Here is a 144,179-nt window from a genome sequence, read left to right on the forward strand (position 1 = left end):
ACCAACGTTCCTCCAGGACCATGGTGCTGCATGGTGAAATGGGAATGGTTAATGGGAAAACTGATCAAGATGTGGGTGTTGTGGAAGCTGACTTTCACAGTAAATCTCTGGCCTTAGCTTGTGTTTTCAAAAATGGCCCATCAAGGAAGAAAAAACTAAATTTGGTAGCAGGAAGCAGATGGTAGCAGGAGAATTTTGATTTTGATTTTTATTGTGATTTTTTTCTAACCTTTTGGAGAAAGATATTTTTGTATAGCCATGACTGAAAAAATAAAGTGCGATAGTTGTTTCCATCCTGGAAACTTAGTTCCAGGTTCCAGTTTGTGAGAAAACTTTATCAGAAAAGGATCATTTTTGAAAAGTGGCTCTGTGCTGCTTTCCAAATGTTGTTATGATTGAATGGATGTGTTAGCACATGCATTCATTATAAAAGTCCAGACAGCCATTGCTGTTCTCCTATTGCATCAGTTTTGACCTAACACTTTTTTACTTTTGCTCCAATAATTTTTTGGACAAGCACTTTTACTTGAGTCATTATTTTTCAAAGTAATAGTACTTTTACTTGAATATTGTTTTTGACTACTGTACCCACCTCTGTCTAGATTTCAATGTTATATTTGCAGGGGCACAAAGGGCTTTAGAGTGAAATCTGGGAGACAGATTAAAAACAAAGCACCCTGGCAAAAATAAAAAAAACAATAACCTGGGCAAACACAAGCAAAAGTATACTGGGCTTATAAAAGAACTGATTCTTGGGATGAGTCTTAAGAGAGACAATGAGAGTCCTAGTAATGCTGTTGAAAATAACTACATTTAAGTTTGCTTTGATATAGAGACATTTGTTTCATTTAGAAATGTATTAATTTATGTGGTGTCCTGTTTTTCTGTCTCTGGATCTAAACGGAAGCATAAATATTTGATGCATCTTGCAATGAAATTTTAATCATCTTGACAGTACTGAAGTTACTTATAATAAATGCTTGCGGTTAATTTTTGAGACTATTATTATAATATTATATGTTAAATAATCTCCCATGTCATTTAGTTTTCACTTCAGAACAGAAAACACAGGACCTACTTTAAAGCCTTCTTATTGGTGCCTTTGTAATACCAACTGCAATTTTGGGAAACACAAAAAAGTAAAAGTGTGACCCTGCAATCTGAAGGAATGTCTGTGTGGTGTGTGATGGCTGGGTTCAGACCATCACCTGCTTCAAATTGTTCAACCCAGGGAAGTGGAACGAGGTGGAGCACCAAGGCATTAGCCAGGGGGTGCACATGGATATGGTGCACATGGGCTGTACACAAGCTGCACCAGCTCAGCTGTGTACAAGCCTCTTATAGGCCAGCATGGACATGCACTCCCAGTGCTGTCTGAAAGAGGTGGGCTTAATAGGTTTGGGGGGTTATGGGGAGTAGAGACAGATGTATTACAGATAAGAGGATTATGTGCCGATCTTCTTTTCATTCCTCATTTGAGAATTCAAAGCTCCCACAATCCTCCTAAGAGGCTGCTAATCTCGCAGACTGAGGCAAAGGGGAATTTCTGCTGTGTAAAAGGCCTGGCAAGGACCCTGATCTGGACCCCAATGGCCTTCATGAACAAACTCAGTTCCTGTCTCCCATTTTTGCACTGAAGTGAATTTTTTTGACCATATTCCGAAAACTTAGGTTATTCTGGTTTATCGTCTCCACAGAGCAGCAGAAAGATCAGCCTGTTAAAACAGCTATTTGGTTTGTTTTGCTGCTCAATGTATGTCAACCTCTTGGTAGCACAGTGGGTAAAGTCTATGCATCATAGCTCCTGAGCTTGGTAAGGGTTTGAGTCTTGTTGAGGGTTTTATAGCAATTCCATGTTATTTCTTGCTTTTGCAACCCCCAGCACACATGGAAAAAGGCACTGGGAAATCCCTTCCATTCCTCCCCTTGTCTTAGAAGTCATAGGAAGTTATGAGTTGGACTCGATGGCGCATCCGTAATATGTACTGTCCTTTGCTATTGAAAAATTAGGCAGCAACCTAAGGGGCTCTTGGCATGCCAGGTTAGGTACGTTTTAATTACAAGACTATGAATCTGCTGAGAATATGATCCAGAAGAAGACCTGAGGGTGAGATCTAAGAGTTGACTGGGAGAGATGAGCACATCTGTAGAGTCAGTCCTTATTCCAGTTGTATAGCACCTTCCTCCAGAGTTTTCAGCAAAATCCTTAGGGAAGATTGTGATGCAGCATCCATTGACTTTTGAAGCAGACTACTACAGGTCATAACACACTATTTAATGGAGTTTTGGCTCGCCTGAAGGAGGCCAGAACTTTCTACTACTTCTCAAAAGAAGTTAATTTACTATGGTCAATATGCTAACCAACAACATCACCTGGCACTGTAGTGGGTTACATCATCACCTATGGTGGTGAGCTGATGAATGAACAGAATTTGTAAATGTCAACAGGACTGCATAATGAATCATTGTAGTCAATCTATCTGGATGAAGTTGTGGTAGACTGGAAGATTAGATGAGGTGTTCTCCTTCAGTCTGTCTTTGTCGTGGACATTGAGATGTCATCTTGTGTTTAGCTTTCATGATAAAAACCCCTGGGAGAACTATTTGGCCTTTGGTAAATGACTGCCATTTGTAAATGGCAACCAGAGCATGTGTCAAAATCAATAGTGAACTTCTCCAAGAAAATGTGACAGCTTATCTGCCATACTTTCCACATGGGGATGGTTTTCTGGAATGTTGCAAGTTATTGCATTGCCCCCTATGTTTCAAAGCACGAACATGTCAGGAAAAACATACAAAAAGGGCATTTAAAGGAAGGAAAAAAGCTATCCCCAGAAAAACCAGACAAAAAAAACACCTCCAGAAAGGGCAACCCGAGAAATTGAACTCAGAAAAAAGGTAACTGGCAAAACTGCAATTCATTATTTTTCAACTGAACATTTAATGACAAAATTTAATCAGCTGCTAAAATGGAATTTTTCCAACAGTCTTCATGCTAGTAGTTTTGGATGCATTGGGCAAAAAGTTAACCTAAATTTCATTTAATCATTTTCATATTGTCACCAGGAACAGGGAACACAGAAGAGGGTGGACCCAAGTGCAGAATCATGTCTTCAGTATTCAGGGATCAGACTTGTTCTCATGGTTAGAGACGGGCAAATGGTCAGTTGATCAGCAGGCAGAACAGGGGCCAGGAGCTGAAGTCATGGTCAAGGAGCATAAGTCAAGTTGGGAGGTACAAAAAGACCCATTATCTCCAGAGAGATTTTGCAATTGGGAACTGCTCGAGTGGTGGTTTTTATAGCCAAGTGTTCCAATTGAAGTCAGGTGCTTAACTGGAGTCAGATGCTTCACTAGAGACAGGTGCTGCTGGTTGAGGTCTGGGTGTGGTTGTGACACACATACACTTATTTGAGGTATGCAAATTGTGTTAGAATTCTATATTGCTGCCGTACATTGTTACAGCTTGTAAGGCATACAGACTATGTATTCACTGGGGTGACATGATAGCACAGTGAGTAGTGCTGCTGTCTCACAGTGCCTGGGTGGTGCAAGAGGGTGTAGGTTCAATCCCCCCCTCAGTCTGTGTGGAGTTTGTATGTTCTCTGTGTGTGTGTGTTTCCTCCCAAAGACCTGCTGTTCAGGTTCACCCATAGTGTGTGAGTGACAGAGAGAGTGTCTTCCACTGATGTATGGATGAGTGACCCAGTGTAATTCACTTTGGTGAATAAGGTTTGTGGGCTGATAACTTCTAGTGAACTCTATGTAGTGTTATTTTAGAGAAAAGTGTCTGCTAAATAAATGCAAATTTTAATTTGTACCAGCAAATTGGAGATGTCATCAACAAGCTTCAGTTTGATTATGTGTTTGTATCTAACCCTCTTTTCCAGTCCACTTTTTTTATATGCTGTTTTTGTTTTATTGAAAATGTCTGCCTAATGTATATGCAAGAACCATTCAATCTACAAGATTACAAAGAAGGAAGATTGAACTGTAGTGATTCATGAAGTACCTAGAGTGCAGAAGTACCTAGAAGGATAATCACATGTCTTTAAAGCATCATTTGCCTAAGGACAGAAAGGTCATGAGTATCAACCTGTCTTTGGGATCGATACAGTAATTCCCCAAGCTTCTGTTCAGGTGGCTCTGAGTGAGTCATACCTCATAATCATCATTAGTCCCAAGGCCAAATAAATCTTTTTAATGCCTTACAAAAGGCTGAAAAATTGATCAGTGATCATGATATGCTAACATTGAAAGAATGTGTTTTTTCCACACCTTCATCCTTGATCACAGTCAAAAGCCCCTGCCCTGTGATCTCTGAAGTAACAGCTTTTAACTACATCCTGACGCTTGTTCTACCAAAAAGCGAACAACACTTAAGAAGCAACAGGTCTTCAGCTTCGTGATCTCAGGTTATGCGAACCAATACAACATTAATCAACATTTACCCAGCTGTTCAGTCTCCACAGTGTCACTAACATAAGGAGCAGCAATGCAAACACACCCCCCTTTCCAAAGAATGCTGTTGTATTTTTGAACATCAAGCAGTTGTCAACCATGGTCCGACACCTTCATCGCTGGTTCTCAGTAGTGCTGCACCTGTATTTCTGCCATCCGCGTCCATGGCTCTCTTTGAATATCATTAATGATTCATTCATTCTTACTATTTTGTCACATATAAGAGTGTGTGAATAATGTCCAAGGTGTGTAATGCAGATCTTCCTATGCTTATGCAGCAGCCATGATGGGATCAGGAAGGAATGGGGTTCACCCCTGCAGCAGTCTCTTGAGACTAAGCTTGACAATCTGGCAACATGTCTTCTGAGTTTTACCATCTGTATCATAATTAGTTCAAGTGTAATGCACGGTGGCACAGCAGGCAAAGCTGATATCTCGCAACTCCTGAGCTGCTCTTTTGGGTAAAAGTTCAACTACAGCTCAGAGAGGGTTGTCTTTGCATGTTCTTTCCAAATTCACAATCCAAATGCATGTGTCCAAGAAAGCACCGGTAAACCACTTCGTTCCAATCCTTACCCATAATAGCTGCTGTTGATTCCAATTCAACTGGCAGTTACCCGTATGTCTCCCTCTGTAATGATGAAAGGACATGGGTTTGAATCCCATATTTTTGCCCTAGTTCCTCAAATGCCTCCAGTAGAAGGTTACTGAGTTGTATTAATGGCTAAATCCTTTTAAGTTGCTCTGAAGAAAACCATCAGCTAAATAAATCAGCGTAACTCATTATAATTCCAGTTCATTCTGTGGAAAAGGCTAAACCAAATTACTGTCAAAAATTTGCTAAAGTTGATGATTACTGTCCTTCTAAAGTTATTTTGTGAAGTCCCCAGTTTATTCTACTTACATTTGCTTCTCATGCTCTCAGAAGGCAGTTTTAATGGCTGTTTACTGCCACAGTGTGAAAGTGCTTCTGTTTGTCCCATTATATCACGATGTTTCCGAGTGGCTCGGGCGCCAGCTGTTTCCTTGGTGACAGCATGTGTGGAGAGGATTCTGTGTGAAATGGGTGAGAACTCAGCTTTGTTGTTGTTTTCGCTGTCTTTTTTGAAGGATGCTGATGTCAAAACATCAGTCAGCCTTTTGACATTCTTTGCAGTGTCTCAAGCTTCCAAAATCTTCGGGTCAGTCTCTGCTGAAAGTTTTAGTCTTATTCCATACTTTCTCCTTTGTATAGCTTCACACATTTCATGTATATGCAGAACAGCTAGAACAGGGCATGGCCAGGAAAGAGTTATTAGTATTGACAAGGCTTTCAGGTTTTCGCACAGGACCAATCTGGGGCCCAATGAAGCATGTCAGCAGTCAGAGCTGTAGACGCGAACCGTAAAAGCTTTCTCTTGCCGGGTAAAGCCGTGTGACAGGCCAAGGACGACTGGACAGCAAATCGGCCTAGTGCCACTTTAAGCTTCACCGGCGGGTTCTGTCACAGCACTAACCGCTTTGTCAGACAGAAGAACTTTGCTCCACGAGATGTCACCGCATGCGCGACACTTGAAATTTAAGCATAGAAAGCATTCTGCTGAATAAATAAATTATCACATTTTCCCTTTATACCAGCTGTCATTGCCTTAGACTTTAGGAAAAATATGGCACTGATGGAAACACTCAGCAGGGTCCTGTCAGTCACTGGTCCGATGGGTGTTCCATCAACAAGCAAACCTGTATCTCGTCTTCACAGCTGTGTCTCTCAAACTTACAGCGTGTGTCTACTGGGAAACGTAGCAGCTCAGTTATAATATGTATATTAGCCCATCTATTAGGCTGCAGCAAATGTGTTATGACTCATTAACATGACTCTTTTACATTAGCTTTTAAACAGCCACGCAAATCTTATTGGCTTGTCTTTCAGTAAAATGGATGCGCAAAAGAAATTAATATTGTGTTTTTCATTAGATTCCCTGTTTGGACAGACTTCCGTTTCCAGTCACTGAAACAAACATTATACTTCATACTCCAGTTTGCTGAAACTCTCCACGTGCGAGTTGCACTTTGTGTTGTACTACAGTTATTTACTGAAAGCCGCACTGCTGCATTGTCTTCGAGTTCTGTTTGCGCAGTCTGAAACAGTGATTCAACGCTGAGAACAAACTTTAAACAAAGTGCATGTGTAAATTAGCAGTCAGTTTTCCAGGATAATTCTTCTGTGCTCTGGGGTCTGTGACTAATCCCATCAAATGAAAGAGGCTGGATAAATACTGCGGGAGCTTGTGTCCAACACCACCAATTAGAGCAGTGATACAGACTACTGCCCTGCAGCATTGGTAATCGCTGAGCACACGACATGCACGAGGACAATAACGGCACTGCTTTGTTGCACGTGCAGCATGCCTTCCATTCCCAACTCCACACAGAACCCAAGGCATTCTTGTAACAGGTTGACGTCTTTGCCAGGGAGGCTGTGGAAACAAAGGGTTTGACAAGTAAAGACAGTAGCGCTCAAATCAGTGCGCAGCTATAAGCATACTTGCATTTTAAAGTGTGTAAGGTGTAGTTTATTGTGCGTGCGTGCGTGCGTGCGTGTGTGTGTGTGTGTGTGTGGCTGCCCTGTGATTAACAGGTTTACCCTCAATAGCCTTGTACCCTGTGCTTCTGGGATAGGTTCTGGACCAACACAAACCTTACTTGAACAATAGTGACTGACTGTGAATAAGTTTAATGTGTACAAAATGGCAACAGATGGAATAGTGAGTGCAGAAAGCTGTTTGTCAACTTCCTGATTTCTCACTATTACCATGTGTACTCAGAGTCAATATGCTTCATGCAGCTGAGCATAACTTTTCATTTAGGGGGTGTTTGACCTTACTGGGTGGGTGAGGGAAGGAAGAGGCGCAGACAGGAGCGAGAGTGTTTGCATTTGTGTATGGCCAGAAGTGACAGGATGCTGTGACAGCGAGGCTTCCGAGGAATGTGTAGCAACACAGCACTCTGACAGAACCTTCTGGCATTGTCCACCCACTCAGCCAGTGCTGTTTATTCCACCCCCATGCATCCACTTAGACATAATGACCCTTGGCTGCCAATCAAAGGGGCGGAGCCTGTCTGTATCTGCTTGACCTGGCTACATAACAAATATAACAAGTATAAGAGATACATCCACATCCTGTTTACTTTCACTGAGTCCCATAGTGTGTTCAGCTAGCTGAGCCCACACTTAGTGGTCTAATTGCTCCATCCACCAACTTTGGCTGTGGGAGCCAATGACAGCCTTGAGTATCATCCTTCAGGACTATCATACGCAGCAGCTTCACAATGCTTAGAAAAGCTCTCCTTCTAATGGTTTTTAAATGACTTACTGCCACTCGTTAAGCGATGATTTGGTGATTATCCACCAGGAAGTACCAACAACCTTTCTCACATTGGCGGATGAGTGTTATTCTCCCACTGGTAGCATTAAAGAAGTTCTGTTCATTAGCTGGCAGCGTCCTTTACGAGTATGACCGACAGTGAACGCCCACAGCAAAAGAGGTGCTATAGGATCATGATGGTTGTCATAACAGTTGCCACAGCCATTGTAAGGGTTCTGTATCCCATCAATGGGAGAGTAATAAATGGGGCATTTAATCCTCTCGCTTGCTGCAAGGTTTCTTCCTGAGTGCAATGGAATATAAAATATTGCGGCTTCAAATCCAGACTGCAGTCCAATGTACAGCAGAGGCAGCGTAATGGAAAACGGTGTCATTGCAATCACAGTCCTTCCTAGAGTCTTGGGCCCCCTCTACCCTGTAGGAAAAGTGTATGAGGATAACTGAAAATTCATGAGAATACAGATACACTGAGATATGTGAGGATTCAAACATACATACAAGAATATGTGAGAAAACCCGAAGATGTGGAAATTCAGAGAAATAAGTGAGGATACATTGACTGCCTACTGGTACACAAGAATATGAGACAATATGCAAAAATGACTAAGGATATGTGAGGATATTTGAGAATAAGTGAGGATAAGTGAAGATATGTAACAATGAGTAAGTATATGTGAGGATACTTCACGGTATGTGAGGATGTGCGGGTATGAGTGAGGACACGTAAAGTTACATGAGGATACAAATACATCAGTATAAGTGAGAGCACTTAAAATTATTTGAGGATAAGAGAGGATTTCTGAGGATGGAAGGTGATCATTCCTTCTCGCTGCTTTTGCAATAATTCAGCTTTTATCCCCGTTTTTTTCTTTCTTCTTTTTCACCCTCTAATGCCCTTGTCTGTATTTCTTTTTGCTTCCTTTTTGCCCTGGATGTGTTACTGAGTGTTTTACAGCTGGCTGACCACCCAGGGTGACTGGCTGGACCTTCGTGTTCCTCAGACTTGAGTCTCAGCAGGCTGCGTGTTGGCAGTCACGCGGCCGCCCCCCAGGTGGGGGCTCCAGTGAAGCAGAACAGGAGACGAAGCATACCCTCACCCCATCCCCTTTTCACGAGAGGTTGCCAGGTCCACCACAGTCTGGCAAACCAGAGATCATCAGCAGCAACGCAGGAAGTTATCAGCTGTGAACGACATCTCGCCCGCAGCTGGCAGAGGGATCATTCACACTCTTAAATCACCTCTGAGTTGGTTCAGTGCTGCTGCTTGTAGGAAAAGTGCAGTGCATATCAAAAAAGTTTGCCCTTGCAGAGATTCACACACACATTGTCTGAAACCAGTTGTCCCAAGCGGGATCGCGGTGAACCGGAGCCTAACCCGACAACACAGGGCGTAAGGCTGGAGGGGGAGGGGACACACCTAGGATGGGATGCCAGTCCATCGCAGGGCACCCCAAGCGGGACTCGAACCCTGGACCCACCGCACCCCCTATCTTGCAGAACCTCTTCTAAATTTTACAGCTTAGGATGTTTTTGAAATGAGAGCTCGATTTTAACATGACTCTATGAAATGGCAGAATTTTTTTTTGTGGATATATGAATTTTGGCTTTGATTTTACTCTAAGCCTTTTCTTTTATTTCACACACTTAATATGTGAATGTGTGTAGGTGTGAATCTCATCTCCAATAGAAAATGGACCGGCACTCCCATGGTTTGTTATACTGTCTTCATCTGCATTAGCTTGAGAAATATAAGCGATAAAAAAAGATTTTCCCTCCATTACTTTCTCTGTTTACTTCTGCAGATGTTTTTGAGACTGTGATGCAGGAGAATCTCCTGCCCCCACACTTGAATGAATATTTTCAAAAAGTACTGTGTCCAGCATTTGGGTGCAATGGGTCTTTTATAGCGGCAAGACAAAAACTGCTCAGAGATAGATATACAAATACCTCATAACTATTATTGTTTGTTCATCAGCTGATGGCTTTCTAGCCTAGTTCATACAGTACATTTACATTTACCTACACATTATACGCAAATAGACACACACATTATTATTATTTGTTCGGTTTGCATCCTTTCTTCTATCTCTTTCATTGTTATCTTTTCTCTCTAAATTAAAAGGTACTAAAATGCACTGGCATACAAACGTACTACTTTTCATCAATAATAATATTAACTGTATTTTGTACTAAACCTGTTTTTCTGATCATTTTTGTTTTAAAAACTTTATAACCTTAAACCTTTAAAATGCTTTTTTTTCACAGCATTTGGAACCCCCTTGGTGCGTAAAATAAATGGGTCAAGGGAGAGGCAATGAGGATTTATTACTTAAGCGCAGGTCTCCAGCTCGCAGGTCCCTGCAGGAAAGGGTGTTTTCACATGTTTACACAGAGGACTTAACATCTGATACAAACTCCAATTGTAGAGCGAAAACATAGTATATCCACTTCGAACCGAACCCTACTCATACTGTCAGGCAACAGCAGCAGCTCCTTCAGCCTATGCATCGGAATGCTGGGTTGCGCCTGCTATGTAATAAGCTGCTCAGCGAGGAGTGGGCCACTGCGTCCTTTGCTAATAGACTGAATATGTGAAGTAGCACACTTACATCAGGCTTGACAATTAACCTCAACTCCACCTTTACTTGTCTCTTTCATTGTTTATATTTTCTCTATATTCAATTATTTTCTTTTTCCTCTGCCATCAAGGTTCTTCAGTTGACCCAGAATGCTAGACATGACTTGTGATTGACCTGCCAGAGAATTCCCATGTATCTCCCGTCCTGGTCTCCCTCCACTGGCTTCCTGGATCTGTCTCTATCAAGTTCAACACTTTAACTTCAGCCTACCATCTACCATCAGTAGAGCTATTTCCCATTACCTACAGGGCTTGATCACTCTGGTGATCGCAAAACCCTTATGCTCCTCCACCTCTGGCCAATTGGTGGTACCACTTGCAAGAGGTCTAAAACCAAAAGCTCATAAGTTCTTGGTTTTGTCGCTGATGTTCTGGAATCTGAGCTGCTGAATCTCTTTCAACATTTAAGAAGCATCTCAAATCAGGTCTTTCAGACCCACTTCCCTCCTGACCTCCTAACTGCTCCACAAACTTGCATTATACCATCTGTCACAGTCATGAATTTATATCAAGGTACATAACCCCCACACTGTGGACTTCATGAAATGATAACTTTACATTCTGCTCCAAAGCTGTTAATGACAATTCAGTGACAGGACTCACCTGTACATCTTTGTGGATACTTTAGTGAAGGTGCGTTTTTTTTTTGTGCGTCTTTACGTCATTCCACTTCTTTTTTGTATCAGCGTTAGAATGTTTACTTCATGTCACTATTTACCTTAGCTTTATATTAGCAAAATGGTATTCGATACTGCATTTTTACACACAGGAAATGTAAAATTTCAATATAGCCAATATTTGTCGGATTCCTTAACTAGAACTTCCAGTTCTAGTGTAGCAAACTTGACTTTCCTTTTCCTTACCTCTGTCTGTACTGCCATACTGTTTCCTGACAGCAAAAAATCTATGCAAACAAGGTCTCATATTGTGCTGGTAATATTTAAATTCACAAACTGCACATCTGTTAATTGTCATGCCCATTCTTGATAGATAACTCACAAAATTAGCCACACTCCTTGGCGATAATTGTCTGTAACCTCGGGCGATTTTGCAATTCTCATAGTAGATTTGGAAATTTGTTGTGAAATGCACTTTTGTTCATTCTGCGTAGTACATTGCTTTGGCAAAAAGCAAATGCCAGGTTATCTGCTAAAGATGAATGTCCACCCAAATTCATCAAACTACCTTGCGTTGTACCACTTTTATCCACCACAGGTGAGTTCGCACATCCTGCTTTTTTCTACTATTTGCTTATTTGAAACTGCTGTTTAGTAAAGCATTCAAGTATTTTAATGAAGGCTACCAGCATGTCCTGGCTGGGACTTGAACCCTCTGTCCCCATGTTCACATCCATAGTAGATGGTTAAACTATCTGAAGCCTTTTCATCTCCCTCTCAGGAGTTTGGCTGAAAGTCAAAGGTGTCTTTTCCTTTCCACTACTTTAATGCCCACTTTCTTTGAGGCTGGTCGGAGATCACACCGCTAACTGGGTGCAAAAAGCCAAGGACAGATGGCTTCCACAGCTGGGGAGGGGAGAGTCACAGACGTCCAAAACTGACAGAGGTGCATCACAATGGGGGTTGGAGCGACAGAGCTGTATGTGGGAACGTGGGAATCCAAGCTTGGCAGAGCCAAAGGCAAAGGGTGCCAAAACTGAAAGAGATGGAGACAGAGAAGAATAAGTACTGGGTGATCAGGATCCACCAAAAGCCCTGATTAGATTAAACTTTTCTCAAAGTGACATAAAATAATTTTTAACTACTGTTTAGTTGGCAGCTTTATCCAAGGTGATGTAAAATGCTACATACACTATAGTCTCTACAGTCATTTACCCATCCATACAGTAGAGCAGTGGAGCACAGTCATTTATTCACATATCTTGTAAATTTACAGTAACTAATTCAGCTGAAACATATGTCTTTATTCTTTTGTTTATGGGTGGAAACCACTGCAGACATAGAGAGAACTTGCAAGCTTCACACAAACAGAGTGAGGATTGAACCCATGTCCACTGACACTGTCCAGGCACTCTGAAGCACCAGTGCCAGCTGTGTTTAGACTCATTACCCCAAATGCCAATTTGAAAAATGAATATCTGTGTCCTTTTCTGAGCCTCTTCCTTCTTCAAAGCCTGCACACATCCACTGACTGAATCGGAAACGGATAGTGGCAGAGAGAAAAGTACTGTGCCAGCTGAGTGTTTCCTAAAATTGGCCCTGTCATTGTAAAGGTGACACAGGCTGTACCACATGACCTGCTGGGCACCAGGGAGTGGGAAGTGGTGGGCAAAAGCAACAGTTCTGTGTGAATAATGCTGGTGCACCCCAAGTCCTCAACTTTACCAGACCAAACTGAGCATAACAAAACTCATTTGTTCATTTTGCACATTTTGGAGCTAAGGCCCCTATGAAGCTAGTATAAAGCTCTTAAATTCCCATCCAGTTGAAGATGATGCATTTTTGTCCTGGTGTAGAACGCAGCTTGAACTTTTCACTTTTAATTTTTCTTTTTAGATGTTTTTTGCTTTATATGCTTTTGACCAGAGACACATTTCTGTGTTGTTCCCTCAGAATAATAACCTAATTAGGTGCTATCTTGTTCTTTAAGCAGTAAAAATGGCCAGTAGATCATCCCTCTGAATGCAAACCCACAACACACAGACAAGGGGAGGGAATTCTGCTGTTTTTAATGAAAAGAAGGTGGAAATGTACACTTTAATGGCCTCTGGGAGATTTTTCAAAGAAAACCAAAATTATGCGCGAATTCTAGCAGAAAATTAATTAATATCATGGCCCATAGATTACGACTTAGAATATGTACTGCATCAGAGTGGGGTAGCTTTCAAGGCAAAAAGCATGGAGTACAATAACTTGCAGCACGGGCCACTCAGTATTCTGGGACCATAGCTGTAACACTGGAACATTTAACATGGAACACATCTGCAGTATGTTTAATGTCCCATGTGTGCATTAGACATTGGTAATAAAGAAGGAACACTTACCCCAGTGCTTACAGGTGATCTCAACTATGAAATCAGTATCTGGAGCGAGCATCAGACAGAAACAATTTGCATATGCAGTAATATGCTGTTCTGATTCTTTTTTTTTTGGACAGACAAGGGAGCATTATGAGTTCTGCCACACAGGCAGAAAATCTATACTGCTTCAGATCTTGACAGTCAAATTGAATTTCTCTTTAATCTTCGCTCAGTGCCTAGCGTAGCATACTCTATTTCATGCTCTGCTTGGCTCTGAATGCATTGCTATAGGATATACCGTTAACAGCCCAAGGTAAACAGGTAGCAAAACAGGAAATGTGTTGATGGGAGTAATGTGATCTTACCACCCTGAAAACTTGATTTTGTTATTTTGTTAGAAAGTAGGGACCAGTAGCCTCTTGCTTCAGCTCAGTGGATGTTGTCGTTTCACTCCTGGAGGGATTCCTTCTGACCAAACCTAAGCCCGGAACAGGCTTATTTAGGTCTGGAGTCAAAACTGTGTAAAAAACATTCATTTGCATATAAATAGAGGGAAATACCATATCTTACCCTCATTCAAGTGGTTGCATTGCCACCAGACAATATCTCCTTTACATTTATCTTCTCTTGAAAGATAATCATGCAAAGTAATGCAGTATGAACTGTTTGTGCAGCAACAGAACTCATCCTGGTACTCAGCTGCTCAGCAGTTTTGTAATTGGTCCTGCAGTTTTGAAAAGCAAGACTGCCAATGGAACAAACATTAGCTTTTTCTTCTCCTTTTAGGATACTGTAGAGACAGTATGGATTGTAATATATATACATATATATATATATATATATATATAGTATGCAGTATATATACTTCATCCTAAAGTAATAGAATTTCCAATATGCCCATTGTATATGGTTTATTCACCTGTGGTTTTCAATTTAAGATCCAAGGCTGGAAACAATGTATGCATGTTTTTATTCAGAAGTGAATTTAGAACGCATTACATTTTAGAAGTGTTAGTGGTGGGGAGAGCTGGGAAGGTGGAGTGGGAGGGGATTATAGACATTCATCAAGCAGAGATTAGTGTAAATCTACTCTGACGTGTCACAATTTCTTGCTTTATTTTCTGGGGAAATGAATGTTCTCCCCAAAATAGATACTGATGCTTCATTTTTTATTGTTGTAAAAAAAAACATCTTTAAAAAATCATTTAATCCACACAGGCATTGCAGGAGACTATGAGGAAGGGTGCTGCTTGCTTTCATGCTGTCTGGTCTCTCTCCTCACAGTCAGATTTTATTATCATTTTGTCCTTTGCAGAGAGAAAGGAATTTCACCTTCTGACGAGCAAAACCTATAAAAATAGAATGGAAGTATATAGAAATATTCTTTTTAAATGACCCAGTGCAATAGAATACTCTATACACTTTTTTTCTGCATTGAACAGTGAATCACATGTTGGGAACCATATTGAACATATACCAATTAGAGTCTTCTAAGCACACTTTAAAGACCCAGGAAGTGTATTACCTGAATGATGTTCAATAAGGTAGAAAGCAAATAAATTACCTTTCTGAAACATTATGGTCTTTAACCATACCTGGCAGGTTTTGCATTGCAATTAGATTCTGAAAATATTTAGGCAGCCTTTGCTAAATATACATCTCTGGAGACAGTCCCATAACCAACCTAACCAAGTGTGAAATAGCTTTGGCTAAGTAAGGAGAAGAACCATTAATGCTGATAAAGATTTAGGGGACCTCAAGCTGCAGTGTAAGTTTACAGCAAGTAGTTGATTTATGCCACCTTCAGTAAAGGTGAAAGCTCAACATCTATCAGGAGCCTCTAAGCAAAAGTTGTACATACTTCCTTCTCACACCAAGCCCAAATGCCTCTTTACCTGCATTAGATGTGCATATTCAAATGCACACACAAGGCACAAAACACATACTAAGATTTCAGAACACTGGGGACATGTGGACTGTGATACAGGTAACCCCACCATGGTGGCGACCTCATCACGGCCGTAAAGCAGCTCCCATCCTAACCCTAACAGATCCCAGAGGTGTACATTTATAATCAGATTGAGAAGCTCTAAAACTAGTTCCGTGGCAGGCAAAGGCTTTGGGGACACATGAATTTGATCAGTCCTTGGTGAGCTGAATACTTAGTATAGATTTTTTAGAGCTGCAGGGACAATATAAAGTCCCATTACAAACTCAGACCTTGTTTTAGTTGATGTACTAATGACCTTAGCAACTTCTCATCATCATGAATACTTTTATTGATTCAAAACATATTGTGATGAATCATGGTGGGTTTTAGGGGAGGGGGTGAATCGGGGGTACCTCATGTCTTTTCAGATGTGTATCTTAGTTGTGATTATAGTGGTTAGAACCTATAGCAGTAAGTGATGTTTCACTCGTCAAAAGTGTTGGTTTTTTCCAGTCCAAGCATTGTTTGGTTCTAATGTTTTAGTCATGTTTTTACTGTATATATAAAAATAAATAGAAGTATATATAACAAGAATATAGGTGCATACAGTGCTGCTTGAAAGTATGTGAACACTATGGCCATTTTTATTGAATAAAATATTAAAAACAAACATATGAAAGCAAAATCTTAAATCTTAACATAAACTGTATAGCTCTTGACTTTGCCACAACCCGGTTATTCCATTGCTGCAGGAATTGTGTTTCACTAACCACTGTTTACCAACAGGCCATTTATCAGGAAAGAGATAATGAATACATGGTCAATTTGTAATCAACTGTTCATTTTTAATTAAGGATGATTTGAGAAGGAGCTCTGCTAATTACAGACCAAAAATAGCTAATCTGCCAGAGCTGATCGCTGGGAAATCTTGAGATCTTCTGACTTAAATTCTTGAATTACAGCTTTCGAAAGACATTTTGCATTTTCTATATCTACTGAGATGCAAAGACACCCTGACCATCATGTAGCATAATGGTGAGCCATTCCCTTTTGCGGTAGCTCTGTGTCACATGGTTCGTCATCATTGCCATCTGTGTGAAAAATGGGTGGACCACCTGAAGGGTGTCAGTCTCTGGGGTGAGAAGGTATGAAAGCGGGGTGAACTTTGATTTAATGTAGAAGGATTGTGACATTACATTTGTTCCTCTCAAGCACTCATCGAGTTGACATTACTGGGTCAGAGACACCATAGATTACAGTGCAATTACACAGATCTGGCAGGGGGCAGGACTTCACCCTTATGATCGGCATCCACATGAAGTGTTTGAGAGCACAGTTAGGAAGAACAACTTACTGCCCACATCCCGAGCACTTCAGTCTAATATATAAATAGATTTCATGTGGAAGCAAGATGGATACTTCATTTCACTTCTACTATTATTTAAAAATGCTTTTCAGGTAGCTATGGATTTCCTGCTAAAACACCTGAAATGATGACTTTTTCTATATAGATTTTCCACAAGGGTAATTTACTCCAGTTGCTTCAGTAAATACACCTTTTGCACATACAGGGCATAGAATATGCAGGGCGTAAGTGGTTTAACTGTCTGTTAAATAGAACAAAAAAACCAGCATGGCAAAAATAATACAGTTCCTGCAGTGCCATGTGGGCACAATCCGTATTAAAGACAGATAAATCCACATAAAACTGAAAGAAGCTTACAAATGTCCATTGATACCGTTCCTGGGCTTTTGGAGAACATAATCCAGTCAGCTGACATCACAGTTTGCTATAATAGCAAGGATAGCAGTGTTTCACAATTTCAGTGCAGTTACAGTGCATGTAGTATCATGCTTACTGTAGGTCATAATCCATGATCTGGGCTGTGCTGAAAGTGGTTTGAGGCAAGGGTCAGCGTGCCCTCCCACCCCCCTCAAACTCATTCTGACACATGACCCAGAAAGTGGAATAAAAAACGAGTCTGCCTTGCCGGAGACAGACGGGTGCTCTCAGCTGAAGGCTGTCAGATGGCTGGGGCTGATCAAAGGCCTCATCAGAGACATGAGGATCTGTGCAGTGTCACAGGGAACATCTCACCTACGCGCAGCGCTCAGCTCCCAGCGCACCTCCTCGCCTGTCCCCCCAATGCGTCGTTGCTGTACGCTGAGACCAATCCTGACAGACGGGCTGCATGACACACGTCTCTCTCAAAAGCAATGCTCACTGGGAATGTGGCTGCTTGTGACCTCTTGTATTATCATTACTGTTATGAATTCATTAGCAAGTGCGTCTGTACATTTTTAGGCAGTTGCTTCCTTCCACAGCTAGAAGTTTCCACCGTCATCTTAGGTTAAGTAATTAACTCAGCGGCAGATGCCTGTGCTCCATTTTGTCACTTCTCTTTACACACCCCACGACTGCAGAGTCATCAGAGAACTTCTGCAAATGACACAGTTTGACTTCAGATACAAGCCTGGGCCATGTCACTTTCACAAGTGTTTCTGATGACTCTGCAACTGTACAAAAAGAAGTACAGGCATCTAATTTTGCTAACCAACAGCCATCCGCCTCCACAACTCAAGTGAAGGGCCTGTCAATTCTTCACCATGCTGAAGCACAGCTGTGTACCTTGACTTTTTGCACTGGTTGAATTTATTTACTGTCTATTACAACACAAGATGTCAGTGTCACTCCAGGGATCCAGCAGATGTAGCAGAATAGTAAACTTCACCATCTAATTTGAAACTGATAAAAGCACTTGTTAAGGAAAAGGGTTTCTTTTATCCGGGCAGCAGTTGGCATAATGGTTAGAGTCACCTTGTACTACCTATCCAGGTTTAAATCCCACCTTCCATTATAGTACCCTTTATTAAGATACTTTACCTGCACCACTCCAGTAAAAAAATCACCCAGCTGTACAAAAGGGTAAAACACTGCAAGCTGCTCTGGAGAAATGCATTAACTAAATAAATAAATAAATTTGTTTATTTATTGCCCTTCCTGGATCGGGGCCTTGTCGCAGCGGAAGGGCTTGTGTGATCTAGGGATCTCCAGAGCTATATCGTGGGGAGCAATATGCTCCTGATAGGGTCTCCCACGTCGACCAGGTCTGGAGTGAAGATCCAGATTAACACGATCCAAAAAACCCTTATGGCAAATGGGAACAAAAGAATGTTTACCCTGCCCGGAATAGGGTCACAGGGGACCTACCCCTGGAGCCAGGCCTGGAGGTAGTGTTCCTTGGCGAGTTCCTGGTGGCCAGGCGGCCTACGCTACCCGGCCGGGCTCAGTCAAAAAGGCAACATGGGGAGGCCATGTAGGCTCACCACTCACAAGGTCAAACATAGGGCATGATGTTTTTCAGGTGGCAGGAGGGGGCAGGGTGGCACGTGGCGTCACAGCCCCTCACGGCAGAAACTGGTTCTTGGCACATGCAATATAACCTCGCTGGGGGGAAGGAGCCGGAACTGGTGCGGGAGGTTGAGAGATATCAACTAGATATAGTTGGGCTCACCTCCACTCACAGCGTTGGCTCTGGAGCCAAACTCCTCTATAAAGGGTGGTCACTCTCCTTTTCAGGAGTTGCACAGGGTGAAAGGTGCCGGGTGGGTGTGGGGATACTCACAAGCCCCTAGCTGGCTGCCATACAGTTGGAGTTTGTCCCGGTGGATGAGAGGGTTGCCTCAATGCAACTTAAGGTGGTAGAGAGGCAAACTTTGACTGTTGCGTGTGCTTATGCGCCAAACAGCAGTTCAGAGTATTCGACCTTCTTGGAGAGAGTGGGTGGGTTTCTGGGCAGGGCCCCACCTACTGACTCCATAGTTCTGCTGGTGGACTTCAATGCTCGCATTGGCAATGACTGGAAAATCTGGAGTGGAGTGACTGGGAAGCACGGCTTGCCCTATCTAAACCCGAGTGGTGAAATGTTATTGGACTTCTGTGCTAGTCATGGTTTCTCCATAACAAACACCATGTTTGACCAGAAAGATGCTCATAAGTGTACTTGTTCCTAGGGCCAAAGGTCAATGATAGACTTTGTAGTCGTTTAGTCTGACTTGAGACCGCATGTTCTAGACACTCGGATGAAGAGAGGTGCTGAGCTGTGAACTGATCACCACCTGGTGGTGAGCTGGATCAGATGGCGGGGCAAACTGACAGACCCAGTAGACCAAAACATTTAATGAGGGTGTGCTGGAAACGACTGTCAGAGGACTCTGTCTGAATGATTTTAACTTGCACTTCCAGGAGAACTTCTACGGGAAGAGTTTGGAAAGGCTATGGAAAATTACTATCAGTCGGCCTCAAAGAGGTTCTGGATAATCATCCGGAGGCTCAGGAGGGATGGGAGGAGCTTCGTTCAAGGTGTGCTCAGCAAAGGTGGAGAAACTCTGACCTCAACTGAGGATATTGTCGGGAGATCGAAGGAAGCACTTTGAGGAACTCCTAAACCCGAGAGATATGCCTCCCTAACAGGAGTCAGTGCCAGAGGCTTCTGGGGTATCAGAGTCCATTTCCCTGGTGGAAGTCACTGAGGTAGTTGGAAAGCTCCACAGCGGTAAAGCACCAGAGGTGGATGAGATTCATCCAGAACTGCTTAAGGCCCTGGATGTTGTAGGGCTGTCATGGCTGACACGCCTCTGCAATGTTTCATGGACCTCGGGGATAGTGCCTTTAGATTGGCAAACTGGGGTGGTGGTCCCTATCTTTAAAATAAGGGGACAGGAGAGTGTGCGCCAACTAGCGGGGTATCACACTTCTCAGCCTCCCTGGGAAAGTCTATGCCAGAGTGCTGGAAAGGAGGTTCCTGCCAGTAAATGAACCTCAGATTGAAGAGGAACAATGCGGATTCCGTCCTGGCCGTTGAACAGTGGACCAGCTTTTTACCCTCTCACGGATAATTGAAGGGCATGGGAGTTTGCTAATCCAGTCTACGTGTGCTTGTGGACTTGGAGAAGGCCTATGATCATGTTCCCCAAGAAATTCTGTGGAAGGTGCTTCGTGAATATGGGGTGCCGGGGCCACTACTGTGAGCCATTCAGTCTCTGTACACACGGAGCAAGAGCTGTGTCCTTATACTTAGCATTAAGTCAAGCCCGTTCAATGTGGGTGTTGGATTCTGCAACGATTGTGCCTTGTCCCCACTCCCGTTTGTGGTTTTCATGGACAGGATATCAAGGCGCAGCCAACGTCAGGAGGGCGTTCTAGGTAGGGGTTGGAAGGTGATGTCTCTGCTTTTTGTGGATGATGTTGTTCTTTTGGCACCATCACATAGATCCCCCCAACGCGCACTGGAACAGTTTGCAGTTGAATGTGAAGCAATTCGTATGAGGATCAGCACCTCCAAGTCTGAGTCCATGTGTGAATGTATGGACGACGGATGGAAGCAGCAGTGGAGAATTGAAGTAGTGGACCAAAAGGTTTATTTTCCTTTACTAAAAAGTATTCTTCAAAACACATAAACCCTCAACCAAGTACAAAACAAACATAAAGTTATAAAGAACATGAGGCCTATGAGCCATGGGCTTAGCCCTTGTATCAACATTAATGCATAACTCTCCTATTCACTGCATGAGAGTAACTACATAAGTTTGTATCAAGCTCCCTCACTAGTGCCCTAATACAAACCTATATAGCAATAGCTCCGCCCTCTGATTATACCATAACAGCCTCAATTTATTTCAATACACATTTCCCCCAAAAATTACATCTAAAATAAATACTAAAACATACAAACAATACTAAACATTTACTATAAAAATCCCTACATACATCTTATAAAAACATTTCACACTACACAGTAAAACACCCCTGCCTAGTTGGTTGTGCCCAAGGACTCCCCCCTAGATATACCCCAAATAGTTCACACCATCAGGTTTACAACACAAGGCACCAAACACAAACAGAACACCAGACAGCTACATGGTAAGGAAAAGTCTACAGAAATGTTCTTCTAAAAACAATAAATACATTCACTCTCCACACAGTTACATATACCTGCCATATCTTTATAAAAGAAATATTAGTTAATGACAACCAGACAGATACCGGTAGGCCTTTCCTGGCACCCAATCTAGTTCAACAAACAGTGTTAAATGGAATACGAAACCAGAACAAACAATTTAACAATACAAGATGCATGTGACAGGCAACAGCAACAAGGTTCAGCGTTACATTGATGGTACTTCGCTGGCATCTTGCTGATTCCTTGGAACCAACTTGCCTGTCACAGCTCAGTCTGTGACACCATGGTTCTCTCAAGGAAAAGGATGGCATGCCCCCTCCAGGTAAGGGGAGAAAATTTGCCCCAGGTGGTGGAGTTTAAGTATCTTGGGGTCTTGTTCACAAGTGAGGGGGAAGGGAGCGTGAGATCAGCTACAGACTGGGAACAGCGGCAGTAGTAATATGGTTGCTGTACCAGCCTGCATGAAGGAGGAGCTGAGCCATAAGGTAAAGCTCTCAATTTACTAGCCGGTCTATGTCCATACTCTTACCTATGGTCATAAACTCTGGGTAATGATAAGATCTTGGTTACAAGCAGCTGAAATGAGTTTTCTCTGCAGGGTGAAAATGGTCTCCATGACAAGGTGAGGAGTTCAGATATCCAGGAGGAACTCAGAGTACAGCCACTACTCCTCCATATTGAGAGAAGCCAGTTGAGGTGGTTCGGGCATTTGGTAAAGTATACCAGGCACGGCCAACTGGGATAAGGCCCCAAGGTCAGCCCAGAATCTGCTGGAGGGATTATATCTCCCAGTTGGCCTGGGAATGGCTTGGTATCCCCTGGGTTGAGCTGGAGGAACCTGTGGGGGACCAGGGCATATGGGCCTCTCTGCACTCCCTCTTGCCGCTACGACCCTAGAAGGACAAGTGGGCAAGAAAATGGATGGATGGATGGATGGATGGATGTTTATTGTATTGTATTGTATTTTTTGGGTTAGTTAGATTAGTGATTTTGCGCTGTAGCCTTTGGTTCCAAAGGTTGCAGATTCAAAGCTCACCTACTGCTGTAGTACCCTTGAGCAAAGCACTTACCCCAAATTGCTCCAGTAAAATTACACAGCTGTATAAATAAGTACCTTAACATTGAAAGACATTTTGGAGAAAAATGCCAGCTAAATGGATAAATGTAAATTCGCTGTTTGGCTTTTCTTATCCACTTAGTCTCTATTCCAAGTCCAAGGTCCCCCCTCCCACTATAACCCTTTCCTGGAACATTAGAATTTTTTCACTTAAGGCCCACTGAAACCACAGTTAAGTGGGGCTCTTATGCCACCACCAAATTTTCCACAGAATGATGTTTTCCCTCAGGAAATCAATAAAAGGCAGAGAGAGGGCACTATGACAAGAAGTACAGGACTCAGTAGTATGTAGTGTGCGCATTCTGCCTCTGACTGAGGTTGCACAGGTGAACCAGCATGTCCTGAAATGTTCTTATTATGAAAAATGACGACAGTCTACAAAAGGTCTAATATGCTATGGATGAACTGAGTTAATGTGTGTTGCACTGAATTTATAAGACACTTCCTGCACGGTGTCTTTCAGTTTGTTCATGCACAATGTTCACACTGAAACAGAGAAGATGGAGCCTCAAGTTATTGCGCTTCAAGAGTGGGGACAAGGACATACTTTTTTTTTTTAATTCCTTTTGTAAATGTGTGTAAACCACATGCAAACCATAAACCTTTCTGGAGGAGCGCAAGGTACACAGCAGGATCCAGACTACTTAATATTGCATGCATTAATTAAATTACACTTACATTTATTCATTTAGCAGGTGCTTATCTCCGAAGTGACATACATCGCAGAGTAAATCATCACACACACATCATCTGAAACCACTTGTCCCATGCGGGGTTGCAGGGATCCAGAGCCTAACCTGGCAGCACAGGGCATAAAGCTGGAGGGGGAGGGGACACACCCAGGATGGGACATCAGTATATCACAAGGTGCCCCAAGCAGGGCTCGAACCCTAGACCCACCAGAGACCAGGACCCAGTCAAACCCATTGCACCACCGCATCCCCCCCATACATTTCAGAGTAAATGAAACTACATTTTGCATCAAATTAAGATAAAAGTACAGTCTGTTCAACACCACTGTTTTTGTGGATTCACATTACACTAATATCAAGTTGTTAGGAGATCAGGTCTGAAAGAGATGTCTTTTGAGCCCCTTCTTGAATTTTGAAAGAGATTCAGCAGCTCTGAGGGACAAAGGGAGCTAAAACAAAGAACATATAGGCATACATTTATAGAGGGCTAAAAATCTGTTTCAGGAACTGACAGTAACTCCAATCTATTAAATCAGAGTGATGCAATGAAAGACTGTAACTCAAGAGAAGATATGATTTACATTTATTTAACTGATACTTTTCTCCTAAGTGACTTACAATGATTTACCCATTCATATAGCTGGCTAATTTTCAGTGCATCAGTTTTAGGGCTGGTTCCTTGCTCAACAGTACAATTTCACACTGGAAGATTAAAACCTAGGTCCTTCAAGTGGAAGGTGGCAGCTGTCACCACTACACCCCCTGCAGCCACCCCCATCTCATCACATCTAGCCAATGTTTGCGCTGACTGATCCCATCATTCACTCCGGATAATACAAATACCAAAGTAGCCAAGTATTAATTTGCACAATTATGCCTTTTTTATTTTTTTTTATGGGAATTAGCAATATTTAAATATCTTTGACATTAGGTGGTTTATTGTCGCTGTAAATGCGGCCAGGGAATGTGGTATTGCTCTGCTGAATAATGACTGAGTACACACTTTGATAAATTCATTTGTTTACCTGGTAATCCTCTCAGAAGTGCTGCTGGTATGACTGTAATGCTGGGGAAGACAGAGGAGCAGATATTTTTTATTGCACGGAAATGTGAGATTCAAGCACACACGGCCATGATGGAGGTGTATTTTCTCTGCATTCCCCTCTATTAGTATAAGTGATATTGCTTCAACTCATGTGCTTACTGCTGGAAACCTGCCAACTCGGTGGCATCTCAGCCAGTTAAGGTGTTTATGCCGTGTGTCGTGCAATAGGGCTTGCATCTCAGCTTGTCATCGGGAGTCCAGTAATAAAGGTCAGCAATCACCTGGTAGCATAGTAGTTAGAGTCACTGCCTTTGGACCCAAAGGTTGCAGGTTTGGTCTCTGGCTGTAGTACCCTTGAGGAAGGTACTTACCCTAAATTACTCCAGTAAAATTACCCAGCTGTATAAATAGGTAAATAACTGTAAGTAGCTTAACATTGTAAGTTGCTTTGGAGAAAAGTGTCAGCTAAATGAATAAATGTGAGGGCAGGACTGTTGGACAATGCAAGCAGAGGGGCCAATCGGTGCTTCCTGGGGTTGTATTGGAGTGCTACAGTTTTCCAGTCACTCTGCTCTGAGGAGTTACCGTGCCTGTCAGATTGGGCCCGAGAGAAATTGTGAAGGTCGGTGTGGTCAAATGTACAGAGCATACATTAGGTGAATAATCTATTACATTTTCGTCTGCAGACAGCTTTGGGTGAAATATGAAAAAAACATACATTAATGAATGTTTAATGCTGTGTCTTATCAGAGGGAGACGGACTTCAAAACCATATTCCTTATGTCTATGTACATAATCTTTGCTGTAATGGCTCAGACAGATATTAAAAAGTATTAAAAAAAGAAGGCAGGATGAATATGTGACCTGGCGCAAAGCAAGACTGGCAATTTGAGAGCTTCAACGCTGCCTGATTTACAAATTCACTTTTTTTATAATGCCCAGAATAAAGTTTTCAAATAAGAAATTGGATGTCATTAAAAGAGGGGAATCTACAAAGAATTCCAGCAAAGCATTTTCTCCCTTTTTAGAGTTTCTTTTTAGGGCAGATTTTGATTGAATGTGCCAGAGTCTAACGGAGAAATCATTAGCCATATTTACACTTTGATATTTCAAAAGATCGCCGTGTCCCTTTCATACTTCCCCCTTGAATCTCCGACATTAAAAGGATTAAAAGATGGAGAATTATCAAGGCACCACCTAAAAGGAAGGCATCTGTTGACTTTATTTAAAAGGCAGAGAGCTTGCGAAGCTGGGCCCTCTCACGCTGGGACCACTGGATATTCCGGGGCCGTCATGTGGAGCGAGTCACGAGCAGCCCGGCCAGCATCGCTAATTAACCAGAACCATTAAAACATCCCCAGAAGTTTCGGTCAATTCTGAAGGATGCATCTTAAAACCTGAACGTCTGTGCCGTGACGGAGGCCTTTTTAAAAACGGAAAGGATCCACCCTGGCCGCACTTATCGACTCGTGCGGTGAACGCTTGCATTGAAAAAGACCTCTCTAAGCTCACCTGGCCCACTTTGAGTCTGATGCCTTTCAGCCCCGTTGAGACTCCCGATTACTCAAGACCTCAGCGAGCTCCTCAGGCCAGGAGATGACCGCAGGTGAAGGCCTGGGGTCTGGTCTATTTTGTGAAAAATAGCTCCGCTCAAACGCGGAGGTGCTCTCACAGATGTGTCACGTGCCTAGTAGGAGCCCACACTCAGACTTACTGACACAGTGTGAAATGAACAGCTTTGCGAGGGTTTAATAAGTGTTTCACTCTGCCTACCAGCTCCGCACCATTTCAGACCATTAGTGAACTTTCTTCGAACGAGGCACACCGTCTCAAAGGGAGGCACGCTGATGCCATAGCGCATATTTATGCTTCCTGTTTTTTCTAACCATCAACCTACAAGAGGCATAAAAGCCCTGAAATAAATAATGCTTTGTGCTTTTTATTTATTCGAGAGCAGTGGCACCACATGTTGGGCAATATTTACAGCAGTATATTGTAGGAGAGCCAGAAGAGCTTCCAGAGGAGCACTGTTCTCAGTCACCTGAAAAATGTGAGCAGTTCATCCCCTTACTGCGTGTAACTGTGGCAGGAGCGGAAAGTTATCTGACAGCTTCACAATAGATTACACGCCTTGACCTGCCAGAGAATTTGCTCCATTAATACGTCTAACCACAATGAATTATTCCCTCCCACACTGTAATTGAAATAACAGGAAAATTGCTGACTGTACCCCCACAGTTTATGGCGCTTGTTGCTGACGAAACATTTATAAGCACCCAGAAGCAAGTCTTCTGCTAAAGCCTGTTCAATAATAAATTGAATAGCTGTTGCTTTCAATAAAAACACAAGCTCCGAGGATATTCCCCCTCGTCTGAAGGACCGGAAATGTGAGTTTTTTTTCCGCTCTCCTCTTAAGGTCCGTGCTGCACAGCTGTCTTTTAAAAAAAAATTGGATTAATTCGTATTCACCGATTGCATCAAAATTTTATGACTGTTAACCCTGTTTGCATTTTTACACACACACACAAGAGACATAGGTGAGCATGTAGAGTCCCCAGGACACGTGTGCACAAAAGGGCAACATGCAAACACACAGACACAAACACAAAAAGACAAACAGCCGCACACTGTCTCACACACACACACAGGAACACACATCCCCACTTGAATAATTATGAACAAACCACAGGCACAGAAGTCTGGCCTCAAAGTGCTTTAATATGCTAATGGTGGTGACCTGCAGTGGCTCTGGCCATCTGTCAGCGACTGCTCGTTCCTCTGGGGGTCCGCGGGGGGCCGGCGCTTTCGACAGAGGCCTGCTAACATCACAGGCTGCATCCACTTTCTCACGCATGTGCGCCTCCTGTAGCCACATATGTTGCTCCCAGCAACACGCAGGGTGGGCAAAGGCGGGACGCAGACGGACGCGAGCAAACGAGCAGAGATGTTGGATGGCCACGTGAGGCCAGACAGAGGTCCTGCAGTCTCGGTGATGGGTCCAAGGATGAGGCTGAGAGATGACTCTTTCTGGGCTCTTGTTAATAAGATTGGAGGACCTTCCACTTTGAATGTCCCTGCGACCCCTCTGTTGCCCAGTCTTCCTTGGTAATTATATACTGGTGTGTCGTTTTTGCACGCTGCTGTGATTTCAGTGAGCGTTACGCCACTCCACCGTCAACAACCGCTTGTCCCGAGCGGGGTCACAGCGAGCCGGAGCCTACCTGGCTACGCAGGGCGCAAAGCCGAAGGGGGAGGGGACACATCCCGGATGGAACGCCAGTCCATCGCTAGGCACCCCAAGCAGGGCTCGAACCCCAGACCCGCCACGCAGCGGGCACCGAGTGAGCATTACACAATTCCCTTTCAAAGCTTTCTGCATCTTTTAGAGGTGGCCAGAGGCTGCAGGTGAATAGCAGTAAAGGCGATAACGGCAAGTACCGTGGTAATGTTTAGTTTAAGAAACCTCAAGTAGGGGAAACCATCCCCACAGTTTCTTTAATGACACTCCTTCCTAGTACTCATTCCCCACATTCTGAAGGGCAGAAATAATGATTTCCTGTTTGGCATTCAGCTTGTTTGCTTCAGCAGGGGGAGGACGGGCTGGTGCAGTGTTGCGGGACACAGAGGAGCTATGCTGGGCCTTATTAAAAGTCAGTGTTAAGACTGAAACATAATTTGAAATAGCAGGTGGGTAACCTGGCATGCCAGAGCAAATGGCAAAGCGGCGTGCATCAGGTGTATAATGAGCTCTCCGAGCCGTCGCACTCCTCCTGCTTTGTAATGTAAAGCAGGCGTGCGCTGGCGAGAGCAACTGGGTCGGCCTTCTTCGGAAAACCGTAAACAGTGATCTTGCCGCTACCTTCGTCATCAAGAGGACCCGGCTAGTGTCACATGACCTGTGGCTTCTGTTTTATTGGCAAATCAATACAGGCTAAATTCCATTTGTACATCTCCGGATGCAGCTTCGCTCGCAAACACCTTCCAATCCGAGACCATTAATGGAATTACGCTGTGTGTTTGCGCCTTCCATCTTTGGTCTGAACATTGATCGCATTTCCTGCCTCCCCTTCGCCTCTGCCCACGGCTGTTGCCAATCCTCTTTTGAGTGGCAGGAGCAGAGGGGAATTATCCAGCAAGAGTATTGTAGACACTGGCCTTACTTTGAATATTCATGCATATTTAATACGTATTGGACCCACGCCGTAGGCATCTGTACAGTGGCCACGAGTGAAGCATTGGCTTCTTTGTATTAGAGTTGTGCTATTAATAAATAAAGCCCAGCAAGCTGTATCCACTCTACATTTCCATCGTTGTTGACGTGAGCAGAATGTTGGAGGTGTATCCTGCGCAGAGTACACAGGAGAACGCTCATCGGTCTTGGTGCTAAAGATCACATGAATAATAATCGCTTGAATCAGGGAGGTAATTTTCCTACCTAGACTTTCATGCCATTTCACAGCTGGTAATTCTCTGATATTTGAAAGCAATTTGAGTTAATGACCTTGCTCCTGAAATTTGACTCACATCAGTCAAGTTCAGCTCCTTTTCGACTATGCCACCTGGTGCCCGCTAATGAATTGCCATTCATTTGGGATGTGCTACTTTTGTGACGAGTACAGAGCACACAGGTTGTCCCCAGACAGTACTCCCCGCTAGCCCCTGAGAGAGGCCCCCTAAATTGCAGTGTGAGGGCATGCAAACCTTTGCATTTTGATCATATCAGAAGGGAGAGAAATATACTCACTCCACCCATCCCCAGCCGACACTAATCGCTCTCTTTTCGGAGAGGTGAGCTTTGCTCCTCCTTCAAACCCGCCTGGCTCTCCTGGCCTCCGGATGACGGTTCAGATCACTTCATGCTGCTTGAGCAAGTCCTTTTTCAATATGCCACACAGGACCACCCTTACAGTTGTATCACATACCTGTATGAATTGTTGTAGATAAAGACATCTACTGAGTGAATTATATAATGTCATTAAATAGGATATGCATTTAGATGTGGGATTGACCTCCGGTTAACACAGTTTGCATGTTGTCCCTGCGTTTGCTTGAGTTTCTTCTAGATGCTCTGCTTTTTTTTCCCACAATCCAAAAGCGCATGCTTCAGGTTGATTGGTGCACTCTAAATTGCCAGTAGTGTACATATGTATGTATGTATGTATGTATGTATGTATGTATGTATGTATGTACATATATTGCATTGTTCTGCTGTATGAAGGCGCATATGACCGTATGGAGTTCAGTGTAGTGTTTCTAATACTGTAAGTCACCAGCTGAATACTAGTTAATAATCATTGTACATCACTTTGGAGAGAAGTGTCTGCTAAATTAATAAATGTAAACAAAATAATTCTAAATACACTGCACATTAGATGCCATCATTATGAATTTCAGAAACAGAACACTCATTGTTCATTATTCATTTCTTACAACTGCATTGATGCATTTGAGAAGCAGTATATTGCCATATACATACTGTATGATGTCTCTGATGCCGGTACTTGGGTTATTTTTGTATTCTTCATTTAATTTGTCAGTATGGTCCGAGGGATGAGTTTGCATGTGGGTCAAAAGCCCTGTAGTGACATGAATATCAGCATTTATCACCTTTGGTCTGAATCTGGGTACTGATCCGGAGACAAGAGCGAAGGCACCCACATTCCCACACACGTGTTTGTTGTACCATCGCTGTCTGTACTTCCCCGTCACTTATATTTATCGGACACTTTTCTCCAAACCAACTTAAAACGTTAAGGTACTTACAATTATTTACCCATTTACACAGCTGGATAATTTTACTGGAGCAATTTAGGGTAAGTACCTTGCTCAAGGATACTACATCTGGAGGTGGGATTTCGACCTGCGACCTTTGCACTCAAAGGCTGTAGCTCCTACCACTATGCTTTCTTATAGCCCTATATCTTTCAGCGAAAGATTCTTAATTCCACACCAGCTAAGCTCAATACATTTAAAGGTTTATACCAAATGAAAACTTTATATATTTTATATACCTTGGAGATGGGAAAACTTTAAAAAAGAAGTTTTTTTCATGAGGACATCCACCAGGGTCTATTATTCAAGGTTTGCTGTGCTTGTGAGGACAAGGGAATCTGTGGAAATTTCCCTCCTGAATGTTCCCCCAGTATAAGCAAAACACTGCGTATACACAAGCACACCCCTGCAGTGGGTAGTGCATCCAGAGAGATTTGTGCAGTTATACACACCTGTAGACATTTATGCACAAACACACAAAAGCCCACCCACACACACCTGGGCTTTGAAATAGCAGGCATGAAGGCAGCCTTGACCTCTGCGTCCCCATTTGTTGCGTCCACCCCGACCTCCTGCTCCGACAAGAGGCTGACGCTATGGCCTCGCGCCGCACGCCGGGAGAGGGACGAGCTCAGCGAAAGGGTGCAGGAGACCGATTTTCCTTCGTGCGTCGCTGACACAGGAACGGCCCCCAAATCCACGAGGCAACAAACGCGTGAAGCGAGGAAACGCTCCAGTCACCGAACGATGAGTAATAATTCGCTGTTGTTTGACTTCCTGATTCTCACAGTCGCGGAGGCCTCTGGAATACGTTTCCCGGGGCTTTTTGCGCGGGTCACTGACAGAGCAGAGCGGATATAAAGGCTGTGATTTCTCAGTGCTCGTGACGCAAACAACACAACAACACCTTCATCTCAGACCGGTCAGAGGTAACCGTCACGCTTGTGCTTCGCTTCCTAAATGAGCACCAGGTGGCATAACGGCTAGAGCTGCTGCCTTGCGCTCTGAGGACCCTGGTTTGAACCCCTTGCTGTAATACCCCAGACCAAGGTACTTACCCTGAACTGACACAGCAAAAATTACCTGGCCGCATAAATAGGTTAATCGCTGTTGCTGAGTGTTTGAATACCGTAAGTCACTTTTGAGAAAAATGTCAGATAAATGTAAGTTGTTTGTTTCATCAGTGGTTCCTCGTGGGTCCCAATACAATCATTCTTCCAGAAAGGTCTGTGTCGGAGTCAAACCACAGTGTTCACCTGATGGGGGGGTGTCTTATCTTACTGAACAGACGACAAAGGGCAGGCAGAAGATTGGGGACAAACTGATTCCTCAAGGCGAGTCGTTTACCAGCCTTTTTACAGGGAGCAAAGAGCTCGGCCTTGAAGAACAACAAGGGGTTTTCTCCGGCTCTGAAACTCTCTGTACACCACAGTAAAAATTACACCAACGGGAGTATAAAAATAACACTTAGGTCTTCAAAGTTTCTCTGGTTGAATCAAGTAATACAGCCTGCAGAAAATGACCGCACGTGTGTGTGTGTGTGTGTGTGTGTGTGTGTGTCTCTCATGGGGGAAGGGGTGATTGCCAGGCTGCAAACAGCCTAGGAATGCAGTTAAAGAAATTCCTTGAGATGGGACTTTGCTGGAGGTGGGGGTCTGGGTTTGTGGCTACATGGGGGCGGTGTTACCTTGGAGATGAGCCAGCATCCCCCCCATCATGAGGAACATCTGAGTGACACATCAATCAGTCCCTTCATTAAAAGCTGTCTGATTCTCCCCCTGCCTGGCAAAGCAGATGAGTTGTTCATTATTGATCAAACCACACACTCCCAGCAGCGCCACAATGGGTTTTCCTCTCCCAGGAAGTTCACAGCATCCGCTGGTTCAGATACACGCTGCCCCGGGTCCCCCGAGGACAACAGCTGCTTGGAGAGAAGGGTAGCGTACGTGTGGTCAAAGGTAATGTTTCGAAGAAAAGTCATATTGCCAAACAGCTCGTCCCACCAGCAGCACTTTATTGCAGTCCTGACATTATTCGAAATGGCAAGGTGGTTTTCAGAATTTTAACTCCAATTATGTCAGCAGATTTATGTAATAAAGTCAAAAGGTGACTCCAGAGAATACATTTTATACCCATAAATGCTGTGTTGTCATCAGCGTTGGGTTCGCTAAACACACCTTTATGAGTTCTGCCTTTATGTGAGATACTAGGTGATCACAAAGGTCTTTCTGGGCCATGGTCAGGTTTGTTTCACTGGACACATCCCAGTTATCATTCCTCCCTTCCCACGGCACTTCTTATGGGCATTGCAACACAAAACACATCTACCAGCACCGTCACACTAAGCCACTTTGTGTTCTTATATCACAAACTTTTTTGGCACGTTCTCCCACGGTGACATTAATGGGCTATTAATAATTTATGCAGTGGTGCTGTGGTATATTGCAGGCCTACATGTTTCACAATGAGAGCAGTTGCGTTTGGGTAGATTGTGACTGACGGCTCGTAGGGACCAGGCCTCTTAACGTATCATTCAGATCGCTATGGTTTACACACAAGGGAACACATTTAACTGGATCAGTATTTGTAGGAGTATTAAAAGGAAAGTCATACAAACATTTACACAAATGGTACAGAAACGTTAGGCCTTCGTTACCGTACTGATGGTAGAGCACTGTAAATCCTTCAAATATCTGCAAAGACTAAATGTAATTTATTGGCTATTAACAAAGCAATTAATGGAGCTTGTACAAGATGCACAAAGTTAACTTCTAACTAGATAATCTCCATTAATATAATTTCATTATAGTAAATTTTCCATCTACTGGGATATAGCACAAAATAGATTAGAAACACTGAGGAACCAGCGATGCCGTATCATTTTATTAAACTATGAGCAATAAAATGACCTGGTTCATTATCATTAAACAAAATGTTTGTGTACAGTGCGAATTAGACCGGTTCTGGATTAATTAATTTAACAACGGGCACAGTTCTGCACCCACACATTTTTACCCTGACCCTGTGTGTAATACTGAGAAGCACGTTTTCAGTTACGGATTTAAAGGGTTTTCAAACAGAAAAGAGGGTCATGTTGTGTTTGTTTATCTTTCCCGTTTCCGCTCGCTCCGAACCCTGAGCCACATTTTCACACACAGCTAATAAAAGGTTTTGCATAAATCTCCAACTAATGAATTGTCATTATTATTAAATGATGTTTGCTAATTATGACCTAGTTTGTGGCCAATCATTAGCTCTGGAATTACATTAGCAACACCAGAAACAATTAGAGCAGTAGTTATTTTTGTACTTACTTTACTGGGCCATTAAGCCACTTGAATGTAAGTACTGTAAGTAGCTCGCTGTTGCCCCCATGTGGCGATTCTAAGCAATTGCAGGATAATTAATTCCTAACTCATATCCTGATGCTGACACATCTCTACATTTGCCTGACCCCTGTGTCCCCTTGGGGTTTTCCGTGTCACTATATATACTTGTACACTTAAAAGCTTACCTTGTGTCTAGTTTCGCAAAGAGGATTTGAAATTTACGAGTCATTTTGATAGAGAAGCGTTGCGCTGCCCTAGAGGGAGGGGAAGGACACGACAGTCGGAGTAGTTTTAGTCTCGGTTTCGTCTTTAGCTTCGCTTGCCTCGCTCTGACCATCTGAACCCCAGCGCGTCAGATATTTATGTAGGAGGCAGTGCTCGGCAAAGGAATGTTTCATGTTTGGGACCGACACAGACTTGGACCGCGAACGTTACCGAGGGTTATTCATATTCTGCCAGCGCTTCCTGTGGCAGCAGCTGATTGATGTGCATTATGGGTAAGCAGGGATGTCAAGCATGGAAACAGGGTGGAATGACCTGGATTCGTTATCATGTGCAGAAGATTCTGGCCCACCGTGCCGCTCCCTTTGCAAACCTCATTTCACGTTAGTCATTCACATTTCCAGAGCGCTGGTGGCAGATCGCGTCAGCGCTTCTGATCACTTCCCTGGCAGTTTCCCAGCGCTTTCGGCGTGCGTCGCTGCACAGAGGTCTTAATTGCAGCTCCTCGCATCGCTCGCCAGTCTTTTTTTTTTTTTTTTGCAAAGGTTGCATCCGTGGCATGGCTGGGCTTCAACTTTCACGCCAACGTGTGAGAAGGAATGCAGTCACCCTTCCTCCTGCTGCCTCGCTGTGGCTCAGTAAATCTCAGTGGAGGACACGTACTAAGGGGTCACACAGAGGGCTGTGTTCAGCATCTTTCCGGAGCGCTATTGTGTGTTCAGAAAGAGAAGTTGTGGATGTGGCACTTTTATTTTGTTGGCTCCAAGTGTACAACTGCAGGCCTTCATAAAACATGCCTGTTGCACCTTTCTTTATTCACTGGCCTGCCTGGTCTGATGAACATGACTGTGTCCTTCAGCCTGCTTTGTTTTTCAGCGGAGACTTCAGAGCAGGTGAGCAAACTCTCCCCACGTCATCCATTCTTGATTTTTGCACTAAATCTCCCTCCACGATATTCTCAGGAAAAGATTTAGAACTCACATATAATCACAAATATTACATGCACACTTTATATGCATGTATAGTGTATATGTGTATAACAAGAGTGAGAGACAGACCTAGAGCTGCTCATAAACGGAGTGTGTGCCGGGGAGCCGCTTCCCTCTCACTAAAGTGAATATAAGTGCTGATTGTTTGGAGACCCAGCATGCCTTTCCCAAAGGCTTGGCTAATGCGTTGCCATTATGAGGGAAGAGCTGAACCAGGGCTCTTTTCTTGACTGGCCTTTCTCCTCTCCCACCTATCCAGCCCCCGCAGGTCACAAAGCTTCACGTTTCCATGGCAGCCAGACACAGGGTCCAGTGGGGGGATCGCTGAAGAAAAGCCCCCTTTCAGTAGCTTTATGGCAGACAGAGTGTTAGTAGCTGTGCTCAGTCCACATCCACAGAGGCTGCAATGTGCCTGCCTTGCGGCCAAGGTCAGCTCAGTTCAACTTGGGGGCTGTTAAGAGACTGGTGCTGCGTGGGAGTTTCCATGAGATTCCTGTTAGAATAGGGCCTCACCTAACCTGAAGAGTGGATCTAAAACCCAAAGTGCTGTAACTTTCCATGTCAGTTTGGAATCACTGATGGGGAACTAAAAAAAAAATCATATTTGGAGATTGGATGAATAATTTGTTCTTGCATTATTATGCGTTTATGATTAACATCACAATATGAAACTTCACTCTGTTTATTTCTCATCGATTTGACTGTGTGGGTTGACACACAGCTACAAAATAATAAAGCACTGTAAACAATTGGAAAACTTCATCAGTTAAATTTCTTTCAGGTAGATTTTACATTACAGTTCAGCTGGCTTTGTCCTGCTTTGTGGAAACAAATTAACTGCCTTGTTTGCTTTTATTATTTTTCCCGTTGTTCCTTTGTTTTCCCATTTTAGCACAAAGGGTACGGTTCCAGCTCGCTGCGACCCTGCTTGGGACAAATGGTTGTTGACGATGGGTGGCTGGATGGCTGGATGGCTGGATGGATGGATGGATGGATGGATGGATGGATGGATGGAATGAAACACTGAGCTGCCTGAAGCCAGAGCACCTGCTTATGGGTCAATAAAAGAGACTGCAATGTAGCGTGTACCGCTGGTGGTGGGCAGGCCTTCATGCTGGTGGGTTAGGGTACCTGGGTGCATGAGGCTCCACCCCTTCCTCAGGGACTCGATCGTGCAGTTGTACCTGTGGAACTTACATCCTCCACCCTGTACAAAGCAGTCAACAACAAGTCTGGGTTACTTGCTGAAGGAAACAGCAGTAAACTGTTTACGAACGTACAAGGTTACAAGTCCCTTTCCTAAACACTATGCAGGTCTTCGACAAACACATGTAAAAAGACCTTTATGTAAGTGTTGGATGACAATGCAGTTGTGGCACTCACTCACCTGAAAGTCAGTGCCTTCTTTGTTGAGGGCGATGTTGATAGTGAAGGTCGAGATGTCATGGCGTGGCTTCAGGGTGTCCAGACGGTCAGTAGTGTATTTCGCCACAAAGTTCGTGCGGGCGTAGCTCTGGAAGGGAGGCGTCAGCGAGACACATGGCATGATTGGCATTCAGTGAGTGTTTAATTGCCAACCAATAAGAGAAGTCAGACCACATCAGAAGGTGTAAAGAGAAGAAGTTGAAATCTCGAGGTGTTTTCTAGGCTTACTCTCCATCAGCTTTCTGAACCAATGAATATTTTATTTTCTAAGTCGACAGTATTATTTAGAGCAGCTTTTTTTTTTTTTTTTTTTTGCTCCAGCAACCAGAGTAAATCAACCTTTGCTTTGAGGTTTTTACTTTGAGCTGAAACCTCATCTGCTCTTTCTGCATGGGATACATTTATACATAAAATGAGAAAAAGATCAAACAAAGTGTTAATATTATTTTTTAGAAGCAATATAATTCTCCATCAATAAATACTGACATTTTGGGTGCCTCTAAATTCCAGATTAATACGATACCCCTAAACATCCTTTTGTGTCATATCAACACAGGATTAGTAGAAATGGTGATACATTCTTATTCTCATTCTTAGCATTTTTCCACTAACTTGTAGCCTTTAAAATGTAAATATCCTTGAAACTCTGTAAAGAATCATATGTTTTATAAGGGATAAAAATATGATTAAATCCAACTTTAAGAGTTGCCTTTGAAGAGAAAGGTTGACAGCATCATAACTTAGTTTTCTCCCATGTATCCATTTTTATAAAAATTCAGTTTCATCAGATGGCTCAACAGATCAAAATGATGAAGCACTCGGCCTTGCCACGTTGATAGAATCGTCATTTAAACCTTTGCTGCTTCTTGACTGACACTGATATCGCCCAACGAGGCTGCCTTTAAATTCAGTGGAGAGTGGCCTGAGTGGTGTTTCCCTGGGCTGTCAAATTGTGCTTAGCATAAAACTCAACTAACTCCTCCCTGCACATATACACACAAATGGTGTCTGATGACTCTGCCTTTTTTAGTAATTATTCAAACTGTGAGCAAACAAATGACACCCATTTTTCACATAATGTGTTCATTCACTCTATGAAATCACCCATTAGGCGAACTTGTCTTGTGACGGAGTTAAAGTGCTGTTGCTTCTTTTGGAAAAAATAATCAGTTTCAGAACAAAAAATATGTCGCCTAAAATCAATTAAATGATCAAAATAAAAGGTATTTTTAGGCTTTGCCATGATAACACCAACATGCTCATTATATTTGTAACAGAGATCGTTTCTAAGCTGTCTTTTAATGTTATATTTTCATTCATTTACTATCAGTAATCATTTCCAGTACATTGATTATATGACTCAAGGATTTTAATGATATTTAAAAATGGTTTGAATGCCAGATGAGAAATCAAACGTGGAACTTTTCAGCTTTGGGGAAAACACCGTAGTAACAATGGAGGAAAGCAGTGGTTTTTTAAAGTCTCTTTTATAACCTTTTTCTTTTTATATTAAAAAAGAAACTGTTTTAAGAAAGTTGGTGTTTTAAACTACTACAGGACAATTTTTTGTGTTTTAAACCAAGTTGTTCTCATACTCCCATTCTGGGTGTGTCCCCTCTCTCTTCAGTCTTGTGCCCTGTGTTGCCAGGTTAGGCTCTGGTTCACCACGACCCCGCACAGGACAAGCGGTTTCAGACAGTGTGTGTGTGTGTGTGTGTGTGTGTGTGTGTGTGTGTGTGTGTGTGTACGTGTGTGTTCTCATACTGAAGAAGTGCTTCACAGGTGAGTGTTCTGTTTTCTTTTTGAATTATAAACAAATTGGTACTAAAAGGCTCAGTTTATGCGGCTGGTGTGGAGCATCATTTGCATTTTCTAGTTTTTAAATGCTCTCTTTCACTCATTAGAATTTTTTGAATTTGGGGCATGCTGCTATAGCAGCCATGTGAGGTGCTGATGGGAAATTAAACAGTATTACAAACACACTTGAAAAAAACACATAAAATTGCTGAAAGTCTCTTACCTGTTTTTAAAGGCCACACTTTTAATCTTTCAACTTTTTTTTTTCAAGCTTTCCTGCATTAGCATGCAGTCAATTGGAACGCTGTACAGAAATGGAGTAGTGTTTTCTCAAAAAACAACTGCTTGAAATAACACTATACTGACAACTGGCTTTCTGTTATTAATTAATTTAATTCCCTGCACTTTTTATGATTGTTTCTGTTATTGAATTGTTATGCACCAGTGCGTAAGGTAGCTTGAAAGCAATTGCATTGGACTGGGACTAAATTGATCCTTTTCAAAAGCTGCTACTGCCTGGAATAGTGTGAGAGCAAAGGCGACTGGTGTTCTTATATCAACTGTTTTGACACTTGTGGAAATTAAATGAGCAAAAATGCCATTATACTAAAAAATGCCCATTTTTATTTAAAAAAAGGAATATGCCTTCATATGGTGTTTTAGTGGTTATATCAGTTTGTTGTATTAGTTACATAAGGTCTTGGAGTATAGATATCATAATGCTGAATTTGATGATTTTCTTAAAAATAAATAAGAAATTGACGTATTTAATTCATAACAGAACAATAAAAAATAAAGATTAATTGATTATTACAGATCACAGATTTGAATATTACAGAATTGCAGTTTATATATTAACTGCAATTTTTAGGTTCGGAAAGGAGTCCTTGTAACAGACTATAAGTTTTCACTTTTTCATTTCAGTTACAATTCTCCTGCACAAATCATATAGAAAATGTCAAAATATTAACTTGCTAATTGCCTCAGTCCTCCTGTTGGTGGAGGCACTGAGGTTTAATCAAGAATTTTTAACCTTATCACAGCGTAGGACCCAGTACTGCCATCCAATGTCCTAACTGGCTGGCATTCCCTCAGGAAAGGTAAAAAGTGTGAATTTCATTGTAACCTGTGACAAGCATTTTGAACTGCCACTGGGGACCCCGTGTCAGTCATTACCTCAAAGCGTCATCAATCAAACAGTTTTGCTGTCATTTACCCCAAGGGCCCCACTGAACCGCTGAATTACCTTTGTGTTGTAGCCAAAGAAAACCTTTGTTGCCACCGGTGAAATATACTCTCGGATGAAGTGCAGCCATTCTTTTTCGTACTTGATTTGTGCCATGTGAACGTCGTCCCTTGGGAAGAATTCATAACCACCCTCAAGCTGCGTGTCCTTGAAAGATCAGAACAAGTATGTCTAGGAATCAAAGTCTGCACCAGGATGCATTATTGTGTCTATTTCAGCTGATCCATATTAACCTTGCAGCAACCCTTGGGTTCAAGGGCACTGATTTCTAATGATTTCATAGGCAGCAAATACATGTGTGTTTCATAAGAGTGCACATGTTAAACAAGCTGACATCAGATTTATTACCAATGGGAATGAATATCAGGTTCAGCAGAGCAGCACTGATATAAAAAAACATAGTTTAACCAAGTCAATACAACATGGGTGCTACTGTATCAATCAAAAACTGAAATCTATCCTCACACACCGAACACTTGTTTACTTGTCAAGGAACCACTACTTTTCCCTGTGACTTTACTTCCACTTATTACTTCAGCGGCGCCAAGTGGCACGTGCCCTTTTTGGAATGAATGTGAATCAGGAACTGATAACCTCTAAGAATTTGAGAACCATTAAGTGCCTGTTACACACTTACGCATCTCACGGGGAAGAGCTTGACAAAACCCCCAAAGCAGTTTCTATAACTGGTTAATCCAAAGAGACAGTTGCCTTGCCAACAGCTTGTACTAACCCAGTTTGGTGCGCCCGACCCATAGTTCTCCATCTCTCCAATGAGTTCATCACAGGCTTTGTCAGAAAATATGGGAAACCAGAATACATCTTGACAGGGCTATGAAAAAAAAAAAAATCACAAATGTACATTAATACTAGGAGTTATTTTCAGTCAGTGGAGGCAGCAATGCAAAATGTAAACAGGCATCTTGTATTAACCTCCTCAACGATGCTCTGTGTGAAAATTCTAGAATAATCCGGATGAATGTACTTCTCCTTCCAGTCCTGTAAAGGCAACCAAAAACCTGCTTACAGTATATCCTTCCACAGAGCACTGACAAAATTCTGAACAAAGACTCCTTCATCATAGTCCAACATGCGCTCTAAAGCGATACGATTCATCCCCGGCATTACATCGCCTTTGATGATAATATCAGGGCTTTAGGCTGTTAGCCGACAAGGAGAAATGGGCCTTGAGACATGTTACAATAGCAATGAATCATAATGAACTTACCTCTGGGTTTTCAAATATCTGCCACAAGTCATTGTTGTAGTGAGTAGTCTTGTAGTTAGCTGTGGAAATCAGTCTTCCAAATTCATGGCAGTTTGTGATATACATAAAAATGCCCTGCAGAGAAAACATAAAAGACACAATAGTGTTGGTGTCGTTGTAAACGAGAAGATTTTGTAGTACCCTGCTCAGCAATGTTCTGTGTGGAAATTGTAGATCAAGGCCATTGCAGGTGTTTTGGGAACACGGTACCAATTTCAGTCGATGTGCTTGACCTGTACCACTGACACAGCTCGAGGCGATGCATTATGACCGCCGACGTGAAGGATATGTTCACTTGCATCCCTTCGGTTTCAACTTCAGCCCACCGAGCTAACAGCTGGCATCCGAGGAGATATTTGTAGTAGCGTTCTTTTTAGTATCTGTTATTTGAGACTATGTAGTAAACAGGAATATAAATTCAGCATTGTGGTCTAAAATTGAGGTTTAGATAAATTCAGGTCGCAAGAAAACGGAGCTATTGCTAATCCAGATAGGAGAAGGTCTTGGTCAAATTCATAAAGTGGTGTTAAAAGACTCACACCTCTGTAATAGTCCACTAGTGAAGTTTAGCAATAAATTAATACCTATAGAGTCTGATCACTTCCTACACCGCAGCAACAGCATTCTGCTCCTCCACCTTTAGCTGCTTGCTAGTCCCATTCACTCAAATTCAAAAATCTGCAGGTTCACAGCTCTGGCTCTAGTGCATTACAATGAGCTCCCTGTGTCCCTCAGAGCTGCTGAATCCCTTCCAACATTTAAGAAGTGTTTCAAAACACGTATCTGTCAGACCCACTTCTCACGTGATTTCCTAACAGCTCCGTCAATTTGCATCACGCCATCGGTCACAATTATGTCTGTATTTCATATTGATTTTACATGCAGCTACTCACCAGGACACAACACTGGAGAAGCTGACTTCTGCATCAGTAATTGTGTGTATGCATCTACCACTCTTTGTCTATGTGCAACGCACTTCTATTTATTTTATTTCTGAGTTGCGCATCGCTTTGAAGAAAAGTGTCTGCTAAATGATTAAACGTAAATTTAAACAGGGTTTCGGTATGTTACCAGGGAGCTGTGGATGTGTCTCACCAGTTCTCGTATGTTCCTGCACAGTGCCACGTCTGGTTCCAGTTTGCTCAGTGTGAAAGCGTCCCTTTGCCTCAGCTGCTCCCTCAGAGTCGTGCCTTTTATGAGGTACACATGGCCCACGTACGGGACATTCCACACTCCGCTGAGGGAACAAGCACAATAAACACCAAAGACTCCTTACACTGAATTCATTTCAATATTTCTGGAAAGAAAATTGTCCATTTTTATATTTTCCAAGTCATCTACAGCCAAGATTCATACCCGGACAGTAAAAGCAGGATAAGGGTCTAGTTTTCTTATTTCGTTGAGAAACTGTCAGAACAAATGACCCATATAAACAGTGAACTTTATCGAGGCAGCTGAATGTGTACCCATGTAGTGTGAGGCACTGTTTTAAGCTCAGTAGAACCAGCCAACCAGTTTCGATAACCGCTTGTCCCGAGCGAGGTCATGGCAAGCCGGAGCCTCTCCCGGAGACACTGGGCTTAAGGCTGAAGGGGCAGGGGCACCCAACACCCTGGACAGGATGCTAGTCCATTGCAGGGCCACACAAGTAGGTACCCAGGCACACAGCCGGGCGAAGGTACTGGAGCAATTTTTAGGGCAAGCACTTCGCTCAAGGACACTACAGCTAGAGGCGGGAACCCTTAGGGCCGAAGGCAGCTGCTCCAACCACGACGCCACCAGCCGCACCTCTAGGCTCAGTAGATTTTGTGCCAAATGAAAGTTTTACATAATCAGTGAAGAATGTATTAAAAGAACAATTTTTACGTTGGGTTTGGAACATTTACAGAAGTGTTTGCCCTACACTAAAACACAGTGACACACACGCACACACTTACACACGTCTTGCACGTACAATGTCCAGGTAGCCCTCAGATCTTGCAAAATAGCCATCTGGTCCCAAGGCTCCCCAGAAGTTTGATGACATTTTACCCCGACGACTGACAAGGGGAGCAATTATTTTTCTGGTGGATAAGAAAAAACTTGTTATAAAAGGGTATTTATGAGTCATTGACCATCAAATGACTTTCAAGGCAGTACAGCTCCTCAAAGTGGTCAAACAACAAGACAACAGCAGCTGATACAACAGTTTCACTGTTACAAACACACACACACACAGAGATACAGATACACAGATATAACACATACTTACATATACATAGTGGGTGCAGAAAGTATTCACCTGCCTAAAGTGTTACCACAAACTGTGGTGTTACCGCTGAAATTTACAACACATTCAAACCGCTTTTGTTTTGCATTGTTTAACATCATCATCATGTTTTGATGGGACACAGTTTGTTTTACTCTGAATGCTTCGCTCAAAAGCGACTTGCAATGTTGTGTTATTTCATGCTATTTCATTTATACAGGTTAGTAAGAGGTAAGAAATTTTCAGAACCGCTTGTCCCATACGGGGTCACGGGGAACCGGAGCCTACCCGGTAACACAGGGCGTAAGGCCGAAGGGGGAGGGGACACACCCAGGACGGGACGCCAATCCATCGCAAGGCACCCCAAGCGGGACTCGAACCCCAGACCCACCGGAGAGTAGGACTGCGGTCCAACCCACTGCGCCACCGCACCCCCGTATATTCAGGTGAGAAAATTCAGGTGAGAAAATTCAGGTAAGCAGATCACTCAAGGGTACTACAGCAAGAGGTGGCATTCCAACACCAGGGATCAGAATAGCACCTTTAAGCATTGCGCCACATGTTACACCATACTGCTCCTTCCAGTGGGATTGCTATTGAGTGCTATGAAGCAAGCCCACTGACACAGACTCATCAATCCATATTATTTTAAAAGACACTCTTTAAAAGAGGGGATCTGCTCATCTGACGTCCCAGCAACGTAAGCTGACTGCAGAAGCGGAGCAAAACACAGCTGCTCTTTACTGGTGCTAAAAGAAAAACCACAAGTTCCTCTTTGTAACTAATTGACTCATTTTTTCAATGGTTCTGGTCCTCCAGTCTCCTTGGTCAAATGGGTCCCTGTTGGACGACAAGTGACGTGACACATCATGCGACCCCACCTGTTCTGCTCAATGAGGAGTCTCAAAGCCGCCCCGTTTGTTAGCGTCACATCGGAATCCATGCTGAAGTAGAAGTCACATTCCACATCCCGGCGACACAGGTCCCTACGGGAAATGGATTAAAAACAGCTCTTGCTTTGAAACGCTGACGACAAAGCGAAAGGGAAGTCTGCATATGAAAGCACAGAGTTCTCCAGGGTGTGCAGTTCAGCTGCAACATCTCATTACACATGTTACCATGGATGCCACCAGTGGTTATGAATTATGCCAGTTACACATTTCTGACACACTTCCAAGTTTCAAGATGAGAGAAAGAACTCTATTCCTCTGAAATAAATAAAGTGAACAGCACCGTGGTAAGCAATAATTACTCCACACCAAGGCATAAATCAGAACCCAGAATGGGGTTTCAGTTGCCACTGGTAATTTGAGGAAGGGCAAGGAAACCCAGTACTTTGGGTTGGCTTTTGTTCACCTACTGACTGCCGGGAAGAGCAGCTTCCCCACAAGCACATGAAGGAGATATGTTTCACATACATCCCCATGTTTCTTGCCTCTCCTTCGCTCAGACCTTCCTCTGGACCCACAACTTTGAAGTTCTTGAAGATGGTCCCATTTTCCTCCCGAAACCTCCGGACATGTTTCTTGTGGTAAACTTCCTGGACAGTAAGAGGAAGCCGGGGTCAGACCATGTGTGACAGAAAACATCCTGTGACCACAGACATGGAGGATACGCACTTTGTTATGGATAAACACACTCAGGCAGTCTTTTGGGTAATCCAGCACCAACAAGCGCTCTAGAAACTCGGGCAGAAAGGGAGTCGGCTGTTCGATGAACACACCCAGGGTGACGCGCGGATATTCCTTCATAAAACAAAAGCAGCATGTGTGAAAGGACAGCTGATTTTAAAAAGTGACGTAAAAAATCACAAACATTGTTTTCACACGTAAACAAAGGGAAAGTTGTAAAAGATTTACAACAGCTGTCTGAAATGTGTAAATACAACACACTTCCAGTGCTGTTATGAGTGTTTTCCCATTCGTTTACTATGAGCACATTCAAGGTTGATGAAAATGAAACTTTGATGAAAATTAAGAGAAGTACATTTAAATTTTTGTAGGTATTAAGTAAGCACATAGTTCTGCTGGAAGTCATAACCACAGAAGGCAGACATGAAACCGAGCCAGGTTCACACTTAAAATTATAGTATGGACAGTGAAGGGGAGATGGTACTATAAACACAGCTGGAGTAAATGGAGGACCCGACACCAGCAGTCTGTGGGAGCTGCAGGTGGGAGCTGTCTGCATGAGCAGCCCAACAATGACAGGCACGTAGTGCTAGCAGGTCATGTGTCAAACAGCACCCTCCATGTGTTCGGGAAAATTGTCACCTGTTCCTCAAACAAGAGACACACATCAGGTGCTTGTAACTGATTCCAGTTTCCTCCCGCAGTCCAAAGACACACAATTCAGATGATTGGTGACACTAAATTGTCTGTAGTGTGTGAATGGGTTAGTGAATGTGTGCATGTGTGGCTACCCTGCAATGGACTAGCGTTCCATCCACGGTGTACTCCACCTCCAGCCTTGTGCCTAATGGTTCCGGGATAGGCTCGAGTTCACTGCAACCCTACTCAGCACAAACAGTTCATGAAACTGGATGGATATTTCAAACTGTCCATCGGTATGAAGTGGAATAAAATTAAGTTGGGAAGTGGAATTTATTAACATTCTGGAGCCTTTTTAATGGTATTAGCTATTCAAATTTAATCCGTAGCACTGAATTTACATGTATTTGTTTAAAACTTTTCTCCAAAGCAACTTTCTGTGTTAAGTTGCTGACATTCATTTACTCATTTATACAGCTAAATAAGTTTTACTGTATCAATTCAGAGTACGGACTTAATTCAAGAGTACCGCAGCAGGATATGGGATTAAAATCTGGGTACTTCAATTGCAAGGGAGCCACTCTAACCACTATGCCACCTGCCAGGTTTTCTTTTTCCATGGGATCAAAATGTAACCTCCCATTCCTTTCTGATCTATCTCAAACACTGGCAGCAGTGTAGACTGAGGAACTCCCTTCTCAAACAACCTGGACAGGTCAGCAGCGGTGGCAGTCGGACAGCGAAGCACTATCACACACACACATTGACTGAAGCTGCTTGTCCTGAGTAGGACCACGGCGAGCCGGAGCCTAACCCGGCAACACAGGGCATAGAGCTGGAGGGGGAGGGAACACACCCAGGACGGGACGCCAGGCTGTCGCAAAGTACCCCAAGCAGGAATCAAACCCCAGACCCACCAGAGAGCAGGCACAGGCCAAACCCACTGCACCATCGCACCCCCACAAAGCACTATCAGTAACATGAAATTCAGTTTGAATTGCTTTATGTTCTCATTACACAAGACAACACAGCCCCACAAAATGCCACCAGCATCAGTATGGATATCAGAGTATGGTGCATCGTTAGGAGGCTCACTCTGATCTGGGATAGGTCCCACATGTCCTGATTGCATGTGCCACACCCATGCTCATGACCCAGAGTGTTGGGGATGTAGTTGCCCAGGGAGTTGAGGTTCACCTAGGATGAAAACGTTTAAATTTATTATTTAAATAATTACAGTGAAAATCAATACAAATGTCAAAGCAACAGAGTGAGTGAAACAAAAGACTCTTATCCACTGATACACTGGTACCTGTCAGACAGAAACTTGGTTGGATGCCTCAAGTTGGCCTCTGGAGAATAGAATTTCACCCTCACATCTCACATTCACATAGCACCATGCAGACACCGTCCAACTGAAGTTAAGCTGTGATCATTAGTCACAATTAATATTTTACTATGTCTATTAAATAGGATTAAAGGCCAGGTACAGGGCATACCTGTACTAAATACAATTTCACCTTTTAATAAAGTGTTTGACATAGCATATGGTGGGTAATATTTCCAGACTGCAAAAATTGTCACTCACGTGAAGTTTCAGACCATAATGTACTTTTTTTGTACTATAATTGTATATATTCCCAAAGGCTTAAAAATATCAAGTTCAATAATTAATTCAATACACAGTAAACTGTTTGTATTATTAATTACTCAACTCTGAATCCACAGAGTGCATACAAATTCACCTTCAATTTTTAGTTTTAACTCATGGGTTTTTCAATCTGGAGAGAAAGATGGAGGCTGTGTTTATGCATTAAACTTGACTGTCCCAAATCTCAGTCAGTAACAGTTCATCAACTCACTCGGGCATTCCTGTCGCCGTGGATCACCACTGGTAGCGTGTCGTATGCAGCGTTCCTCACTCTTGCCTTTTTGGGCTCAAACTTCAACCGGACTTCACCTGAAAGGTGGCACAGACATTTGAAGTTTCTGTAGGTGGGTGCATTTGAAAGGCGCATCCTTCTGTTTACGTTTGCCATGAGCTATCACTCACCGAGGGCTCCATTCAAGGTCTGGAAGATCTCACACCTGTCATCCAGTGTCACATTCAGAAGTTCCTACAGATTCATCCAAGAAGGAATAATATTCAAATTTTAAAATCAAATCTTCTTGTTCTTTCAAATCTCTAAGTAGTGCCTTGTTTCTTTTAATAGCACTTCGCATCCTATAAAGTGTACACTGTTTACTGCTGTTATTATTATTATTATTATTATTATTATTATTATTATTATTATTATTATTATTATTCACTCACTCACTATCATTAACAGCTTGTTGAAGGCAGGTCCAAAGCCTATCCTGGAAGCAGAGGGTACTAGGCTACTGTGAGTACACCTTGAACAGGCAATCACTCCAGTACAGGGTAGCAAAACACACAATCACTTGCTCACACAGTCACACCCTATGAGTAATATAGAGGCACCAATTAACCTGAAACACTTGATGCCTTTGTCCAAGGTCACTTACAAGGATAGGTTTGTACAAGCCAAAAGAGTGCCTACAAGGCTGCAACATAACCAGGCAGACCATTCAGTCCAGAATTAAATAGTACTGTAACAACATAATTAGTTGTTACAGCACTGTCATGTGGCAACTGAGGAGAGGAAAACAAGTAAAAACTCAGAGGCCAAGAAAGTAGGAGAAAAATAACCCTCTTACCTAGTTTTAAGTTTAAATGGGAAATGCCACTCACCCTTTGAAGTGGGTCCAAGTATAGTCTGGTGTAAAAAAGGTGATCATCATCATCCTCCAGAGGGTTTCGCTGCTCAAATATTTTGTTAATATATGGAGCATATCCAATGAGGCCTGGGAAACAGCAATAGGTGGGAATGCAGGAGGACATGGAGAGGAACAGCTATTCACAATGATTGTTGTACATGTGTAGGTTGTTTGTTCATTATTTCATAATTCTTTTCCTCTTTTAAAAAAGGATAATGCAAAGGAAAACTCACAATGTAAATTAAATTGTTTGCAGGGGAACTTAAATGTTCTTCAAGAGCATAAACCACAACCTCTCACCCCCACTTTACTTGATGGATGTACTGTTTTATTGTAGATACAACCAATCCAGAAAGGGGAAAAGGTCTTCAGTCTTGTTTAAGTAACTTGACAGACTATGACAGGCAGAATGAAGTATTGCACTTATTCTGCAACTTGACTTCACTTAAACTCTTCTTTTTACTCAACAAAAAATATGGGCCAGTTTGTGAAAAAAGACAACTTAGTGAAATGCAGGGAAAAATATTGCTACATAAATACTTTTATATACTTTAATACCATTTTATCTTACATCTTGTATTTAAAAACAATTCATAATTGTCTTGCAGGTAGTCATTCTTTGCATTTTTAGATAGTCACCTGTAGAAACTCAATTTTTAAATGTTTGTAATGACAATTCAATGAGGAATATAATTCTTATGTACTTGTGTTTATTACAGTGGTGACCTGCTGGTGAACTAGAGCATTTTGAATGTAAAATCTGCTGAAAGATGCCTGGACATACAAATTCTTTTGAATGCAGAATATGAGGCATGAATGAAAGGAATCCAGAGGAGTTTAGGTGCTTCTAACTCTCAGACTGAATGTCCAAAAAATGTATTTGTATAGAAGGTGAACATTTCTGAGAAATGCAAAACTGCGAGCCATACACTGAAAAACACACAAAGAAACCCTCCAGTACAAGGGCACCATTACTAACCTACAGAGCCAAGGGGTCTCTTCCCATTGAGCTCTGACAAGGGTCCCTGGGCCATTCTCTCCTCTGGCTGGATAAGCTTCTGGACCGCCAGTACCACTTTGTGGTTGATCTGGTAGAATTTCTTTAGAAGTTCCCCTGGATCCGCAGCAAAGATAACATCTAAGCTAAACAAAGGAAATGAAAAATGTCCTTTAACATTTTTCTTTACATTTTATATATATATATATGTATAGAAGTAGACATATGTATATAAATATATGTATGTATGTATGTATATATGAATTTCTTCCATGGACTTGGAAAAAAAAAAACAAGTTTATTTTTATAATCTTGAATGAATGATTTCAGTTGACAAAACTGATCTTGGAAAAACTGGGCTAACAGCCACTATAAAAAACTTTATAAGATACCATAATACCCTTTACTGTGTGTATGGATCACATTGTATTTTCCTCAGTGCAAACAAAACATTTCAGAATAATGCTGGGGCAATGACCTCTTCATAGCTAAAGGGTACACCAACAGCAAGTCATCAGGTTGCAGCAGTGCATTACAATCGTTTCCAGATGCTGGATGTACAATAAGTGATCTGCGTCAACTGGGTTTCAGCACTGCTGAACATCTCACAACACACAGACTCTCACCACATACTGGTGGAACAACTGAAATTCTCCTCAGTACGAATCATCCTACCTGCCCATGACCATGACCACAAGGTTGTCCTCACTGCTCAGTGTCCCCATCACATCCCTCAGCAGTTGAGTTCTCTGGCCTCCACTAGTGACATTCTCACCCATCCCAATCACCTGTAAGGGAAGAAGCAGGGTCATGTTTCTGAAATCTCTCCACTCCTGGGCTTTCTCCTCAACGTACAGCTCCTCATTTATTGGTACATAAGCGAAGGATGCTGGCACAACGGCCACTCTTCAGTTTCAAGCAACCATTTTAGTTATGAAAACAGAAATAATAAGACTGATTTTTACTTTGTTGGTATGAGTAAATGTGATTGGTGTGGCATGGCCATTTTTCAGCAGCAAGCATCATAACCAAATGGTTGCAGGTTCTTGTTCTCAGCCCTGGGTGAGACTCTTTAGTAAAGTAACTATGTGATGGGTTGCAGCTGTGAGCTAAGCATTGGAAGGTCAGCCAAGGGACTGAGACATTATGTTTACATTTATTCATTTAGCTGATGTTTTCCATAAGATGACTTAGACTTTTTCGATTAATTCAGATTTATTGTATCAAGATTTAGTATTTATTCATTCATTCAGTAACGGATTGCCCAGCGCACAAATGCAGTGGGTTGCATCTTATCTGGGAAGCATGGGGTATGAGGTAGGGTACGCCATGGATCCAGGGTACATATGGGCAGGATGCCATGAATGAAAAGTTAATCCACATACACTCATGCACTATGGGCAATTTAGAGCTACCGAGGGAACCTGAACAGCATGTCTTTGGACTGTGGGAGGAAACCGGAATACCTGGAGGAAATCTGCGCACACACACACACACACGCACACATACGCACACAGGGAGAACATGCAAACTCTACACAGACTGAGCTGGATTCAAACCCACATTCAATCTCACAGCTAAGTGAAGCACCACTGCTACCCATTGTACGATCATGCTGCTTATAACACTCTCTATATAAATTTCCATTCCACAGCAATTACTACCATACTGTATATTACCGCATGCTCATGGGAAACACCTCTCCATGTACCTTAACAGTGTAGCTGAAGTAACCTGCTGACTGCATGAAGCGAAGGAAGCTGTCAGTCTCTTGAGTGGCAATGGTGACAATCAGCAATTTGTCTGAAAGTAAGAAATTAAGGTTGAACCTAGTGGTACACAATAGGCAGTAAAAGCATATTCATATCTTAACTGAAAAGAGTGATTGGTTTTTTTGGCTAACACTTTTCATTTCTACCAGCCATTTAACATGGTCCAAAGTGCTAGGAAAACCATTCAATGTAAATCAAATCCAAGAAGAGTATTGGTTCAATTCCAAAGAAAAATCCCACTTTTGCATCTCTCGCTATTATCATGAAAAGCAAGAAGAGCTACCTCCTCGCGGTGACCCCCGGGCAATATCCCTGATGGCTAAGCACTCTTCAGATTGATCAAACTGGTCTCACTACTACCATGCAAGCAAATTCACAAAAAAAGAATTTTGCCGAGAAAAGCCTTCCAAGACTTGACTGACCCAACAGCTCTACAACTTAACGTTGAAGGACTGACACCTGCCAAATGTGACATCATCAAGCAACTTGCTATTTGAACACAATGCAGTTGCGATCTTGCTTCAAGAAACACACACCAACTTCAGCGATCAGGTGAAAATACCTTTCTTCAACCCTCAAAGCTGCAGATGTAGCCACATATTTCATCAAAAATGGCAAATTTGCAGAACGCGATAAAATGTTTACCTGTAAAGTGCCCAATGAACTAAAACCTTCAGCAGATATGGGACCGTATCAAGAATTTTCACCTCAAGAAATGGATATCGCAATCAAATGTCTCAAACGTGGTAAAGTTCCAGGCCTGGACAACATACACCCAGAATTCATCATAAATGCTAGCAAACAGACTATCAATTGGCTTAGGATCTTCCGTAACATATGTCTTAAACAAAACTAAATTCCGAAAATATGGCGACATGCAAAAGTGCTTGGGATACTTAAACCGAATAAACCAGCAGAAGAAGCTAGTAGCTACTGACTTATCAGCCTGCTGTGCATTACATATAGTCTATTCCAGAGATTAGTCTATAACCCCATCCAGCCAATAGTTGACCCACAGCTCCTGGATGAACAAGCCAGTTTCCGACTAGGAAGACGCACCACTGACCAAATCATGCTACTAACTGAAAACATTGAGGAGAACTTTCAGAAAGGCCTAAAAAGTGGCACCGTGTTCGTTGACCTGTCAGCAGCATACGATACAGTCTGGCACATAGCTCTAGCAATGAAACTATACCAAAGAATTCCAGACAAGATATTAGTTAAGTTTATACTTACTCTGACAACCAACCGAAGCTTCACAATGATACTAGAGAAAGACAGCAGCAAGAAAAGATTCCTGAAAAACGATGTTCCCCAAGAATCGGTTCTTGCTCCCCTGTTGTTCAACGTATATACAGCACTGCTGATATACCAACAACAGTGTCCAAGAAGTTCATCTATGCAGATGACATTGCTTTATTAACCGCAGTAAAAAACTTCAAAGAAATAGAAATGACATTAAGTTCTGATTTAAACAAATTGACTACTTTCAAAACTGGAGACTTAAGCTCAATGCCAGTAAGACTGTACGTAGCTGCTTCCACCTCACTAATGCCTTAGCAGACTACAGACTGAAAGTTACACGCAAAGGGAATGCTATTCCTTCAAACAATTTCCCAAAATGCCTTGGAGTAACACTTGACAGAACTCTCTTTTACAAACACCATTTAGACCAAATGTCAAAGAAAGTAAATGCAAGGAACAACTTATTGAGAAGACTAGCTGGCCTCTCATGGGGAGGAAACTTCAAAGTGCTACAAATAACCTCAGTAGCACTCATATACTCTGTAGCAGAATACTGTCCACCAGTATGGGCTAGAAGTGCCCACATTAACAAGGTAGACTGAGCTTTAAACACCACAATGAGAATTGTATCTGGTTGCATCTGCTCCACACCATCAAATTACCTACCTGTTGTAAGTGGCATACTCTACCTCCTCCTGATATCAGGACAAACACACAATGCATAGCGTTAGCAAAACATTCCTTAAACGATAAAAGCTCATTGCTTTACAGTCACCTAACCACTGTTACCTCTGGCCAACAAAAGCAACTCTGCCTGAAATCTCGAAGCCCATTCCATCGGTGCGTGATGCAGCTGCTTCACAGCAGCAGTGGCATGTCACCGAAGGCCTGGGCGGAAGCTGAATGGCAAAAGCAATGGACAAAGACCGGTGACTCATGGCTACACAGATTTATCCCAGTGCCATCCTCTGAACTGCCTGGAAGCCAGCTACACCGACACTGGTGGGAGCGCCTAAACCGATTACACACCAGGCACAACCGATTCAGGGCACACATGTAGAAAATGGGACTAGCAGACAGCCCTGGATGCCCATGCAGAGAACAGCAATGAACTGCAAAAAATCTGCTGGATTACTGTCCCACGTGCACGCCCACACCAGTGGATTTGATGAACATCAATGATACAGTTGTTAAACTTTGGCTACATGAAGCCAGTTTTACAGCTTAAAGCTTGCCCTGTGTTCCTAAAGACCTGTTTTTGAACATACGATGGATAGATAAATAAATAAAAAAACCATGAAAATGTTCACATTACTACACACACATTTTCAGAACCGCTTGTCCCATACGGGGTCGCGGGGAACCGGAGCCAACCCGGTAACACAGGGCGTAAGGCCGGAGGGGGAGGGGACACACCCAGGACGGGACTCCAGGTCATCACAAGGCACGCCAAGCAGGACTGGAACCCCAGACCCACCGAAGAGCAGGACTGTGGTCCAACCCACTGCGCCACCGCACCCCCTGGGTGTTCACATTACTATTGAGCAGCAATTCAGTTTCAACTGCAACAGAATTGTACATGAAAGCACTGAGTCATTATTTATACAGGAAACATGGCTTGGTATGTCTGTGTGGGTGTTGGGGGTGTGGGGATTATCTAACTGTCTGACTTCCTACACCACATTGCACTCTCCAAAGTCCACATGTCCAATGAGCAGCCACAATGGCAGTTGATACTGATGATGTTACCAACAATGGTTTCCTAAAATTTCTAATGTTCAGGGAAAAAGACATACTCCAGGAAATGATGAACTGGCTATAAAATATGGATGTAGTATAATTTCCGTGTTTCATCAAATCAGTCACCAAGCATACTGACTTCAGACACCACCACAATAAGATTTTATTCTCTATGGACACGTAAGGATCATGGCTGTAATTAATCGCTGCACAGATACTTGGAGTTCAGGTCTAACACACAGTAAAAGTAGACATTTCTTTGCCCTAAACTACAGTAACTCAGCTTGCACCATGAGCACAGATTTCTTGGACACAGACCTGCATCTAAAATAGACACACATATTATTTCTTTTCTTGCGGTTGTAGAGCTCCCATGATTGTTAAAACACACCAGCAGTACCATCCAAAGCTTTGCAGAACGTTTCATATGGACTGTGTATGGATTATCTCATCGTCATTGCGGCTGCAACAGGTCAAACTTGCAATAATGGATCATGAATTTGTCTTAAAGTAGTAGGACAGCCCAAATCCATCTTTATATGTCATATACAGAGGTAAAATCAAAAAACTAAGAAATTAACAGATCAAAATCCATCAGAATACATGGACAGCACTTTTTCCACAGCATTCCTTTCAACATAACATGATCACCAACATAACACACAGTAACAGTATTTAACCAGCGCGCATTTGTCAGTTTCATGTTAAATTTAACACTACGTTGTAAATTTAATTAAATAAACATGAAAAAGTCTCAGCAGCACAGCTCCTTTTTGGCATGTAAACTTGAATTAAAAATGCTTCATTTGGACTAATTAAACTGTTGTTCTTTATCATTGTTCACAGGCAAACTTTTGCACATAAACCTTTGGACAGATTATTATTTATTTGTTTTTCAGAAGGAAATCATTCATTGTTAACATATATAATTTCGAGGGGAGGGTGTGGTGGCGCAGCGAGCTTGACCTGTGCCTGCTCTCTGGTGGGTCTGGGGTTTGAGTCTTGCTTGAGGTGCCTTGCGACAGACTGATGTCCCATCCTGGGTGTGTCCCCACCCCCTCTAGCCCTGCACCCTGTGCTGCCGGATTAGGCTCCATCTTGCCACGACCCAACCCGGAACAAGGAGTTTCCGTGTATGTGTATTAATTTAGACAACTAGCCAACTGCTTAGACACGTCACATTTTAAAAAGTGTTACAAAAGTCAGTTTTAAAGCTATTTGTTCTTTGTGGATGCCAAGTTTAGAATGTGCTCTAGAAGAAAAGGCAAATGTTAATGAAAAGGTGAACACTTCACATTTAGTTTCTTTACAGAAATGTTCTTTTTAAGAACTGCTCTTGTATTGGTGCTGTACTTACTGTAAATCAAGATAGGTCTTATGTAACCCCTGCACCCTACACAAAGGCACTCTGCATTTTAATGTATTTATCCTGTCATGGGATAGCTATTTGCCCTGGATAAAGGCATCCACCAAATAAAAACCATAATAAAAGAATTTAATAATAACAGTTTACACTGTTCTTTGTATTGAGCATGGGAGTCGCTTTCTGTAATTGTCTAGACTGCAAAGACCTGCAGTGTTTGGTCTTTCTAATCCTAAAGGCCATAAATAGAGAGAGATCACATCTGGGTTTGTAGCCCACCCAGTCTGCCTTGGGGTTGGATCACACACATCAAGTCACTTCAAGGTTAAGAGGCTTCAGCAGCACGACTTAATTACACGTTGTTTTAGACAAACCTCCTAAATATATACTCCTGCAAAAGCAAACAGCCCACTAAATTTTCATTTGTTCAAAGCTGAAGTCCACTGTAGAATTTTAATCATAGAGAAAAAGACAGTTAAACTGAAAAATTCTTATCAGTCTGAAGACAGTCATAATTTTAAAACAATTCCATTACAAAATGTTATCACTTATTTTTTGTATAAAATTAAGGTATGTTTAATGTGTCTCTCCAGCCTATTTCGTAGATTACTCCTCTTTTACAATTGCAACGGGAAGATGAAAAAAATAATGGAAGGATAAGACTGGGGCAAAGTGAAATGACACAGAATAATACACCAAAGCATACACAGAACAAGAAATGATGAAGATTTATTATTTTGGTTGTCTTAAGCTCTACACTCAGCAAAAGGTGATCAATTCAAAGTAAATGAGCAAGCAAAACTGTAAAAAAAAAAAAAAAGAAAAAGCAGCTCTAAAACAATTTTAAAAGCTTTAAAGTACATTGAAAACGGATTGTCTCTTTAAGGCAGCCAGATACATACAACATCATCAACATCACATCATCCTTACCTGTGAGAAGTGCACCTGCATTCCTGTGGTCAAAGCAAACAAACTGTATCATTGAGCAAATACAAATGAAAACAATTCTTAAATAATCCATCACCATACTGATCGGACCATTACTTAAAAAACATGAAAACACTAAAGAAACACAAACGTGTTTCTCTGGCTTTTCCACAATAGTACACTTGGTTTCTACAACCTCTTGAATTAAATGCCTCATATGATGTTTTTTTTTTTTTTTTTTTTTTTTTTACAGGGAAGCAGCGTCATTGGTGGGAGAGCCGTATAAATGAACAGTATCCAGAACACTGTCTGTAAAAGAGCAGATGGCTGCAGGCGTGGTTCCTTAACTATTTTTTCCCCGAGTACAGTAGAAAAAAATTCTCCCAGAATGGCACTAAACAACAAATTACCAAATCCTGTTCAAAGCAGTCTTGGTAAATCCTTGCAAAAAGCATTTATTATATCAGAGCAAGAAATACAGTGACTGAGCTTTTCTAATTTGTTCAATGTAAATTATGTCTGAAAATGTGACACTATAATATTATGGTAATATTTAGTTTCTGTTATAACAGAAGTTTTTAAGAAGGCTTCTGAAACTCCTGTGGACTACTTCATATTTTCACATAAAGTAGGCTCCCTTTGGTTGACTATTTGTTTTTAAGATACAAACTAACCCTGAGTAAAAAGGCTAAATCAACATAAATCCAATAATGTGCAAATGTACTACATATCTGTCTGCATTGTTACGTTTACTGTTACACAAGAAAATCCTGCTGTAAGCGTGTGGATTTCAAACATTTGTTCTTTATTTTCTGAATTCAAAGACATGCATTAAATTCTGCAAAGGTGAACTTCTGCCATTCAAATCAGGCAGGTCCGCTCTGCTTGGTTTGGGTTTTTATGGAGAATGGATCAATAAAGATTAGCCCTGGTTCCAGGATGGGCCTTGCTTTGTCTAGAGCTGTTGGCATGGAATGAGGCAGGGGCCCAGATAATGACAATAGCAGCTCATTTGTCTTAGTTACAGCAGGACATCTGGTTCTGATTTCTCCCAGGCAAGGTGGTGTGTCCACATGAATTATGGGCAGCCTTTGTCTGTATGAAGTTGGTACAGCTTTTACTTTGAATGAAAATGGTCCGAAAATGGTCAGAAGATCTGAGACATGAACATCAAGTGAGTGAATTGAGGTTTTTGGGGGAGACTCAGAATTCAGCAGAAGGTTATACAGTGATCCAATGCTTAATGACCTTTGGACCATTGATCCTGATACTTATAGGAATAGTCACCCATGGTGCATGAAAGAAGCTAGATACAAGTCAAATGTAGCAGAGCCTTTGCAGTATCACACTGAAATATCACAGCCCTGAACCCCAGTTAGGGTTCGTACATAACCTTTCTCCAGTACTAGTCCTTTTAACCCAGTGGTAAGCAAACGTGTTTCTACAGTTTAAAAAGCCAAGAATGAAAATTCCACCCATCCCACAGGTAATGTTTTCAAATACAAAGAAAAGTATATATAGTTCGATATAACTTTGTATGTTTTATAAAATATATGTAACAGTTGTTATTCCATACAGTGGTATTATATACTCAGTACAAAAGCAATGTGGTCATTTTACTTATTATCATTATTACTATTGTTGTTGGGTTGTGAAGCTTTTAGATTATGTTTTTCTCCAAACCAATTTAAAATGTTGAGCTACTTTCAGTAATTTACCCATTTGTACAGCGGGGTAATATTTACCAGAGCAATTCAGTGTAAGTACCTTGACCAAGGCTATTACACTAAGAGGTAAGATAGGAACGTGGGCTCTTTGAGTCCTTGTAGAAATAAAGTATAAACATGTAACAATAAACTCTGCTATTCAAATCATTGTGTTTTTCAGAAAGTAGGGCTGAGAACATGTGAAACTTGTGCTTTTGTTGGTGAAGGAATGCAGTCACGCACACAAGCCACAGTCATAAAAACAGCTTTACCAACACGACTACCTTTACACTAGCGAAAATAAAGCTTTAATCTTGCAACCAAAAGAAGATCATCTGATGATCAACAGTGTCAAACATTTGTTAGTAATGCTATACTGTGCCTCTAACAACATAAGGACCATCCGTGCGTTGCAGGGCGACATAGGTAGAGATCTTGAGGAATATCTTGGATATTTCTTAGTATTATAAACATTCATGAGCCCAATCATCTAAATGTCTATGACCAATGTACCGTGTATTGTGTCTCACACTCTATACTTGAGGGGCAGTCTCCATTGCACTGGACCAGTTGTTACCGATAATGAGTGAGCAAATAGAAGTATATTATAAAAGACTAGCTAAAAATAACATTTTTTTTGCAAATATTACAAAATATGATGGTGTTATCACTGTCATACATAAACTCCGGTTCCCCCGTGACCCCGTATGGGACAAGCGGTTCTGAAAATGTGTGTGTGTGTGTGTGTGTGTGTGTGTTTAATTTCAGGTTAGAATTTTTTTTGTCCTCTGATTAAGTTTCTTCCTGTAAGAATTCGTGGTAATTCGATCCCTCCACAACAGGAATTTGCCTAACGTGATGATTTCACTGAACAAATTAACTCAGTTAAGCGAGTTATGTCACAACACTACTCAGACTATTTTTGTTTAACCTTAGATTAGTTACCACAACATAGGTTCTCCAGTTTTGGATATTAATTTTATAGAGGATAGCTGTATTAACTCTAGAATTTGCTACCCCAGTTTTAGATAGTACAGCTCTGGATACCCCAGCCATGGTAGTTTCGGTTAACTAAGGACTGTCCAAGGCTTAAGTGCTGCAGCATTGGTTATCCCAGCACTGCTTACGCATTCAAAGCTTCCCTCTAGTCCTGATATTGACCAGCAATATTCTTCTGTTTGATCATGAAACAAAGCAACCCCAGTCCCGGGAAGATGGAAAACCTTGAAAGGCAGCCCAGAACCAGATTTCCTGAAGTGGTCTCGACTCTGAGTGTGTGCTAACATGGTTTTCTGGACTGGCAGTTCTCCCCTGGGACCAAGAGACCTTTGAAAATAAGAACAGAAACCAAAAATATGGCAAAGTAGAACAAAGCTCAAACAATGTAATATAATTACTGCAGACCAAAGCAATATGCATCACTGCACATGGTGAACAATTAAAAGGTTCAAACATTTATTAAAAACAGAGGGATGGGAGTGAACTTCGCCAGCTCGCCCACAAAATAGAGCAAATAAAGATACTACAAACAGCAGAATTGACATTTATTTGCTTAGGAGATATTTCATACCAGTAAATATCTTCCAGAAGAAATTCAGGTTAATGATGTTTCTCAAATGTACAACAATAGCACCCCTCCTGTTTCCCTAGTGAGCAGTACTTGGGTCCCTTGTCGCAACACCAGTCTAGAACTGCAAGGGTTCACAGGGTTTGAAGAAGTCTCTAAACTATTTTAGAGAACACCATTTAAAACAATCCTGCTGTCCACTGATGGGTCAAGGATCACAGGACCCTATTTCCTGCACTGTTTTCTTCCTTGGGAATAAACAAAAGACAACAAAAGACAAAGGATGGATAATCTGTAACAAGGAATAAAACTGTCCTGATATTTTAATACAGTGGAGTGACTGGGTGTGAGGCAGTACAGGGCAGACATGGAGTTTTTACTAGAGAAAACATATAATAAAATAGAAAACATGTGCTTTCTACAGCATCTGCATCCACAGCAGATACAGATCTGCAGTGCAATTAACTCCTATTCTTTGACAGACTATCAAATACTGCGTATAATGAGAGTTTTGAATTTGAATGACAGCACATTGTGTACGATTCATATGATTAGCACAGAAAAAGTAGGACTAATGCTAGTGCACTATCAACTGCTGTGAATATCAGTGCATGCTGTATTCTAGAAAGGGTTGCAGACACCCTACATCAGACAAGAGTATTTTTTTTAATTGACAGATTTATTGTATTATTTATTGATTGATGGATTTATTGTATTCTATAAAGTAGTGTTGTCTGAGATTTTTACAGAGAATAAATACTGACAGACATGTGTATGACTTAGTGTTTACTGATTGCTGTAAACAACTTTCGACTTACTGTTCCAATTGTGCACGGAAGTTGAGTGCCCAGTGTACGTCTGTGTCACCTATAAGCATTCTCTTATTAAAAAGCAGAAAGAAGAATAGTACGGTATGGTAAGTGCCGAGTCGAAGCTGACCCATAGCGACCACTCGTGTGGTTTTCAAGGCATGTCAAGGGAGGAAACAGAGGCGGGTTGCCAGGTCCTTTCTCTGCATGGCGGGGGAGGCAAACACAGGGAGAAAGACAGGGCCACCGCACCCCAAGCAGGACTCGAACCCCAGACCTGCCACACAGCAAGGCACTGGCCAAACCCACTGCGCCACCGCACCCCCCCGAAAGAAGAATACACTGCCTATTTTTGGTGAAAGCATTTACCATCAATTAGACTCAACGTCTAAGACATTTTCTTGTGACAAAGATGGGTTGAATTAAGTCACAAATTAAGAACACATACACAATGTCTACAACCGCTAGTCCTGAGCAGGGTCACAGCAAGCCAGAGGCTAACCCAGCAACACAGGGCACAGGGGACACACCCCAGGCGGGACACCACTCCACCACAGGGTACCCCAAGCAGGATTCGAGCCCCAGACCCACCACAGAGCAGGCCCCAGCCAAACCCAATGCACCACCACGACGCCCCCTACAAATTAAAAAGCTAAACCTTATAATTAAATTACTGACAGGCATGCATTTAGACCAAGTCCAAACACACCAAAGTGCTGTCACTGAAAAAACAGTCTACCAGCAATTCCACGACAATTATGATGATTATCTTCTTCACGTAGGAACCTTAAACTGGCACCTTCACATTCTATGTGCAGTTACATTTCCACAATAAAGGGTGGACAGAAGGAAAAAAGGGGTAGCAGCTCAAGTGTGGGTACAAGAAGTAAAAAAAATCAGACACAAATCAAGGCATGAAGAGTATTTGCACTATATCTTAGTATAGAATATATTAAGCATAAAAATTTATATATTCTCTATATACTACATAATGAATAATATTTAGAAAATGTTTTATAGGCCTTATGAACCAGAACACAGATGATGCTCTACCACTAATGACTCTCCTTTGCACTCAAGGTCAAGGAGTGCCCCCCCGCACTTGGTAGTGTATCTTACACTGCGGGTTGGTTTAGTAGGTTGAGGCTCTAAACTTTAATGAGCACATAAACATTTACACACACACACACACACACACACACACACACACACTGTCTGAGGCCACTGGTCCTGGGTGGGGTCATGGCAGGCCGGAGCCTGGACTGGTAGCACAGGGGACATGCCCAGGATGGGATGCCAACCCATCACAGGGCACCTGAAGCAGGACTTGAACCCTAGACCTGCCAGGGAGCAGGACCCAGCCAAGCCCGCTGTGCTAACGCACCATCCCCCGCCACATAAACATTTACCAAATCATAAATATCCATTGACTGGAGCTAAAAGCAAACATAACCCAGCCATTGTAATGGCAGCTATCCCAGATCTGTCTATCTGACGGAAAACTACAGTAGATTCTGTTTTTCGAAATTCCAAGTCCAGTTTAATATTGTTCAAGAAAAAGCTGACAATCTCTGAAAAGTGGAGTATATGGGGGAGGCAATGTTTATTGCTCCGAAAATTTGTTGTTCTTGTTGTTAGGTATTTTTATATACTACACATACAAACGTTTTATTATATCAAAATGTAAGCAGATATGCACATATGTATGTTCCTAAAAATAAATAAAACAAGTTCAATAAAAAAATGAAAAAAACAGTGGACAATAAGAACTGAGAACTGAAAAACACATGCAAACAAGGGGCTGCCTTGCAAACTTTGAGTGGAGGAGGCACTGAGACCGAGACCCGTGGCAGGCTGGCTTGGCTTTTCCGAAGGCACATTTCAACAAGCTTGTCCATCTTTAACTTTGTATGCAAGCATTATACATTTTTTTAATTGTTTTAATCCCTGACTTCTTTTACTGCATTCATCTATATACCTACTTAAAACAGATCTGAAAAATAACCATAATTTACAGTGAATTCAGTCCACACAGTAATAAACTTGCAATAAAGTTCTACACATTTAGAAATTATACATATTTTTATTTAAGCATTTTAAATTTGCATGTCACAATAAAATTAATTATTTAACCAAAATGCATTTAAAAATCCGTCATGACATTCATTTCATTAAGCAACCTATGAAATAAATTCTTTCAAGAAATAAATTATATTTTCAAAGAAGAAAACTGAGACTAAAAAAAAACGTTACTATAAAACATTTAAAATCGTGCCTTTAAAACTTGTGCTTAAAACTATACCTTCAATTTGCTCAATTACAAACTATACATGTGCGCATGTCCCAGCAGTACAATCAGTAATCTGAATTTTTTGGGTGCAAATAAGGCACTAGTTGTCTGTGGAGTTTGTCTGTTCCTCTTTTGTTTGTCTGCGTACTTCAGTTTCCTCCCTCTGAACTGCCTATAGTGAGTAAATATGCATGTCTGTGCGTGTAAGTGTGTAAGAGGGCTTTTTAATGGAATGTCTTCCATCCTAAATAGTGTTTTACACTTGGCTTTGATTCAATGACTAGTTGACTCATTCATTCTAATAACCGCTGGTCCTAATGCAGAGCAGTGGTGGTCCAGAGCCTATATTGAAAACAAAGGGCACAAGGCAGGACACACTGTGAACAGGCCACTAGTCCATCACAGGGCAATCACACACACACACAGATACGGATACAGGTACACAGATATAACACATACTTACATATACATAGTGGGTGTAGAAAGTATTCACCTGCCTAAACTGCTACGACAAACTGTGGTGTTACCACTGAAATTTACAACACATTTAAATTGCTGTTTTTTCAAATACACAATGAGAAATTCAGAGTGACCAATTCACCCGAAACATGTCTTTGGATTGCTTGAGGAAACCCATATGTACAAGAAAAGAACATGCAAACTCTGCAGAGACTGAGAGGACTGAACCTATGTCCAAATGCACAGTGAGGGGACTGTGAGTAACCAGCACTACTGGCAGAGCTATTGTGTTACACATAACAATTATTGTGCCTCAAATCTATATGAAGGTTCTAGTGCCCTCTTGCGTAAAACTAATATTACTACAGATGGCAGGCACTAGGCATATATTATATACTGTATATTACATATTACATTATAGACACTATTCAGTTCTTTGATCCTTTAATAACCCCACTGATCTGCACTTTCCCCTTAAATGTCAGCAGTAAAAACAACAAAAACAGCAGTAACAGGCACTTAACTTTGTACAGCAAGTAAAAAGCAAGAAAATTTGGTAGTCTCAGTGTTGTTTTGTGCCTCCTTAAGAATGATTTAAAGATCATTTCAGACAGTGATAACCTAAAACAAACACTGAATTTAGAAATTTAAATTAAGAAAAATCTATACTGGAATCTTTCTACTGTATAATAATCATTGGAGTTCATAGTTATACTTACATTTCTGGTGGGCATTTCATTAGTTGTTATGTTCGAAAAACATAAAATCCTAAGAGAGGAAGGAAAAAGTCAGAACTGTGACTGTGTGGATAAGTCAGCGAAGATATCCTCCCATGATGCACAATAAATCCTATTACCGGGATCATAACTCAGATCTGGACAGTGTCATTGGTTTCAAGAGCCCTTAGAGGAGAAACAGAATGGCTCCATTCCACTTTGGGGTAACAGCTGTGGCAACCCAGTACATACATCACTTAATATGGACCATCCCACTCTGTGCTCATCCAACTGAAACGCTACCCACAACCCGCCATACACTATGTTAATCCCACTGAATTTCTATCTGCTTATCTCACTGAACTGGTTTCTATCACATACGCTACTTGCTAGTAATTCCACCTATCCATCCACAAGTCATCCCAGTCTGTGTTAATCCCTTTGAACCTCTATTTATGACATATGAAAGTCTTTGTTAAGCCTACTTAAGTGCTTTCTACACCCCAATCCACTTGTGATGAATCCATCAGAATCTATTTCTATGACCCACACCATTCTCTGTTAATCTCAAGTACATTATAATTTTAACTGGTAACATACTAGTTACAGGATCCATAACCACTAAGTCATCTGATGTTTGGGGTATATAATAAATACAATATAGAAATGAGAAAGGAGGTTAAAAGTCACTTACAATGAGGAAACAGGCCCCTAGAAGGACAGCTTTAATTTTCACATCTAAATCCATGGGGAACTTGATTCCAAAATTGTCTGCATCTGTGTACATTTCTCGCAGAACACCTGTCCACTGCTTGGAGATTCTGCCCACATTTGATGTTTCATCCAAGGATATTACCTGGAGATATACAAGTGTCATATGCCTAGGGTTCATTACAAAAAAAACACATCTGATCAGTGCTGAATATCCCATTTATTTTACATGTGCAAGAAATTTATGTGCATAAACAGTGCAACCAGTTCAGTAAAGTGGCTCACTGAAAACAAAGAACTGAAAGGGTAAAAGAAGGCTCTTTTCTTTTACACCTTCAGCACCTCAGGCTGATTAAACTTACAGTGCAAATACAAATCAAGAAAGACAACAACTTAGTTTATCACTGCCTTTTTTACCTCAAAATTCACATCAGAACAGCACTTGCAGTCACAGCACGGACCAACAACTTTTAGCACGGGCTCCTTTCTCTCATTCTGGATGGTGAATTTTGGAAGATAAAAGTGCCAGTCCTGAACAATGAATCCAATAGTGTTCCCAGGGGGGCCCTGCACCTCCAGCTAAAAAAACAGGATACATATTCAAAACTTCACCAAAATACATAAAGAAACAACAGCTTTCTGACAGAAGTTGACAAAAATCACTTACAGATCAAAGGCCAAATTGGACTGTGTGCCCCAGTGTTCATGCAAACCTGTGTATAGCTCCTACAATTCTACTGCTGTGAATGTTTAGGTCCACCAGCACCTGACAAGTTATGCCACTGTCATAGCTTGCTGAATTATCAGTGGTCCTGTTAACTATAAATTCAATTTTATGTTTTTAAGGCTCCGGTTCCCCGTGACCCCGTATGGGACAAGCAGTTCTGAGGGGTGCGGTGGCGCAGTGGGTTGGGCCACAGTCCTGCTCTCTGGTGGGTCTGGGGTTCGAGTCCCGCTTGGGGTGCCTTGTGACGGACTGGTGTCCTGTCCTGGGTGTGTCCCCTCCCCCTCCGGCCTTACGCCCTGTGTTGCTGGGTAGGCTCCGGTTCCCCGTGACCCTGTATGGGACAGGTGGTTCTGAAAATGTGTGTGTGTGTGTGTGTGTGTGTGTGTGTGTTTAAATGGTAACAATTTGTGACCCTGCTCCCTTCAGCATCATCTGTCTGAATTATTACTATTATCGGCATCTGGAATAATGTAAGAGAAGGTCATCCTGAAAGCAAGAAGAGAGAAGATGACCTGGCTATAAGAGCCCACAGTGGGTGCAATAATTAAAGAGTGGAATCCAGTACAGAAAACAGAAGAGAGGTGCACTGAGCAGAAGAGGCTCACATTGCACAGAATATGGCCTGCCCCAGGTACTGAACAAACAACCTTGAACAAGAGCTTGAGCAGCAAGTATAGTGTTTGAGGTAAAATGGACTGAGCCCAACCCAATCCAATGTCAATGTATTGCTGTCCCGTACCCTACAGGGTTTGACTGAGTGATCATGATCATCAGAGATCACTGAGAAAAAAAGTCATTACTTTGGCTAAAAGTGTCTGAGAAGCTAGATTCTGGATCTGGGCTAGAGAACCTAACCTCCAACATTTTTAGCAATAGTATGGGCAAACCATGATCTCCTGCTGGTCATGTTAGCTCAGGCACTTCTCTTCCAACCAGCCATCTGGTCAGCCTTGGAAAGGTGACCCATCACAGTTCACCCCAGCACAGTGGATCCAACTCTATAGAAGGACCAGTGGTCTTTGAGACCAAAGTGTGCAAGGCAAACAATTTAACCTTATTTACCAGGAAAAAGGAATAAGGATTGAGATGGGACTTGACAGAGTCCCGCGTGCCTCCTGACTCTGAAGAAACCATTGCCTGTCACTGCTCTTCATGTCAATGCAAATACCTCAACAATGACCCTGATCAGACTTACTCCTGGTGTCTGCATAGGAGCCCTACTAATGTCATGCCCATACCCGCACCACAGTCGACAGCATCTGACACTAATCAAGCACCTGACTGAGCGCTCACTTTTAAAAGACCTTCCTCAGCTCCTGTACAACTGCGGAATCTCGCTGAGACAACCATCCCTCCTGCGCTATGTCTAGTTCTTCCTCGTCCCTTGCTTCTTGTCTTCATTTCCCGGCTTTTGACCCTTCGCTTCGTCCTCTGACCACGTCCTTGGATCCCTGCTCTCACTCTGACTGCCAATTAACTGACACTTCGCTCGTCCCTGATAATGAGAACTTGCCTGATCCCTTAGTTCCCAACGATCGATCCTGCACTTGGGTCCAGCCGCCCCCACGTCCTCGGTTCCATGTGACTAATAAAGGCTTTGATTTCGGAGGGGGGGGGGGGTTTTGACAACATCACCTGATCTCTGGAAAATGTGATCCCATATAGTCTTCTACCTCTGCTGAGAACCAGACTTCAGCCAGCTGCATGGGAGTTGCCCTGTGCAGGTAACCTCTTATTCCTTTCACTTGAGAGACACTGAATTCCCTGCCTTCTACTTCGAGTACCTGCCTCATGTCCAGTATTTGACAAAGGTGACCAGCTTCCTCCAACTATGGGAGCAAATGACTATGAGGCAGATGGTCAGAGACTGAGAACAAAGTAGCAGAGAAACTGACAGAAACAAGAAAGAAGATGAGGGGCTGATTTTTGTAAAATTTTCACATTTTTTTATGTTTTCAACATTCTGATTATGTTCCAGTTTTAATGAGGCTACCTCCCTGCTTGGTTTTCCTGTTTCAGAAAGACTTGATGTGTTTGAACTGCTACTATCTCCTATGCCTGTGTTCCATCCATGTAGCCTCTGCATCAAAATCAGCCATAATACTGCACGTGCATTGTCAGTACTGTAAATGGTTCTGCTCCTTCTATTCTGACAGCAGTACATTTCTATCGCATCTTATGTGCATTTCACTTACGCAGTCACAGCTTTATACAAGTGACCCTGTATTTGGAGTAGAACCTGTGAATAATGCTTATGAACACAGCATACTCCAAGACTGTCACCCTTCATCAACCTTCTCCCAGATCCCGGCAATCTATTACACCCAGATACCTTATACCATGACGCCTCAACAGATAGTTTAAGAGTGTTCTCATGTATTTACATACTACAGCTGTATAGTGTTTATTACTATATACACACACCGTCTGAAACCACTTATCCCAAGCGGGGTAGCAGCGTACGGGAGCCTAACCCGGAAACACAGGGAGCAAGGCTGGTGGGGGGGGGGGGGGGGGGGGAATTGGGGGAGACACACCCAGGACGGGACACCAGTCCGTAACAAGGCACCCCAAGCCGGACTTGAACCCCGGTCCTGTTAGAGAGCGGGACCTGGCCAAGCCCGCTGCACCACCGCACCTCCCCACTAGTAAGCCCGCTGCACCACCGCACCCCCCACTAGTATATAATGATGTTTTTTTACATGTTTAGAACTCCTGTTCCAGAATGTTACATGTTTAGAATTCCAGAATAACTGTTCTTATGAGTTAGTAGAACATATTTTTAATAAATTTGTTTTTTTCATAACGTATGTACTGCTATTGTTTAAACTCACCCTTATGATATTATATCCCAAGGTGTAAATGCTGAAACAGTTATATGTTATTTTTAGCTATATATATGTCAGTTCTTAGTGCCAGTGTAAATTGCAACTATAATAACCTTTATTACAGCCAATAGTTCTAAAGACATCTTAGATCATTAATAACTTTCTGTGGAAACTACTGGAACAAACTCCAGAAATTACCCCACTGGAACCTGCAAGTACACCGCCCTTTATCTGAGCCTGCACAAGACAAGCAACTAGCAGACACACTGTGGGTCTTGCGCTTTCTGAGTCCTACCTGCTGCAGGCAGCAGGGGAAGCAGCAGCTGCTGCACTTGAGAGGGCGAGTGAGGGTAAGAATTTCCTGGCCAAAGTTATCCTGAACGTGTAGGACAAAGGAACGCATGGGTCCGCAGCAGTTCCTGTTGCAACAGTCGTTCTCCTCTACCACAAAGAAGACCTGTTGACCAAGGCTGTTCTTCACCACATACTTGTTGTTCATCTCCCAGCCAAGCATAACTGTGAGTGAGGGCAAACAGGGTTATACAATCTCCATCAGCATTCTTTACCGATTATGATCAGTATACAGTACGGTACGGTATACAGTATGCAAAACCTGTATATAAAATGACAGTATCCTGGAGTATCAGCAAACTCCCAGCACCAGTACAAATCATTTTAAAGTTAAAATATTTTGTTTGATATGAATCAGTACCTTCCGCAAGCTCGACCTTCTGGTGAACAAGCAGCTGGTCAATCTGTGAATATATCAGTTGAGTCAGTTACAAATGAGAGCAAAAGGTTGCTCTAGGTATATGCATGAAAAACAGCAAACGTGCAGATCTTTACAACACTGACACCAGCTCTTGGGCTACACATTTGGTGGGGCAACCTGGCCTGGACAGATGGCCAGTAGAAATTTTCTCCATTTGTAGATGATCTTTAGGACAGCGAAGTGATTGACTACACATTACAGGTGGTCCCCAATTTACGATGGTTCGACTTACATGGTGAGCTGGCGATAGACACACACACACACACACATTTTCAGAACCGCTTGTCCCATACGGGGTCACGGGGAACCGGAGCCTACCCGGTAACACAGGGCGTAAGGCCGGAAGGGGAGGGGACACACCCAGGACGGGACGCCAGTCCGCCGCAAGGCACCCCAAGCGGGACTCGAACCCCAGACCCACCGGAGAGCAGGACTGCGGTCCAACCCACTGCGCCACCGCACCCCTTGGCGATAGACATTCAGTAGAAATCATACTTCAAATTTTGAATTTAGATTTTTTTCCCACAGGCAAGCAATATGCAGAGCGATACTCTCTCGCAATGCTGGGCAGCGGCAGCAATCTGCATCTTCCAGTCTGTCACGCAGAGGTGTGTATTAAGTGTATTAAATACATTTTCAACTTCTGATATTTTCGACTTCCAATGAGTTTCGCAGAACGTAACCCCATCGTAAATAGGGAACCACCAGTACTTCAAAATTGCTTTAACACACTCACAGGCATCAATAACATTTCTTGTATGGGACTCAAAGAGCTTTTTTAAGTTTGTCAAGAGCCACAGACCTCAACTGCTAACAGACTATATGTTTCTGGTGTTTACATAAGACAGTGCCCTCAAAGCTACGCTAAAGATGTTCTGAAAATTTGCCCCTGTTGTGGTGCATTTGATTATAATTTTAGGCATTTGTTGCAATGATAAAGGTAGGGATTTCTTTTCCTCCACAAGAAAATTGCATTTCTGTTGATTTAAATAGTACAAATGAGTTCAAAACGTGTTTTTTTTATATTTAGAAATCTGATCACCTTTATCTATCAGTATTGCTTAAATAAGAAAATATGCTTTTGTTTTAAAATGTACAAAAAAAAACTTTTCATGGGGTGTACTTACTTTTTCCACATTACTGTACTAAACTTATCGACTGATTGTTACTGACTGTAACATAGTGGTTGGATTTACAAACAAACTCAGTTATGATCCAACTTCCTACTGCACTTCACAATACAATTCACATAAATAAAATAAATTCTACAAATTCACAATACAGTGTAATCTTTAATTCAGTCAGAATAATTTCACTTCTTTTTTAATGAATAATAATCATGTAAATCAAACTAAACGTGATATGACAAGTCTGTTCAAACTATCTGTGTACAGAATCACAATGAAAGGCTTAAGGATATAGACCAACATACCTGTGTCAGGTACTCGAGTCCTGGAGGGCAGCCAGGGGGCCGCTGTGGAACCGGCATTAGCACAAGTGCATTTGGAGGCACGTAGCCTTGATTAGAGTGAGAGATAACAATAACTCAGAACAAACCGCACAGGATGGCATTCAAAAGTGTACTCAATACTCCAAAACAATGGATTTACCTGGTGGTACGGGTACCGTGGAAGGTTCTGGTGCAGGAAACACTTCATTTCTTCTAAAAGGTTTGTTAGTGTTTGCTGTAACAAAATACTCATTTAGGACACAAACTCTAAATACACTAGTAAAGACAAAAAAGCAATATTATCACAATAGCTCATGTTACAGTATTTTAAATTGCATTTTCCAGTATAATCACAACTGCTAACTTTAAACTTTTAACCACAATAACACTACAACATTAATGCATGTCATGGGGACCTACATATATGACAGCTCTAATTAATAATACAGTATGGTGCAGTACTTCAACAACAAAAGAGGTCTTTGTGTTGCAAACATTCAAGTGACACATTTTTTAAAATACAATTTTCTGTTTTTCATTTATTTTTATTTGTATTACAGCAGTCCCCCCTTATCTGCGGGAGATATGTTCCAAGACCCACGGCGGATGCCTGAAACCGCGGATAGTACCGAACCCTATATATATATATATATAATATTTTTTTCCTATACAGAAAAAGAAAGAAAGAAAAGTAAGGACCAATACCCAGGTCCTCATAAGTACTGTACTTATGAACAAATACTAAATACTACTAAATAATAATACTAAATAATACTAAATACTACTGTATTTTCCAAAAATGTGTTGGAAGACATCACTTGCATTTCAGAATCAAGCCATTAGTTAGCAGTAAAATGCACGTAAACAGAGAAGGAGTGTAGGACTAGATTAATTTGCCTCACAGTGTTGAAAACTTGTATGATGTCTGTTAGTGTCTGTGATCAGTAATAGCATTTTTATAACATGAATCAGTCAACAATCAGCACTGAGTAGGAATTTTTAGGAGACTACATGTTTTTAAGATATCAGTGATTTATTAAATTATTACTCTACAGGCAGTCCCCAGATTACAAATGAGTTCCATTCCTAAATCTGTCTTTAAGTCGGATTTTTACATAAGTCGGAACAGTTAGGTATGGTTCATGTCTAACGCCAGTTATTCAAATGCTTGTCATAGTATACAGTATATGGTGTACCTTTCTATGCATAGAAAACATTAAAGAAACACTTCCAGATACACTAAAACATCTTTAATATAACAATAGAATAATAATAATGCAATGTAATGATGATAATAATAACAATAATAAAAGTAACTACAGTATTTATAATAGAGAGAGACATAGAAAGAGATAATAAATGTTACTACTGTCATGATGAACAAAGGACACGGAGGAGGCTTGACCCAAGTGCAGGACCGTTTATTCAGAATCAAAGGACTAGATGTGTTGTCATGGTCGGGAATGGGCAAATGGTTAGTCAATCAGCGAACTAACAGAGGCGAGGATCCAAAATCATGGTTGAGGGACCAGGCGGGTGGTCGTTATCAAAGAGACGTGGAATGGGACTGGGGAACAATGAGGGACAGGACTTGGAAGAGCAACGCGAGGTATGTTTGAGAACGCAGAGGGGACCGTTGTTCGAGTGAGATTCCGCAACTGGGAAGAGGTTGGGAAGTGTCTTTTATAGCCGAGTGCTCCGATTAAAGCTGCTGGTTGAGGAATTTATAATAGAGAGGGGAGAGAAAGAAAGAAAAAAAAGGGTGTGTGTGAGAAACATTAAAGAAACTTTAATGTTCGCTTTTCTAGCGTTCGCTTGTGTTTCACCTTTTTTTGATCACTTTATTATTTCCACTTTAGTTTCAATCATGATCGTTTTCCTTTTCTTTGATGCATCACATTTATGCTTTGGTGCAACGGTTAGGAGGGTAAAAACAAAAAAAAAAATTAAAGCCAAATAGAGTAACACACAAGTCACTGTTAACAGAAACGTAGTCCAACTGAAAAGAAGGAAGTCTTTGTCCTACCTCAGACTCATGTGCCGCCCAAGAGCAACAAACTGCTGTACACGCACAATGTTTTGATGTGCGTCACAAAGTAGCTCCTGTTTGTTATTACAAATCACTGTATGTAACTCGAATTTTTAATATAGTAGGCTTTTCGGGGGGGTTGTAACTACGGGTTGTACATAAGTAGTACGTTCATAACCAGGGAACTGCCTGTACTATTAAGCTTTAAAGTGATTGTAACATTGTCCTTGGATATACAAAGAAACCCAGTTACAAACAGACTTAGGATTCTAAGCTGAGCAACCAACTCAGGAAAGCATTTAGGACATCTGCTATAAATATGGCTATTACTGTGGCATTTGATTACAAAGATTTGGTTTATGAAATTGCTAACTTTTCCTTAGTTACTTTTGCAAATTTATGTATTTGTACGTATGCACCTAAATATCAAATTTTTAACATTTCCGTTTCACATAGGGGGTGCGGCGGCGCAACAGGCTTGACCGGGTCCTGCTCTCCGGTAGGTCTGGGTTCGAGTCCCGCTTGGGTTGCCTTGTGACGGACTGGTGCCCCATCCTGGGTGTCCCGTCCTGGGTGTGTCCCCTCCCCCTCCAGCCTTACGCCGTATGTGTTACCGGGTTAGGCTCCGGCTCACTGCAACCCCGCTTGGGACAAACGATTTCAGACAGCGTGTGTGTATTTCACGTAGTTTTAAAGTCTATAATCAACAATATAAGCCAGTACTGTACTTTCAGATGATATTTGAAATGCTTTAACTTAAAGTATATTACTACTATTAATCTATTATATGCCGTGAAACTGCGTGTCATTTCAAATAACAATAGTGGCATACCAACCAAATGAAGTTCAATAATACCATATATTACTGTGCCACTGCAATAGATAAGAGGGGGGAGAATTTTCATGATAACAATGTACAACCATTCTTAATCAGACTTTTGTGGCCTCTGAGAAACTTCTGTATCTACAACTACATCTGCTGAACCAGCCCACAGAATTAACTGAAACAAGAAACATGACTTTCTTCAGAAACCTTGATCTTACATTGTGAATCCATGGGAATGATCTCCCTCAGAAAACATGAATATGTTTGCACCTATAAATAATATTTTTAATTAAATTATGGTTATAAAATCTGTAGTTAACAATATCGAAGTCAAACATTATTCTTGTATCCCCTGTCTGCTCTTTAAAGCTTATTTGTATTTGTACTTAAGAGCAGAGGAATCTATTCTGTCAAAACCTCCTAAAATATGTACAGTTCACATCTTAATATGACCCCACTTTTGTTCCCATAAGAGAGATATTTGACCAGCTTTAGAAAATGCCGTAAAGTTTCATGCAAGTTTGTGAGAACCCCACTGCCACAGCAGCTACCGTTCACTAGACTATTGTGGCTGTGTGGTGAGCAGAGTTGACATGCCACAATGAGAAACTAACTATGGCTATAGCTGAGCTATCAAAGAGAATAGACTAAAACAGGAAATGTGAGAATTCCTCCAGAAAGCTCTTTTCTTACTTTGTGCATCCATGGAAATGTCCATATACTTTCTCTGTAAGCATAAAAACAAAAACACCGTTACATATGGCAGCAGAACACCAGATTAACAAGCATAACATTTTCTTCGAATTATAACACAAGCTTGTTGTAACTAGTTGATTCCTTACTACCACAAAATACTAAAAGGTTATTCATGAAACAGAATTAATTTATAAAGTGACATACCAGTGATATCAGACTTGGATTCCTTGAGAAAATGTACAAAGGCTAAAATGTTTAAAGTATTTCTGCAACGTTTTAAAAATTTCTGGGAACTGTTACGTGACACAAAATGTTACAAACTGATATTAACAAGGAAGTGAAATACACACACACACATTTTCAGAACCGCTTGTCCCTTACGGGGTCACGGGGAACCGGAGCCTACCCGGCAACACAGGGCATAAGGCCGGAGGGGGAAGGGGACACACCCAGGACAGGACGCCAGTCCGCCGCAAGGCACCCCAAGCGGGACTTGAACCCCAGACCCACTGGAGAGCAGGACTGCGGTCCAACCCACTGCGCCACCGCACCCCCTTGGAAGTGAAATATTCCACGTAAAATACATTTACACTTAGACACTTTTCTGCAAAGCGACATACATCTGCGAGTACAATACAAAAAAACTGCATCCTAGCAGCAGAAGGAGAGATTTGGATGCAAAACTATGGTATTTGCAGGTTTTATAACAAATGCAAATGATCTTCACCAAACACCCCAATTAAGAACACTGAAAAGCAAACTACTTACGTATGGAAATGGGTGTAAACAGAAAGACACAGGCAGTTATCTCCGGAATGCCAACGCACAGCTCCGTGAAGCTCCGATACACGTCGCCCCTGCAACTGTTTCCCTGTGTCTCGCGTCACCTGGGTGATAGGGCTTTGGCCTCAAGCCAAACTTCACTGTCCAGTTGAAACACAAACCATGCCCACATCCAGAGACACGTTAGCAGGTGTCAAAATGCAAATTCATTTTGTAAGAACATGCATAAACAACACGGTGCATTTCTAAACCCTATGGGGCCTTTACAAAACACCTGTTGTTTTACCCTGGATAAGACTAATGTTGATATCATTAGTACATACTTACAGTATATTGCTATATTGCCAAACACTGCAATAATATTGCCAACTAAATAACTAAAGTGCAATATTATTGGTAAATTCACTAATCACTCAGTAGTCATCTCCAAGTACTATTTTAAAAAATATTAAACTTTGCAGGTAGCCACAGTGTATTTCAGCAAACTGAAAATGACAATATTTGAAGAAATAAAAACAAAAATAAAAAAACCTAACAGGCGCCACAGTGAGTTTGTATCTTCACATCTCATGGGTTTTTTTGTATAGAAATGTCACTAGTGTGCAGCGCAAGAGACATTAAGGTGACTGAAGTGAACGAATTAAACTTTGGACCGGTTCATCACATGAACACTGTCACTGGCCTCTGCTTTTGATTCCCGAAAAGAACATTTTATTGCACTGAAGATTATCGCAAGTGATTAATCAGGTACAGACTAGACCAGTACTGCCGCGGTTTATCTACATGATCGCGAAGCCCAGCAGGACTGACGAAGCAGACGACGCTTCGTTAAGAAACGCCGCCGTTCCCCACAGACAACACACTCGACTCGTTCCCTCTTTTTCCACACTTAATATGAGCGTCTCTCTCCCCGTATTCATATTTAGAAACATTTTTATTCCAACCAAGCTAATAATCTGTCCGATGAGTGACGAAACTGAAAAGCCTGAGGGTTTCAATCTCTTACGCGCCGAGTAGTTCGTTTAACTCCTCGACGCCTAAGAGATTGTACCGTACCGCGTACGGTATAGAGAAACACAGTGAATTTTTGTGCGGATGGTATTATAGGATAAACATAGTGAACTATTGCAAATGAACGTGTAGTAGTACATAAGAAACGTCGCGGGCTGGGAAGTACACCGATTACCTTGGTTACACTCGCCAACAACAGTCAGTTGTAACCCAACACCTGCTAGCTGCGTGTGCCAAGTACCTCAGTTTACGTTATTCAGTCGTAACACATTTAATTATTATATCATATGTATAATATTAATATAAACATTAACAGGTCTGCGTCGGTACACTCCTCAAATGTGTGTGTTTTTCAGTTACGGCGGTGTAAAACAAATAACAGTTGGCAGAGCGCAAGACCACCTATTTCACTAGAGGGTTTGCTCGTCCGGACACTTATCTCGACTCGCGCACGTCCTCGCGGCAGGTTGCTGCTGGCTGTTGATCGCGCGCGGCGGAAGTGCCAACCCCTCGAGCCGAAGCGGTTACGGTAATACGCCCTAGTTTCCGCATAATTTCGCTGTTCTGTGGGTCTGTTCTAATACAGTTTCATTTACTGACAGCTCAAGCATTAAATGCAATCGAAGTGAATAAAGAAGAAAGATCGCGGCTCTGACACACGGTGGATGTCTTTACTGTAACGACCCGCGTTACTGAGTTTGAGGGGAATTGATTTATTGTAAATAGTTGGATTGTGGGTAAAATGGAATTGTGTTCAACCGCTGTGGGAACTCACAGGGAATAAGGGGGTTAGTGTGTTGGCCTGTGAAAAGGGGAAATAAGCCTTAGGGATGCCAAGCAGGCTGGTTTGCGTTGCAGTTTATAGTAGCTGGTCTTGTTGATTTTTATTGTTTTGTTTTTGATTAGTGGTATGGCTGTTGTTAGAATTAATTTATTTATTGAATAAAGGTTTTAGTAATCGGAAATGATAAATGGAGAAATTTATTCCTGTCAAGTTGGACAGTGTGTGGAACCAGACACCCTTGGGCTGGTGATCCATTCTGATCCGTGTGATTTTTGAAGCAAAAAAAATGCAGTTTCTGGAGGAAAAGGGGTCCTTGGGTCGGAAGCATTATTTCCTTATTCTCACGCCTATGCCTCTTGCTGTGTGCCGCTGTCTGTGCATTCTTTTTCACTCCATGTGAACCAGAGTACATCCTTTGCCACTACAAATGTAGCAGTGTTACTCATATGCATACAATTTACAGAATGTTATATGCACTCATACAGAGCAGTGCGTATGGAACATGACCCTGCACATGCCAAGGCCTACACCTGCTGATCATGCTGGTGTAACCATGCCGCCACACACACACATAATTACTGTTAACTGACATGCAGTTGCCATGTCTCCCCTGTTTAAGCCCCTGCTTAACAGTGAAAAAGGACTTGTCCTGGAGAGAGAGCCTGAGAAGGGCAGTTCTGCTTCCTTCCTTTTTCCTTGACATGTTGCCCAGCCCAAGACTTTCACAATAAACACCATTGAATTTGGAAGCCCTGAGTCTGTGACCTCTTGTCCCAGTAACTGGGTGGCGCAGTGAGTAGCGCTGTTGTCTCACAGTTCCTGAGTGGTATGAGAGGACCTGAGTTTGATGTCTGTGTGGAGTTTGCATGTTCTCCTCATGTCTGTGTGGGTTTCCTCTGGGTGCCCTGGTTTCCTCCCACAGTCCAAAGACATGCTGTGCAGGTTCACCCATAGTGTGTGAGTCACACTGAGAGAGTGTGTTTCACTGATATATGGATGAGTGACCCAGTGTAAGTAGTGCACCTAGTAGTGTAAATCACTTTGGTGAATATGGTGTGTGGGCTAATAACACTACACAGAGTTTGTTGGAAGTCGCTTTGGAGAAAAACATCTGCTAAATAAATGTAATGTAAATAACCAGTACATTTGTTATTAACTTTATTAATCTATGATATTTGACTAATGTGGAAGGGTACATCAACACATTGTATTCAATCTTGCTGTGTAGGCCTACTGTAATTTCAATCTGTTTTAGACTGAGTTCAAAAGTTTCCATCCAGCTCCTGAATTTTGTTACATGCCTATCTTATGGCTGTCAAAATACATTCATTAATTTATATATGAATGATCAGAAGGGAAATTTCAGTGGTAGGATAAGAGAAAAAGTGTGTTTCTCGACAAGAGAGGTCATTTAGGTTCTGTTTAATCTTTTAATACTGGAGGCACATGGACCTCAGGGATTCTGTTAGCAGACGCTGTTCCCCAAGGTGACGTATATCTCACAGAAAAATATAAGGAGTGCATTACATTAGCAGAAAGAGAGACTTGGATGCAGACACCTGATTGTAAAGTACAGTTCATTTGTCACCTTCCACCATATGAACCAGTACACATCATACAAGTAGCTGCATAAAGGTTTATGTTTAAATGTCTAACACTGCTTTCTGTCCTCATCTATAAAGCTAGTTGTGGTCCAACTTCATTACAAAATGGGTTTTCTCTAAACAATCAACCATGGATTTTTTTTGCACTAATAGTAATTTTTGTAAATTTGTGATTTTACACTAATAGTAATTTTTGTAAATTTGTGATTTATGCCTTGTGTTTTCCTTTCCTTATGTCCTTACAATTTATGTCATAGGCTGCTGAGAGGATTCACAGAGTAAGAATTTCATTGTATGGTGTAACGAATTGTTTACGTTTACTGTACACATGACAATAAACTCTTGAATGTGGAATTTAATTGCAAAAAAGACCACTGTCGTACTGACGGAATCTCATTACGATATTACGTCTTTCAATCTTCGGCCACCAGATGGCAGTACATTACTAGAAAAATAAGTGTTTTCCCCAACACAATGGGTTCGAGACCGGGGTTTTCCGGCCGCAACGCTTCATACACAGAAAACATTGGCTCCAAGGTTTTGTAGTATGGCGTGAGAGTGACCTGCGTTTCACTCTGTGTAAATGTAAATATAATATATATATATATATATATATATATACACACACACACCAATCAGCCTAAACACTAAAACCACTGACAGGTGAAGTGAATAACATTGATTATCTGGTTACAGTGGCACTTGTCAAGGGGTGGGATATATTAGGCAGCAAGTGAAGAATCAGTTCTTAAATTTCATGTTTTGGATGCAGGAAAAATGGGCATATGTAAGGATCTGAGTGACTTTGACAAGGGCCAAATCGTGATGGCTAGATGACATCAAACCACAATTCAATTTATAGTAATTTAAAAATAGTGAGAATAAAAAATAATCTAAACAATTTCCTATTCAATCCCAATTTTTGACCAATCCATGCCATAACCATAAGCAATATTCCTCAGTTTCAAGTCTCTTCAGTCAATGAAGGCTTAATTATACAGAAGCATCTCAATATATTTATGAACAAGGCTGTTTAAAAAAAAAAAAAAAAACTGACCCAGAGTTATTTATGACATGTTATAAATAAGGAAGTACGTTAATGAATCCTGGCCATAATTATACTAGGATGTTTGTAGTCAACTGCAGCCCAAGGATTTTTTTTAACCCCTCACATCATGTGAAATTCACTAGTATCCAATAAAAGTGCAATAATCAGAAGCAGAATCATAATTATAAGAAATCTGAAAAAATAGAAGTTGGTATTTACCTTGGAGTGCACACACTGCATATTGACTCAGAGCCAGAGGCAATAAATTCATTATTCAGCTTTTATTGACTGTAAAACAGTAAGAGCAACTTCTGAGTTATAAACAAATCAAGTTACGTCCAGATTTCTTCTCTTGCTTTCTTGAGTGCCATATGTATTTGAAAATCTATAAGGGAACAGTACGTGCTTTATAGATTAATGAGTTTAGATTGCTCAAACGAACTGCAAAGTGCAGTATGGTACTCTAATTGAAAAGGTGGGATCATCACAAGTATTGTGTTATCCACAAAGCCTTCAGAAGAACTATTCTGTTTTGTTCATTTAAGTACACAAAATGTTTGATGCCATTTCCATTCGAGCTATGTATTCAAGGTTCACCCCCATCAGGTTTTACTTCGGCTTTTAAGACCACAGTTTTTGTCTCCTTTAAGCAATTGGAATTGTGTAACAGGCAATGCGTGTGGCTTTAAGACAGAAGATTTCATAATGGTTTAAAGGTCTGATGTTGAATACTAAGTAAGCTTATAATAAACTGCTTCGACTTTATTACTGTTCCAAGCACTACGAGCTAGAATGTTTCCTGAGGCTGTGCTTGTGCAGCAGTACAGTGGATTTGTGAAGGTTTGGCACCGGTGATCTGAAGCACTGAAGACCTTTATTCCAGTGAATGCAACTTCAATAACAGTAGGTTCTCAGTCTTCACTCTCCATCCATCACTCTCTATCCAGGGCCACAAAAATGAAGATCCACTCCTTATAGGCATGACAGATTGGAACCTACATGTTCTGTTAATGTTGTTGTGCCCAGCATACATTACTCTGATGTCCAAACAAGGCTGAACCACTAGGAAACTAAAATAAGTAACTGAACAAACAGCATTTTGCATGCTATTAATGTACTTTTTTAAAAAGATTTGGCTTAAGTATTTTAAAAGAGATGCAGCTGTTGAACATAACAGTAATCATTTTATTGGAAAGAAGCTTTTCAGTGAGTTGAAAATATATACATGATTAAGGTCTACGCCTCTCTGACACGGGGTTTCATAACTTTCTTTTGCCTGATTATTAAAATGTAATTGAATTCCAATATAGCAGGTCAGGTCACTCCAACACAGGTGGCCCAACCACTAGCGCTGTTGTCTTACAGCACCTGGGTAGTGCAAGAGAACATAGGTTTGATTCTCTGCTTAGTCTGTAGGTTCCCCCATGAATTGTGGGTTTCATTCCAAAGACATGCCAACCAACCAATTTTAATAACCTCTTGTCCTGAGCAGGGTCATGGTGAGCCAGAGCCTATCCCGGAGACATTGAGAGCAAGGCTGAAGGGGCACACCCTGGACAGGACACCAGTCCATCACAGGACCACAACTAGTTACTGAGGCACACAGCCGGGCGAAGACACTGGAGTAATTGCAGGGCAAGCACCTTGCCCAAGGGCACTACAGCCGGAGGCAGGGATCAAACCGGCAACCACTCCAACCACAACGCCAGCAGCCACCCTCTGAAGAGGTGCTTTCAGGTGAACTGATGATTCTAAATTGCCCATTGCACGTGTGTGTTTATAAGAGCGAGTGTGTTCCATTGATGTATAGGTAACTGACTCAGTAGAGGTAGTGTATTTTGTATTGTGGGCTAATGCTAATTCAGTACCACTTGGCTTTGGAGAAAAGTGTCTGCTACATGATACTTTATTATCCTGCATTTGTAACAAATAAGCAGTAATTAATGAAGCAGTATGCTTCCAAGTACAAATGAATATTTAAGATTTAAAAACTAAACCAAACAGCAGTTAGACTGTCAACCAAAAAATATATGTTACTATATTTATATCTTTTTTCCTTTTCTTTAGTTGGGACAATAATTTCTTAACTGTTAACAGAATGATCCAAAGGCTGAGTTTTATTTGATTTCATTCAAGCTATTAGCTAATTCTGAGACAATTAAAAAATTACATCACTTGCACTACATGCCGATTAATAACGTAGTACGTGGGGTAATCAGCAACCAACAGGCACATGCATGAGGAATTGGAGGGCTGTTAGGTCTTCAGACTTTTTCTATATCACAGCAGTTGCTGCTTTAATTAAAGTGCAGCAGGTAGTGTTTCTGTTTTTGTTTAGTAGTGTTTTCTATAGGTGACTTTTACAGCATTTAATTTGCTGTTGGAAATACAAATTGTTTCATGCTGTTACAGCAAAATTAACTGAACTCAAGAACTGCTGAAATGTATTTAAAAAATGAAAAACATGCAACTATTGCAATGGGATGCAATGGACTGGTATCCCATCCAGGGTGTGCCCTTGAGACAGCCTTGTCCCCTGTACCACTGGGATAGGGTCCGGACCGCCACGACATGACTTGGACAAATGGTTAATCATGGAGAGCAATAGTGGGTCAGTATGTTTTTACAACTGATTAATTCAATTTTCTTTTAGCTTTTTTTTTTTTAACATAAATCTTTGTAATTCACAGATGTGATTTGCTTTGATAACCTTTCTGCCAATGCATCCATGAAGTTATGGATTTTGCATAATAAAATTTCCACAGGAGCAAATTTGAGCATACTGTACATGTGGTTTTGTCTTCCACACTCCATGTATCTTTTCTTTCATGTATCTTGTTCTCTTTTCTTACCCATCAGAGCAATACAACACCCTTCTGTGCCAGAGAACGCAACCCAACATCTTCTCAAAATTGTAATATATGAATTCAATATTAAAATGAAATTTGTCCAAAATCTTTTGAAATTTAAAAAAAATGTGATGAGAGTTTAAAGGAAAATGTAAAAAAAATGTAAAGGAGCTTGGAACCATCAGGTCATATCTTGAATCTGCACTCCTAGGTGAAGAATAAAAACAGTTAAACCAAAAGGAATCAAAGAAAGTTATAATTACAAATAACACTGCATATCTTTACCAAATAATAAACTTAAAAACTTAACATACAGGTACCCTAGAGCACACATTGATGCCCTTTGTTTACATACAATGAAAACTACTCACGTTCAGCTGTGCATCCTGCTCATATCAGAATTAGAGCTCGAAGTACATAAAATCCTAAAACAAAAACATTGAGTTCTCACTTCCAAAGAATGCAGTCTCCATACAGCAATCTTTCTTCTGCACATGGTGACTATTTTATGCTATGCTAAATGAAGGCCTAAAATGCCAAGAACATTACAAATGATGCATGCCATGGATTCACATCTGGGACATTTAAGAATACATAGGAGCGTAGTAGTATAGAGTTTTAGCTCCACCGTGCTGTCCCTAAAACTGTAACATTAAATGTTATTTAACAGTGCTCTTTCTCATCTGATATTTATTTCAATTTGTTTCCGCATTAAATGCTAATTCTGTCCAAGTGACTCTTTCGAATGATATGGAACTTGCGTCACTCACAATGAGGAAGCAGGCACCAATCAACACTGCCTTAATCTTGACATCCAGGTCCATGGGGAATTGTATCCCAAAGTTGTCTGCATCAGAAAAACATTCCTGGGCCATCCCAGACCACTGTTTGGATATCTTGCCAATCACCGTCTTTTCATCAAGAGATGTCACCTGTGGTATATATTGGGTAAAGCCTGATTATGCACAGATTACTATTATGTATTATGTGGGCTTAGAAAAGTCATTTGCATGCTATAATTTCAGACAAGTTACCAAAATCAGTTTTTTTAACATATGTACACAATGGTACTGATGGAACACTCCAGATAAATGCATTCTCCTGTGGATACACAGATATGTATACCTCAAACGGCACGTCTGAGAAACATCTACAGGTACAGAACGGTCCTCTGATTTTCAGCAGAGGCTCCTTCCTTTCATTGTGGATTGTGAATTTTGGAAGATAAGGGTGCCATTCCTGAAGCACATATCCAATGGGGTTCCCTGGAGGGACTTGCACTTCCATCTTGAAAAAAACGTACAAAGAGAAAGAGACACGGCGGTCCACAAAAATGAGGACGTATGTCCATTAAATTATAATTTTTACATCATTCCTTTGTTATCATAATGCACATGTTGTGCTATTGTTATAAATTTTCAAGATTAAAACTGCAGGAGGTTTTAACCTACCAATGAAGTAATGTTATGTAAACTTTTTGAATTAGTTCAATGTGTGTTATTTTCCTATAAACTGTGACAAAGCACCAGTCATTCAAGTGCCGTTGATAATTTAGACAGAGTTGAGTATTAGATTGTTTTGTTTTATATTTCATAAATTATTAAATAAAGGGAAAACATATTACTTGGAAAAACGCATGTGTTCATTTATTTCCTCACTATTGCAAGTCCTCCTGGACAGACTGAACTTGAGAAAATGCCTTGGCTGACACCTTTTGTTTAACACAGGTCTACATTACAAGACAGCAAATCTAGGGAATATCAGACTGGGGACAGAAATTGCACCTTGCACCTCTGATGGCTACCTGTCCAATTTCTGATACATTTCATTGAGTATCTCCAACATTCAACATGTACTCTATGTATTTTCAAAATTTCTGCAAGAAAAATTAATGGTATCCAAGAAATTGTAACTGCATCAGAATTAGATGTTTGGATTGCCATAAACCTTCTGTATTTATTTAAATACCATTTACCTCCTGCAGGCAACAAGGGAAGCAGCAAGAGTCGCACTTCAGAGGACGCATCAACCTGATGATTTCACAGCGATAGTTGTCTATCACCTTGATGACGAATGGGCGGAGGGATCCACACCAGTTTCTGGTGCAACATTCAGTGTCCTCCAAGGCATAGAATACTGGCTGGCCCTGGCTGTTCTTCAGTTGGTACATGTTGTTGGACTCAAAACCTACCAGAACTTAGGAGGAAAAGGCAACATTGCTGAAAGGAACATCTATTTGCAGAAATACAAGTGATGTTTTCTCCACAGCAATTTTCTGAGTAGATAAGAAAAATGTAGATGAGACAAAAACAAATAAAATAAATAAATAAACCAAGTGATGTTCATATCTTCAAAAATTTGTAACTCAGATGTTCATAACATGAGGACTCAATGTATTTCATCAAAGCTTTTCTAAATTTCAATACACTACTTTAAGGTACCAACTTTGGGTAGCACTCTCTTGTGTTCTCCATTATTACCTTCCAATAGATCCACTTGTGCATTGACAATCAACTGGTCAATCTAGCAAAGTAAACACCCAGTTAGCGTATGTGACAAAAACAGTGGTTAATAATTTTCATTGTTCATTACTGATAACATCTTGCCTCCATACAAGGTCATGGCGGGTTAATCATGTTACATTTATTCATTTAGCGGGCATTTTTCTCCAAGGAAACGTACTGTGATTATTAACCAATCTCACTATATCCACTTGAAACACATCATTGGACTGCAGGAGGAAACCAGAGAACCCAAAGAAAACCCACTTAAATGATAAGACTACAGATTGAGCCAGATTCCAATCCACAGTTATGCAACTATTCTGTCCAAAATTTTCTGTTTTATAAACTGTTATAGTGTAGTTCTGCTGCTGTTCAATTATTATACAATTTTTACACTATCTTAACATAAAAATAATTATTTTACCATTTAATGAAACCTGGATGAGACACAACCTAAAAGTTCCAACATAACCCTCACCTGACTTAAGTACTGCAGGCCTGGGGAGTATGCTGGAGTTCCCGCAGTGGCCCACAGGGCTGCAGCTGCAGTAAGGGGCATCTGGTCTGTATGCAGTAAAATCAAAAACAAAAAGTTACAGAAATAATGTACACACACACACACACATTTTCAGAACCGCTTGTCCCATACGCGGTCGCGGGGAACCGGAGCCTACCCGGCAACACAGGGCGTAAGGCCGGAGAGGGAGGGGACACACCCAGGACGGGACGCCAGTCCATCGCAAGGCACCCCAAGCGGGACTTGAACCCCAGACCCACCGGAGAGCAGGACCTGGTCCAACCCACTGCGCCACTGCGCCCCCCCCCAGAAATAATATATTTATTATTATTTATTATAATCAGATGATGGTGAATTAGAATTAATTTGCAGAGTTTTCTCAGCAATGCCAGGACAAGCAACTGGGCATTTTTTCAAAACAATGTGCTTCTGGACACAGAACAGTCAGGTAGTTCTGTACATGTTCTTCACGATAGGAACATTTGAGTTGGGAATTTATGGAAACACAAACATTTTCCAGTTGATATATTTATTTTAACTTCTATTTTCTTCACTTTTCTTCTCTCTAAAACTTGTGTCTGTTGCAGAGCTAAATTAACTGTGTTTCCTCATTAGCCGGCAGTAAAATGCACTCCGATAGAGCAGGAACACAACAGCGGTCATTCCAGCCTTTACAGCTCCTTTTGCATTCTTCAGTGTAAAAGATGAATATGAAAAGTGTTTAACATATTAATGGAATTAATTAGTCAACAGCCAGAAATCGGTAGGAATTTTTTTAACTGTGAATTTTCGCCACTCGTCAAGTACTCTATAACGTCACAGTGAAACAAATTGTGACATTTTACTAAATTAAAAATTAAAACATACAATAACTGAACCTCTAATTTTTCATTCCCATGCTTTGGTATATCCAAATTGCCTCTGAAGAAACCAGAGATAGAGAAAACTGTGCATGAGACAACAAGCGCACCCACTTCATAAGTCTGGTTTCTAGGGAAGGGTGGAAGAAGAAAACTTGTTTTGAAATAAACTGATATCACATCTCAACCAGGATTTGCCCAAATGCATATTGGACGCTCAAGAATTTTGAGGAAGACTCCTTGAACCTTTGGAGCTCAATGCTACACGCTATTTTTGGAGCAGACCTAACACAGAACATCACATTGAGGACATAATCACTGCAATAAAGCATGGTGGTGGCAGCATCATGTTTTAGAGATGTCTCTGTGCTGCAGGAGCTGGAAAACTCACAAAGATAGATGGAAAAATTAAGCTAAATACAGAAATATCCTGAGTAAAAATGTGCTGCAATTTGCAGGAGCACTGGGATTTGGGAAATGATTCATCTTCCAACAAGACAAAGACCCAAAACGTACAGTAAAAGCTACACTGGAGTGACTTAAAACCAAAAAGGTCATTGTTCTGGAATGGCCCAGTCAAAGCCCAGACTTCAATCCAGCTGAACATCTCTGGAATGCCTTAAAAATTGTTGTTCAAAGACAGTCCCCATCCTATTTGATAGAGCTTGACCAATTTTCCCAACTCGAATGGACAAAAAATTCAGTTTTAAGATTTTTAATGCGATAGAGATGTACCCAGAGACATACAGGTGTAATTGCTCCCAAAGGTGGTACTACCAGGTATTAACTCTGAGGGGAATACTTATACATTTAATAATTTCCCAAATCTTATTTTTTATTAATTTAGTAAAATGTCTGGATTTCACACTTTGACATTATAGACTATTCTGTGTTGATCAGTAACAAATATTTTTAGTTAAATAATGGTTACATGCTCTAATACAATACAATGTGAAAAAGTAAATGGAAGGATGAATGCCTTTTTACAGGCACTGTATGTATTATCCAGCTCTTTTACTGATATGTTAAATGTGACTTTGGGGTTGTGAACAAACTGAAATATGGACAGACTCCTGGTCCCAATTCTATTTGTGATTTAATAACCAAGTACATTACATTTTAGAATCAAACCTTTTCTTTAATATGACGGTACCTGTGACAGCAGACTGATACAATTTTCACTTCCTGGAAACGGGCAACTACAGACTTGTGCATTTGAGACAGTTAAGGGAGAAGGAAGACAAAAATGAGTGGAATGGTAGTCTGCTATCTTTCACCCTTCCACTTGAAACCATTGCACTTATTTTTAATACTCGCAGATGCTGTACCTGTGTACATCAAACTAAAGAGTTAAATTTCACTTCTTCCTTTTTCACTAAATCCCAGATCATTGGCAAGACTATGTAAATTTGTTACATGTACCGAGGGACTTTGAAATTTATCGAGCGACCTCTCCGGACACCTGGTAGACTAAAGTTGGTATTCAATCCAGAACACTTGCTCGAGCATCTACCGAAGGACTTACAGTACATCTAGGAGTAAAATATTTAGTCACCAGATTCATTGAAGAAAGAGTCATCTTCACTTTTCCTTGTCGTTGTAGCTGAAATCAAAAGTCAAATACGTTCATGAACTCCTGACACTTAAAAGCGCAAACAGCAGAGAAAATGATAATTACCATAAAGTAGCCACAAAGGGAAAAAATGCAGCATAATTAATAAGGTTTCAAATCATATGTGTGGGTTTGTGGAGAAGCCTACATGTGGAGAGGTGTGCAAAGAAACCAGAGAAACTGGGGCTGCAGGTGCTGTAACACCTCAGGTGTACTAAAACTGACAAAGTGAGAATACCCTGTATAAATACTCGGTAAATCACTGTAAACTTTATTATCTGATAGCACATTGGACAAAGGAGGCCAAGGAATAAACAAGCACAACTGCATTCACATCTGGATCTGCTCATTTCGCAGACGGCTTTTCTCCAAAGCGACGTACATGATCTCACAGAGTGATGACACCATAGCGGGGGGAGGGGGAACAGCCGTTCCGAGGAATACGAAAGCGAAGCGCTCGCCCCACAAAACCCTCTTCTGGGTGGAGCAGTACGAACACGCTGCACCCAGTTCGCTTTTGGGGAAACGAAAGTGAAGTAGCATCACGTTTTACTGATGCAGAGCTGGAAGGATGCCTTCTCTTCTGTCCCTTACCTGTGAGCGCCATCATGTCACGTGGAGTCTGGAGACCCGCGCGCGTCTTCGTCCCTGATCGCAAAGCGAAGGAGCGACAGTTACGCGCCGAGCAGTACAGTACACCTATAGATTAGTACAGTGCAGCACTGATTGATGAGTTTCCGCAAAGTGACTCCCCAACACACCTGCATAACTTCAGGAGAGCAACTCTGAGGGTCAGTAGCTTCAACGGTACTATAGCTAGAGGTAGGACTCGAACCTGCAACCTAGGTGCAGAAACTGTAAGCGCGACACTACTACCAGCTGCCCGCACTCACGCGCAAAACGCTTTGCTCAGCATAACACGGAATGAACTTTAAAAAAAAAAACGGTTAGAATAAAAACTATTTATATTTAGGGAGAGAGCTAAAATATATACCTGCATTGATTGATACTTTCACATGTAATAAGCACAAATCATTCAAACAATATCTTATCTGCAATTATCTGAATTTATTTCAAATAGATTATTGCAGTCACTTTTTTTTTTGTTTATACCCTCGTATATATAATTATATGCAACAAAAGTAGTCATCGTGTGCTGAAGGAAGACACAAAGAGATGAAAATGTGTTACCTGTATGATGATGATGACACAGAACCGTTAAGAGAACAGCTCCAAGAGGTTATCACGTTTTCTTCACGTATTACGAAAGTAGTAAACATGGTACAGTACCCGCCTACTTTTCGTACATCAGGGGTGGGCCCTAAGGAAGTGGTTGACTTTCTTTTCTTTCAAATAACAGTTTCAGAAAAGAACTACCTGTCCTGCCCCCGTTTACTCCTCTTCTTCCTGCACTGGTCGTTTTTTGTCTAGTAGGATACTTGTTTTTCAACAACCGATAGGGCTCTATAATTCTAGACACAGAACTAGAAATACAGTAAACATTTTCTTTACATTATTTACACGAATTTACTTCACCCCCTGCGGTGGCGCAGTGGGTTGGACCGCAGTCCTGCTCTCCGGTGGGTCTGGGGTTCGAGTCCCGCTTGGGGTGCCTTGTGGCGGTCTGGCGTCCCGTCCTGGGTGTGTCCCCTTCCCCCTCCGGCCTTACGCCCTGTGTTGCCGGGTAGGCTCCGGTTCCCCGTGACCCCGTAAGGGACAAGCAGTTCTGAAAATGTGTGTGTGTGTGTGTGTGTGTGTACTTCACCCCCCCTTAGGACCTGATGTAAATTCATGTTAAGAGTTGGTGAACTGTCCAGTCCTTTACTCAGTGCTGTGTTCCGTTCTGATTGGTTCTAATGTTACTGATGCTCTGTCTGCCACTGGGGAATTCTGGGTGTTCAAGGGGTAATCCGTTAACCATTGTGGGGAGTAGGGGGGCTCAGAGTGACCTGAGGAAATGCTCCAGTCTTCAGGAGACTGTGTGTATTGTGTGTTGTGTCTGTCAAGGCTGTAATCATGAGCACTTTTTTTTTTGGGGTGGATGGTGTTTTTTTTCTCCCCCCCCCTCATTTCTTCTCCAAACTGTTTACTGTACTTATAAGTTATAGTTCTGTGTATAGAAATGTACAGTCATGCAGAAACCTTTATGTGTGTGGCATGGTGTAATGTGACAATTAACTGTGTTTAGAATCACGTGTTTGCATCCAAGTCTCTCCCTGTTGATGTGATGCACTTGTGACTCGTACGGTGTATTTTTCTCACTTTGGGCGACAGGAGCGTCAGCTGCTAAGGCTTTGCGCTGCTGTCACAGTGCCTGGGTGGTGCGGGAGAAGGTGGTTTTGATTCCCGCTCAGTCTGCGTGTAGTTTAGATGTTATCCCCCTGTCGGTGTGGGTTTCCTCCCACAGGCCAAAGACATACTGTACAGGTTCACCCATAGACTGAGAGTGTGTTCCACTGATGTATGGATGAGTGACCCGGTGTAAGTGGTGTATCCAGCAGTGTAAGTCACCTTGGTGAATAAGGTTTGTGGGCTGATTACACTACATAGTCGCTTTGGGGGGAAAAAAGCGTCGTCTGAATGAATCGATGTAAAAATTGCGGAAAGGTGTTCACCTCTTAAAAAAAAGAAAAAAAAAAAACCACGGACGCACTCTTTGTCAAACACCGCCATCCTGTGGTCATTATTGGAATAACAAGTACAATAGGAGTGAAAACCCTTATTTGTTCACTTAACTGCAAACTTCCCATAAGATTAATAATTAATGGAAACGCCTGATAATTTACGGCATTGCTTTGAGGATGGTGCATTTTTCGCATGTACACAAATCATACCATACAATTGACTAGCGTTCCATCCTTAGCCTCGTGGTTTCAGGATAGGCTTTGGACTACTATGACCCACACAATGTCTACAATCACTTGTCCCAAGCAGGGTTGCAGTGACCCAGAGCCTAACCCAGCAACACAGGGCTCTACAATTCTAGACATGGAACTACAAATACAGTAAACATTTTCATTACACTATTTACTTCCCCCCTCCTCCTTAGGACCTGATGTAAATTCATGTTAATAGTGAAGTGATGACTTGAGTGGAAGGAGACACACCGTGGACGGGACACCAGTCCACCACAAGGCACCCCAAGCAGGACTTGAACCCCAGACCCACCACACAGCAGGCCCCTGCCCACGCTGCTGAATTAGCAGGGGCAGCTGGTAGCATTGTGGTTAGACAACTGTTTTTGGACCCAAAGGTTGCAGGTTTGAACCTCACCTTTGGCTGTAGTAACTTTGAGCAAGGTGCTTACCCTGAATTGCTCCAGTAAAAATTACCCAGCTGTATAAATTGGTAACCTTAACATTGTAAGTTGCTTTGGAGAAAAGTATCAGCTAAATGAAGAAATGTAAATGTGCTGCACCCTGCTGTGGGTCTGGGCTGAGCAAATGATTACCAATAGTGAGTGAGCAAGCAAATCTTCCTCCATGAAGTGGTAAATTTTACCTGGGATAAGAGCACTGGTTGTACAAGAAAATATAACCATATTTATAAGAGTTTACATTACATTTACATTTATTCCTTTAGCAGATGCTTTTCTCCAAAGCAACGTACATCTCATAGAAAATACAATGTGTGCACTACAATAGGAGAAAGACAGACATAGTTGCAGACGTGTGATCCTTAAGTACAGTCAGTTTTCTTTCCACCATATGCACCAATGTTCATCACACGAGTAACTCCATGAAATTCAGAATATCAATGATTCCTGATCACCTTCTTACTAATGTTTTTTTTTTTTTTGGAGATAGATACATATAAACATTTACATACATTACAGCAGTAGCTGTGTAAAGGCTTATCTGGGCATAATCTTATAGTTATGTTACACGAACATTTACACCTTACATGAACTTAAGGGATCCTGAGCAAAGTGAGTTTGGAAGAGGTGAGATTTAAGAGCCTTTTTAAATGTGGACAGAGTTTCAGCAGTTCTGAGTGAGAGGGGGAGGTCGTTCCACCACAACAGAGGCAGAACCTTGGACCTCCGTGCTTTACCTTTCATGCTTGGGACCACCAAGCGGGCAAATGTGGAAGAGTGTAGCGGTCTGGTGGGGGTTTAACGGTTGATCAAGTCTTATAAATAGCTGGGAGCAGTCCTATTGATGCATTTGTAAGCAATAACCAGGGTCTTAAATTTGATCCACGCTGTGCAATAAGTGTTAAAACGGATAAACGTATGAGTAGTTCATTTTTCAAACCCAACATTTTAACAGTGTGAACACTTCAGGGAGTTTGACACATATTCAGTGGGCTCTGAACTTAACATGTTAACATGCAGATCACTGTGTACACAAAGCAAACTGGTCACTGATCATGAGTGCAGCTAAGCACTGGCAGGAGGTCTGCCGGAGACCATCTGGAGATGACCTGTGCACTGCGTGGACCATGCAGGGATGGAGCTCTGCAGTACCATTTACAGACAAAAGAGGCAGCAGCAGCCACACTTTGCAACATCCAGGTCCTCGGTTCTTGGAGGGTAGAAGTGCATGAGGCCAAGACTGTTCCCAGTCAATGCAGCTTCATTAGTGAAATCCAGTGTGCAGAAAAATCAATGGACTCCTCGGTACATGTGGCTCTACTGCTCATAAGGCTCACCGACCTGCTTAGCTTTAAGAGCTTCGGAACTATTGTTTTCAAGCTGGTTTTGGCATTTTCACAAAGACGCCCTGGTGTTTTGTGCTTTCGGAAAAGGTGTATTTGCCTGCTATTATATCATGATTTCAAAATCTATACACGTGATTCAAGGATAAAAGCAACTTTTCATATTTTTCCCCCAAATTGTTAAAATTCATGCAAGAACTCCAACGTTACATTTTTCAATAAGCAACATAAAAGTGTCAGCATTTTCTTAATGCTTGCGCACCACATCTAATTAAAAATATTTCTCCGATACAACAATGAATACTGCACACACACACACTACATATACACACAAATTCAAGCGTGGACACAATGACTCAAATAAAAATAAACCACATAGGGGAAAAACATATGTCTTCACTCATGGAAATTGCTGGGAACGACAGGACAAAGCTTATTAGGAGTGTTTTAAATAATAAATTATTCCCCAGAAGGCAATCATTGATTTTTCTGGAATGCTGTAATGAGAACAAATGAAGATTTCATTGCAGATGAGGCAGGCAAGTCAGATAAGGCTCTGGTGGCATAGTTAATTAATAAATGAATAATAACTTTATTCAGACTATACATGCATAATTTAGAATAAATCTGCCAATGTTTTCCTTTTCAAGAGAATTATTTATCATATGATGTGAAGAATTTTGAGTGCTGATATCACTCACAGAGAGACAATCAGACTGAAAAACCATAAACCTCCAAATAGTTACACAATTACTTAGGCTCGTTGTTTCCTTTCTATAATTGCATGACAGAGCTTGGTTAAAATCTTAGGAGTTCAGATCCATCTTAATTCCTCAGTACATTTTTAACATCTTTTTTGATGTGAATAACGACTGAATGACTGCTATCTATTCAACCTGATCAAGATACGCTTTCCAGCTACGCCTTGGTTATTGCACCTACATTTTGAAATATTTTGCTTCAGTAAAATATATTGATCACACTAGGCAATAAGGATGGGAGCCTTCTACTGCCCTTTAGATGCACAGATGTTCTTCCCTTTCTCGCTCCAAGATCAAAAGCAGTAAGTGACCAACCTTTAAATGAACCTTCCCACAGACCAGCTCTCCAAATACAGCCGGGGTGGCCTGCTGAAGGCCTGATCACTCAAATCCTCAAAGAGACACATCCCTCCACCCCCAAATCCCGCTCCCCACATGTGTGCCCCATGTCTTTTTCTCGCAGTGTGACCTCGGCTCCGGCCAACCTTTACAGTTAGAACCACGCCGGCGCAACCTCTGACCCACGGACTTAGCAGCAACTATTTTCGTAGAGAAAATACATCCCTTCGGCGTGGATGAGTGCACCAGAGGACACCAGGTGGCATAGCGGTTAAAGAACTGAACCTGGTTCCGAAAGGCTGGAGGTCAGTAACCTGCTACTTTATTACGCTGGTAGCAGTGCGGAAGCATATGTGCTTGCTTTTAATAAAGGTGTGTGCTGTGCAGCTAAGCGATGAGGCGGATGGGGCATGTGCACGTGCGAGGGAGCAGAGCGAAGACGCTGTCTTGCATTCATTCGGGTAATGTGGAGTTCAGCCCTAATGAGGCTGTTCCACACACCACGTAACGAGGGCCAAGGAGATGGATGGTGAAAAGCTTCAGTTGCTGCAGCTTCAGCACAAAATGACTACATTACCTGAGTGTTAGGGAAGCGCAGCGCTCGCTCGTAGCGCACTAATAATGCAGGCACGGGATTATCGCCCTTAGCATGAAGGATGCTTCGGCCGCCATGCCCACAATGAGGCGAGGACGCGCGTGGCGGCGGTGGGCAGCGGCTTTGAAATGGAAATGTGGGCTGGAAAATCAGCGTGGCGGTTCATTTCGATCGCGCGCCCAGCGCCGCCGCGTGCTGCCTCGTTCCCCGCTACTCTCCGTGTGTTTATCTGGGGCCCGACAGCGCGCGCCACACTGTCACCCGACGCCGGTTTCCACGGTGACTTCATAATTGTCTTGGCAGCAGTCCAGACGGCCCTGCGTCCCGCGGCACCGCTGGAGTCAGTCGAAACATGTATGAAATTAGAAAATGCATACATGTATGAGGGCAAAAGCACGGCTTCACGCGAGCCGCTTAAATTATTTTGTGATGATAAAGTTAAATTGTGTGCAGATAATGTGTCTGGTTTTTTTTTTTTTTTTCCATTTTGATGTAGGCCTGTATGTTGACACCCGCAAAAATGCAAAAATTGGAGCTTGATAGACCTGCGAGTGCATTCATATTTTATTTATTAATTGAGCTAACACTTTTCTCCAAAGCCATGCACAACAAGGTATCAGTTTCTACAGCTGCAGTAATTCAGAGTAAGTACCTTGATCAAGGGTACTACAGCAGGAGGCAGATTCGAAGCTGGGTCCTTTCGGTGCAAGGCATCAGCTCTAACCACTACGCCACCTGCTGCTCCGTGCCAGCCAATTTTACCAACAAAGCATTTTCGGCATTCGCGCAACTCAGTAATGTTGAGACAATTACCGTATTTCGAAAAACCGCTTCTTGTCATTAAAGAACAGTCCCAGGAAAGAAATTAGCCATCTGGAACTGTGCAACTTTGGGTGGCAGTTCATACGTGTGAGTAGATTACTTTGAAAAGGAGGTGTGGCACTTTACGGTGGCACTGGTCCTAGACCGAGCTCCACATGGGCACGACCTTCAGCTGAGCTCACTGTCCATAAACTGTGCTGCGGTATAACACTCCTACTGATTTTTTATATTGTATTGAATTCTGATGTATGTAATGTATTGAATACTGATTTTATATATTACACTTATTTGCACAAAAGGAGTGCTTTACAACCCATGATGATTTCATCTGTGCTCTCTTTAAATCATGCTTAAGACAAAACTAACAAGAGTGTTTAGATATCAGAGATGTCTGGGCTGGTATGCATTTCCTCGCAGCTATGCTTCATTTGCCCAAAGTGAATTGCAGTGCTAGACAGGCACCTTTACCATGCCGTACCTATTTATAGAGCAAGGTATTGACCAAAGGCAGTGCAGCGGGAGAGGACTGGAACTGTTAGGGAACAGTGTGACCCAACAGGCTATCTGCCGCCCCCACCCTAATTTTGGCTCGAGCTGCGCTGTCATCACCCGGCCCGACAAAGACCGCAGTTTCGAATCCACCGGCGGCAACCCCGCTCGGAGGAGGATCCCCAGTTCAAAGAGCCTCTGTGCCTCATCTGGACCCACGAGCCATCTGCACATCTCGCCTCATCTCTTAGCAGCACTTGGAAAAACAAAGGTGTTACTTTTCAAAGCTGCCTGCCCACCTCCTGCAGCTACGGTTCAACGAAGGTGGGAGGCTTCAGAGGCCGTGCCCTCCTCCGAGGCCGAAGCCTTCGGAGAACGCCTCCGCGGCCCCTCTAACGTGGGTTAGTGCCGGCCGAGGCCGGCCGCAGCTGAAGAAACCTTTCGAGACGCTCCTTTCCTGGTGCGTGTTAACTTCAGGGGCAAGAGGTGCACCGAGGGAGGCAGAAGCCCCAAACCCCCCTCCTCACCGCGCCTCGCGCCCCGCGCCCCCTATGCGCGATACCAGATGCCACCTGCAGGGGGCGCTGCAGGGCCACGTTATCCGAAATGCCCCGTTTTCTCCATTTTGCTCCGGTGCGAAACGCCGGCGCTTCGGCCCCACAAAATGAATGCGCCTTGTCTCTCTGGTTATGACTTGGAAGTTCTCACTACGGCTTCCCGGTTTTCCCCAACAGTTGATAATAAAACGAGGCAATATCGCATTTTTAACTATCCATCAGATGTATGGGTAAAAATGTAACATTAACAATGGCAATTGGCTCGATAATAGTATGAGAAACGGAGAATTATAATCTCCTATCACGATTCAAAGTATCCCCTTGGAAAATTGCTTCACTTTTCCCGAGCAATAAAACTTAATTGTCAGAATGAACGGCATGCTGGGAGGAGAGATTACTACTGTGATATCGTTATTAATGTCTATAATATTGCTACAACAACTGATAGTATCACGTAGTCGGCGCTCAGGGCTGCTTTCCAGATCGATATGAATGCTTTCGAAGTTACATTTTACATATTTATTAATAAAACTTTGCGAAATAATTATGTCGTGTGCGACTGAGCCAATCGAAATGAAGTGTTAGAGAACCACACGTAGTCTTAAATCTCGTTTAATGTCGCCATTTTTTTTTTTGCTGGATTTCAACATAATCGTCTTCGTGGGTGGGTGTGCGCGCGCATCTCTTTTCTGGCGTGAGACCGTCGAAAATCCAAACCGTTCAGTAATAAAGGAAATAACACGTCGGAAATGTTCTTAAATGTTTTATGATCTCATTTTCAAAAAAATTGTGTGACTTATTTTAAAACGAAGCAGTGGAAATAAATTCTACTAGCTCTTCCCTTTCCAGTCAAATAAAACACGATTAAATTCTAGCCATTCGTACCTACTACTGTACCAGAACTGGTAAATTGTGATTATTTTAAAAAAGAATTTTTGATTTGTTCCCTATAGCAAATTCTGTTCAGCAGAGAAACGGTTTACTATAACTCAGCAGAATAAAATGTATATTAAAAGCCACGTGTGGGTCTGTGTATCAACACAAAAAGTAAAATTTACACTAAAAATCTGTAATAATTGCACCATATTCACGTCATAAGAGCAAAATTTCCTCTAAGGCAGTAAAAAAGAGGTATTATTTAACCTATAATTCACCACATTTAAATTTAATTCAGAGACACCTGCAAAATATACGACTGTTTGCTACTATATACAGATGAATAAAGGTGCATTTCCAAGCCCAGTAGACAATCACATCTAGATTTAGATGTATATTATTAGGCTCTGTTTAAGATTTATGAGATCAAGAATTTCATTGGATGAAAATGCACAGTTAAAAAAAAAAATTGCATTTAAAAAGCCTTTTTCACCAGTACACGAAATCGTGGAGCTTGTTAGTTTTTGTGGTTCATTTATTGTTCTTTATACATCATTTTACGATGACACATCATTTTTGTTTTCATTTTTTCATGACCTGCTATTGATTTGCTTCGGTCACATAATGAGCGAATTTCAGTTAAACAATTGTGTACAGAGCTGAAATATGGCCCAGGCACACGGGAGCAACAGAGGTCAATGAATCACTGTATGTGACACTGAGCATCCATCTACTTCTGTTATTCTCTAATCCAGTGTATTTGGTCACACTGTAGACTTCTTTTGGTTGCTGGAATGGTTTCTAACTCGTGATGGATGTGACTGTCAGAAATGCCAAGGCCAATATGTGATCCTTGGTATAAGAGAACTTACTTATTTCAAAGCGGCGCCCATATATCATCCCTGCTTTTTGACCCCGCTTCCCTCTGTAATAACATTCTAAGACGGGACCACTGCTGCGCTCGTTCTCATATACATGTGTGGATTTTGAAATAGGCCGCAGCTTTCCTGAAGGCCCCATATCGTCTGTGTGTTACCGCCATACCAGAAGCACCATGGAAGCAAAGCCACAAATTTGTGCTCGAATTTCAGCTGAAGATCAGCTGTAGTAAACTGGGTCGGAGTGTACTGGCTTGAAACCCAGTCAGAAATCGAAAAATGTCCTCCGCAAACCATAGCATCAACAAGCCGTTCATCAGTTAAGAAGCAATAGACTGCTTTCTGCAAAGAGCCTGTTCAACAGTCACTTCCTGTTTCATGGCCACATGTGTAGCATCCATCTAAAGACTTCATTGTTGGGTACCCACTGCACCCATGGGGATCTGCTTTGTGCAGAAAGCATCAGATGGTGTCATCAGTAGTGTTGGAATGTGGACTGTATTGACATATACATTTACATTTGTTCATGTACCGGATGCTTCTCTCCAAAGCGACTTACATCTCAGAGAACAATAAGAATGCATTACATCAAGAGTGTATTGCATAACAAACTATGTACAGGTGGTCCCCGATTCACGATAGGGTTACGTTCCACGAAACCGATCGTAAGCCGAAAATATCGTAACTCAAAAATGCATTTAAAACACACCTCTAGACAGAGGAGACTGGGAGGTGCGGATCGCTGCCGCTGCCCAGCATCGCGAAAGAGTATCGCTGTGCATATCGCTTGCCCGGGAAAAAATCTAAATTCAAAATTCGAAGTACGGTTTCTTCCTTATGTCTTTCGCCAGCTCACCATCGTAAAGTTGAAAAATCGTAGTTTGAACCATCGTAAGTCGGGGACCACCTGCATATTATTCTTGGCACAATTACACACAAACACACAAATTTTCTGAATTGCATAATACAAGTGAGCGTTTTGTATTTCATTTATCCATGGCTGAATCGGTGTTCTCATTAAAAATGTATTTCAGTCTATTTTTTTAAAAAATGACATAAATGTCTCGTCTGACCCAGAACCAAACATCTTCTCAGTGTGGCTGAACATGCTGTTCCATTTCAGCCCAATCCAGATTTATATAATGTGTCCTACTGTTAAATCCCATATGGATAAGATATTGCAGACTTGCCAATAGCCAAAATGTTTCATTTTGAGCTGGAAAAGTGTATCAAGAGGGAATCCGCTAATCCCGTTATCTTCTGCAGGCCTGATGCGCTTGTTGGGATCAGTAACCTTGGAATTTGCCCTTGTCTCAATGCCACCCAGTGCTGCATCATTGCTGAAGATGCTCATAATGGTGTATCTGGAATAGGAACAGGAAATGTATGTCACGCATCCCATTGGCTCATCTGTTAAAATTGACCTCTTGCACCTCGAGGGTGAAAAATAAGGAGAAACGGAATATCTGCTTAGCCACTAGGGATGATCTTTTATTAATATTCTTCGCTGTTCTCTTGATACATTCGGTCTCTAGGGAGGAAAAAATATTCAATGTTGTGGAAAATGACTTCAATTAATAACTATAATATTAATCGTAATTACTTGGAACAAAAATCAAGCTGAGAACTCCCTTGATGGATACTGTTATAATTGCACATATTAAAGTGAGTTTTTTCTCTGGACTTCATATTGTACATGAAAACTCCATCTGCAGTTTTAAATCTAAGCTTGTCCAAGTGATTTTTTTTTTTTTTGTCACACACAATAAACATTTTTACATTCTGGTTATGTACAGTCAGGGTGGTTGAAGTGAAAATGTCTTGTTTATTGTGGATACATTGTGAAAGACTTGGCACAGGAGAACAGACAGGCTTTACTGTATGGGGGGACATGTAACTCAACAAAGATCCAGAGGATCTTGCTTCGGTGATCTTTCAGTCAGAAGTTCAAATATCCCAGAGAAGAGGATAGCTGATCTGAGGGTGACAGAGAGATGCATGTGGCCTGAGAGGAGATGAAGGAAATGAAAGAGTCCATTGAAGCAGCTGCATCTGGAAAGGTAATCAGTTAATACTTCCTGAGGAGTGTGAGATACTTCTTTGGCTCAGAGTTTAGCGGGCCTTCATTGCTGACCCTTATCTGCCAACCAGCATCCTGATTTATTGATCGGCAGCCCTCATTTCCCATTACTGATCAACTTATGCTTTTTCCCAAAGCAACTTAGTGTTAAGCTTACACTGGTTTGTCTATTTATACATGTGAGTAGTTTTTTGCTCTATCAATTCACAGTAAGTAGCTTGATCAAGGGTACTGCTGTAGGAGCTGAGATTCAAACCAAGGTCCTTTCAGCACAAGGCCAGGCTCTAACCACAAAGCTACACTACCACAGGTCCTTGTTTATATACATGTGACCTCCATTGATGTCCTTCACAGAACAACATCTTCCTAAACGCTCTCAACACACACTTGTTCTCCCCGTCAGTTCTGTAGCATGTTATTCCACTGTTATGAACACAACGCCAAAGGGCTTCCAAGACTTTTTTGGATGAATCCACACCATTACTTATGACCTGAGGGAGATGACTTTGCCGTACTAAGCGTCCATGAAAGTAAGTACTTAACATACATTAACAAACACACAAGCATCAGAGGAGGACTTGGCTCTCATCTACCGATCCTCATCCATTTGGCTCCGTTGTCTTATGCTGTCATTAAACTTCGTACACTGGAACCAACATTATCTCAGATAATGCCGTGCTGTACATCTTCACCATCGCTCATTGTATCCAAACATGTTCAGCGTTATCCATTGTATCAAAGTCTGCCTCCCATCAGTGGTAAGGAAGAATGAGAAACTAAGGGGGTGGAAGTGTGTGGGTGGGGGGGGGGGCCTTTTGACAGCAGGAAATGTCTGAAACCTGTTTTTCTAGGCCGGCGACTTCCATTAGTATATACTTCCTCTTTTTCTTGTCATGGAAAGAAAAAAAAAAAAATGGAAGAATAGGTTTTTATTTGCGAGATGTGGCTCGCCCCCCTTTAATCTTTCGCCTTGCCTTTTCAGCTCCGGCAGGTGCCCGCGCCCTGCTGGTGTGCCGAGAGGATGCCCCCCATGGAGAATTTTACTCAGCACGGAGGCGCGGCCGCCACGTGGCCTGATCAGCACTAAGTAGAACCTGTCACAGGAGTATTTGCATTAAGGCCTTTGCCAGGGCAACCAAAGATGCTGTGGGATGTCATTGTGGACCTCATAATAGTGACTGGGCCCTGCCTTTACTTGAGTGTCCTGGGGAGGGCCTCTCTATGACAACGTCCCCGGGGCCCCCCTGGGGGCAATTCTAATAATTTCATCTCCGGGGCTTATATCTCTTCACCCGAGCGTCGCAGCCAGGCATTGTTGCCGATTGGCTGCTTGCTCTAATCCCTTCCCAGCACGTTGCTTGTTAGCATAATCACAGGGAAGGTAGCAAAAAGATCTATTATGCTTCATTTTTTCAGTGTAGTTTATCAGATGAAAGAGAAGAGCTTATTTCATGCTCTAATCCAGCTGTCGCATGTTTCTTCAAACAAAATTGCCATCAAGCAAGAGCCTGTTTTTATTCTCAGTTGCATGATAAGGCGAAAGAGGTCCTATGATATTGCCTTCTAGATTCTGCGCGAGACAGCTGACTGTGCCTTTATGCGCCATTATCATGTCTTTCAAACTGCTGCGTTTCCTTAGTTCTCGTTTTAAAGGGTGGATTTTTTCAATTAAGCCCTTGAAAACAATTCTCCGGATGTGTTAAGCCTCCTGTACCAAAATGAGATAAGAGACATTACAACAGAAAGGAAGCCAAGTCGCAAGACAGTCGCGCGCAATGACACACGTTCCTCCGTAAAGCCTCCCTTGTGTTTACTTTCGCGAGGCCTACCTGTAAACACATCCACGCGATCGCAACAAAGGACAGGGAAAATGACAGAAAAGGAACTGCAAATTTAACGCTGGCACTATCATTTTATCCACTTGTTTTTTTGATTTGCTGAAAGCAGCAGTCTTTTTGTAAATATGATTTTCACTATGCAAGGGTAGTTAGGATAGTTGCATAAATTCAGCCCGAATGGTACCAGTCAGCCACACAAATGATCTTCGTATCTGTATAGAATTTAGAGAAATACTTATGGTCTATCATGGCAGCAGAAGAAGCAGAACCACGGTGCTGGGGACATTAAGAAGCACACCTTCCAAGTGCTACAAATGAGATTCATCATCTGATGAGATGGAAAACTTTCACTGTTAGCACCCAGCCCCGGAGCTGAACCTCTCCACCAGCCTGAGGGTACGGACTCACGCTGACCTAGAAGGGCAAAGGAAACATATGTTCCAACAGTCCACTTCAGCTAGTCAGCCTGCGGGGGGCCTGCTGGCGCTCAGGGATGACCGGGAGGCCGACTGGGGCAGTAGGACATCGGAGGTGGGAGATGTCTTTACAGCAGGAGCAGGAGGACAAACCCCTAATGCACCTATTTGTGAGGTCTTGAGTGGGACTTAGTGATGGCTGTTTGACACGGTTATTTTTATTTATGTTTTTATTAGTTCCCACAATAATATTCATGAAATATGAATATTTACTACTGAAGGAGAACAGTTAAATTTTTATACTTCTACAAAGCTGAGAACTCCACAAGCACAAATTACCATAGTGCAGTATGTACCAGAGGTGGTGCAGAAACCTTTGCCACATGCATTAGGAGAGTAAATGTGTTATTTTTTTTTTTTTTTAATTTTATAGGGGAAATTCTGAATGCTCATGGTCGATAGAATTTTTCACCCCTACCAATGTGGCATAACTTCAACACCGTTTTCATGCTGTTTTTATAGATTTTCTCCCTCCTGCATTTAAAACACGCCTCTGGACCTCATTACTGGTCTGGTATTTGAGCCGTTTCATAGGAGGGAGCGTCTGAGCCCGAACGCGAACCATGCCGCGGGATCAGGACGGATGGAAATGTTTTGTTTACCAGCACGTTAAGGTTAAAAGCAGAGAAGAAAGAGAAAGCCGTGACCTTCTGTGGGAACAGTGGCGGTGGCGGTTGGAAAGAAGGAAGGCCTCCGTGAAGGTACAGCCACAAAGTGCAAACAGGATGAACCTCATGGCAGGGGGCCCCACATTTATTTACTTTGCCCCCCAGCTGTTGAAGGGGTGTGGGGCTGATGGTGGGGATGTCAGGGGCCACATGCCAGACTCCCCAGGCAGAAAGCTTGGCCCTTTTCTGTGCATCCCCAAGCGTCGCGGAGCTCTGTGTTGCCTGAGGGTGTAAGGCTTTGCTCCAGCCCACGCGATTGTTTCTGCTCTATATGTAGGCTTTACATCCTACACCCTACAGAGCCTCAATTCACCGTACTGCTATACTCTACTTTACATCTCCACCCCACTCCTTTTGCCTCACCCACAACCGGGATACCCCACTCTGATACTCCACCCTACTCTGATGCTCCATCCTACTCCACCTGATGCCAAACCCTACTGTACTTCTCTCAGATTCTGCTGTCCTACCCATTACTGCACAGCTCCACTGTACTCCTACACTCCCTTTTACTTTTCCACCAGATTCTGCAGCACCACCCACGACTGCAATACCAGCCCTAATGTTCCACAGTACTGTTCCCTGTTGTACTGACCTACCATTTACTGCCCAACCCCAGTATACTGCTACATTTACTACTGTACCACCCAATTTTACTTCTCCACCCCACTCTGCCAACCTACCCACTACTGGAATACTTCAATCTGAAGTTCCACCACACTCTACTGCCCCTTTCACCCATGTCCCACTGCACTTTATGCTCCAGCTAATCTTACGTATTCACTGCAGTCTAGTTCTACATTCTGAGTGTTTTTTTACTCAAATTTAATCTAAAGCAGCCCCAGTCTGCTCAATGTAATCTAAAAATTATGATTCCATGGTATTCTCGTTCTGGTTCTTGTTGTTCAACAGCACTGCAAATCTCATTACATCTTACAAGAAGAATAATGTACCACTAACAGTAACAGGAAAGATCTATTACTAACTGTTTTATTGCAAGCTAACTCACTATTCTTAATTATTTATCTTATTCAGGGTCAAAATTACCATTTTTTTCTTCTTCTTCTTCTTCTTCTTCTTCTTCTTCTTCTTCTTCTTCTTCTTCTTCTCATTATTATTATTATTATTATTATTAACTATACTATTAGTTAATGTTATTAAGTATTTTGTTTGTTATACTTAATAAAAATTTTTAACTCCTTTTAAAAGTTTTTGCAAAGCTGGAGCATTTTCATAAGACCAAGCCACTTTTTGCTTCTGCTTGTAACACAAGTTTTCTGATGAGCCGAGAAATGAGAATTTAAATGGACATTTAACTGCAGAACACTATTTGGGTGGCACAATTATACACATCAGTTAAAAAAAAAAAAAACTCTCATTGTGACATGCATTAAATTTTAATCCTAAATAAATATAACATCATAATTTGATTTGAGACAATTTCATAAGTACATGTAAAACCACCTGATAAATTATGCATTGCTGTAACTTTAGTGCATAAATACGGTGGCAATTAAAAGCAGGATTGCAGAAAAAAATTGCTCAGCATTTTTTAAGATGTTAATTATTCAAATGAAAGAGATTGCTGAACTGTACCTGCCCTGTGTTCTCTGTCATCCTGGTGATTAATACGACCATATTACCATGGTAATCCCATTGATACTGTGAAGCAACAGTATGATTTATTTATTTTTGCAATTATGCCATGTGATTAGAAATGCACACATAATTGGATTTTGAAGGCCTGCACAATTCTGATTAGTGTGGCAATAACTCTTTCATTTTAATTTCAGCTGCAGTCTTACAAGGTGGCAGTAGGACTTAACCCCTGTAATGACTGCGAAGGAGTAACTTGAGTTCCAGGGTAGACCTCTAACAGCTCTGCTGATGTGACACTAAAGTGCCACCACTTTTAATAATGACCTCTCACTCTTGTTTCTTCTCCCCATCCTTTCTCAGTACAGCCTTTTCAAATGCATACAATGAGGAACGGTTATCGATTTACACCACACTGTGGATAAAAAAACCCCAGAAGTGTCAAGATTTTCACTTGCAAAATTATGTCCCATAATTTTCCCCACAATGGGTGAAATACAGATTTTTTTTTTTCCGCCCGCAGTCTCTTTAAATTTATGCATTTTTAATTTAGGTTCTTTAGCGTAGAGTTTGTACGCATGGGCATGTTTGAGCAGCTTATGAAATAACTGTATACTTGGCAAAATCATAGCAGAACCTCAGATTGACTCTACATGTACACTGTCTGCACTGCCTGGTGGATCATTCACTCACTGTGACTCAGTTCCTGGAAAGAGAAAGAAAGGTATTTTTTTCACTTGAAAAGCACCATGATCATCTGGGTGTTTGGAAGGGGAACAAATGAAACCAGGAAGAAAATTCTGGTCTTTTCCACCACTTGTGCACCTTCCTTCAAGTATGTCCGGTCATGCTCATGGTACGACACGTCATGAGGGACTTTAACAGGTTCTCTGTAGCCTGAAATCAGTTCCCCTGGAAACCAATGACTGTATTACTATTGTATTTTGTTATGTTGCTTATGTACATTTTCCATGAGATGTATGATGCTTTGGAGAAAACCATCGGCTAAATGAATATATGTAAATGTATTGTAAATGCTTTGCCAGGCTACATAGTTTGCGAGCAACATATCGCAGCCTTACTTTTTTTAATGTTTATCATTTGCTTCTTATATGAACAATGATTTTTGTTATGAGTGCTCCATGCGGGAAGGTCAGCGAATTCCACTTATAGAATATATTGATGTTTGTAAATACCATGACCACTAACCTGGATCTGCTTTGGGCCACTTATTGGGATGTTTACTCAGTTACTCATACTGCTCACAGTTCAAAAGTCATCTTAAAGTCATCCACTGCAGAACTCAGCTAATGCCAACCCAGCATAGTAGAAAAACTGACTTCACTGGTAACACGTAATGTAACCAGTAAAAGCTATAAATGCAGCATATAGAAGGCTTATGAAGAATATATGCAAATCTTAATGTGTGATGTAGAACTGTGGAGGGGCTGAGTTTTTTTAGTATAAACCAATGTGATGGCATTAAAATGCTTACTGCAGGTCTGCTTGACATGAGTGACTTCTGTGGGACACCGGCACCGGAAAGGGCCTCTTCGATGAGCGTCGCCCTGTGGGAGTGGGCTGCCATCAGGGGGCAGTAGAGCACCGCATCAATCACCCTTGAGCCAGGGCAAGAGCAGCAGCCAAAGTGCATGGTGGGCACCACTACGTTGAATTAGAGCAGGGAAAATAGCAGGCAATAAAGATGAATTTGGAATAGGAGAGTGATCTAATATTATTCACACATGTGTGGTACTTCACCTCCGTTCACGTGCACATATAATTAGGAAAAATGTCTAAAAAGAATTTCCGGGCCGAAGCCGTTGCACGTGACAGCGGACCGAGGGCAGAGCGACGAGCACTAATGAAGAAGCAATTCTATAAACCAGCGCCTGGTGTTTCTACAGATGCAAATGGAAGGGAATGTAAGCTTGACCTCTCTGGGACAGGGCTTAAACTGAACAAAGCAGACTGCGAATTGAACATGAACTTGTTGTTTTTTGTTATTTATTTATTTATTTATTTTAAATGAAAAAGACATCTCTGTGATTATAAGGCCGCTGCTCTTAGTCCATTTATCAATACAAACCTGTAAAAATGATTTCCTGTTGCCTGTTACAACAAACAGTTCATAACCATGCGCTTCTACATTTTAAGATACTTAAAGATCAGCTTTTGTTTAGATTTTGTGTGCAATTTAATTTTATTTAAAAGACTTGTCATGAACTGGTTACGCATCAATTAAAAGATCAGCCTCTGCAGTTTTTTGGAATGTGAAAAAAGGAAAAAAACAAGGTTAGGTCTACACAATCATGTAACCGAATCTACGTTTACAATTTCAGAAGCCTGTTCGCACCGTGGGCTAGAAAATTACTTTATAGCCAGCAACATAAATTATGTTGCGTTTTGAGTCATGCATTCATTAAACAGTTACGCTCACAATTCTGCTCACTCCTGCATCTCATTTATTAGCATTTTAAAGATGAAATATGTGTGAATACTATAATTTGAGAATACTTTGAAATTTGGGAACATTATGTTATTTCAGTATTTAGTATTTATGGCGAATATTATGCAGAATAATTATGTTAGCATTATTTCCCATAATGATTGTTATGATACGTACAATGGAAAAAGGACACTTTGAGATGAAAGACACAAGTTAATAAATGCCTGCAGCTTGTGTGAGGCGAGTTGTGTGAGGCAGCAGAACAGGGCAGAAAGGAAAGGTGGTGCTTTGTGTTTAACATCTCTGTGCAGGATGCAGAAACAAGGCAGCTAAGTCTCCTGGCTGTTTATATTCATGTGTTTAGTGCTCTCCATTAGCACACCGTGGTCGGAGACAGGGGTCCCGGGTGCAATGTACCAACCGTGGCCGCTCGCTTATGTACTCTGAACGTCCGACTGTGAGGGGACCCCATAGTTACAGATTCCACTTAAAAAGCAGTGTTTGCTGTTAACAAGTCATGTCAGTGTGAGGAACATTAAGCACTCTCTGAACTGCCCAAAGCCCAGATGGAGAGGCGTGCATCCCTTCAAAAAGCAAATACGTCCTTGTTTGTTTTGCCATTTCATAGCAGTGCATTTAGGGCCTTGCTTCATGTTAATGGGACATTTTAAAAATTCTGTTCTGAAACTTCCAGTGCTCACACGGAAAAAGTGAGCTATAAAAACTTTTGCTTCAAGTTCTTTTGCGAACATAGACCTGCGAAAAAAGAGTATATAGTGTCTTCAACATGTGGTTTGAATGCACCGAAAAACAAGCGCATGGAAATTGCTGGAACTGAATAATTAGCATGTGTTCGGAATAGTTTGAAACTTTGACTTGTGTTTGAAATTAACAGCTTGCGGCCCATAAGTGATTATTTAGCTAAGAGTTCAGCAATTTAATCCATAAAAACATGCTGAACAATCCCACCATGAATCTCCATCTCATTCCATTTTCATAGCTCATTCTCTGTTTTCCTTGACATTTTTGTAGCAGTTGTAATTTTTGTTTATTTGTTTGGTTGTTTCTTTTTAACTAATAAAAGGCACAACCTGGTTAAAACAAACATGTTTCTACATGAAGGAGTGAACTGAGCTCAAGGTGGCCATGTAATGAACCCTTGGAGGGCAAAACAGGAGCCTCACACTGTCTCTGTGCCAAACATGATCTGGAACCCAAGCCCAAGTTGCTGCACCGTGACCCCTGATCAGCTGCCTGCTACGAGCTGTGGTCCCTCCAATGGTTTTGCAAATTCTGAATTTCATAACAGGCACCCAGTATCGCTTTCCTCTCAGTCAGATCACCGTCTCCTTTGGAAATCCCACTCTCCGTCACGCTCCGCCTTTGAATCATAGTTGGGCTTATAGGTTATACTTAGTTTTTCTTATATACTTTCTGTCCCTATAAATTCAATGATACACAAGAAATGTCGTATGATGTTAGATTAATGAAACTATGCATCCGGTAGATGATTTTGTAATTCTGATGTTGGTATGATTTTACTTTTTGCCCCATTTGAAGTTCACCATGGAGCGTGCTTGTAAGCCACCGAGGGAGAGATGACACATTTTCTCTGTCCCCCTCCCCTTCCCCACCCCAGCCTAAAGCCCTGCGTATGGTTGCAGGAATACGAGTTTAGGATCTACGTCACGCATCGTGTGGGCCATCTTCGCCATTACAAAGTCAGCGTGAGCCAGCAGTAATGGAGTGTGTCTGGCCCCAGTGTCCTCACCTGCCGCTGCTTCTTCCCTCGCGCCATTGTGATGGAAATGTGCGGCAGTCACCGAACATGGTGCTCCGTAAGCCAACTGCAGCCCTTGTTTATCGATTATTTCGAGAGACCCCCTCCCCCGAAAAAAAAAGTTTGAAAAACCTTGGAATGCAGCTCTTGAACCGTTGTCAAATGTCAGTAAGGCAGTAATTCTCCTGCAGACAGACGCGCCGCGGGCACTCTCCCAGTGTCTGGCCCAGGGCCTTGTTTCATCTTTTCACACAGGCTTTAGGGGATTGTGGGAGAACAATTCCTCTGCCGGGCTCCACCCTGAGCCCCGCCACCTCAAATCCTGTTATCCACCCTAGCACGAAAAAAGACAAAAAAAACGCCATCCCTTTGTGTTATCCTTATTATACATTTTTGGTTTTACATATTGTTGAATATGTCATGAATATTCATGAACAGAAGAGGAGCTGAGAACGTGCTGTGTTCCGCTACGCATAGTTCAAAGGCATCAAAAAAGGGACTTATGCAGTTATTGCTCTGCAGTTTGTCCAGTGTACTACGGCACGTTTGCTTACAGGAACAATGATGATTACGGGACATCAGCATGGATCCCTGTAAAGAATTTATGCTTTAAAAGTTTCCACTCATCTCCTGCTTTTCACATAGCACTATGTAAATTTATGATGCCTTTTTTAATCCACAAACTCGTTCTTGTGTGTTCCAGCCAGCAGGGGGTATCACCCAAACCCTTTCCAGCCAGAGGTCACGTCGCTCCACCCTGGGTGAACACAACTTCTTGTCAAACCCTAAAAAATCCCAGTACCGCTACTGGACGTGGGAAAGTCCAGATGTTTGAAAGTTGCTTTTTGCATCCATCTGAATGCGAGTCTTTAGGCACTACAGGCTGTTATATTGTTCTGCTTTGACCTTCGCGTTGACCATTCAGGAGCAGAGAAGCCTCATGGTAGCGTGAAGGCATGTAGCGCAAATAGCGCAGTGACAGCAGGTCAACATTTGAACACAGATTGCTGAGCAGCGAGATCCCAGCGCATTGTCTGATACAGCAAAGGTGTGAGGCTGTCAGAGCCGTGTGGAAAGTACAGCGTCACCTTCTACTCGCTCCTCAGCAGTTCCGAGGATCTGCTCCGGACGCCACATACGGATTCAAAAAGGCGGCCGAGACCTGCATGCATACAAACGGTGAAAAATTTTGCCAAGGCTAGAGACGTATGCTAAGGGTCAAAATTTTTCTGACCAGGCAAAACTGAACAATCAACCTTGTGCTGACATCATACATTCATGGGCTACAGTGGAATCCTTTATTTGTACGTCAGACATTACTCCTTTGATGTCTTGCTCCCAAGGCAGCGGCGGTTACCAATATGAGGCAGCAGGTGGTGTAGTCATTTGAACTGCTGCCTTTAGACTCAAAGAACCCAGGTTTAAATCCCACCTCCTGCTATCGTACCCTTGGTCAGAATAGTTTCTGTGATGCTGTACAATAATAAAAGCTTTCCTGCTGTAAAAATGGTAAATCGGTGTAAGTTGCTTTGGAGAAAAACATCAGACAGGTTACTGCAACTGTTCAGTGCAGATGCACTGTGGTGGATCCATACAATTAAAGCGAAGCATTGTATTTTTTTCTTGCAGCTAAAAATGAAAAGCAATATTTTGCCGAGTGAGTGCGAGTTCTTCATGCTAAACCTGTTGGCAGACTTGTAGCCCCATAAACCGTTTCGTGTCCTAGTATGAAACTGCCGTGGCAGGTGGCGCTGGCGCCTGATTAACACAGTTACCCAAAAAGCACAGACAGACATGTTCAGGTGTCACCATGTTGAAGAATAGTTTCTTTGAGAAGCATCCCATGGAATTCCATGACCTCATTACTCCTGGCACACTGAGTTGAGCCCCGAAATCGGAACATGACAGGCATGGTCTCATTTACATAATTTCACAAATGAAAGCAGCAAGAGGGACCTGTGGGCTTATGAAGAGCAGGGAATAACGAGGCGTCCCAGCAGCGATGAAGCGGTGAAGGAAGAGAGGCGACGGAAGGTGAAGGCCCAGAGCCCCTCTCAGTGTGACCGACTTCAAAGCGATCCTTGTGATCCAGTGGAGATAATTGACAGAAGGTGGGATATAGGTAACAGGACCTGATTCTCTTTTTTGTTTATTGAAGTTTCAGAATACAAGCCGTTGCATCTCTGGACCCTCATTGTTCTGAATATGAGTGCCATTACAAGTCTTTGAATAAGAGAGCCTTAATTATTTTTAATACTCATCCATCCATCCTTCATCAACAACCGCTTGCCCCAAGTGGGGGGGTCACGGCGAGCCGTAGCCTTACCCAGCAACACAGGGCGTAAGGCTGGGTGGGGGGGAGGAGACACACCCAGGACAGTACGCCAGTCTGTCACAAGGCACTCCAAGCAGGGCTCAAACCCCAGACCCACCACACACACAGAGGCGCTGGCTGAAGCCGGTGCGCCACCACATCGCCTAATCTTAATACCTCACAGCAAAACAAATACCCATCAATATTCCCCACTTTCATACAATACCTCCATTTTCATATGTAAGAGAGATGTATTTCATTTAAAAAAAGAAAGTTCTCAGAATGAAGCTATATGTTAAGTCCAAATGAACGTTCTCGGGTTTAATTAAATTCTGTTGACCTGCTGCCTAGTTGCATATGAAACTACACCCCGTTTACATACAGCACAACACACTCAATCACCGTTGAAATGGCATTAGCAGTACACGAGGCTCAATCAATATGAAAAGTGCCATAGTGTGTGCCTTGCAGTTCAAGGCCCTTTTGTCTCAGGGAGGATCATCTGTTAAAGATTAGCTAATTGAATTCACCAAGGAAGAGGCTTTTCAAGTCTCAATTATGCGGTCTCTGTAACTTCTGTACAGTGAATACCCATTGCCTTTGTCTGGGGGGTAGTTAATCTGTTCTAATTGGCCTTTAGGGACCGCTGGGTGAGCCTTATGTTATCTCAGAGCTTCTGCAAACAAACTGACAATTAACTTTGGTTTAGAGTGACACTTTTTACAACTGCTCCAGAAACCTTAAGCGTTTCCACTTTTCACCAGGGAACACTCCTCGTTAAATACTTAACACGTGAGACGCAGCCTTTGGAACACAGACGAAAACATTCATGTTGAGCCGCTGTTTCTCTCACAGCTGAGGCGCACGAGGCTCGCACATCCGCATCTGCACAGTGGCAGCACGGTGAGAAGGACCAGGGCTACCTCTCGCTGGCTCTGCAGGGGGGACGCAGCATCACTTTCCCTACGGAGCCTCATCCCACCACCATGCTGTCCAGTTCCACTAATCCTTCACTACTGTTGCAAGACCAGCCCGCTACCAGCTCATGAATAAACTGATTCTTGACCTTCCTTTCCCTCAATATACAAAAAAGGCACCGCGCCCCATTCTTTTTGCCCCACCCCCAGCAGCGGGTGGCTTTTCTTGGCCCCGCAAGGCCACTGGCCTTCCTGACTCTCTTGACAATCAACCCATTGCATGGCAGTATCTGTCACTGTGACAAAGACCCCCACAAAGATGGCTCTTCAGGCCATGTTGTCAGTAACCTCACACCCTTTAAGTCTAATGTGCGGTCATTTTGAGCAGATAAGGCACTGCCCAACAGCACGGGCAGGTGTACAGACATAAGAGACAATAGACAAAACCAATACAAAACCAGTAACCCTTCAAAGCCCATCTAATGTTTGTTGTTTCTCACCTTATTCTCCTCTTACTATACTGTCTCTATAGCTATTTTTAATTGCATTTTCTTCACTGCTCTATTTTCTATTATTTTTGTCTGTACAGCTCAAAAGCGACTTGCAGTGCTGCGTCCTGCCATTAGTTGGCAGTCGGACGCATTCAAACAGAACGGGAGTACAAGACCGCCTTTGTTCAATTTGCTTTCATGGTGTTTATAGCTCACGCCTGGTCCTTTTAAAAGTCGGTGATCAATAACAAGATGACTGTTACACATGTTTAAGGGAAAATTGGTCAATAGTTGGCACTAAATAAGGATTTGTGGGGAGGATTTACTTTTATTTTCAGAGTTTAATTGTAATTAATACAAAATAATAAAATGAAAAATCTTGCAATGCTTTTTTATATAGCTGCATTCAGCACAGGGGGTGCGGTGGCGCAGTGGGTTGGACTGCAGTCCTGCTCTCTGGTGGGTCTGGGGTTCGAGTCCCGCTTGGGGTGCCTTGTGACGGACTGGCGTCCTGTCCTGGGTGTGTCCCCTCCCCCTCCAGCCTTACGCCCTGAGTTGCCGGGTTAGGCTCCGGTTCCCCGTGACCCCGTATGGGACAAGCGGTTCTGAAAATGTGTGTGTGTGTATTCAGCACTTTATATAACTTAATTAAATCAAGGAACATCTGTTTTATTAAGCTTTTTTGACTATGTAGATAATAATGAATACTGAAAGTGGCCTTAAGAACTAACTAAAAGTGGGCATTTTAGAGACCCCATTCACACATGCCTTTGGACTGCAGGAAAGCCATGCAAACAAGGGATGAATCAATATATACCACACAGAAATAAAAGCATGTGAGAAACCATACTTGTATGCCAAGTAAAAAATAACAATGATTACAACCTGTACTCTGTAAATATTAAACAAAAATATAAATAATATAATAATTGTATACACATATAATAATACACATTAAATACAAAAATACGGCAAGGTTAAAATCTATATTCACATACCTAAAATATAAAAACCCAGGCAGATTAAAATCTAAACTCTTACACAAGCAAACATAAATACAAAAATTCAGTCAATCAATCTGATCTGAAATTCAGGTTAAATCCCAAAAAATTATTTGCTGGATTTTCCCTCCAGATTGAAAAGGGTATTTTATGGTAGCATAACTATAAAGTTATTTATTTTTTTTTGTATTTTTTTATAAGTATGCTTATTATTATTTCTGCCACAATTAATAAACTGCAATGTGGGAAAAATCAATTCACATGAGTATCTGACAGTTTCTGTATTTTCTGGTCTGCTTGACGACGGGTTTCCTGTACAGTCATGCCCCGTGAATGTGTGGCACAGATAGCTGTAGCCTTGAAAACATTTAATGGAAAAGGACCTTTTCCTCTTTGCACCAGGAAAAGAGTTTTCATTCACTACGCTTTCAGTGTCTGACACTGTGCATTCAGAGAGATCCTTTCAGAGTCGAACCTGCAGCCCAGCTATCCTTCCCCGTTCTCCTCCGTGTTGCCACACTCTCTTCCTGACGCTGGTTGCAGGACGCAGACCACTGTAGGCCTGGCGCTTTCAGGGAAGGGAAAGGCAAACCACGGAGGAATGCCCACAACAGGATAATGTCATGCTAGGCTGGGGGTCTCCAGGCAGTTGCTCACTTCAGAATGCTCAAAGCCATAGACATTTAATTCAGGAGGAGCCTCTGGGGAGTGCTCATCTGCCCTGGGAGACTTCACCCACCATCTCGAGACATTACTGTGCAGCAACCAAAAACCTTTCCCCCATTTCCCTGCAGGAAACATTACCAAACACTGCCTTTCTCCTCTTAAGTGTATGACGCAACATTTGCCTTTAAAATGCTAATGGTGTATACAGCAGAACAACATGAGTCAGGTGTGCTGTGCTTCATCTAACAAACGCTGCACGGAGCATGTTTTTGCCCACTTGCAAAAAAGCCCCCAGTGCTTGTCAATAATGCATGCAGGCTGCAGTATGTTATCGGGAAAGTGTGAAATTCTTCGTTGGTGGTTCTAATGATAGCAGTACGTTTAATACCAGCAATGCATCTTTTAAAAATGGAAATTGTTCCGAAAAATAAAGAAATCAATTACACTGGTGCTTCTTTTTTGAAAACAATTATGTGAGGCAAAATAAAAGCTCTTTCTTGTGAAGTCCTGTTTTCCACCGACGACAAAAGATTTGTGCTTTCAACTGGAAGTTATTTTATGGACAAGAAATGTTTTTTTTGGCGTAGATATTTTCTGGTTGATGAGCAAAAAGGCCATCTCAGGCAAGTGGGAGACGCAGCAAGGCGTTACATGAACAGGAACAAAAAAAGATCTATGAAAAATTAATTTGATATTTACTTACAGGCAGGTATTCGCAAACACTCTGAGGGATGCTGAGCAATTCCACCCACACACGGATGCATGACAGGTAAGTTCTTATTAAGCCAAGATCACTTCAGCTACAATATCAACTATTACTAAACACAGATGACCGAACACACAAATTTGCAACATATTTGCCATCGCATTCTTGAGGACATATTTTGCATTAGCCACGCATACTCGATTTAATTAAAATAGCCGTTTGAAAAGGAAATAGTTTTGACTCACATTAAGAGTTACTACTCGGTATAATTCACATAGAGGTCATGAAGTACAACTACGCACAACGGAATTGAGCTAATATCATAATCCTCTTGGGCAATTTTTCTTAGGACACGATGAGCCTTGAGGAATATTTTCTGTGCATGAAGAAGAATGTGAATAACTGTAATGTTCAGAAGCCTCCAACTGGTGTATCTAACTCTCTGACATATTTCTCTTCCACGGGAGGTGGTTGTGACAAATTAGAAGTCTAAAAATGTTCTGACGGTGTGGAGACTACAGCTGTCACTGAAGAGATAGCGATCAGATTTCCGAGCGGCAGGATCCCCCGGCGCCACTAAGAGTTCCATATGGATATCCTAATGTGAATCCTAAGTCTGCTTGACACTTCTGCCCAGAGTACTGTAAAACATCTAAATAGGCCTCTTTTCTCCTCACAAAATTGCATCCAGTGTCCTTCTATTGGTTTCTTTGAGGATAAAGAAGTGATGTGTTAACACTAAATGAGAGATACCCTCCCAGACGTGAGGTCCTCTTTTGGCTTATTGTGTGGCTATTTGCATTGCATTGCACTGTTTAAGCCGTATACAACTGGTATATGATGTTACCGAAAGGAAAAGGCAAGGTCCAGGTCTCTGGAATCCTCAGTGTCTGTATGGCTGTGTGTTGAAAACCCAGTGGTGTTTTTGGCTCTACTGCAGTTGTGACGACTACTGTGTTCACTCACAGACAGTCTCCATTGGACTGGAATAGGGTGCTTGCTCCCTGTGTCTGGCATGTGGCCCTTTCAACATCTAGGTGAATAATGGCGTAATGGTTTAATTCTGTCAGCCCTAAAATCCCTGAGTTGCATGGGTTCCGCATTTAGGACTTCAGGACAGAGCTGTGGAGCAACATCTGTGAATGAGGGCTCAAGTTTTCCCATATTGCCCTGGCTCAGTAAAGGGCTTGGGTGCCGACATAGAGCTCAGAGCACGATTGTCATATCCATGGGAGATGTCCCCACCTCTTTGTGCAGAATGACACCTAGAATGAACAAGATGCCTACATACAAATAGCGTTGTCCTTCATGTGTACTATGTGACCCGACGAAGCCCATAGAGTGAAAACAAGAGGGTAGCTCACAGCAGGTGGTGTGGGACGTATGTCACTTTGTTCCAATTTGACATGAGCATTGTACTCTGAAGAGAAGACATAGAAGCTGTGTAATTTGCTAGAAGTGAACTCAATAGAACACGGAGTTAATAAAACTCAAACGAGGCAGATTCTTCAAAATGTATCTGTGGAGGAATCATGAAAATATATATGTAACGCTGCAGTACCATACAGAAAATAAAATGCGAAACAACTGCAGTAAAGGTAAGAGATCACGGTTCTGCACCATTAAAGGTCGAGAGAGCACACTCTTCATGGCTCCAGGGTGGAAACACAAGGGTACAATTCCACTGTAAATGGATATTTTTCATGGATCTGTAAGGAATTTTAATATCCAAGAAGGTCTAAATCTGTGAAACTCCACAAAAACTTTTAGTGCAACACACTGAATGCAAGTAGCGGGGGGTTATGTCCTCAGCTGCTTTGGCATGATAACACTTTTGATGCAAAAAGGAAAACAAATAATGCAGACATATGGTGGACATATGGGCAGTTTGAACAGATTCCTACCAAAATATCCGCAAGAATTTTCTTGGAAACAGTATCTGTCTGTGCAGTGAAATAACTCAACACAGATGAGCATTTTGCCAGACTTGCACCCTTAGTGTTGCTTGTGTTTTCCCTCCTTTTCCATTCTCTTATTTCAAACCAAAGTTAAACTTTACGTCAAGAAACAGGGCCGTTAAAAAGTAATGAGAAAATGGTATTTAAGGGAGGCTAGTTGGGATTGCGTGTGGGAAGTTCTCAGGAGACCTGGCTCCTGCAGAGATGACCGGGTACTGAGTGAACCCAAGTGGTTCCTAATTAAGCTGAGGCCTGCACTGATGTCACAACCACAGCAAGGGGGCACAGGTTTCAGGCCAAAGCACCTGTTGTTTTGGAAAGCCGCATCTGATGTCATTACCCATCTCAGGCAGGCGGCCTGAGGGTCCCGCTGAGCTCTCGGACTGCACCAGCTCTTACGCCCGAATCTGGGATCACCGCAGCCAATCAGCATCCAGCACCGCCGCGTCAATCGCAGGGCGATCGGATCACCCTGATCTCTGCCTCTCCGCACTCTCTCTTACACACTCACACTCACACAGATACATTTGCTGTGGGCCAGGCTCTTCCCTCTTATCTGAACTCTCTCACTGACCTCGCCTTAAGCCAGAGACCATTGTAGGATTTTGGTCTTACTTTAGTTGATGCCCTCCTGTGCAAGTGCCTTCCCTGTCTGTGAACGCTACACTCCTCCAAATCAATCAACGCTCAGCCAAAATGGCAAGACATCAAAAGGATGTGTGTGCACGTGTGTGTGTGAGTGTGTGTGTCTAATCCGTAATCTATTACATATACACAGTATACATACGAGATTATATACAGTCCTATATGAAAGTATGTGAATGCTATAGTGTCATAATATATTTAAATATTTTAAACTTATAAAGTGAATAAATAATTATGATTTACACACCTAATTCTTATTAGCTATTTGGTTTAACCAAAACAATTTGGGGTTCACTTATTTTTGCACATGCGCTACTTTGCACTTTTTCTACCACACACATGATTTGCTGTAACCCAGCATATGGAATTGGTAATTACACATCTATTGTGTCCGATGAGAAAGACTCACTCCGAATGAACAAGAATTTTTTTGGTAACTAAGGGACACAAGGGGTTCACATATTTTCAAGCACCACTGTGTTTATATTTAAACAAACACATCTTACATTATACACACATTTTCTGAACCGCTTGTCCCATACGGGGTCACGGGGAACCGGAGCCTACCTGGCAACACAGGGCGTAAGGCTGGAGGGGGAAGGGGACACACCCAGGATGGGACGCCAGTCCGTCGCAAGGCACCCCAAGTGAGACTCGAACCCAAGACCCACCAGAGAGCAAGACCTGGTCCAACCCACCGTGCCACCGCGCCCCCCACCGTGCATTATACATTATATTTATATGCCGTATGTACAGAGGGGTTGCTAAGTACAAATCAAGTTCTCCGACTTCCTATATCACTAGTTATTTTGAAGGTACTGCAGTGTGGATCAGGAGATCATTTGAAGGGAGCTTGGCTGCACTTAGCACTGGGCTGCAGTTCTCCACTTTTAATCTTTAATGTCATACGAGCTAGCAGGCGACCTTTGATTTGTCGTCTTTGTTTCTGTTTGTATGTGCCAGGTTAAAAGTTGAGCAAGGCAACCGAAATCGGCACGTCAGCACCGAGTTTTCCCATCAGACAGCTGGTGAAGAGCAAAGATCACTTGAAGAATCCCTGTACTGGTCAAAACGTCCCTTTCCTCAGCATCCAGCTAAACATTGGATCAAGCTTCAGAGGCTCAACAGCTTCCCGCGGGCAAGATATGCGGCTCTGACGGTCCCCATACCAGTCTAATGGCACTTGTGTCCCAGGACCCTTTTTGATGTTTAACTGCACACAAGAGAATTTTCACTAAAATAACTGAACCTTGGTGCTTTGTTCACAAATTTAGCTGCCAGTTCTAGCGGTGATTTCAAATTTCACTGCAAGAATGAGTTTGGCCGTTTCACTGTAAGTGAGACGTACAGTATCTTCTAACAATTCACCGGGTACAATAGCTGCAGTATGAATTAAATCGCAATCTTTTCCGCTGGATTTCCTTCAGCATTCTGTTTTTGTTTTTTATCAGTGTTTTTTCATCCGTCAGCCAGCCTGCAGCAGGACCATTACTATGGCCACGAGGGTGTTGTCAATGAAGAGGGTAAAAGGCTTTGGGAGAAATGAATGGCCCTCACGGACTTCCCTGGTTGTTATAAACATTTCTGAAGCCCCCAAGAAAGGAAACTGATTGACTACGGGAAATGTTATAATCCGCTTTCAGCCAGTTTCCCCACCCCAAAGGCAAAAGCCCCCCATTGCTTCACAACCTTGACCGCTGCCTAACGGAGCTGCCCCCAACACCCTACCCCTCCTCCCGGCCGCGAGAGAGGGGCTGAGGAGACTGGCAGAGCAAGATCTTTCCGGTGGGGAACAAAATGGTCTAGCTCACATCTGGATTAGGTTGAGGCAGCCACGTTGTGGAGGCCTAACAGGCCACTCAGAGGGGAAAGAGCCAGGCCCATATGTACCGCAGAGGGGCCCCTCTATCACTTCAGCTACACACTTGACAGGCAAGGGACCCTGAGCCGTTGGGGGCATTGTTGAGTGCACACCGGCTAACCTGTGCTGTGCAAGGAACTACATGTCAAACACTTCTCACCTGTCTCAGTGCCCTCCTCTGACAGACATGAACATGACAATGGACATGCACATCCAGGATTTGCCAGAGCCTGTATGAAAATCCACTCTGTAAATGCTTATTCTACATCCTGCTCATGGACGTTGCACATCTACTCTGTGACTAAAGTAAGACCAAACTCCTACTGTGCCCTACACATATTTTGTTTCTCAGATGTTGACTTGAGCAGCATGAATTCCTCTGGACCGAGCAGCAGATCTCTTCGCTCAGCTTTCACCGTACACCCAGCAGCCTCAAAAAACCCCTTGCTGTTCAATCATGGAAGGATCTGCAGAAGGAGGAGGAGACTGGAGAGGAGGAATGGCTCTAGAGGGGTCTCATGGTGCTTGGGGGCCCACAGGGGGCCAGAGAAACAGATGCTAAAACCTTGATGGAAGCTTTCACTAGTTCGGCCCCCAGAGGCCACTTCCCACATGGGTTCACGCACAGCCTCTCCGCAGCACCGCTCGTGTCACCGTCGTGTGGCGCAAAAACTATCCAGCTGACTGTACGTAGGAGAAGGACAAAGCCCACTGTCCTCGCTTTGCTTGTTAAGCGCTCAAGGACTGCGTGTGAAACGCTGTTGTGACACATCAACCCGTTGCAGTCCACTTATGCAATCACTTCTCCCACCCCATCTCCCCTTTGTCGTTTACCCCCGATTCCCGCAGCGGGCGCCCCCTGCCTCGGCGGTGAGGGTCCGGCACGAAGCAACCAATCCGACAGCTGTGTCAGGTTTAATAAGGGTAATTTATTAGTGTCATCGCTAACGACCCATTTGCGGCGGGAACAGAAAAGGTCACGGGCGGCTGCTCAGACCTGCAACAATGCAGTGGTTTGAGAAGTCTGCCTCCGATGCATTTACCCGTGTCACTCAACGCATTCATTAGAGACCTGCACTCGACTGCAATGTCGAGAAGCCGGCCGGCGTCACCTTAAGGTTTATTAAATCTTGAATGGGTTTAATTGGCGACTAATCGATGCTCCTGATCTCATAGCAAGACGCTAGCGTATTAATAGCCGTGTCTTTAATTTTTAAAGAAATAACCTTTATGTGAGAAGCAGCATTGATTATGGACCCGCAAGGACACTTGACATTTTAAACTCAAAAAAAAAAAAAGAAAAAAAGACTGAATTAGGTCTGATTTGATTAATTCATTCAAAATGTCATGATAATAGGACTGCTTAATTTTCAGGTTATTGTTTCCTCACTAAAATACGAAAAGCAAAATTAAGAGGAGATATTTAAACCGGCTGCACGAAGGTGATGATTACGTGACTGGAAATATTTTATCTGCCACAACACAACCCTTTGCGTAACTGAGAGCTATTAGCCACAGAATATTAGAGCAAGGTGCTTCAGGGACTGGGGAAAACAGTCTGTCAAGTGTGTCAGGTGTGCAACCATAGCGCACAAAAACACCCATCTAAATATAACCTCTGTGGAGTTGATATTCATGATTAGGGAGACATAAGTCGCTTGCCCAAAGGCTTTCAGGCTAACAATGACTGAGACGTGCCACTGATGGCTATATCCCAGCTGCGTTCCCATCATGCATCTCTCAAACGCTGCTGGCATTGCTGTTCGGCCAGTGGGGGGGGGGGGTTCAGAGTCTTGTGCCCCCCCCCCCCCCCCCACTGTTACAAACACACACACTTGCAAATACACACAGGTACCCATGGAGGATGGACACCAATGCACGCATATACTCATGCGCGCACACACACACACACACACACACACACACACACACACACACTTGCAGGGGGCCACGCAAAGGCGTTTAACTATTGACACAAATAGACGGATGTGCTCGGGTCGCCCCCTCCTTGCTGACAGGTCATTCCCTCTGCCCCCGAGGTGTGGACAGCACAGATTAGTTGGCCTAGGAGCAGCGGGGCTGGCGCCTGCTTGTCACCCGCACCTGACAGACGGGTCGCTGCACAGCTTGTCTCTCACCTTGTTGGATTCAGGGACTCGCAGTAAGGAAGTCCGGCGGAAGCCGCACAGAAACACACACAGACACACACACACAGAAACAAACAGCTTTTTCTGAAGTATATACATATATATATATATATGTTTCATGATCATCACAGAAAAGGAGCTTCATCTAATTATAATTAAAAAAACATGTTGCTGTCATTAAATGCCTTTGTCTCATTAGCATCATCACCGCATTCAAGCATGGTATAGCTGTGGAAGGTAACCACCGGGCTGGGTGTTGATGAACATGGAAATTTTCTTTGAAAAAAGGTGTAATTGCACCATTATCATAGCATGTGGCACAATGTGTTTCCTCCAATAATGCCAATATTGTTACTGGGAAGAAAAGTTTCAAAGTATGATCCAGCCACTTCGGTCTTTGATTACATTTATGGACTCCGCGGTAGTTCGTGCTTGGCAGTTAATCTTCATTTATCAGTTCTTTGATTCTTTTTTGAGAAAATAAATTGTGTGCTTGTGTCACGCTTCTTTTGATGACTGAAAATGGTCCTTGGCCTAAGACCTTTCACACACATGCTTACAAAACGTACTTTCTAGAGGACGTGCGCGCGCTCAGACGTTAGCTTGCGCTATGTAAACCTCGCAAATTCCGCCAGCTGAGCAGTTCGCATGGACAAAAAAAGCGAGGAAGTAATCTCTTTGTTATTTGGGATTCTATTTGCCCGTGGATTCTGAATCGCGCTCTTTCTACCCGACTGCCGTGAACACAAAACACATTTATCCTTTCTTCTTTCTACCCCAGCCAGCAACTGGAGATGATTTCTGTGGCGACAACACAGGCCGGGACACCCCAACGTCAGCTTCAAAGGGGGCCGAGGCGCTGAAAGGACGAGAGCAGCTGCCTCGGCCATCTCTAAATGAGGCCGGCCTCAGATGCGGAGCAGTATAAAGGCACAGGGGGAAGGCAGGGCTGCGCATCGGCACGGCGCACATCAAAGGCGACTCGCGGGGCTCCCGCCGTCCCTCCTCGCGGCTTTGCCATCTCGGCTCCGCCTTCACACCGCAAAGGGGGGACTCATACGTGTTCTCATACGTGGCCCACTGGCCCTTCAGAAGCCTTCTGGGAGTCCTCATTGGTCAAAACAGCAGGCTGCGCTGACTTGCAACGTCGCCGTATTCATTAAAACTGGAGAAAAGCCTCCCGATAAAGAAACAGGCATGCGTTTGTTTGCACAAATCATCAGCTAAAATTGAAACTGCAGGAATGCTTTAAATATGCAAAGCAGCACCATTTAAAAGACTAAAGGAAAGTAGCATGTCTGCAGTTTAGCTTCAGATTTATGTTTACGTACTACAGCTTCAAATTTAAAGCCTTAGATTTGCAACTAAGCCGAGACGTGAGCCGAGCGAATATCGCTGTTAAAAAGAAGCAATCAAATAATTGTGTCCTTCTTTTTTCATACGCGCTACCCCTTTCGAGGGGCTCGTGTCAGCATACAATCTTGTCCTTGTCCTTATGCAGATATATCAGTGAAAAACCTACGGACAGACGGACGTAACACAAATGACATGTGCAACACAGCATCGCTCTGGGAAAAGCATCCGTGGGAAGACAAGACTTCTGCACAATATGTGACAAGACTTCTGCACAATATGTCAGCACACGCCTAAATATCAGCCACAGCATGGAAGTGTATATGATACATGAAGGTATGTAATGCAGCGCTCGCTTCACCGGCTGCAGCTACACTGTGTCACACTGAGCTTCTTCTGCTGGCCATTAGGGGGCGAAAGAGCTCAACAGTTTGATGTGGCCTCCAGGAAACGCTCCACAGACCTTCTCCCAGGAGGTGAACATTAGGGTGATTATTTGATTTGCCTCCAGAATATGAGCATCATGCTAAATAAATAAACAAATAAGTAAAGGAAGAAAGAATAATAAAAATAAGCAGATTTTGGCAGCAACAAATGTGGAGACAAATGTGATCGTGGGCGTTGTTGCCAACTGGTCACAGTGACACAAATGCATCGATGCCACCGTGGTGGAGTGCTCACAGTAAAATGGGGCTGACGATATGTTATGAGACCCCAATACCATCTGGGACCAAGTGGTGACGGCATGCATGGAGCCACGGGTGGGGTGGGTCATAGAGGTGGGGGTTATTTGCAATGGTCCGATAGCCATGTCAGCACCTCGCAGCATCTGATCCTCACCCCTCCCCATCTCCTGATTGGCGGAATCACCCGCTCTTGCTGCCCTGCTGTCCATCAGCCATCAGCACTCTATGGCCCCACACTGCAATTTTTGTCTGAACTTCATGTTCTGTTGAAATCAGCAGAAAATTAATTTGAATAAATGCCATATGCTGGCTCAGGCTCTATCTGAAGTTACTGCAATTATAGTGTATGCAGTGTGTGATCGTGTAAGGTTTTTTTTGTTCCATATGCCCTAATTAAATCATACGTGGCATGCAAATTGAAATACTAAAATGATGCACAGTGACACCAATCACTCTGAACGGGTTTTAGTTGCTCATTTTTCAGCAAGAAATGCATTGTTTTTTTAGGCTGGTGAGTTAAATAGTCCATTCTAAGCAATATCCTTCTTCCTTCCTCCTCCTTCTAACTTTGCCCTGGGTCCCGGTGTGAGGACCACTATCAGGGATGTGCTCTGCTTCCCTGCTATGTTCTGCTGCATTGAGGATCACAGGACCCCAGTCTGATGCTACAGCGTACCTTGTCCTGACAGTCCTACACATGATCTCACTATGTGTGCTGACCGTAACTGACACACTCATATTCTATGATTGCCAGTGTTTGAACTGCACACGCTACATGTCAACCAAACCACGTCATGGCCAACCTGCTGGACTGATTGATGTTTAAAAAAAAAAAAGACATTTATCGTAATCGCATCACTCTGAATGATGTAGTGTGTGTACGGGTAAAGGACATTCATTTTTTATTTCATTCGTGTGCATAAATATTTAACAAAGCCTTGACGTTTTTATGGACTGCTTGTTCTGTGGAACAATTAGAGGGAGCGCTATTTAAGAAGGGGCATATGCTCGCCTTCAAGTGCCAATATATCCCATGGATTTATGGAATTATACATAAACTGTTGATGGAATGTTACTCATATTCAAATTAGATGCATATTTAAGTATATACATGATGTTTGGCAATAAGCAGTGGTGTAATAGAATGTATCCACTAGCGTTCAGGCACGGCTCATAATGTACGTGCAATACACTGTTAATACAATACACGTAATGTCTGTGAGTACACAAAGGTTCTTGCGCTATTTTATATATTTTTCCCAGGGGAAAAGTCAAGGTCAAGCCTGTAATTCCTGTAATATGGCTTCGCTCTGTTGTAGCACAAACCCTCATGGTAAATACCTGCAAAGGTGAAAATGTGCAGTTGGCATAGTGCCTACTCTCATCTTTGGACCAGAGGAACCCAGGTTTGAATCCAACCTCCTGCTGTAGTATTGTTGATCAAGGCACTTACCCTGAATTGCTCCAAAAATACTACGCAGCTGTATAAATGGGTCTCTTTTGAGGAAAGAATCAGCTAATGAACAAATGTAAACTGAAACTATGAGTGAAATCACTGTGTTGTGTTGGTTTTGAACCCGCAAGGTTTCTCCATTGGACACGGACCCTCACACCACCTCCACTGCAGAGAGTGACTGCCCGTGCCCACAGATCACTATGGTGGGTTAGGGAGGCAAACGGCACCAAGTCATTTCCAGAAGTAGCTGAATTAGGAAGGGGGCCTCCTGCTACTCGCCACATCTCACACACACCCTACACCTCTCTTCCCTCAAAAACCGAGATGGCGACAGCAGGCCGGTCATCCCGCTGGCTCTTCACCAACCGCCGTCAGTGGCGAGGAGCTAGCCAGCTAACCCCCTCCATTGCAATTTCCACCGGAGCCATTATTTAAACCGTCCTCAAGTTCACGCCAACGAATCAAGTCCCAGCATAATCAGTGCCCAATCAAGTCACGCTCCCTTCCCCCATCTCAAACGGCTTCTTGTCAATTACAATCAAAGGCGCTTTCACTTGTATAAACCTCTTCACTTTGCTATTTTCTTTTATTCCCCCAAGCTCCCCCTGTGATCCAGGCAGATGTGCCAAAAATAATGCTTCATTTCCCAGAGTTATTGAATGAAACTGTCAAAATGTGCAGCTATGATTTCTGTCTTTCCATGCTCTCAGTGACAGAGATAATTACAGACAGTGTGTGTCTAGGGGCCTTTCGCAGCCCTGCTTTCATGCTACCTTTAAGCAGATGTTTTCGCAAAAGAATGTTTTCCTGCTCATAGGATCATACTGTAAATACAGAGCACACAACAGGTCTGCAAATTATCTCTCGTGTACACTTTGGGTTTGGCAGCAATTTGAGATTTCATTTCGTGGACGTTTCAGGTGACTCGATCACTCAGACCTTCCAGAACACTTTGATGACATCATTAGGTTTCATATGAGCACTCCCAGAATCCTTTGGGGCTCTCGTTAACTTCTCTGGTATGCAAACAATAAAAAGCATACATGTATCCACCAATTCAATCAAATAAACCGAAACATATGCAGTGTTATCTGTACGTGTGACAGGAAGCATAAACGGCAGGAAATAAAGTGTGAAAATTAATGGGAATAAGAGCATAAAAACTGACAACTGGGTCCCTTTTCCAGCCACAGCTGATGCAGTATATAAAGCAGTCTTCTGGAATAACATGTTGTAGGCGGTCCACTAGACAAACATACAGCAACGGTCTGTAAAAATAACAAACTAGCAACAGGAGTCCATTTTTCCATTTCCCAAAGTAGGTCAGATTTTCAAGCCTGGACTCTTATAAAGCGCCACAATCACTTTTGTCACATGAAACCAGAAAAAACCTTTCCGCCCCAAATAAAGTTCTCTCTTATTTTTTCCACAAGTGTTTACTGCCGCCTTCCACTAGGCTGGCTAGTCTGCGCTTCCACTTGAACTCTGAGTGAACTCGATTGACCAAAAGAGCCAACAATGGAGCCTCTCTTATTTCCAGCTATAAATCTCACCTTCACACTTCCAGAGAGCTGCTGAGGTTTTTAGGAATAAATTAGGCACTTCTTTAAAACCTAGAACCACACTGCAAAGCTCTCCAACTCAAAGAAATCCACATATATTTTTACACACTGAATAAACAAAATTCACAAGGAACAGCATATGTCTGTGGGAGTCAGTTATTAAAAGCTGTGCGAGTTAATTTTTTTGGGTACATTTTCTTTTAAACTGTTGGTTCAAAATGTTTTAACAGTTAGTTAATGACAGGCACCGGTGTTCATAAATTGTAAGACCATGTCACTCAATTTTTCATGAAAATAAAACTGAGAATGTGACAAACAGAGCAAAGATACATAGACTTCATTACTTTCCTAGCATTGCCCATTTTTATTGCAAGTGGAACACCATCTATCCATGCTCTTTCCAAGGTTTAAATTTAAAATTTGTACATGTCCTCTGTGCAGAGGCAGAATTGTTAAGATTTAGATTTATATTTCTCATTATATTATGTCAGGGTGGCAAGGTGGTGCAGCTGTTTGGAGCATGGATTTGCTCATTCTGTGTGAAGTTTGCATGTTCTCCCCATGTCTGCATGAGTTTCCTCTAGGTGCTCCGGATTTCTCCCAAATTCAAAAGACACACAGGTCAGGTGAACTGATGATGTTAAATTGCTTGTAGTGTGTTTCTGTCCTGGTATAGACTGGTACCTATTCCTTGGCCTTGCATCGAGTGATTCTGGGGTAGGCTCTGTACTACCGTGACCTTGACCAGAACAAGCAGCTTGTAAAGATGAGTGAGTGATTACATTATCTTAGACATTTAGTATTGAGACTGAAAAAAGATCTCAAATACTTTGTTGTAAGGGGGTGCAGTGGTGCGGTGGCGCGGCGGGTTGGACCAGGTCCTGCCCTCCGGTGGGTCTGGGGTTCAAGTCCTGCTTGGGGTGCCTTGCGACAGATTGGCATCCCATCCAGGGTGTATCCCGTGTCACCTCAGTCCTGCACCTTCCGTTGCTAAGCTAGGCTCCGGTTCGCCGCAACCCCGCTCGGGATAAGCGTTTTCGGACTGTGTGCGTGTGAATTAAGGTTCACGTAAAATACAGATCTTGGATTTTTTCCAGTCTAAGATTTAAATGAAATGTTTTTGTTAAATGCTGTTCCATCTAATCATTTAAATGTTGCTGAACTGTAACCATGCATCATATACATTGCTAACTGTTCATTTCTAAAAATGTCTGTTAGCTATTTGTGAAGGGTAGCTGGTAGTGCAGCGGTTAGAGCTTCTGCCTTTGGACTCGAAGGTCACAGAGTTGAGTCTAACCTCCAGTTGTAGTATCCTTCAGTAAGGTACATACCCTAAAACTGCTGCAGTAAAGTTACCCAGCTGTATAAATGGGTAAATAATTACAAGTAGCTTAACATTGTAAGTTGCGTTGGATAAATGTGTGTGAATTTCCTTTACAGCTGAATGTCTGGATAAGACAGTGCAGGAAATTATTGCACATTTTTAATGAAGAGCACACACTATTTGACAGCTTGGCTCCGAGTCCATGAAAACATGTTTTGGAGGGAAACTAACAACTTACTTTACCCTGCAATAAAATACTCTGGCAACCATACGCAGCTGTCTCACGTCCTATAAAAAATTATTGTAGCAATGAACAGCATTTGATAAAAAAATAAGCACTGTAAAATAAAAGTTTCAAAATTCCAGTCTCTGCTAATGCAGCGTGGACACTGCGCATTATGGCTTTCACAGCATAGTCCATCTATTTAGTCAGACTCCGTTCCAACTACAGCGTCATACAGCCACTTTTTTGCCTTTATCTCCCTCCCTCATGAATATGGACCGGTCTCTGTCATTCCACCACTTCGCAAACGTGCAGAGGTCATTCGTGGTAAAGTACTGCACTTTTTAATAAAGTTAGCGTGAAGCAATATTATCAAACTAAGTCATGTGTGCAGACATTACATTTTATGTGCTTTATATTGGAGGAAACACCCAATAAATATGTTACAACTTATTAAGTATGACTTTTTAATAGTTAGTAAATGGCCAATAAGACACTAATAAAACAGAGCGGTATAGTAGTCCATTCATCCTAGAGGGGAAATTAGTTTTCCAGCAGCAGCACAGATACAGTGCATTAATAACACTTCACAGAAATGCAAATACACGCTGGGAAAAACTCCATAAAAATGTTGCATCAAAAATAAAACAGAAATTCATAGTACAGGATGGGTTTCTGTATAATTATCAAGAAGCAGGTTTATCAAAAATAATTTTGAAATACTTAAAAAATTGTTTAATTTTCATTTCTTTCCCATGTTTAGGGACAGATATACTAGCCTTTTGCACCACTGTAAAATTTGCATATATTTTTCTCACTGAAGTAAAACTCTGTGCTTCTGTTTCCATTTTCTAGATATTACATTTCTTTTTGTAACTTTCATTTCAATTATAGTAGTAAGACACGATTTCATTTCAGAAAAATCCAGGTTCAAATTTTGTACTTGTGCGAATGGTTGTTAAATTAGACTGTTTGTCTCTTACAGTGCATTCACCGCCTAAGTGATCTACACACACACACACTATCTGAACCGCTTACCCTATACGAGGTCATGGGGAGCCAGAGCCCAACCTGGCAACACAGGGCATAAGCCTGGAGGGGGAGGCGACACACCTAGGACAGGGCATCAGTTCATCGCAAGGCACCCCAAGCAGGACTCGAACCCATTGCACCCCCCTCTCTAAGTGATCTATCAAAAGTAAAATTAAATTCTTACTATTTTGCTACTGGCTATTTATACAAAATGTAAATTATGTATTATAATCCAGAAGTGTGATTTTGTTTGTTTTCTGTTGATGAAGTTGTTTTTTACATAAATTAACTGGAAGTTTAGACTTCAAAAAGTAGCAAGTTCTACAGCAGTTTAATCATCTGATCATAATAAAACTGGGGGTGTTTATTAGACATTAATCTCAAATGTTTTTTTGACACTGCATGTCTTTCACCTGTCAGATCAATACAATGCAGTTGCTCTCATGATGCAGTGGAAAATGAGGTCCATTTTGTTCACCGCCGGTTATGGGTGGAGCTTAAAACATTAAAGGCCTGGAACTCCCACCCATTCACCATCATCTTGAAACTCAGTGTTGCCTCACCACATGTATTAATGCAATGTAACAAACAAGCAGACACAGTCAGCAAAAAATTCTCTGGGGAAGCTACACATTTACCTATTGTGATGATAATAAAATAATAATAATAATGATCTTTTGCTGTGAATTTTTCACAAAAATATAAGTAGCAATCACTAGCACTTCTTCAAGAAATTCAGACCTCTAACACACTCGGTGATGTCTGTTGGCACGGAAGAAGGTACTCTGTTGAAAAATGTAAATAACGTGCCAAAATGAAAAAAATAGCAAATTGATGGATCGCTTTTCATAAATTACACATAAATGCATATAACCCTTCCAGCACCACACTGCAGTGACCATGTGTTTGATCCAAACATCCACACGTGTTGAGGGTTTATTTTGTAAGGCGGAGAAAGTAAAAGGGTACTACAAGGAGGTGGGGGGTGAGCACCATGGGGCAGAACTGGGACTGTTTTTTGCAGCAGGTCAAAGAGGGGGCAGCAGTCAGCATCCCTCTGTGATCCCAAGCGCGCCCTCCTGAGGTGCCCACGGCCCAGACCCTGTTTGATCTCCCATCTGCAGAGACACTCCTCACTTGGAGACATCATTTCCCATAAAAGTTTCCCAGACTATGTGGGGGGATGTGTAGGAGACAACAAGCCCTAGGGTTTTGAAAAGAAGACTTCTCATCCATGGGGTGTCCAAGTGACCCCTGAGTGAAGATGTAAGTGGCAGAGGGCACAGAGATGGAGAAATATGTGATACGGGGTGCATTTGACTCTTTTCCTCATTGCAGACTGCTCCTGCTTCACCTCAAACGGAGTTTAAGTGTTAATGAGGGAGTAGTTAAAATACCCAGCAGCATTGCATGAAGGCACATCCACCATTTTCTCTATGATACATTTAGGGCACGCACTCTGAGTCTATCCAGACATCTACCAAGGCTGCAGTACCTTGTGCTGTTCAGAGTACAAATCAGTGTCTAATCCTGAATGCAGCCATGAGTGGCACCTGAACACCATTTGAACACAGAGCAATTCCTACTCAAGAACTGTGGGCGGCACCAGCCCTGCCCCGACTGCAGAAATATAAGATTGAGTCTCCACTTCACCTCCACCTCAATTCTCACACCTTGAGGTGGCAGAAAATATCACCTTGATTTAACAAGTGGAATGTCCAAAAGTGAGTCTTTTAGTGTTTGGAACATCCACCTTGACAGAAGAGACTAGATGACAGCAGAGACATCTCCTTCAGTCTAAGTCTTTTCCCATTGGGATGTCCAGAAAAATCTCCCCATGACTGATTCCCCTGCCTCGTTGTGGAAGAACCCCACGCATAAGCTGAGAAGACTCAATCGGTCACGTGAGAAGAGCAGCGGGACCAGGCCGTCATGTCTCCTTCTGACACACAGGTACATGCATTGTGACTGTGGAGCATCTCTGCAAGGTGTTGTGCAAGGAAAAACTGGCCTAATGGCCATCACACTGACTCATTCAATGCTATATGCTCACTTTCTTGTAGTTTAAAATGTCTGTTACAGGTACATCAAAGGACTGGTCCAGTGAAACTGGCAAAGATACACGGATTTATAAATAAAATGTGGGTGACATTTGCAGATTTGTTTCACAGTGCTTCTACGCATTGAAACTAATTGCAGATCTTCGAGAAACGTATTACAGTACTATCTTATCATTACTACATACTGTATATTACAGGATAGTATAAGCAACTTTTTAAAATGTCTAGACCATACATTGTTTTGATTCAGTTAATAAATAATCCATACACGTGCAGAGAAGCTTCACAGAATATTTTTGTGAAATATTTTGGACATTTTTAAGATTTAGGTTAAATACATAAAATCATTTCAATATTCAAATGTTCCGTATAGTCTGTCAGGGAAAATGTAGATATATTCATTTTTGTGAAAATTTATCTGTGAAAAGGAAGATTTATGTTGAGTCTGGGGGAAAGTGCTTGAAAGATGTACACATGCAGCTTTACAAACAGTGCCCCATGGACATAGCTGGCAAAGGCCCCATTTACACAGCTGTAAATTCACTGGAGCAGCGCGAGTTATTTTACTTTTATCAAGGGTAATAAAAAGGCAGCGTTCCACCTGGGACTCGGACCTATAATGTTTCAGTCACAAATCCCGCGTGCTACTTGTGACGGCACGCTGCTGCCTATTAACCTGGAGAGTATTAGTCACATGTGGTGGGTGGCATGTCGCTCAAGATTAATGTGGTTGAATTCAGATCACTCTCAGGGACTGGCCTGACCTGATAATACGCGGGAAGAATTTTTTTCTTGGTCACATTCGCAGTGTGCATCGTCCCTCCACCATTCTGCAGCGCTAGTAGACTTGCTCATCTGTACCCATAGGTGTCAACAACCGAAGGTGGTCATGTGAGGAGAGAATGGTTCTCCCAAATGGGAGTCTTAACTTCCCCCTAATGGCTGCCAGTGAGGAACAAGCCTGCTGTGTGACACTGCCTGGGGCTCAGTTGACCCTCCAGGCTCAGGTGCCCATCTGATTCTGCTTGCCCATCTTCCTAGGTCCCCCAACTCTGAGCCTCATGGGGGGTCCGTGCCAACGCCATTCACCCAGGTGTCTAATGTGTCTCTCTGGTCCTGCGGGCGACTTGCTTCAGTGTAGTTAGCCTCTGACTGTTTCCAGCCTTACACAGAGGTGGCCATGCGCTCATGCTTTGCCCCAGGGTCTGGCCAGGTCCCAGACAGTAAGACCCATCACCTCAGACTTCCCAATAAACTTTCCCTCTTCCCTTCTGTTCACTGTTTCTTTCTGTTCATTGGCAAAATGGAGCTGACGTCCTTCCAGAAACAAAGTGTGCGCTGCTGTCAAAGGTCTTTGACTTGGAAGTCACCAGCTTCTGAAAATGGGATGCAGGCCAAAGTAAACCAAGAAACTACTTTCTTAGACATGTTGCATACTCAGAAAGAAAGAATGAAGCCCTTATCATTTATGCTTATGATGCATGCTTTGGTATCCTGGACCCATTGCCAAACATCTGACTTGCAAAACTGCTGCTGTTTTATGTTAAGAATTGCAGTATACAGGTTCCAAGAGGACTGGCGTTTCCCTCAAAGAACATTTCATATCTTAATTACCTCGGCTTAGCAGAGCAGATCTGAGATTTAAGATCTCATTTATATTTGAAAAAAATTCAGTTGTTAACAGATTGCCTCAATCTGGATTGATGTTTGTTCTTTTTTATTCAATTAAGAGAAGCAACAAAAAGCTGAAATGACCTTGAAGACCCGACATCTCATTATAGGTGATTCGCCAAGCCTGCAAAACAGTTTAATTAGAAGTATCCAAACGGTGGCGGGGGGTCTGCCAAGCACGAGGGTGTGACAGATTTCATCAAACGTGTGCATAGTAATTGCAGAATGAACCTAGATTGTTCGGCGCTGCTCTTTGTTGAAATAGGGGTTGTGGTCAATTACAAGTGCTGTGAAAAGAGAGGGAAATGAGAAGGAAAAGTCCTAATTGGAAGGGGCTTCTTGCCATTCCACGGATCATTGTATCATCTGCAGTGTGGAATGCTGCATTTATACCATGGGACCAAGTGACCGTGGAAGCATTTGTTACTACAAAAGCTTGAGTCAAAGGACAGTGTAAAATGACAAACAGAGCAAATTAGGTCATTCGGTCCTGCTGTCACAAAGACAATATAACTGAGACCATTATCAGTGCTTTGCTTTATAACTGGTCCAACTTTCTGTTCTCAGTACAGGCCAGTATGGAGAAGGCACTTTCTTTGCGTGTGTGTTTTCTGCTGTTAAAACTTCGACTGCTCTCTAGAGTTTGAAAAATATAAAATCTCTACATGAAATGCAGAGCGCATTTTCATCACAATGCTGATGAAAATAACCAAGTAACCGATTGCTCATCGGTGACAAGCAATTTTTTCCTTCAAAACAGCATGGAACGTGTCGTCCTAAACGCTACTAAGACAGTTAACTGACATTCCCTGAGTGTATTTTTTTTTTTAAATCACTTGACAGCCCCCCTTTCAGGCATTGCTACCCCATTGCTGCTCATGACAGGGCATTGGGGGCAATTGGCCTCTTTCACACACGACAGGAAGCTCATGTATTTCCATCCCCTATTGCCCACACTGACAGTGCTGGCTCCCCATCAGTCCAAGGAGTGTCGATGCAGACATGGACTCCTGCCATGACTGACAGAATGTAGATATTTATATATGTGCACTTGAGAAGTGTACCTAACTGCGAATACCTTTTCGCCTGATGGATGCTGTAGCTACAGACTCCAGCTGACACAAAAATACATATCACATGATCCCAGAGACTACAAGGAAAAACTGTCTGTATCCCTCTGCGTGTGTGTGTGTGTGTTTCATGGACATAGAGATCCTGCTACAGCTTCATCTTCGTATTCCACAAATGGCCTTTGGCCTTTCCAAACACATCTGTTTTTAATGTGACAAATGAACACAACCCAAACTATATATCCAAGGAACAGCCCACTCGGCGTTACTGAAACATCTATCAACAGCTCGCACGGCTTTACTACACACACGCGTAGAAAATAATGGCAGACAAAGTTTTTCGGTCTACGCAAAGGTAATGTAAACATAAAAATTTTCTCTCCGAAAAAAAACTCTTTAAATGTAATCTGCAAATAGATTTAACAACTTATTAACAATAACAATGTGGTGTTTGTATAGTTACTGTGAAAACATAAACATTTTATGAGCCCGGTGTGACAAAAACATTAAACAACTGATTTAACACATGATCTAAAATTAAGTCAATAATGACAGTTGAAAGCTCCACACCATAAAGAAAATATTTTCTTGTGTCTGATTAGGATGGCAAATGAAACAGCAGAAGTTAAAGAGGTAGCATGAGAATGGGGAAAAAGAAAGAAGAACATAGCAAGGGCAAGAGTAAAAAGAAAAGAGGGCAGGGTACATAGTGTAGAGAGCAAAACAAATGAAAGCAAGATCGGACAAGAAATAAGGAGAGAGAAGGAGAGGAAGGTGGGGCGATGTGGTAAGGGAGAGTTAAAGGGGGTGAGAAGACAAGGGAAATGGAGCCAGATGCCGAGCAACATCACCGGCCACCTCCCCCATTCCCCTGTCAGGAACAGAAGGTGAGAGGGGTGATTAGCAGAGGCTCGCCCTGCTGCTGATTAACACACGCCGATGCCAAAGGAAAGCGTCTGTTCAGCAGCTCCTGTTTCAGGGGGACATGCCGGGCGTGGATCTCTAATCCACCAGTGATTGTTAGCAGAGGAAAAGACTGGACTGTCACTGTATGTCCTCATGCAAACAACCACACTTAGCAGAAAAACAGTAAATGTTCATGATAAAGGCAGTATTTAAGGTATTTCCATAAAACATAAAACTCAAGAATAAGGCCGTTTTAAAAAGACATCATCTTGAGGAGATGCATGGCTCTTGGCTTTAGGGTCCTTCTGAATCATTTGGATTTGTTAAGGTCCTCAAAACCCCAAAGGCCTCAACATCATCAAAAGCACTGACGTGACAACTGTAAAATTATATGATTAAAATAGCTAGTACTTGCCAGCAGGCAGTCTGTTTCCCACAGCAAAATGTGTTTACAATTTGAAATTTGAATGAAATTGGATAATATTTTGGACATCATCATCATCCCATTTTGTTTTTTACATTATGTTTGTTTGATTTCACCTAATTAAAATAATTACATTTACTCATTTGGCTGATGCTTTTCTCCAAAGCAACTTACAATGTTAAAATACCTATAGTTATTTACCTTTGCTTACAGGTAATTTTTGACTGGAGCAATTTTAGGGTAAGCAGCTTGCTCAAGGGTACTACAGCTGGAGGTGGGATTAAAACCTGTGACCTTTGGGTCTAAAAGCACCAGCACTAACCACTACACTACCAGCTGTCCATCCTTCAGTAAGTCTATTGCCAGTTTTTCAGTAGTCTGTACAGTTGTGTCCAAGAAACCCATGTAATATTCAACGATTTTGAAAATTGTCCATATTTTTCAAAATAAAAATACTGTTACTTTCAACTGAGCTGAATGACTATGAAAACGCAGCTATGTATTCACAAATAACGTGTTTCGATATGTCGTTCATTAAGTAAATAGTTTCTTCATACTTCCTTGCGCATAATAATGAGATGGATGTTCAAATAATATTTTTTATTCCATACATAATGAAAAATCTGCAATAACTGACAGCATACAAAACAAAGATATTCCATCTGTTTGCAAAAATAAATCAAGAACCAACGATATTATCTGCAGCAAAATAAGATTGTTGCTTCTGTGTAATTTGCTGGCACAGACTGTCATCTGGGAATTAACAGTGAATTCTCTGTCAATGTCTCCACCACCTGAATAGGCAGCAATTTCCTAAGTCAACATTATCACACTTCACTATGGTAACGGCTTTCTATTTGAGTAAGTAGGGTGTTTCACTTTGCCATGTTTCTTAGTGCCAGTTGGCTTGCACCTTTAACAATACACTGAAGAGCCCTGGTTCATTTCAACTCCCATGATCTGGAATGATTTGCAATGGACTCTTCTTCCAACAGCACTGCAGCGCACCTGCATCCTTTGCACCTGGAGACCTCTCTGCAGGTGGTGTGAACGTTCAGCCTAGCGTCCCTACGTTTGCCCCTGCTTTCTGACTTTAGTGTGAATATTCAGGGAATCTCTCCTGTCAAAGTCTCACCTTGTCCAGACCCCACATGTCAATCAGCCTGCAAAACAAAGGCTTTGGCATTTTGATGGAGAGAGAAAACCGTACAGATGCAACAGCCATCCAGAGGCCTGCTAATTGCTATATGTATTGGGAGATGGGCAATAACAAAGATCTCTAAACTTGGCAGCACAAGAATTTATTCAATATATGCATGTTTTTCCAAGCTGAAATTTGTATGGAGATTCCTCAAGGCAACAACTGATGTCCAAACTTGAGTCTCTGTTTTTAGGAATGGGGGATGTGAGGGGGTGCAAGTCTAAATGACACTGGCAGCGTAATAGAAAGAGAAGCAAATAGATCCCATTTTCCCACATTCACATCTTCACATAATCAAAAGGAGGCAGTCCCTTGAAATTAAAAAAATATGAAGATAGTTAAGAGTCACATCCCAGAAGACAGGTCCATGTCACAAGCAATGAACACTGCTGTTTAATGTAGACTCATGCTTCATCTACTTGCCGATCCATTACCACAATCTTAAAACCACCGTCTCATGCTCCCTTCACGGCCACCCGCTGGCTCCTCTATTTATTGAATACATCTTTTACTCTCAAATTTTTTCCACCTGAGCTGGCAGTTGAAACTTTTATGGCCATACTGCATGCAGGGTCTCACATAGATTATTTTTCATTTTTTCTCCCTGCTTTTGCCTCATGCATGAGTGGATTCTGGGTGGCCGGTGGGCGGTATGGTGTGAGTGTGTGTGTGTGGGGAGGGCAGTAAATAGCTAAAAGTGTACTAACAGGAAGAGTGCCCTTTTTCATTTTATTTATTAATATTTATTTTTTATTTTTCTTGTGTCAATCTTATCTATGTTTCAAGTTCACTTCACAGAAAAAAAAACAACATTAAAACCAGTCTCTTTGGAACTCCAACTGGGACAAGAAGTAAAATTGCTTTGAAAGGATATGTAAACATGTTCTGGCCATCGCCACAATATATTATTCAATGTCATTTGACAAGTTGGCCTTCCAAGTGTATTTATCCAGCCAGCCAGAAAGGGCGTGTAGACAGCTGAGTATTTGCAGTATCACTAAACAACAGAATGAAACAATAAGTCAACACTTACAGGTTAATTCCAGCTGTCACGTCACTTTGCACCCCCTGTTGTTTGATTGCCCTGTTCTGTCCTTTCGGCCATTTCTATTCATGACACAAATCTGAAGATCATTTATAGAGTTATCTAAAGCCTATACACCATTTCATAAAAAGCACACTTGTTAGCTGCTGAAGTACCCTTATTCATTATTTCTACATCCATGAACCATTTGCTATCCACTGCAGCAGAGCAAACATGCTTGTCCCTTCACCCCTACTCCTTGCTATAGAGAACATTATTCGCATTTTACACGTGAAAGGGGACATATGAAATGCACAGTGCTACAGCCTGGTGAGAACTTAATAGTGAAGGTGCAAAGCAATGGCCTGCTGAGCAATTACGCCACCTTCCTTTAAGCAGGAAAAGGTTTTTGGGTTGTGGGACTAGAACCTGGAACCTTCAGAGCAACATCAACCTTCTGTGAGTGACACTAGAAGAAACAAAGTCACAGCACGGGCAGGGGGGAGAGTGCTGGCGGACTAGAGTGAAATGACTGGCTGACTCCCTCCCTGCCACCACTTCTGCTCTCAGGCTGCAATAAATGAGGGAATAAAACGCAACATTAGGATGCATCAGAGCCGCAAATTAAAGCACGGGACTGATGCGATGAGGTGACATTTTTTCCACCCTTGCTGTCTTCCTGGAGGACATGGTAATGACACTTATTGGACCGGCTCCATGGGATCATTTGCTTATTTATTTGTTGATGAATTATATTTCAGTTGGTGTTGTGTTCTGATTATAGTTTCTTTTTACCACAAATCATCAAATTCCCCAAATACTGTATAAAAAACTATCATACAAACCTTAAGAGTGGTGAATCAGTTCTCAGAGCCAGATGTGTTCCTACCCACATGCTCACACCCTTTGATTTTTCCATGTTATGTTCTCCCCTCTTCAAGTATGAGTATCCTTAAAGAAACAATTTGAAGCTGAAACTGAGATGCTGCAACACGATGAGAAGGACAGCCACAGAGCACACATTTGGACATTTGTCTCATGGACGAAAGCATTTCACTCAACGTTGTACGTCTTTAGTGGACTGCTGCTTCCTGGCCGCATAGCTGTTCACCGGACAAGGAAGAAGTCCTTGGTAGTGGTAGTGGCAACACCATGGCTAATGGGAAATCAGAAAGGGCAGCGCCTAACTCATGTGAGGTGCCGGCATTCCTTCCCACTGATGACAGTCATAAAACCCAGATGCGGAGCCATTGGAAACAATTACACCAAGGCAACACAAAGTTACCTTTCAGGCAGTTTTCCACAGGCATTTATCACAGGGACGCCGTCATATTACTAGCGCAATTCAATTAGCGTCAGGGAGAGAACGACAGGCAGTGTAATTGAATATTAATTAGCCGGGTGGAGGGGATGACTGCACAGGCAACTTTGCGAGTACCAGCATTCATCGTCGACACCCGGAGCGCCGACGGGAGCCTGTGCTTTGGAAATAGCAATCCCTAACCGTATGCAGATTTCAAAAGCCCCAAACTGATCCATGCTCTGTTTTACCACAGGCCTCCTTCCCTCATTAATTTTACTCAGGCATCCAGATGGACGGCAAAATATTAATTTTATTCAGCCTTAGGCAACCTCCAGTGTTAAGGTATACAGTAAATCATGCCGCTTTATGAAGCATTAACATCAGACACCAGCCACTCAGTTGTGGGTAGAGGGTTCGTTTTGTCAGAAGTGTAATTAATTGTTCACTAGAATGATTAATTTATCAGGATGTGGTAATACGCAGGGCAGACGAGGCTTACAAGCTGTCAAGCCTACCTTAAAGACACGGCAACACTTCCCAAGTTATGCAAATTAATTTGCCTCTGCAATGTTGCATTAAAGAGGCTGGGACTACTGCATTGCACGGTACATTAGTCTGTTCAGCCAATCAAAAAGCCATCCTCTTCCTGGGAATGCTGGAGTCAGAGGGCTCTGCAATGAGATCCTTTCTCTGATTTGAGAGTCTGCCGCTCCTGATGTTGCAAGCTGTTCTAGGGGCAAACCAGGTGACATTAAGCAAAGGTGCCCAGGCGTTTGAATGACAGGCACACGATGTCTCTAGTCGCAGCATCACCAGATCTCATATGTAAGCCTTGAAGGTAACTAAAATAAATACCTGTAACCAGAATAAATGACTGATTTGGCGATTCTGTGGCGAAAGCGTGTTTTTGTAGCCCAGCTGTTTAAATACTCAAATTACTCAGTGGCCAAGTCTTCATTTATCGGCAGATTCCTCTAAGTAACTCAGCAGGAGAAATTAATCGCAGACATAATTATGCAAAACAAATAATGGATTTTTTTCTCTGGGAAAATGCTATTATGTTGTTTTCTTTTAGAATCATTCCCTACTTGAAAAACTGGGAAACTGCTCTCCTTCAGGGCTTTGTATTATACAATGAGCACAGGGGCTTTCAAGTCTTTGCCCCACAATAGAGGGACCTATGAGATGAACATCACATATTCGGGTTAAAACTTTCAAATCTGTTTTCATGCCCAGTACACACACACACACACACACATTTTCAGAACCCACACACACACACACATTTTCAGAACCCACACACACACACACACATTTTCAGAACCGCTTGTCCCATACGGGGCTGGTTCGGGTCCCACTTGGGGTGCCTTGTGACAGGCTGGCGTCCCGTCCTGGGTGTGTCCCCTCCCCCTCTGGCCTTCATGGCCAGTAGATTAAGAAAATATTTGCAAAAAAAAAAAAAAAACATTATTTGTAATACAAAAGATTTTACTGAAACCCTTCATGGATAAGTACCGCTGTCAGTGGTACATAGGGAATTCCTGGCATTCTGAAACTCTACTCTTACCCCATCTTTAACCACTAAACCTGCAGCAGCCTCCAGGAGACAAGACTACATGTGTATGTAGCTGCTTGTACTGAGTATTCTCACTTTCTCACCTTGTTGGGCCCCACTGAGGGAGTAAGTCCATTTACACCTCCGAGTTTGTGTGTATTACTCTTCCTGTAGACAGTATCTACATAGCAACCGTAGGGAAGTCCTTGGCACCAAGGACTTGGCCGCATTACGTTGACCCAGCATGAGGACTGTTCACAGCAAGGTTCACAAGTTCTTCTAGTCCAGTCAGACTCTAAAGCCTCATAACTAATGAACCAATGTGATAATAATTATGTACTGAAATGCTGTCGTACTTTAATGCCAGAACTTAAGGCCTGCTGAACTAGTTACACACCGTGATATAAGGATTACATGTAGCTTCAGAAGCAAACATCTAACTGATAAGCCAGTCTGTTATAAATATATGAAAAATTCCGTGCCAAACAAATAGTGGGATGTAAGAAATCCACACTGGGTCACAAATAATGATTGATACTGGGATCTTAAAACTCGGCGGCGGTTCTGGCTATAGAGCAGTAGGACCATATAATGGTCCAAAATCACTGATACTAACTTCCCCTTCATTTTCATTCTTTCTTGCATACATGGATCACAGTCAGCTAGTGCTGAATAGAGTGCATCAGTTAGGCAGCTAAATTGTCAAGACTGCTGTTATTAACTGGACATGACTGGTTTGGGTTTAACTGCATGTGATATCTAGTCAAAAGATTGGGGCTTTAAGAATCATTTGAATTCTTTTAATTTTGAAATGCTTCATGTCCCACCTGATGACAGAACACACACATAAGCATATGACAGAGACAACAGAGACAGAACACACATGCACAAAAGAGATGCACAAAACTCACGCACATAAACAAGCCATGCACAGTATACAGGTAGACTTATAAAACACCTCACACCACCATACATAGAACATGATGCACACGTATATCTTCTATCACGCTGGACACCATGCCACCCTAACATATACACCTGGTTACAGCCATGACTCCCAAAGGAAATGGAAAAACTTTTAGAAAATTGGTAAATATTGTAAAACCGAAAAGAAAGTACTTTAGCTTAAATCTGAAACTGAGCCAAAGCAAAGCTGTGATAACTTTTTTCTAAATAGAACATATTTTTATACTTTATATCATGTATAGGGGATGCGGTGGCGCAGTGGGTTGGACCGCAGTCCTGCTCTTTGGTGGGTCTGGGGTTCGAGTCCCGCTTGGGGTGCCTTGCGACGGACTGGCGTCCCGTCCTGGGTGTGTCCCCTTCCCCCTCCGGCCTTACGCCCTGTGTTGCCGGGTAGGCTCCGGTTTCCCGTGACCCCGTGAGGGACAAGCGGTTCTGAAAATGTGTGTGTGTGTGTGTGTGTGTGTGTGTGTGTGTGTGTGTGTGTGTGTGTGTGTGTGTGTGTGTGTGTGTATCATGTATATTGTACCCAAAAAGTAGGGGGGCGTGGTGGCACGGTGGGTTGGACTAGGTCCTGCTCTCTGGTGGGTCTGGGGTTCAAGTCCTGCTTGGGGTGCCTTGTGACGGACTGGCGTCCCATCCTGGGTGTGTCCACTCCCCCTCCAGCCTTACACCCTGTGTTGCCGGGTTGGGCTCTGGCTCCCCATGACCCTGTATGGGACAAGCGGTTCAGATTGTGTGTGTGTGTGTGTACCCAAAAAACTAACTGTGGCCATTGGTAGACTATGTGTCACGAACAGAGACGGGAGACAGGAGGTAAGGTTTAGACCCCAATGTGGGTTTGTTAATTTCGGGATGGGACACGGGAACAGACAGGAATTGAGGTCATGGGCAGGCGTAGGTCTTTCGAGGCGTGGATGTCTTTTCGAGGGGCGAGGCAAGAATCAAAACCGAGTGGATGTGCAGGAGGTCAAAGATAGTAAATCCAAGAATAAAGGACAAGGGATGTAGAGAAGGAAGAAGATGTGCAGAATCACAAGCCAAGCGGGTGGGATCTGTAAGATTCTGCAACCCAGTAAGTTGACGGTGCTCCTTTAATACCTGGCCAGTCTGATTTGCAGTAGGTGCGGTCACTTGGCTAGACGGCATGGGTGTGACACTATGCCCGTGGTTGTCTCTGCTGCATTTCTGTTTTCTACTTTGACAGTCAATATAACACTAAATACATTTATTCAAACAGCAAGCTGTTAAAATTGTGCTTTACTAATTCTGTGCAGCTGTGAAAACTGTCAGGAAACTTGCACTCGCTGATAAAATATGCATAACTCACCACTTTAGTCACATCAGACTGCAGTGATAGCAGTACCTTATGAAACTTGATTAAAAGGATTATTCTGATGAAAAGGACTTTATTTATAAAGATCATGTAAAATGTTATTAATGGTTGGATATTTTTGGGCGAACATTATGATTTTTCCCATAAAAACGGCAATAGCTTCTTTGGTATCTAGATATTTGCTAGATTTTCAGATTTTTAGAGACGAATTGGATTTGGATATCACGTTATGGTTATATTGCATTATCATACATTTTAAATAGACTGTTTAATCGATACCTGTACTGCAGGCAAGTTTTCCAGTTTGAATGAATGAGCTGATTAAAGTAGTTCCCACTTCCAGTGTCAGTACACCAGAGCCAGTGATGATCACTTCAAGATAAGTTGAGGCTATCAACAGCACAGATTGACAGCATGCATAAGAAACCTCAGCTTTTGCTGTGATGCATGAAAGTACAATGCCCTGAATGTACTCTTGACTTACACAGGGCTGTCTACTTCAACTCCCAGCACCCCCACATTGGATGTCCCCTGGTCCTCAGCTAAAGCAACACCACATGCTCGCATATAACTCTGCATCCATTAAATGTCCCTAGGGGGGACACTAAGCTCCAGAATGTACCCTGAATTCCACAGCTAAACAGAGTGAACAAAGCAATAACTCTGCTCTGCTCATGACATCAGAGTCTGAGGGACCCAGATTCCCATTAAATGATTCCTGTTAAAGCCAATTGTCTCACTCGTAACCTCACCCGCCAGCGTATTTCATAGGCTTCCGGGTCTCGTTTGGAAGCTTTGGATAACTCTAACATCTGCCTGATGCAGTAAGTCGCTTTTATCATCAGACATACGCTGGTGAAAGTGGCCCCAATGGATGTCTTACTGAAGTCCATTTAGACAAATCACATTGTGGATCTGTTCATAAAGATCAAGGGTTAGCACTGTAGCGCTCCTGTAAAGGAGAATTCCAGTGCTCGGAAAACATGGCAGCTGAATCTAAAGAAGTTTTCTGAAAGGCTACACTGCCAGTGACACTCACCAATACACTGTATGTTGAAATCATCGTAGCATACAGAGAGAAAACTACAGCCTATTCAAAGTTTGCTAAAATATGTCAAAAACAGTTGCAGACATACAGGCCTTCGCCACAAACACCTGTACAAGAAAACAAGAGACAATTATTCTGAGTGCCCAGTCTAACCACTAAACTGTAAAATCAACGAGTAATAACTGACGGCATTATTCTCCTATCATGCCCTCCCAGTCCTGTCTCCCCAGTCAGAGAAAAGCTTCCTTATACACTGTCTTGCTTCTTCAGTTATAAGAAGCTAGACTTCAGTAACAAAAAACTGACACAGGGCAAGACCAGGACACTTTGCATCAAGTGTAGCTCTGTCTCATGCATTAGTTCCATCTCCTGCCAACTCACATTCACCTTCTCAGCTCATCTTCTCCAGGCATCCCCACATCTAGGAGAGGAAGAGACAGTAGGAAGAAACATACACCTCCTGGGTATAAAGCAAGGCACCACTGATACATCTGGCAATCTACCTGTGTGATGGAAACAGGAAAAGGCAGAGTAGGCAGCCGTCAGATGCCCACCTCGGATGCAATCAACAGTATCAAGCAACCCACCCAAGGAACAGCAGCAGGCACACACACTGCAATTTGTGTGCTACCATCATCTCGCCAGGACCCTCCTGGCTCTCTGGAGTACAGCCATCCCCTAGTTCACTTGTCACCTGTTGAATACAATGCTCATATGTTAGCAGACTGGGACCTTTCTCACCCTGAGAGCCTCATAGTCCCAGCTCACAACTGGCAGATACCTCCTGGGAATCCTAACTCCCACTTTCGAGCAGAATGAAGAGTGGTTTCTCCTGTTTGTGAGTTGGAGACGAGGCATCTTCTTGGACTTCATCCTCCTGGACCCTTTCCTAGAGATTAGTGTCTTCCCAGAAGCAGTCATACAAAGATCTACTGGCTACCTGGACCTGCCCAGCTGAAATCAACCGGAGACTGGCCTCCGATATTGGGCTAACATGGAGAACAAGTGTCTCTCAGGAAAGTTTGGAGCAGCTGAATATACTGAGCAGCTTTGGAGTTGCACTGCAGGTAATTTTCTCTACTGTGTTCTCCTTATCATATCGAGGACCCACTCTGAGGCCTTGCAGAGACCGTATCTAGGTCGTTTCATCATACCTGGAGTATGACTGGTGATGATCAGGACAGAATGCCCAGTAAAAGCTGGCAAAAGAATTGATATGATGCCAAAGCACACTGAGAGGTCAATTTACTCCAGACCCAACCCTTCTGCCTTTGGCTTCTTGGACAAGCAGAGCCCAAAGCCCAGATCAAATGTGCTCCTGTGTCTCTCTTTGGGACATAGTGGACTCTTCTCTTGCCAGTGTCCTTTGATGTTCTCACCACTCAGCCCAAAAACAAAGGATTTGGGACACCAGCACACTCCAGCACTGACTGGAGGTCCATTCAATCACAGTACCTGTTGCTTGCACTGTTCTTCCAGCTCTTATTCAAGGGTGTCTAGCCGTAGCGCATGATGTATGAAACTATGAGGTGTCCATACTTAATCCAAAAGGTGTACCACATTGCCTCCTCCTCACAAGCCTCTCCTGTTCATCTGACCATTCTGCCATCAGCTGTGTCACATCTTGCAAATCTTCTCATAAGTCTGTCCTGCAGGTTGGTTCAGGTCTGCTGTCTTCTG

The 144,179-nt window shown here is 42.3% G+C and overlaps 3 protein-coding genes across 9 annotated transcripts; all 3 read right to left on the bottom strand.

Moving 5' to 3' along the window:
• Positions 1-35,469: 35,469 nt before the first annotated feature.
• Positions 35,470-55,757, bottom strand: LOC108934983 (procollagen-lysine,2-oxoglutarate 5-dioxygenase 2-like). Its single transcript, XM_018753231.2, has 19 exons — positions 55,579-55,757; positions 50,240-50,331; positions 49,204-49,316; positions 48,511-48,674; positions 47,506-47,618; positions 46,807-46,870; positions 46,616-46,713; positions 45,849-45,950; positions 44,103-44,228; positions 43,902-44,023; positions 43,365-43,469; positions 42,173-42,298; positions 41,331-41,472; positions 40,197-40,310; positions 39,902-39,967; positions 39,702-39,800; positions 38,969-39,115; positions 35,888-36,013; positions 35,470-35,707 (listed from the first exon to the last, which is right to left on the bottom strand). The coding sequence occupies exons 1-19, from the start codon at positions 55,673-55,675 to the stop codon at positions 35,552-35,554; spliced, it is 2,172 nt and encodes a 723-aa protein (XP_018608747.2). The 5' UTR covers positions 55,676-55,757; the 3' UTR covers positions 35,470-35,551.
• Positions 55,758-58,541: 2,784 nt separating this feature from the next.
• On the bottom strand, positions 58,542-75,481 carry LOC108935257 (phospholipid scramblase 1-like). Of its 6 annotated transcripts, XM_018753731.2 has the most exons (11): positions 75,358-75,481; positions 73,930-74,084; positions 73,159-73,192; positions 69,771-69,845; positions 69,593-69,678; positions 68,101-68,143; positions 67,684-67,904; positions 64,251-64,412; positions 63,817-63,978; positions 63,126-63,174; positions 61,934-62,289 (listed from the first exon to the last, which is right to left on the bottom strand). In XM_018753731.2, exons 3-10 carry the CDS (start codon positions 73,181-73,183, stop codon positions 63,145-63,147), a joined length of 804 nt encoding a protein of 267 aa, XP_018609247.1. In that variant the 5' UTR covers positions 73,184-73,192; positions 73,930-74,084; positions 75,358-75,481; the 3' UTR covers positions 61,934-62,289; positions 63,126-63,144. The 6 variants fall into 6 exon arrangements, with proteins under 6 accessions (XP_018609248.1, XP_018609247.1, XP_018609244.1 ...); XM_018753732.2 differs by lacking the exons at positions 61,934-62,289; positions 75,358-75,481 and adding an exon at positions 58,542-58,607 and having other exon boundaries at positions 73,930-74,989; XM_018753728.2 differs by lacking the exon at positions 75,358-75,481 and having other exon boundaries at positions 73,930-74,989.
• Positions 75,482-80,867: 5,386 nt separating this feature from the next.
• On the bottom strand, positions 80,868-87,991 carry LOC108934936 (phospholipid scramblase 1-like). 2 transcript variants are annotated; one of them, XM_018753167.2, is made up of 10 exons: positions 87,925-87,991; positions 87,328-87,381; positions 86,677-86,724; positions 84,223-84,308; positions 83,721-83,763; positions 83,216-83,436; positions 82,366-82,527; positions 82,011-82,172; positions 81,612-81,665; positions 80,868-81,447 (listed from the first exon to the last, which is right to left on the bottom strand). In XM_018753167.2, the coding sequence occupies exons 2-9, from the start codon at positions 87,341-87,343 to the stop codon at positions 81,642-81,644; spliced, it is 762 nt and encodes a 253-aa protein (XP_018608683.1). In that variant the 5' UTR covers positions 87,344-87,381; positions 87,925-87,991; the 3' UTR covers positions 80,868-81,447; positions 81,612-81,641. The 2 variants fall into 2 exon arrangements, with proteins under 2 accessions (XP_018608683.1, XP_018608684.1); XM_018753168.2 differs by lacking the exon at positions 86,677-86,724.
• Positions 87,992-144,179: the final 56,188 nt, after the last annotated feature.

Source organism: Scleropages formosus, chromosome 3, assembly GCF_900964775.1.
Source record: "Scleropages formosus chromosome 3, fSclFor1.1, whole genome shotgun sequence".
Taxonomy (NCBI): domain Eukaryota; kingdom Metazoa; phylum Chordata; class Actinopteri; order Osteoglossiformes; family Osteoglossidae; genus Scleropages; species Scleropages formosus.

Excerpts from the sequence above, each read along its gene's own strand:
- LOC108934936 (XM_018753167.2), bottom strand. Across the intron at positions 83,764-84,222 it reads GCCTGCAGTACTTAAGTCAG|ATTGACCAGTTGATTGTCAA; the intron begins GTGAGGGTTATG and ends TTACTTTGCTAG. Across the intron at positions 83,437-83,720 it reads ACAAGTGGATCTATTGGAAG|TTCTGGTAGGTTTTGAGTCC; the intron begins GTAATAATGGAG and ends TTTCCTCCTAAG.
- LOC108934983 (XM_018753231.2), bottom strand. The coding sequence starts at position 55,675 with ATGGTGATGGATTATTTAAGAATTGTTTTCATTTGTATTTGCTCAATG. Across the intron at positions 46,714-46,806 it reads GACCTTGAATGGAGCCCTCG|GTGAAGTCCGGTTGAAGTTT; the intron begins GTGAGTGATAGC and ends GCCACCTTTCAG. Across the intron at positions 40,311-41,330 it reads GCAGGAACATACGAGAACTG|GGCATTTTTATGTATATCAC; the intron begins GTGAGACACATC and ends TTTTCTCTGCAG.
- LOC108935257 (XM_018753732.2), bottom strand. The coding sequence starts at position 73,183 with ATGGACATTTCCATGGATGCACAAA. Across the intron at positions 68,144-69,592 it reads GACTCGAGTACCTGACACAG|ATTGACCAGCTGCTTGTTCA; the intron begins GTATGTTGGTCT and ends ATATATTCACAG. Across the intron at positions 63,175-63,816 it reads TAGGGGCCTGTTTCCTCATT|GATTTTATGTTTTTCGAACA; the intron begins GTAAGTGACTTT and ends TTCCTCTCTTAG.